At 47.8% G+C, this 118,731-nt stretch overlaps 38 protein-coding genes and 1 pseudogene across 39 annotated transcripts; 20 read left to right on the top strand and 19 right to left on the bottom strand.

The window, feature by feature from the left end:
• The first annotated feature begins 1,174 nt into the window (after nt 1–1,174).
• F4813DRAFT_345791 (kinase-like domain-containing protein) lies at nt 1,175–4,956 on the top strand. The gene is made up of 2 exons (XM_049241798.1): nt 1,175–1,848; nt 1,947–4,956. Exons 1-2 carry the CDS (start codon nt 1,432–1,434, stop codon nt 4,260–4,262), a joined length of 2,733 nt encoding a protein of 910 aa, XP_049103776.1. The 5' UTR covers nt 1,175–1,431; the 3' UTR covers nt 4,263–4,956.
• Nucleotides 4,957–5,111: 155 nt separating this feature from the next.
• Nucleotides 5,112–6,641, bottom strand: F4813DRAFT_345787 (uncharacterized protein). The gene is made up of 3 exons (XM_049241797.1): nt 6,552–6,641; nt 5,695–6,496; nt 5,112–5,602 (listed from the first exon to the last, which is right to left on the bottom strand). The coding sequence occupies exons 2-3, from the start codon at nt 6,401–6,403 to the stop codon at nt 5,196–5,198; spliced, it is 1,116 nt and encodes a 371-aa protein (XP_049103775.1). The 5' UTR covers nt 6,404–6,496; nt 6,552–6,641; the 3' UTR covers nt 5,112–5,195.
• A 7-nt stretch (nt 6,642–6,648) lies between these two features.
• Nucleotides 6,649–10,141, top strand: F4813DRAFT_173592 (ATP-dependent DNA ligase). Its single transcript, XM_049239216.1, has 5 exons — nt 6,649–6,894; nt 6,954–7,135; nt 7,197–8,361; nt 8,409–9,177; nt 9,232–10,141. Exons 1-5 carry the CDS (start codon nt 6,839–6,841, stop codon nt 9,766–9,768), a joined length of 2,709 nt encoding a protein of 902 aa, XP_049103774.1. The 5' UTR covers nt 6,649–6,838; the 3' UTR covers nt 9,769–10,141.
• F4813DRAFT_173593 (uncharacterized protein) lies at nt 10,142–11,171 on the top strand. The gene is made up of 2 exons (XM_049239217.1): nt 10,142–10,205; nt 10,341–11,171. The coding sequence occupies exon 2, from the start codon at nt 10,649–10,651 to the stop codon at nt 11,126–11,128; it is 480 nt and encodes a 159-aa protein (XP_049103773.1). The 5' UTR covers nt 10,142–10,205; nt 10,341–10,648; the 3' UTR covers nt 11,129–11,171.
• Nucleotides 11,172–11,339: 168 nt separating this feature from the next.
• On the top strand, nt 11,340–11,628 carry F4813DRAFT_345784 (uncharacterized protein). The gene has a single exon (XM_049241796.1). The coding sequence runs from the start codon at nt 11,346–11,348 to the stop codon at nt 11,562–11,564; it is 219 nt and encodes a 72-aa protein (XP_049103772.1). The 5' UTR covers nt 11,340–11,345; the 3' UTR covers nt 11,565–11,628.
• Nucleotides 11,629–12,424: 796 nt separating this feature from the next.
• Nucleotides 12,425–21,686, bottom strand: F4813DRAFT_173549 (mitochondrial protein from FMP27-domain-containing protein). Its single transcript, XM_049239215.1, has 2 exons — nt 21,589–21,686; nt 12,425–21,513 (listed from the first exon to the last, which is right to left on the bottom strand). Exon 2 carries the CDS (start codon nt 21,481–21,483, stop codon nt 12,595–12,597), a length of 8,889 nt encoding a protein of 2,962 aa, XP_049103771.1. The 5' UTR covers nt 21,484–21,513; nt 21,589–21,686; the 3' UTR covers nt 12,425–12,594.
• A 496-nt stretch (nt 21,687–22,182) lies between these two features.
• Nucleotides 22,183–25,770, bottom strand: F4813DRAFT_345782 (uncharacterized protein). The gene is made up of 6 exons (XM_049241795.1): nt 25,341–25,770; nt 23,640–25,269; nt 23,539–23,586; nt 23,370–23,482; nt 23,031–23,299; nt 22,183–22,971 (listed from the first exon to the last, which is right to left on the bottom strand). Exons 1-6 carry the CDS (start codon nt 25,563–25,565, stop codon nt 22,713–22,715), a joined length of 2,544 nt encoding a protein of 847 aa, XP_049103770.1. The 5' UTR covers nt 25,566–25,770; the 3' UTR covers nt 22,183–22,712.
• A 259-nt stretch (nt 25,771–26,029) lies between these two features.
• Nucleotides 26,030–31,818, top strand: F4813DRAFT_173461 (nucleic acid-binding protein). Its single transcript, XM_049239214.1, has 3 exons — nt 26,030–26,552; nt 26,608–30,999; nt 31,054–31,818. Exons 1-3 carry the CDS (start codon nt 26,139–26,141, stop codon nt 31,591–31,593), a joined length of 5,346 nt encoding a protein of 1,781 aa, XP_049103769.1. The 5' UTR covers nt 26,030–26,138; the 3' UTR covers nt 31,594–31,818.
• Nucleotides 31,819–32,833: 1,015 nt separating this feature from the next.
• On the bottom strand, nt 32,834–34,734 carry F4813DRAFT_385475 (uncharacterized protein; the record flags this gene model as incomplete). The annotated part of the gene is made up of 5 exons (XM_049246259.1): nt 32,834–32,854; nt 32,960–34,015; nt 34,079–34,414; nt 34,502–34,651; nt 34,720–34,734. The coding sequence occupies 5 exons, from the start codon at nt 34,732–34,734 to the stop codon at nt 32,834–32,836; spliced, it is 1,578 nt and encodes a 525-aa protein (XP_049103768.1).
• Nucleotides 34,735–38,911: 4,177 nt separating this feature from the next.
• Nucleotides 38,912–41,110, bottom strand: F4813DRAFT_345773 (Cu,Zn superoxide dismutase-like protein). Its single transcript, XM_049241794.1, has 4 exons — nt 40,839–41,110; nt 40,575–40,704; nt 40,416–40,493; nt 38,912–40,176 (listed from the first exon to the last, which is right to left on the bottom strand). Exons 1-4 carry the CDS (start codon nt 41,028–41,030, stop codon nt 39,605–39,607), a joined length of 972 nt encoding a protein of 323 aa, XP_049103767.1. The 5' UTR covers nt 41,031–41,110; the 3' UTR covers nt 38,912–39,604.
• Nucleotides 41,111–42,697, top strand: F4813DRAFT_345768 (ribosomal protein L13). The gene is made up of 2 exons (XM_049241793.1): nt 41,111–41,694; nt 41,765–42,697. The coding sequence occupies exons 1-2, from the start codon at nt 41,674–41,676 to the stop codon at nt 42,281–42,283; spliced, it is 540 nt and encodes a 179-aa protein (XP_049103766.1). The 5' UTR covers nt 41,111–41,673; the 3' UTR covers nt 42,284–42,697.
• Nucleotides 42,698–42,706: 9 nt separating this feature from the next.
• F4813DRAFT_173372 (uricase) lies at nt 42,707–44,010 on the bottom strand. The gene is made up of 2 exons (XM_049239213.1): nt 42,992–44,010; nt 42,707–42,917 (listed from the first exon to the last, which is right to left on the bottom strand). Exons 1-2 carry the CDS (start codon nt 43,770–43,772, stop codon nt 42,811–42,813), a joined length of 888 nt encoding a protein of 295 aa, XP_049103765.1. The 5' UTR covers nt 43,773–44,010; the 3' UTR covers nt 42,707–42,810.
• Nucleotides 44,011–45,928: 1,918 nt separating this feature from the next.
• On the top strand, nt 45,929–47,362 carry F4813DRAFT_345762 (polysaccharide lyase family 20 protein). The gene is made up of 2 exons (XM_049241792.1): nt 45,929–46,264; nt 46,327–47,362. Exon 2 carries the CDS (start codon nt 46,466–46,468, stop codon nt 47,246–47,248), a length of 783 nt encoding a protein of 260 aa, XP_049103764.1. The 5' UTR covers nt 45,929–46,264; nt 46,327–46,465; the 3' UTR covers nt 47,249–47,362.
• Nucleotides 47,363–48,109: 747 nt separating this feature from the next.
• F4813DRAFT_173332 (Rapamycin-insensitive companion of mTOR, N-term-domain-containing protein) lies at nt 48,110–52,413 on the top strand. The gene is made up of 2 exons (XM_049239212.1): nt 48,110–50,669; nt 50,723–52,413. The coding sequence occupies exons 1-2, from the start codon at nt 48,297–48,299 to the stop codon at nt 52,340–52,342; spliced, it is 3,993 nt and encodes a 1,330-aa protein (XP_049103763.1). The 5' UTR covers nt 48,110–48,296; the 3' UTR covers nt 52,343–52,413.
• A 1,130-nt stretch (nt 52,414–53,543) lies between these two features.
• On the bottom strand, nt 53,544–56,161 carry F4813DRAFT_173272 (carbohydrate-binding module family 18). The gene is made up of 7 exons (XM_049239211.1): nt 55,712–56,161; nt 55,424–55,664; nt 55,273–55,368; nt 55,074–55,222; nt 54,514–55,019; nt 54,194–54,461; nt 53,544–54,024 (listed from the first exon to the last, which is right to left on the bottom strand). Exons 1-7 carry the CDS (start codon nt 56,011–56,013, stop codon nt 53,631–53,633), a joined length of 1,956 nt encoding a protein of 651 aa, XP_049103762.1. The 5' UTR covers nt 56,014–56,161; the 3' UTR covers nt 53,544–53,630.
• Nucleotides 56,162–58,250: 2,089 nt separating this feature from the next.
• On the top strand, nt 58,251–59,516 carry F4813DRAFT_398332 (uncharacterized protein). The gene has a single exon (XM_049248037.1). It carries the CDS (start codon nt 58,263–58,265, stop codon nt 59,268–59,270), a length of 1,008 nt encoding a protein of 335 aa, XP_049103761.1. The 5' UTR covers nt 58,251–58,262; the 3' UTR covers nt 59,271–59,516.
• A 429-nt stretch (nt 59,517–59,945) lies between these two features.
• Nucleotides 59,946–60,070, top strand: F4813DRAFT_t22 (annotated as a pseudogene). The gene has a single exon. The product of its transcript is annotated as a tRNA-OTHER (tRNA).
• Nucleotides 60,071–60,944: 874 nt separating this feature from the next.
• F4813DRAFT_398328 (uncharacterized protein) lies at nt 60,945–64,287 on the bottom strand (the record flags this gene model as incomplete). Its single annotated transcript, XM_049248036.1, has 6 exons — nt 60,945–61,561; nt 61,621–62,178; nt 62,230–63,490; nt 63,557–63,586; nt 63,647–63,954; nt 64,033–64,287. 6 exons carry the CDS (start codon nt 64,285–64,287, stop codon nt 61,019–61,021), a joined length of 2,955 nt encoding a protein of 984 aa, XP_049103760.1. The 3' UTR covers nt 60,945–61,018.
• A 1,801-nt stretch (nt 64,288–66,088) lies between these two features.
• F4813DRAFT_173209 (uncharacterized protein) lies at nt 66,089–68,214 on the bottom strand. The gene has a single exon (XM_049239210.1). The coding sequence runs from the start codon at nt 67,971–67,973 to the stop codon at nt 66,180–66,182; it is 1,794 nt and encodes a 597-aa protein (XP_049103759.1). The 5' UTR covers nt 67,974–68,214; the 3' UTR covers nt 66,089–66,179.
• Nucleotides 68,215–70,463: 2,249 nt separating this feature from the next.
• On the bottom strand, nt 70,464–72,452 carry F4813DRAFT_345745 (ferredoxin reductase-like protein). The gene is made up of 4 exons (XM_049241791.1): nt 71,749–72,452; nt 71,605–71,686; nt 71,009–71,552; nt 70,464–70,954 (listed from the first exon to the last, which is right to left on the bottom strand). The coding sequence occupies exons 1-4, from the start codon at nt 71,903–71,905 to the stop codon at nt 70,805–70,807; spliced, it is 933 nt and encodes a 310-aa protein (XP_049103758.1). The 5' UTR covers nt 71,906–72,452; the 3' UTR covers nt 70,464–70,804.
• On the top strand, nt 72,436–73,502 carry F4813DRAFT_173144 (uncharacterized protein). The gene is made up of 3 exons (XM_049239209.1): nt 72,436–72,777; nt 72,837–73,265; nt 73,371–73,502. Exons 1-3 carry the CDS (start codon nt 72,645–72,647, stop codon nt 73,454–73,456), a joined length of 648 nt encoding a protein of 215 aa, XP_049103757.1. The 5' UTR covers nt 72,436–72,644; the 3' UTR covers nt 73,457–73,502.
• F4813DRAFT_173122 (uncharacterized protein) lies at nt 73,502–74,581 on the bottom strand. Its single transcript, XM_049239208.1, has one exon. The coding sequence runs from the start codon at nt 74,031–74,033 to the stop codon at nt 73,548–73,550; it is 486 nt and encodes a 161-aa protein (XP_049103756.1). The 5' UTR covers nt 74,034–74,581; the 3' UTR covers nt 73,502–73,547.
• Nucleotides 74,582–75,129: 548 nt separating this feature from the next.
• F4813DRAFT_378746 (TPR-like protein) lies at nt 75,130–77,643 on the top strand (the record flags this gene model as incomplete). The annotated part of the gene is made up of 2 exons (XM_049245367.1): nt 75,130–77,514; nt 77,569–77,643. The coding sequence occupies 2 exons, from the start codon at nt 75,130–75,132 to the stop codon at nt 77,641–77,643; spliced, it is 2,460 nt and encodes an 819-aa protein (XP_049103755.1).
• Nucleotides 77,644–78,808: 1,165 nt separating this feature from the next.
• Nucleotides 78,809–79,387, top strand: F4813DRAFT_385461 (histone H4.1; the record flags this gene model as incomplete). Its single annotated transcript, XM_049246258.1, has 3 exons — nt 78,809–78,818; nt 79,026–79,163; nt 79,224–79,387. The coding sequence occupies 3 exons, from the start codon at nt 78,809–78,811 to the stop codon at nt 79,385–79,387; spliced, it is 312 nt and encodes a 103-aa protein (XP_049103754.1).
• A 227-nt stretch (nt 79,388–79,614) lies between these two features.
• On the bottom strand, nt 79,615–80,465 carry F4813DRAFT_398318 (Sedlin; the record flags this gene model as incomplete). The annotated part of the gene is made up of 2 exons (XM_049248035.1): nt 79,615–80,177; nt 80,281–80,465. The coding sequence occupies 2 exons, from the start codon at nt 80,463–80,465 to the stop codon at nt 79,871–79,873; spliced, it is 492 nt and encodes a 163-aa protein (XP_049103753.1). The 3' UTR covers nt 79,615–79,870.
• Nucleotides 80,466–80,661: 196 nt separating this feature from the next.
• On the top strand, nt 80,662–81,474 carry F4813DRAFT_172838 (mitochondrial ribosomal protein L31). The gene is made up of 3 exons (XM_049239205.1): nt 80,662–80,878; nt 80,962–81,191; nt 81,262–81,474. Exons 1-3 carry the CDS (start codon nt 80,829–80,831, stop codon nt 81,312–81,314), a joined length of 333 nt encoding a protein of 110 aa, XP_049103752.1. The 5' UTR covers nt 80,662–80,828; the 3' UTR covers nt 81,315–81,474.
• A 217-nt stretch (nt 81,475–81,691) lies between these two features.
• On the bottom strand, nt 81,692–82,413 carry F4813DRAFT_385458 (RNA-binding domain-containing protein; the record flags this gene model as incomplete). Its single annotated transcript, XM_049246257.1, has 3 exons — nt 81,692–82,091; nt 82,151–82,275; nt 82,348–82,413. 3 exons carry the CDS (start codon nt 82,411–82,413, stop codon nt 81,692–81,694), a joined length of 591 nt encoding a protein of 196 aa, XP_049103751.1.
• A 117-nt stretch (nt 82,414–82,530) lies between these two features.
• On the top strand, nt 82,531–85,912 carry F4813DRAFT_172840 (uncharacterized protein). The gene is made up of 2 exons (XM_049239206.1): nt 82,531–83,383; nt 83,435–85,912. Exons 1-2 carry the CDS (start codon nt 83,039–83,041, stop codon nt 85,745–85,747), a joined length of 2,658 nt encoding a protein of 885 aa, XP_049103750.1. The 5' UTR covers nt 82,531–83,038; the 3' UTR covers nt 85,748–85,912.
• A 1,318-nt stretch (nt 85,913–87,230) lies between these two features.
• Nucleotides 87,231–88,880, top strand: F4813DRAFT_172963 (uncharacterized protein). Its single transcript, XM_049239207.1, has 2 exons — nt 87,231–87,539; nt 87,603–88,880. Exons 1-2 carry the CDS (start codon nt 87,431–87,433, stop codon nt 88,784–88,786), a joined length of 1,293 nt encoding a protein of 430 aa, XP_049103749.1. The 5' UTR covers nt 87,231–87,430; the 3' UTR covers nt 88,787–88,880.
• Nucleotides 88,881–90,093: 1,213 nt separating this feature from the next.
• Nucleotides 90,094–90,708, top strand: F4813DRAFT_385455 (uncharacterized protein; the record flags this gene model as incomplete). The annotated part of the gene is made up of 2 exons (XM_049246256.1): nt 90,094–90,530; nt 90,594–90,708. 2 exons carry the CDS (start codon nt 90,094–90,096, stop codon nt 90,706–90,708), a joined length of 552 nt encoding a protein of 183 aa, XP_049103748.1.
• A 358-nt stretch (nt 90,709–91,066) lies between these two features.
• F4813DRAFT_172784 (glutathione-dependent formaldehyde-activating enzyme) lies at nt 91,067–92,189 on the top strand. The gene has a single exon (XM_049239204.1). The coding sequence runs from the start codon at nt 91,557–91,559 to the stop codon at nt 92,118–92,120; it is 564 nt and encodes a 187-aa protein (XP_049103747.1). The 5' UTR covers nt 91,067–91,556; the 3' UTR covers nt 92,121–92,189.
• Nucleotides 92,190–93,008: 819 nt separating this feature from the next.
• Nucleotides 93,009–96,115, bottom strand: F4813DRAFT_378743 (kinase-like domain-containing protein; the record flags this gene model as incomplete). Its single annotated transcript, XM_049245366.1, has 4 exons — nt 93,009–93,199; nt 93,273–95,733; nt 95,792–95,978; nt 96,036–96,115. The coding sequence occupies 4 exons, from the start codon at nt 96,113–96,115 to the stop codon at nt 93,009–93,011; spliced, it is 2,919 nt and encodes a 972-aa protein (XP_049103746.1).
• A 568-nt stretch (nt 96,116–96,683) lies between these two features.
• Nucleotides 96,684–98,658, bottom strand: F4813DRAFT_345718 (uncharacterized protein). The gene is given in 2 exon segments (XM_049241790.1): nt 96,684–98,362; nt 98,375–98,658. 1 exon segment carries the CDS (start codon nt 98,167–98,169, stop codon nt 97,186–97,188), a length of 984 nt encoding a protein of 327 aa, XP_049103745.1. The 5' UTR covers nt 98,170–98,362; nt 98,375–98,658; the 3' UTR covers nt 96,684–97,185.
• A 1,441-nt stretch (nt 98,659–100,099) lies between these two features.
• F4813DRAFT_345713 (alpha/beta-hydrolase) lies at nt 100,100–102,152 on the bottom strand. Its single transcript, XM_049241789.1, has 4 exons — nt 101,395–102,152; nt 101,096–101,346; nt 100,959–101,031; nt 100,100–100,901 (listed from the first exon to the last, which is right to left on the bottom strand). Exons 1-4 carry the CDS (start codon nt 101,519–101,521, stop codon nt 100,150–100,152), a joined length of 1,203 nt encoding a protein of 400 aa, XP_049103744.1. The 5' UTR covers nt 101,522–102,152; the 3' UTR covers nt 100,100–100,149.
• A 208-nt stretch (nt 102,153–102,360) lies between these two features.
• On the bottom strand, nt 102,361–104,825 carry F4813DRAFT_345710 (actin-like ATPase domain-containing protein). Its single transcript, XM_049241788.1, has 3 exons — nt 104,557–104,825; nt 103,999–104,444; nt 102,361–103,946 (listed from the first exon to the last, which is right to left on the bottom strand). Exons 1-3 carry the CDS (start codon nt 104,609–104,611, stop codon nt 102,735–102,737), a joined length of 1,713 nt encoding a protein of 570 aa, XP_049103743.1. The 5' UTR covers nt 104,612–104,825; the 3' UTR covers nt 102,361–102,734.
• A 608-nt stretch (nt 104,826–105,433) lies between these two features.
• F4813DRAFT_385449 (cation efflux family-domain-containing protein) lies at nt 105,434–106,680 on the bottom strand (the record flags this gene model as incomplete). Its single annotated transcript, XM_049246255.1, has 2 exons — nt 105,434–106,047; nt 106,116–106,680. The coding sequence occupies 2 exons, from the start codon at nt 106,678–106,680 to the stop codon at nt 105,434–105,436; spliced, it is 1,179 nt and encodes a 392-aa protein (XP_049103742.1).
• Nucleotides 106,681–107,691: 1,011 nt separating this feature from the next.
• On the top strand, nt 107,692–109,088 carry F4813DRAFT_172669 (DHS-like NAD/FAD-binding domain-containing protein). Its single transcript, XM_049239202.1, has one exon. It carries the CDS (start codon nt 107,864–107,866, stop codon nt 109,061–109,063), a length of 1,200 nt encoding a protein of 399 aa, XP_049103741.1. The 5' UTR covers nt 107,692–107,863; the 3' UTR covers nt 109,064–109,088.
• On the bottom strand, nt 109,089–109,827 carry F4813DRAFT_172670 (uncharacterized protein). The gene has a single exon (XM_049239203.1). The coding sequence runs from the start codon at nt 109,723–109,725 to the stop codon at nt 109,114–109,116; it is 612 nt and encodes a 203-aa protein (XP_049103740.1). The 5' UTR covers nt 109,726–109,827; the 3' UTR covers nt 109,089–109,113.
• Nucleotides 109,828–110,000: 173 nt separating this feature from the next.
• Nucleotides 110,001–117,108, top strand: F4813DRAFT_345707 (peptidase family C50-domain-containing protein). The gene has a single exon (XM_049241787.1). It carries the CDS (start codon nt 110,286–110,288, stop codon nt 116,628–116,630), a length of 6,345 nt encoding a protein of 2,114 aa, XP_049103739.1. The 5' UTR covers nt 110,001–110,285; the 3' UTR covers nt 116,631–117,108.
• The last annotated feature ends 1,623 nt before the right edge of the window (nt 117,109–118,731 follow it).

Raw genomic sequence — 118,731 nt, 5'->3', positions numbered from 1 at the left:
ATATTAGCATATTAGCATATTAGCATATTAGCATATTAGCATATTAGCATATTAGCATATTAGCATATTAGCATATTAGCATATTAGCATATTAGCATATTAGCTTAATGGCGACACCGACACGGAGGTTTTTTGTGTACGGGTATCGAAATTAGCTATACGGATGTGCCCAAAAGGGGTACGCACCCCGATTTCTGAATGGGGGCGAGATGTGATTGTTGACGAGTAGCCGCCCGTACACACCACATGAACTTAGGTAGGTGATAGGTACCTAACACTTACATTCATGTAGATGGATCTACATGAATTACATAGGTACGTCTTGTATATACCCGGCCTTATTATAAGGAGGTTGTAAAAATAGAGCATAAAGCATGCACACGCGAATTATCATAAAGAGACCTTATCTCTGATCTTGCATCGTAGGTGTCATCGTAGGTGCCATCGTAGGGGGAGATGGGTAATAATAATGATAGGTAAATAAAAAAAGAAAGCGAATGATTGTCGGCCGAGTAGCCAACTTATCGTAAGCATCGTACGAACTATTAATGCCTGTTATGCTTACCTAGATATTCCGTATTGAAACGAATCGTTCTTTTTTCTTTCCATCTCGTCCGATAGAACGATGGGCTGCTATTAGCAGATAAGTCGATGACGGGATTTTTCTGCTGATCCAGCGGCCGTGCGCTCCTTAACGAGTTTCAACTATCGCCGTCAGCTACCGCCCTCTTTCTTTATATTCGGACCAATTATAACTTAGTATGTACTACACAGTCAGATGTACTGTAAGCTTCAATTACACACCTACCTAGGTACATTAGGTACCTTTGCCCTGGGTTAATGTACATAATAGTAGACAAAGTGAAACCCCCGCGAACCGGGAAGCTAAAGCATAGCGCGGGTTAGTACCTAGATAGGGCTTATTGGACTTAGTAGACACACTGTATAGCATACACTGTACACTGTATAGCGTACATACTACGCAGCAATCCACCCTGCAAATCCACCCCTGTGCCTCGATTTAGCTATTCTAAGGAGGTGGGGCTAAGTCAGCCTGCATCTAAGAAAGACCCTTGGCGGTTACACCAACGCCAACGAACTCTAACCCGCTAACAGGAATGTACATCAACTCAAGTACCTGTAAATCGACTCCTGCAATTAATTCCCCCGACTTCTAATCCTCTCGAAATCCACGCTCCACACTCATCACGTCGATACATTTCTCGACTTGCCGACTTTCCTTAATTCATCCGGGGTTCTCGCCATTACTCGGTGCAAAGTTGACTCTTTGTTCCACCCCGCAAAAGGAAAGATAAGCAAAAAAAGAGTTGGAAACAAGGAATTAATCAAGTCCTCTTTTCTTTTCTTACGCAGGTCTCCAATTCTTCCTTTACATGCGTACCTGACAGTCTTAGTCGACAATCATTCACAATGGCTATGCTGGCTTCGAAATCGTCTTTTCCGGCTTCGCTGGCCTCCTCGAATTCCACTCTGGTTTCGAGCGCGCAATCATCTGGTATGGCGCCCTCGAGGAGACCACCTGCCGTCCATGCCACGGGTCAAGCCTTCGCTAGCCCAACCGAGTCCGAGTTTTCTGATCTCGATGGCCCCGACGCAGTTAAGAACTGGACTGAAGATCAAGTCTGCGACTATCTAAGGAGTGTCAAATGTGGCGAGTATGAGAAGCTCTTCAGGAAGAACAACATCAACGGCGAGAACTTGCTGGAAATGGATAAGGAGGTCCTCAAAGAGATGGGCATCGAGAAAGTCGGCGATCGGGTTCGACTATTTCTGGGTATTAAGAAGCTCAGGACAAAGGCTTACGCGAACCAGAAGAGGCGCAACCGAGTAAGTCGACACCCAGTGCGCGTGTTAATGCCTGTGAAGAGCATTATTGTATTGGCTTCGGAAATTGTCTGAACTTGCTATCTAACACGTTTCTTCAGGATTCTTTCGGGGGACTGGATTCCCAATATGCCCCCTCCTCAACAGGGTCCCCGCGACACCCCAACCCTAGCAGCCGTGGTATTGCCACGGCGTCTACCAAGAGGTATTCGCGGCTTGACATGCAAACCTTACCTATGACCTCAATGGCAGACGTCGCGAAATCCTCGTCACGACCGAATTCGCCTCTACCCAACACTGATGCCCGAGGTGTTAGGCCACCGAGGTATCAGAACCAGCAGTATATGAGCAATACGACACCGAATTCGACCGCTCGGGGACCTGGTTCGCCGACTATGCAGAGCCGTCTGGTAATTACACACACACGGAATGCCTCAAGTCAGGATGGTTCGCTGATGGCTGCTTTACCACAGGGTCAAGACGTCATCCGTGTCATCTGGAACGGTGGCGTTACGAAGGTTGTTAAGATTGCCGACTGCAATACCTGCGAAGAAGTTATGCGGGTAACGTTACGAAAATTCGCATTACGAGAGGACCATGATCGCAATTACTGTTTCTGGATATTAGCCGGTGTTGACCCCGACCCTAAGCAATGTCGTCGTCTCGGCGATACCGAACTATGGCGCATCATTAAGGATCAAAAGCGACCCGAGAGAAACCGCCTCATCCTCCGAAGAGTGCCGTCCGGAGAGCCAGGAGAGAAAGAGCTGCAGCGAGCCGCCTCTATTGCCATGGAAGAAGCCCAACAATACCACAGCCAGGGTCTCGGAAATATACAAGATAAGAGGAGTCAAGAAAAGGTACAAAGGATATTAGGTGAGAGCTGGAACGAAGGGCTCCAGCAGCCGCTATCGCCAATTTCCTTCCAGGACCGTGAGAGGAATCTCAATAATACTGCTAGGGATTTGGAACGACCACCCAGTGACGCTAGGGCCGTCCCGAGACGAAAGGTTATGAGACCGTTTGGTGGTCTGAGACCTCCCAGCGAGTTGATTACTTCGGATCTCACCTCATACTTCCCTGATCACCCTAGGGAAGATATTGACCGAACCGCCCGACTATCTATGCGTAGGTCTACTCGCCTAAGCAAGGTGAACAGCCGACTTAGTGTCGCTAGCAACCTCAGCTTTGCATCTAGTATCCAAGATGCACCCCCTATCCCGACTATTGCGGATTCATGGTTGAATAGCGGTCAGCTTGCCAAAGTCAAGGCTCGCGAGAATCAAGGTCGCATGCCGCATTCATTCCGGGATTCGATCGCTTCATCCGTACTAGACACTCTTCAAGAGGAATCTCCTATCGAACCTAACCGCAAGTCTTATGTTTCATTTGCAGATAGCGGTTCGGATACCAATCCGATAAGCATCACAGATCCGGAAGGGAATGTTCGCCAGAGCTACTTCGACGAATCTAGTACTCAGGGCTCTGGGTCCTTGAAGGAAATTACTCAAGCCCTAAGTGAAGATGGTGAAGATGCCGATGAGGAACTACAGAGCTTCTTAGCTGGTGAGTCATGGGACGATAACAAGTGGATGAAAGGAGCCTTGATTGGTCAAGGATCGTTCGGTAGCGTTTACTTGGCCTTACACGCCGTGACCGGAGAGCTACTTGCCGTCAAGCAAGTCGAGACGCCTTCGCCCGGCGCGAACAGCCAGACGGATGCTCGAAAGAAGAGTATGATTGAGGCTCTTAAGCGAGAGATTAGTCTGCTCCGAGATCTCCGACACGCAAACATTGTGCAATATCTCGGCTGCAGCTCCTCGGCTGAGCACCTGAATATTTTCCTCGAGTACGTCCCTGGTGGCTCTGTCCAGACCATGCTCAACTCGTATGGTGCCCTTCCCGAACCTCTTGTCCGCAGTTTCGTGAGGCAGATCTTGAATGGTCTCTCGTACCTACACAACCGAGATATCATCCATCGTGACATTAAAGGCGCCAATATCCTTGTAGACAACAAGGGTACGATCAAGATTTCCGATTTCGGAATCAGCAAGAAGCTCGAGGCGTCTAATATTCTTAATGGCGCCAACAACAACAAGAATCGGCCATCGTTGCAAGGCTCGGTGTTCTGGATGGCCCCTGAAGTGGTTAAGCAAACCTCGTACACACGCAAGGCTGATATCTGGTCTCTCGGCTGCTTAGTTGTCGAAATGATGACTGGAGCACATCCTTTCCCGGACTGCAGTCAGTTGCAAGCCATCTTCAAGATTGGAGGTGGTAAGGCTGCCCCGACTATTCCCGAAAGTGCCAGTCCTGAAGCAATTAAGTTCTTAAGTCAGACCTTTGAGATAGACCACAACTTGCGACCGAGCGCAGACGAACTCATGCTTAGTCCGTTCCTCGCTCCAATTACTTAAAGCGCATAGAGGTACCATATGATCTTTTTAAGCTAGTCTTTTCTTGATACCCCTTTGCGATAAACGACCAATTATTCATTTCAACATAACGAGGTCGAGTCCGCCCGCGTCCAGATTTGAGGATCTCTCAATGGTCTTTGATCAGACGCGAATCCGTTCAGTTACCGAGTTTCCTGACTCGGTGATATCTGGGATGGTCGCTATCAATATACTTGGACCTCGTGTTTTTCACTACTAGTGATGTACATTAAGGTGGCATCACTGAACTTTTAGTTTTTATGGGATGGCACGTTGAAGTCGTGACCGAAATTTTAGACTGGTTTAAGGATTAACCTAACCTAGGTAGTTAACGGAAATATCCATGAGATGGACGATGATGGGGGCATTTTGGTCTCACAAGATGGGCAAGGAAATCAGATGATGCATTGACGCGGCGAAACGGAGAATCAGTATTGAGGTTCTTAGTTGATCTCCCTTCTATTTTTTCGGAGGGTTGTCGTTTTTAGCGGCTTTATGAGCGGCATTTGCGCAGCTGCGCTGAGCTTTGGTGGTTAATCAATGCATGAGAGCAAATGAAATGGAACGAATACTCATGACTTCTTCATCTTGCAAACGCGAGAACGTGTATTTATAGGCATCGGATAACCTTGCAAGGTTGTAGAACGTGATAATAAATTAAAAAGCATGACAACTATATTTTTAAAGTGTATATTCTGCATAGTCATGGTGATACGGTTGCTAGGACGTACTGTTCACATAGTATTCACATACTATAGATGCGTTTCTGTTATTTCCATTCACGTTGTCACAGTACTTTTAAGTGATGACTCCTGCGTAATATCCGACTGATTTGTGACCTGTACCAGTATAAATTAATATAGTATATTTAGGTTTTATAGTCAATGTAACCAATATGTCCTCATTAATCTGTTCCTATTCACTCCTTCTTTGGCAACTTACAGCTGTGCCTCTTACACTGAGACCCCCGTCTCGGCCCTCTACCCAAAGCTCCCATTTTCGAGACTTGCCTTCTGCTGGCTCTTGCTTATTTCCACTATGCCTAACACAGACACGCAGAGGTTCATTAACATAAAGAGGGGCCAAGTTTCGATAGTCGATCTTATGGACTTTCTCATCCGGCTTAAGCCGCGATCTTAGCACGGAAAGCATCAGGGTAAGGGAGAGAGGGCCATGGAATAGGAGATTACGATGCCCCTCAACCTCACGAGAGAACTCTGGATCCAAGTGAATCAAATGTGCATTGAATATTAATGCACTGTAGTGGAACAGAAGTGTGGGTGTTGGCGTGAGCGCGATTGAGAAGTCGGGGGCATTGGGGGCTTTGCTAGAATTTTAGTCATGGTCACAGAACTCACAGATGAGCAGAATTTATCGGGGGATGAAAAGGGACAAGTATTTAAATTTGACATACCCTTGATAATTCTGTCTCTCCCTAAGGCAGCCTTTGCTAAGTTTTCGCGGGCTTGCTCTTTATTTACCCCACGCATAAAGACGAGACCTCTTCGCTCCTTTATCCCCCGAGACGTAGACGGATGATTGAAGTCCCCCTCCCTCATATACTCGCGTAGTACATCAACAAAGATCTTCTCCTGTCCCTCGGACCCCTTCACTGTGACCTGATCTACTTTCTCCCTACACACAACTTTCGAAGAGTCTAACCGAAAATCGTCGTTGAATTCGATAGAGCCACCGGCCCACATGCGCCGCTCAAACGGGCCGCCGGGACTATGTAAGGGATCCGTGCCGTCGTGACATAACTCAGAGGCAGTCTTCTGCAACGGGAAGTAAACGAGATGATGACCTTGCGGAAGCTCGTACTTAGCGTCGACCTTTTCGATAGTCCTAGCGCCCGCCTGGTATGCTGGGGCCTGGCAACTTTCAGGTATGAAGTCGGCTAGAGCTATGTTGAGAAGGGAGGAATTTGTTGGTGACATAACATCCCAGCTTAACTGAGCCGGGCGAGCCAACATCTCAGCCTTGATGGTCTCGAAGTTGCCCTGAAGAGAGCCATTGGAATTGCTATATCCACGGCGACAAACAAGAGGGTAAGACCTAGAGATTGCATAGCCTATGCATTGAGACCTTTGTAGTCGACGCAATGCTATGTAAGGAATCTTCATGGTTTCACTGTTGTTAGTGACTATATAATGTTACTTATTATTAGTCGCTAAGTTGAAGCTGATAACTACGGACAAGTATAAGCCGATATATAGGTACCTTTTATCGATAGTAAAATACACAGTATACACAGTTAACTATGATTGATAGCACTGTATGATGCCTGCAATCTCGCGTTACAATTCCATTTAACGCGGTTAAGTTAGAGAAGTCGCGTCAAGTTTTAATGCAGAAGAAATTGTTGGTTGGTTGCTGCCTCCTGCCTCCTGCCTGCCTGCCTGCCAGTACTCCAATCCCGCAATACGACAATAAAACTCCGGAAGTCGCTTCCTACTTAGACGGTTCTAATTTCTTCCCAATACACCATTTTCTCCAATCTGGCCTTGCGTTGTCTACTTAAAGTAGCAACGAGTACGTCTGCTACCAGACTGCTCAAAATGGCGCCCAAGCAAGCTACCTTGGGGTACGTGAAATCTTCGCAGGCCACCTTAGGGTGGGTCTTCCTTGTCTGTCGTGCCGTGCGAGATGATCACTTGCTAACACTCAGGTTAGAAAGTTTTTTGGCCAACCCAATGGCCCTAAACCGGCACCACAGCAGTCGAAGCTTTCTTTTAGCACAAAGTCGGCTAAGAAAGTAAAAGAGGAACCGGAATCTTCAGCCAATGACCAAGAGGTAGCTTCACCAAAAAGGAAATCTAGCGCCGATGCGACAGAAGATGGCGATTCCACGAAAGGTTCGAATTACTTTCCACCATGACCGTTGTTCTGGCTCATAACTAATCTCGATGCAATCAGACACCAGAAAGCGATCTCGCTCTCCAACCTCCCCAAAGAGTAAAACGAAACGATCCTCTGTGAAGACTAGGGTTGAAGCTGAGGAGCCCGAGGAAGAGCTTGAACAAGAGGCACCTGTCGTGAAAAGACGACGAAGGGGTCGTCCTCGAATTCATGATGAGGATGAGGAAGACGAGGCCATGGTCGATGCTGAGCCAGCTAAGCCAGTTAAACCAGCTAAGCAAGCTAAGCCTAAGAAATCAACCGGAGGTAGCAAACGATCCCCAAAGAAGTCCCCTGCCAAGTCCGCCCCCGTCAAGGAAGAGTCGCCAGCGCCCAAGCAGGAGGATGGCGATGCCAAAGATGAATCCTCTGAGTCTGCATCTGAAATAGAAAAGGAGGAAGATGAGGATGAGAAACCGGAGGTTGCATCTAAGGCCCAAGAAAAAATTCAAACCAAGCTTCAGAGCATGGTGAACGACCCGTATCCTGACTGGAAGCCCGGAGAGCCAGTGCCTTACGCTGCATTATGCACAACTTTCTCACTTATCGAAGTTACGTCGAAACGACTTCAGATCACCGAGTATTGCTCTCTATTCCTCCGACAAGTCTTACGCTTAACCCCGGACGATTTCCTTCCGACGGTGTTATTGATGATCAACAAATTAGCCCCTGATTATGCAGGCATTGAACTTGGTATTGGCGAATCACTAATTATGAAGGCCATAGGTGAAACGACAGGGCGTAGTCTACAGGTTATAAAAGCTGACCAGAAAGAGATCGGCGACCTGGGTCTTGTTGCAGTCAAGAGCAGATCAACTCAGCCAACTATGTTCAAACCTAAGCCGTTAACTATCAGGGGTGTGCATAAAGGCCTGATGGACATTGCTACCGTGGCTGGGAATGGCGCCCAAGGCAGAAAAGTTGATGGAATTAAAAAGTTATTGTCGTCTGCCGATGCTAGTTCGACTGGTAAGGTTGATATTTACAAGGATAAGGGCGGTCCCAGCGAGGCCAAGTACTTGATCCGATTTCTCGAAGGGAAGCTCAGGTTAGGCTTAGCAGAGAAGACGGTTCTTGTAGCCATAGCACAGGCTATGATCTGTCACGAAGCGGACCAAAAAGGCGGAGTACCCAGTACCAAGGAGATAGACGAAGCAGCGGCTACGTTGAAGACGGTGTACAGGTTAGTAATTTTGCTGAACGTTAATTGGCTATTCTAACATGAAATAGCGAGCTTCCTAGCTGGGATGTGATTATCCCAACTATGATCAAGAATGGCATCATGAGGCTGAAAGAGACCTGCAAGCTTCGCCCAGGAGTCCCTCTTAAGCCTATGCTTGCGAAGCCTACAAAAGCAATCACGGAGGTTCTTGATCGGTTCGAAAATCAGACTTTTACCTGCGAGTATAAGTATGACGGCGAGAGGGCACAAATTCATTATGTTGCTAAGGACCACTCGGAAGAGTATATTGACGCTCTTCCCGGTGCTACGCAGGAAGCTGCCAAGGGTGTTGCGTCTATTTTCTCGCGAAACTCAGAGGACCTTTCCAAGAAATACCCTGATATCCTTGGAAAGCTTCAAACTTGGGTCAAAGAAGGCACCAAGAGTTTCGTGTTAGACTGCGAAACCGTTGCTTGGGATGTAACTGAGAAAAAGGTGCTTCCTTTCCAGCAATTGATGACGAGGAAGAAGAAGGACGTCAAGCTGGAGGACGTGAAAGTCAAGGTCTGTGTCTTTGCTTTCGACTTGTTATTCCTAAACGGAGAAGCAGTGGTCGAAAAGTCGCTCCGAGAACGTCGCGAGTTGCTTCACAGCGCTTTCCAACCAGTGGAAGGCGAGTTTGCTTTCGCGACACACATGAATGGTAGGGAACTGGACGAAATCCAGACATTCTTAGACGAGAGTGTCAAGGCCTCATGCGAAGGCTTGATGGTCAAGATGCTTGACGGTTCAGAGAGTGGGTACGAGCCCAGCAAACGAAGTCGAAATTGGCTCAAGGTAAGAACTTAACTACCTATACATATTTATCGGTTGTTACTAATAACGGAGCAGATCAAGAAAGATTACCTCACAGGACTAGGCGACTCTCTTGATTTAGTAGTCCTCGGCGCCTACTACGGCAAGGGTAAGCGTACATCTGTTTATGGTGCTTTCCTTCTCGCCTGTTATAACGCGGCTACCGAAATGTACGAAACGATCTGCAATATCGGCACCGGCTTTTCTGAGCAAGTTCTTGAAGAATTTCATAAGCAACTCTCGGCTATTGTAATTGATCGCCCAAAACCGTTTTACTCGCACTCATCGGGTGGGCAGCATCAACCAGACGTCTGGTTCGAACCACGTTATGTCTGGGAAGTGCGAACAGCGGATTTAACACTAAGCCCAAGGTATAAGGCAGGGCTGAAGGAGAACGTCGACCCGGCCGGCGAGAAGGGAATTAGTTTGCGGTTCCCTAGATTCATCAAAGTGAGAGACGATAAGAAACCGGACGAGGCGACAAGCAGTCGTCAAGTGGCGGAGCTATATAGAAAACAGGAGAGTGTGACAAAGAGCAAGGGCCCGTCTGTGGATGACGACTTCGAATACTAGAAGGACCTATTTACAATCTGGCTTATGACTTGGCTATGTATTATTACCACCTAATAAGCCATGATAACTATGATACGGTCTACCGTCTTGACAGCCATCTGATTTAGGTTATTTCCATTTGTTACATGTGACGAGATGCTGAAGCATGGTGATGTCGTCCTTCAGGAGGTTATCGAGCGTCATCAAAAGCGCTCTTCGTTCATACCTACCTAAGGTAATTAAGCAAATGGTTATCGGCGTCACTTCGTCATGGAGCGGACTAATCAGTTCCTTGGGAGGGCTTGGACTTGCTACAGGGTTTATTTATAAACCGCATACCAAGACCTGCAGCCATACGACTCGGATGTGTCTTGCCGCTATAATTCCCGATTATCGCATGTATCATCCATCCGCCCCATCGTCGACCTAAACAGCTGGATATAATGGCAATTGACACGGTACTATACCTTGATGAATATGAAGACTCGAGGTTGTCACAAATTAGGGGTAGTATGAGGGTTTCATAATTCTTTTCTATACCTAATGCATCTCCCCCTTTTTATCTCCGAGGGCTGACTGCATTTTCTACTCAGGGGTGTTGCCAATTATATATTTTATAGATAAACTCTATAGGGTGAGTTTTAGGATGGACAAGGCAAGAAGATGCTGCAACTATATTAGGTAGTGCGAGTATCGGATAGTGAAAAGACTACCTAATGAAACAAACAGCTTTCCATCACGAGTCTACCTGCCAGTGCTGGAATACATCTTCAAGTCGATCCTGCACCTACCTTGCTACCCCATGCCGTCTCATCGGGACTAATACGTGATTCACAACCGCGACGCAGGTGGTTTCCCCGTCGGCCACACGTGTAGAACCCTCCCCCCCCGTTGCCTCACGATGGCACAAGACAGTATTACTTCCCCCGGTCCATCGGTATTCCCTTATCCTGCGGTGACACTTGTTGCTCGTGACTCTGGTGGCTCGAGCCTATCAGTTAGTCTTGAAGGCCGGCGTTGTTCCACAGCGCCTTTGTCTACAGTCGTGCGTTGCGGACTCACGGAGGGATTTGGAGGAGGGTCCTACGATGACGCATGGACGCGCGAGCGTTGCTCTTGCGTGTGGGCGTCGTCGCTGCCGGTGCTTTTATTATTCCTATTCTTCTGTCTGTCTGTCTGTCTGTCTGTCTATCTCGCTCTGTCAGAACTTGACTCGCTACGATATATAATAGGTACCTGCCTTACTCAACTAGTACCGACGACGACTGCCAACCAGTTGAAGACGTATTCGACTCTCTCGATATATATATATATATATAGGTACCTAATATATATATATATGTGCCAAAGACCTCACGCATGCGAACTTGTACGGACGTAACCGCCTACGCTGCTCCCTTCTTACGACCCAAGCTCTTACCAAGCAAACCCAGCGCACAAACGCCATGTCAACACAACCCCCAACCCTATCCCCAACCGACAAAAGCACGTCCCCTCCTCCGCCGCCCACCGACACGCCATCGCAAAACCAACCTACTCCCGCCACCAAGGACAAAGACCCAGCCCCACCACCACCACCACCACCGCCGCCGCCGCAAATGCTCAGCTGTCCGTGCCCATGCCACGAGAACACGTGCATGCACGAGGCCCGGCCCTGGATCGGCTTCACCAACGCCGCGTACCTAGTCTGCCCGCTGTGCTGGGTCGAGGCGTACACGCGCGCCCACGGCGGCGACCAGCGCTACGGCTACGACTGCGAGGTGTACCTGCGGGATCTGGGCAAGGACCCGAAGGTGCCGGCTTCCAAGCAGTGTTAAGGCCGTTGGGGCAGGGCAGGGCAGGGCAGGTGTGGTGGTGGAAAGGAAATGGGGAAATGGGAGGAAGAAGACGAAGAGGATGGGGAGGGTGAGGAGATAGGGGTGAAAAGGGGAGGAGAAGATATGGGTGATACATAGCTCAACAAGGGGGTTATTTAGTATGCTCACCCAATAAACAAGGTCTGGATATGTCTTACCATGTTTTCCACCACAGAGGTTAGCGGCTCTCCGAAGCCGGTATGAGATACCCTTCTCCTATTAACTATCAACTTTATATGGCGAATTTAATTCTAATGTTAACTAAGTAGGTTAGTTACCTTTGCACTATAACTACCTAGAGATCAAGTTCTTCAACATTGCTATTGTTGATATATAAGGTACCTAGGCATTAAAGCACTTTCTGACACGACCTGAGCTTTTGCTGCTACTCAACGTTGCCAATACGGTTTATTATTATCAGATACATATTATCAGATATATATCGTCAAGTCTCCTACAACCTCTACTCAATATATACTAAAAACTTATGTTAGGTAAACAAGTATTCATCTTATTCAACTACCAGTATCAATATCAAAAGAACCCATTAATACACCTAATTTTTTTTCCCTCTCCTCCAATGCAATGCTTATTCTTCCCATCCCCAACCAAATATATATCGCTGGCAAACTATATATATATATATACCTAAACGCTTATTAGGGAGTCCTAAGGCTGTTGTTGCTTGTTGTTGTCTATTTCCAGCGCCTGAGGGTTTACCGGCTTCCTTGCCGACCTCAACTCCCTAACTCCGAATGTGCATATGAAAAAAGGGGTGTAAATGCTTATGATAAAAACTGAAGGGAAATTTTAAAAACGACCGTGGCCAACCGTGGAGCCTACCCAAAGCGACTTGTGGGCTTGGTGCGGTATCCTGTTGTACATATATACGCCTGTGCGCCTCTTTGACTTCGGGGGTAATTATCGATTACTTCGTTGATTTATACCGGCCAATGTGGTCCGACTGCTGCGCCTTGCTCTATATCGTCTATCACATCCATCTATCTTCGTCGTCGTCCTCTTGCTCATCTTCGTGGTTATTCTTAGCGTCGTTGTTATCCCGATCCCTAAGTCGGCTCGTCAACGCGTTCAATTTCCCCTTGATGAAGCCCGGGCTGCTCGACTTTCGCCTCCCTCTATCTTCGATCATGGTGAAGCCGCTGGTGACACCGCTGCTAGTAGTTGGCCGGAACGGGCTCAAGGAATCCGCGGCACTCGCACTCGCACTAGTTTTTGGTCGAGGCATGTCGATTCCTAGGCCACTATGCGTACGATCTATCGGTGTCGGAGGTGTCATCTTAACGAATGAAGGCACAGGTGGTGTATTCCTGGTTTCTACGCTATTGCTCAATGCATGGCCGAAAGAGCGGGACGAAGCAAGACTAGAACTCCGACTTGGTGGTCGCTGTGGTCCCGGAGCGTTCGAATGTGCGCTTCTTATGCTCCTTGGTGGCGACCGTGAGTAATCAGCCGGGCTCGTTCCATATAAGCTTGACGAATCATCACTATTGTCGCCGCTATTGGACATACTTGGCGTTGCAAGGAGAACGCTGCTAGTTGCTAGCTCACGCAGCTTGTTTTGCTGTGCTGTGTTAGGCCGATGCTTACTGAACTTATTACCGATGATAGCACCCGTATGAGAGATGAGTGCCTTGATCACGCGAGATTTGAACGCCAGGGCTAGGTCCAAATTGGACCATGTCTTGTTACGGTATTCGATCGTTGGCAGTCTGAAGACGAAGTCATGCACATCTTCGATATTTCGGTCACCTCTACCTTTGTAGCTAAGGCAAAGAACAACTGACGGAAGCTTAATATACGCAAAGGTTACGTAGTTTGAGGCGCGTGCTATCATCTTTGTCAAGTCATCCGAAGGCTTGTCGTCTGCATTGCCAGATTTTCGGGAGAGACCGAACCGTCCGCTCTTCTTGGTTTCGCTGTTGTTGACTGAAGCAATCGTTGCGGCTCGGCCAATCCCAGTTTTCTGTGAAGCGGCACCTGATTGAATAGATTCGTATGACGGTTTTTTAGTAACCGTCTTCGAGCTAAAGAGCCGGAATACACTGCCACCATCACCCGAATGGACGCTTATGGCCTTGGGCTTCTGATAACTGTCTTCAGGCTGACGCGAATCCAAGGTCAAGGTAGGTCGAAGACGGAGCTCCAATGACCCGGCCCGCGTTGAGAACGAAGGCTCCTTGTCAGAGGTGGCAGAACCAAGCATACTAGAGCTGGACATGGTCTCGTCGGGCACGTCGTCTTCTTCCGTCTCGCCAGGGAAGGTTGGCCTCAGAATAAATGGCGAGTCAGACTGCTCGTCAGCCTTATCTTCATTCATCTCAGGGAATATGTATTCAAAAAGTTTCTTCCCAACTTCATGTTCGAGCTGGATTCTCATGGGAAATAGATTTACTTCGAAATGGTCCATCACAGGTATGCCTGCTATAGCTTCTAGCATGTGCCAATAGACACGGACCATCTGTTTGCCCTCTAGACCGGCAAAAGCTGCCTTCTCATCCTCAAAGTAAGGAGCAATCATTTCCGGATAGATCGCATCTGGCATAAGATTTAACCCTAACACTTTGCCCACTTGCATTAGATTGATATGAGATCCGTCGGAGTTGTCGGTTCGGTCATACTCGACATCCCTTAGCTGTAATTCGACGAGGGGCTCGTTGTTGTCGCGAATAAGATGCCAAACGATTTCCTTGGCGGATATAGTCCATCTCAGTAGAGCATTACTCTGCGACGCATTATCGTATTTCCGTTGTGAGGTAGTAATGGCTTTCATCACAAAGAATAATTCATCTTCGCACGCTGCGAGATCGCGTTCCAGAAGCAATCGATCCTGCCATCCCTTCTTGTCTAAGTACTTCGAATGGATTTGGAAGTGTGCCTTGATATCCTCTAGTTGACGAATACGCTCCTGCAATCTAGTGACCATCTCCGGGGTTCCTCGAAGGTCGCTGAAGTCCGAGGCCAGTATGATCTTCTCTAACCTCTCATTCCTCGTCTTCTCAAGAGGCTCGCTGTATAGAAGAAGGTCAAGCACGATAACGTACATCGCGTAGTATTGCGACGAATTGCAAAGAGCCCTAGCCTGGGGGAAATCTACCCAGAGACTATCCATCCTGCTTTCGGTGCTCTCCGTTGAAAGAGGGTTGACCTCTGTATTGACTTCGTCATTGTATTTTAACCGGAGAGTATTGAATTTGTCGTATCTTAGCGTAGCTGATGTCTCTTGAACAACCCGTTTGAAGCCAAAAGGATCCGACTGGAAATCGTACATAACTTCCATAGGTACCCAAGGCGGCCAGGAAGAACCGGCAGGTGTTCCATAGGTGTTGCCGGAATACATCGATAGCAGTTGACCCGAGAACCATTTCTGATGCGTCACAAAGAACTGTGCACTGTCCATTCTGAGCAAGAAACGTCGCTGGACTAATCCGCTGACCTGATCAGACAATCTTGCCTTCTCCATAACTTCGACCACCTTGAGTTCCATTCCCTTTCCGGTGATTAGAACAACATGCTTCTTGTTCTTTTCACTTTGGAGCTGTATTTGCGGTGCGATCAAGCGGACATGGTATGAGTTTTGAGGAGCGAATTCTTCTGCTATACCACTGGTGATGTCCTCCATATTTATATTGGTAGGGCCTTCGGTTGAAGAGTATCCATCGGCGTCAACATACTTTCTACCATCTTTCAGGATTTGTTTGATACGGTATTCGATATCCGGGTCGGTCTCACTAGACTGCCTGGTGCTATTTGTGGCTGAAGGATGGCGTGCATCATTATTGGGGGTATTGGCGGACTTGCTGTTTTGCTTGGCCCTGGTCTGCTCCTCAACAATGTCTAGGATGAACTTGACGGCAGGCCGAGATAGATAATAGACGAAGCCACGCCGCTGGCTAACTTGGTGGCTATATCGGAGAATTATATTTCGTAGTAGATTGTTCCACTTTAATTGAACATTGTGGATAACAAACCTGTTCTTGAAGTCGCTTGCAAAGTCGGTCCCTGACGGTATTCTGACTTTTCCATCTCCTGTATCGATCCATTCTCTGGATTCGTGACTCGTAGACTCAGAATCTCCTGGAGTATTTTGATTATCTGCCGATGTTTTAATTGCCATTTGCTGCAGCATATCTTCCATGAACATTAGCTTTTCTTTCAAGACGGTATCATGCTTGCTAAGCATCTCAAATTCAGCTTTGATTTCCGGATCATTACCGTCATCACGGATCATACGTAATTCAGCATCACCGATGTTGCGGGTGTTGGCAACAATCTGAGCCTTCAGCTGCTCTAATCGAGATTGGATTAGCTGGAATTGGACCCTCCTAGGATCGTCATCCTGGCTCATTATACAGACATGGGTGGGTTCGTCTCCGAAAGGACTCGTGCGGTCAGGGTCTCCATCTATGGTGCCACCGATGTCTGTCTGTCTGAAATATGTGACACGAGGAGCATACGCGAGCGGCAGAATTTTCGTGTCTGGATTGGCTTCCGAGGGTAGGATTGAGTCGAGCTCGACAAAGTCATCCATGTCGATCCAGCTAAAATCATTGTCAGGAATCGTGAAATGGGAGAGGTCTGCACCGTCTTCATCTTGCTGTGTCATCAAGGTCGAAATCGAATTCTTCTTGATTGCCTCGGCGCTCGTGCCTTTGATACTAGCAGAGACAGCACGAACATCCGCAGATACAAGATCAAGTTGAGCTGCGTGAATCTTTATACCGGTTGTTCTACCGTTCGTCTTGTGACCTCGGTCTCGAGTGTTGAACTCTTCTCGGCGCTGGTGGATGTCAAGCATAAAGCTGTCAAATCTAACCTTGATACCCGTAGCTGAAACGGAGTTTTCAGAGTGGTCTTCGGCATCTTTATGCTTATATATGTGGCTGAGAAACAAGGGGGCCAAGAGAAGATTGTACTTGATTGTACCTAAATGCCTTCCAAATTTCTTGCTGTTCTTTTCTCTCCCAGGCCATAGAGAACCTTGGCGAATAGGAAGCGACATCGGACCGCTGAACAGAGACCACCAAGCAAAGAAATGAGTGAAAAATCGAGGCGTCAAATGCACGGTATTGTAACTTTTAGATGGCTGGATCTCCGACGACGCCCAATCTCGGTCGACTGGTGCTCTGATTGCGATGGAGAGATGTATGTGCTGGCTTCGGAATCCGCGGAAGGCATCGTATGGGAGAGAACCATCCTCGGATTTGGCGTGCTGGGGGGACTTCAAAACAACCTCGTAATGCGGTTTGAACTCGAAGTTCCGCTTTCCGTTCTCGATAGCCTGCTCGAAGACCAACCCGGCCAGCCATTGAACATTACCAGACACTTTCATCACAACCTTCTTGAACGCTGCGCCGGACTTGAAACTATTCTCGCTCGTCATGCTGTCTTCTTCTCCGTCTCGGCGCGACGCCTCTCTAACCTGGTGGCTGTAGTCTGGTATTGCAAGGACATATTCCCCGCTATCGACGGTCATAAATTTCTTCGGGTCGTCTTCGGTATGAACATTCCATCTGACATTGTTTCGCCAACACATCAAGAAACCTGCGCCGTTACCAGTAACATTGTAGGGGTCCCTAGTACCCTTTAAAGCAAGGTGAACGTCGCCGTCTTCCTTCCATGCCGCCCGAACTCGAGAATGAAAATTGAGCCTAATCTTATCCCAGAACCCTACACGTTCCGAAGGATCCAATTGTGGCTTTGTGAACGACTCAATAGCCATCATCATATCTTGAATTGCCGGCTGATACGAAGGGCCCCAAGTAATCCTGGTAGGATATGCGGTATTGATGTCAACATGCATGTCCGAGTAGGACTTCACAGGCCCAATAGTGCGGCGAACATCGATAGCGAAACCTCCGTTCGGCCTTCCTGGCTCTGAATTGTCTGGTGGAGTAATCTGAACTCTGATTCTACGAGATGATCCACTGCCATGGAATTCTTCCGCGATAACGAAGTCCGTTTTGAGTGATAAAGCTGCAAGTCTCGATGATTGGCCAGACTTGGTGGCAGGGACATGAAGTAAGGGTAGAGGATAGTCCCGGAGGGTAACTCTTACCTCACCCATATTGATCTGGACATTCATAGGTACGAGTAGGGAATATTTCATATCCTTGGGCATGCCTTTTCCGACTTCATGCAGAAAATCTGGTAGCTTCTGAATTGGGAATGACGGCTTGTCAATCACGATTTGCAGATCCGTTATCACAGTTGCCATCAGCGCCGGTCGTTGAGGCACTTCAAGTATTTTCTCATTATCCTGGATATCGTCAGGAACTTCATCAGGGCCCCAGAATAAGCCGCGCAGCTCCTTCATACCATTTCTCGCCATTGCGTAATGGCGATCAATACGTCTCTTCCAGCTTTGTGCATTATGCTGATGGAGTTTGGTTCTGGCTTCCTGAATTGAGACGTGTGCACTACCACTCATGCCACGAATTGTTTCCGGGTCGTATCGAGGGTTCCGGCTTCTCGGCGCTTCGCTGGAGGAACGCTCTTCACGGCCAAATTGTGCGAGACAGTCTTCACTCCTGCTTCTTACAAAAGAAGCATTCGAGGCTGCCGTTCGTCCTCTTGTCATCACCGATCGATTCCTAATCCGATTCGACTCTTTCCTTATTTCTTCTTCGTGGATCTTCTTTACTTTGACCCGATAAGCCTCCTCACGAGCAAGCCGTTGCAATTGCTCAACACGTCCAGCCCTGTAAATCATCCCTAACTTCCACTCAAAAGCGCCGTCTTCAAGCTCAAACAAAAGAGTGCGGGTTCTCAAGGAGATCTTCGGGACGTTCTTTGGGCCTTCGGGTGCCTTATCCAGGATATATTCGTTCGTGCCTGTCTTGAAGCGGTGATGTAGTTGTTCGGTCGCCTTGATGACATTGATGATATTGTCAGATATCTGGCTGATAATAAGCTCATGAGGTACCGCCAGCCGCATAGCATCGGTCACTATATCAAACATTTTATCGTCGTGATAGCCGCCAGTTGACATTTTCCTGCGTGACTGACGGTAGTCTAGACGGATAGTCTTAATGCTTGCAACGCGCGCCCAAACTCCTCGCATTCGAGGCGCACCAGCATATAGCCGGATCAATTTTGAGAAGAAGAACGGGGGTGACCACCTATGTCGGCCAGCTTCCATGGCGTATATCTGCACCATCAAAGGGGGATCAGAGGGCATTTCAGCCTTGATCTGAATAAGGGAGGCTTTGATATCATATGAGACAAGCTCCTTTGAGTACCGTGGGAATTTGTCCATCTGATCAGCCATGGGCGAATCGGGTGATATCAATGGAGGGCTCAAGTATCCTGTCTTTGGACTGGCTGGCATCGTGGGTTGCGATCCCGGTCCCGGTCCTGGTCCCCTCGTGAACGCATTTCGCAAAACCATGACAGCCACGCCTATGGAGTAGTGTCGATAAAGTGAGTAATGAATAAGTAGAGTTCTCATATGGGAATGGACGTGAAGAATTGGACCCTGGGCATCACTATGTGTCGAGAGAGACACCTCGAAGCGGGGCATTTTAACGAACGGTTCAGCTTCCCATTTCTCTGGTGCCTCAACTATGAAAGCCTCCAGATTTCGCGTATTAAAAGTAAGTCTTCGCCCATCACCTTCAATCTGCTGCTTTTTGCGTGGGGATAGCGGCATGGTAACCGAACTCAAGAAATCCGCATCAGGTATGAAAGATCGGCTAGCCGTCCGTCTTCGAGACGCTGGTCGGTTCCGTAACGAATCTAACCTATGAGCTCGATACTCTGTCGACCACGATTCCATTTGCAACACGACGCCTCGAGTATTCCCGGGGAAATCTTCATCGATGCCCGTAATTTCGGCACTGAAGTCTTCGACTTGTACTGAAAAATGAAGTAGCCACGATGGCAGGGTACGAACGATGTTCTGAGATCTTTGCGTCTTTGACGCCGCCCTCTTGTCAGGCTCAACATCTAGCTTAAGCTGACGAACGATTTGGCGCAGACCTTTGGTTATTTCTGGGCGGGTCATACGAATGGCAAAGGTCTGGAGCTGACCGTTGGCGATTACATGGACATCGGGAGTTGCCGAGAGCTGTACTTTGAGGTCGAACGACTCCGTATCTATTAAGTCAAAGCGACTACCTTGAGTAGTTTGATAATAGAGATGATGGGTTTGAACTCGGAAGGATGATACCAAAGAATAGTGTAAGTCCTCAACTGCAGAATGGAAGGATTCGAGGTCAAGCGAGATAGAGGAGATGGAAGAGATGATTAAGTCGAAGTCATCCGGGTCGTTTGTCTTTTCAACTGGAGGCAAAGCTATCCTTAGGACTGGTTCATGCATAGAAAACTTGATATTAGCTTTCGGTAGTAGGCGAGAAATAAGCATATGCCTCTGTTGTACGTGGGCTTTTGGTGCCTTCGGCCGGGGTTGGAGAAGAGCAAGAAGCACGGGAAGATGCTTTGGATAAAGATCCACCGAAGGCGAGGTAACGACAGAGTTCGCAAAGAGTATATTGGCATTTCGCTCTTCAGCGCTTCCAACATCAGAGAGCTCTACCGTTTTCGAGGGCAAGGTAGTTTTCACGGTTGTAGTAGCCATGGGAATATACACTATTCTTTCTGGTCTACCATTGCCATCATCAAGCCCAACAGAAATTGACAGGGCTGCGCCCAGAGCCTCGTGAGCAATGTCCTTTGAAGGAAAGTACATGCGATGTGCTGGAGACTTGGGGTCCAAGCGATGCAAGTCTATACCGACCTCCTTCATAGATGCATTCAATAATAAAGGCGAACCAGCTGATTTCACAGCATTCACCTTCTTTGAGAGGCTGACAAAGCTGACTGCAAATTGGACTTCCTTAATTCCTCGAAGGATGGAGCTCACGAACTCTTTAGAATCAGACACCGTCTGCATTAACTCTTGGTCCGTACTGCCCGGCTGATCAATTTCTTGTAAGACCTTGTCGACCGATACCTCAATCGACTCGACCTGCGTGTATGTATTTGAGTTCTGACGCTTAGATTTCTGATAACGCTCGACACAACTTCGTACATCGTCGTAAGGAACGTGCAGTCTGCCAAGTTTAAGTGCAATAGCTGCATCCCGTAAACCATCCAAATTCTCATAGAGGAACCCATGGATGTTCAGCGTAGCACTGTCCAGAATCTCAATGGCCTCGGCCCCCTTGGCTGTGAATAAAACGCTTCGTAAGGTGACGATCCATTCAGCAGAATGCTGATGATGCTGCTTTTCGTAACTTGTCTGGAAGAAAAAACGCGCGCGGTCCACCATACGATTTCGAGTGTCCAAGGCTATTGTAAAGCTACCAAATTGTATTTTCCCAGCATCCACAATATTAAGCGTAGAGTCGGTAGCCACGACATCTACCATACGAAGCCAACGAACATTTCGGTGGAGCTTCTTCACCCGCTCTTTGACTTTTGTAAGTTGTTTCCAAGTAGCACTGCGAGCAGTCTTAAAGGCTGCTCGCCTAGAAGGCTGCTTTTTGGGTAGAGCTTTCGTTGTAATAGGCGGTTTCAGCCCTTTACCACCATCGTCGTCGCTCTCGCTCTCGCTAGTATCGGCCCCGGTGTGTTTTTGTGCCTCGAGAACTTTGATATCGACAGTTACGGCGAGCTCGCTTACGACGATGCTGAGCCAGGTCGGCTGGGAGAAAGTCGGACGGTGGACATTGAGGCCCAAGCCGCGAATCTCGATCTTGATGCCATCTTTAGGAGTATAAGCTAGTCGGCGGAACGAGAAGTATCCAATTCGTTGTATGGATATTCCGGTTACTACACGGACTACGGCGAACAAGACAAAGGACGAGAGGTATAGGAGGACGAATACGCCAAAGACGAAGGTCGGATTTAAGAGTGCCATAGCACCTTAAGCAAGGCGCGTGCCGCGTTGCTAGCTTACGAATATAATATTAGCATAATCACCTGGGTAGGTAGTTACGAGACCAAATATCTCTTTTATTCTTACATTGTTACTTCGCGTGCTTGCTCTCCCCGCATCATCCGAGTGGTCGGGATAGGCGTTAATCCATATCGTTGCGTGTCGAGGTCAGAACGGTGATAAAGACACGGATAGCTTTGTTCTTAGGTGGTATTTGAGCGTGTGCTTAATGATTATAAAATCTCCGGACTCGTCCCTACTCGAATCTATAGATACCTTAGCTATTAGTCGGCTGAACAGTAGCTCTAGATATCTAGAACCGAGGGATCACAGCTGCTACCTCTGGGAAGGGGATCGCAAATAGTGACAAATGGGAAGGAGGATTAGAAAAGGCTACGATAGGAAAGAGATAGGAAAAGAGATGGGTAAGGGTAATGCACGTCACAATGCAGCCGCATTGGTGGAAATCCCACGCTAAAATAAGGGTTGTACAGTGTACAAGACGCCAAAGAACAGCAAAGACAGGGCAGACAAGCCCCTAACGTGGGTTTACATATATTAACCCCATTTAAGTCTAGATTAATAACTCGGGAGGCGGATGATTAATAAAGAACATTAGCAAAGAATTCAAAATCACTCACCTCGACGAATTTCTCAAGAATCTAATCTACTAACTATGCAGTTCCTAGTAACAAGCACAGAGAGAAGAAATTCAGATTATACTTATACCGAGCCTTAGGTACCTATAATAATAGGAAGATAGAGTTCTAAGTTTTCTAGACTTCTTCGTTTATTTATTTATTAATATTTGGGAATAGGTATCATAGTAAAATGAGCCAACTTCGGTTCCTCCCGTCCCACAGAGGTCTCCAGTGCTCATTCAAGCTCATTCAATTATTAGTGGATCCGTCTATCCTAATATGTAATGGAGGTACTCATTTCACTTTGATTCTCTAAACTCCGGCGAGCTCAAAATAATCTCCTGAGGCTATGTAATATCGCCAGTCAAAACTGTACAAATCAATGGGTGTATGTAAAACATTCTCGCTAAGCCCCAATGTTCCCGAGAAGAAAACCTTCATGTATGCCCTCCCTAAAGTCAACCGTGCAACTCCTTGCATGCTTCCAAAAAATGACTAGTTCCCCCTGAGTAAAATCAAAGTTGTTGAGTTCCCATAAATTTAGGTACCTATTATAGTACATCGTCGACACTAGAGCTTTGACCGGACAACCTCTAGTCTGTACTTGACGTCTTTGAGTGCCTTGGTGCTAGGCGACCAATCGTCAAACTGCTTTAGCAGTTCCGTCGTTTCCGAGTACAATTCTGTCTTAACGAACTCCTCTTCTAGTAATCCACGCATAATCCAAGGCAACAGAAAGGGGTTTGGATTTGCTAATCTCTCCTGCCTCTGAATTCGGCATGGCACGCCAGAAACATTGGTAGTCTCGAGAGCGTGTGAAATTGCCAAGCTTTAGCCTATTAGTAATGTTCAAATAGTCATCTAGAAGCCGTTTAAACAGAAACTCACTCGTAAACCCGCTCATCGTCATAGAGCCTTGAGTGGCCCTCTCCGCCATAGAGACTACCGGCTAGTGGTATGGAGAGCTCGCGGATGAGGCCGTGGTCGGATATCCCCAAGTTTCGCAATTTCAGCGCGAACCCAACTAGATGAGCAATGAAATCCGGGGCGTGAATGCGTCCGTCTATAAATACAGCACGGAATATGTAAGGGTGTGAAGCTGGCGCGTTGATCGCGGATTCCATAGGAACCAATTGATCATCAATGCTACCAATGTACTGCGATGCTTAGTATTCGTCATGACCAATTGCCAGGAGCGCTGTCCAACTAGATTTCTTTAATACTCACAGTGATACGAGCTCCATAATTAACAACAGCTTCAAGTGCATGTTGGTATCTCTTGGATATTTCGCTTTCGGGATCGGCAAACTGCCATAACTCAGCAGCAGAGCCCATCAGCACTACAGCATCCCGTGTCAGTAGCTGCCGTTTGCAAATAGTTATGGCAAATACTTACTACCCATGCCGGACTTGTAGTCAGGGAAAGGCCCAAGCGAAACGCCAGCTAATCGACAGTGTTAGCAGCCAGTATTACACTAACCATTGCCAATTACTTACCCATAGCGCAAACCCCAACTTTTGAGTTAGTGATGATGCCCAAATCTATTAGTTTTTCAAGGAGCATTAAGCCAACAGGGACTCCTTGAGAATGGCAGGCTAAAACGATAAAGTCGGCGCCACGGATATGCTCTATCCAATTTAGGAGGAGCTTCCAAAGGTTATCGACCCTGTCCGCAATCTTCCCTTCGCCCTCAAGAGCGATCTTTTCAATCTCGCAGTCTCCGCAACCGTGACTCTCTGCCCACCTCCGTATCGCCTCGGCGCCATGGTTTGCAAAGCGAATCGAGGTCCCTGTCGGCTGGCCAATCATCGGCCTCAGATATGATGCCGGGAAAAGACCGTGAATGCCAATAGCAACGGCTTTCTTGATTTTCGGTGGTTCTTTAACAAGGAATACGTGATTTGTAGGGGGCTGTTGCGTCCGCAGTAGCAATTGTGCAATCTGCTTGACGATTGATGGGTTGTTCTTCATACGATACGTATTACGAAAGGAAGGCAGAAGCAGATTCGGTGCAGACGACTTGCTTGAACCCGGAGCAGATGATTTCGGTGGTGCAGTCTTCGTAGACACGTCTGACTGTGGAGTCCCCGGTCTTGATATCTGCCCACCGATATCCAGAGACTGAGGCCGCACCCTCTTGTTCTTCTTGGAAGAGTTCACCCTAGTAGGTGCCTCCTTCAACGTCTTGGCTGAAGCTCCTTTTACTAGCGTCGTACTTCCATTAACCTCGACACTGGTCGAGTGTCTCGGATTCGCCTCTGAACCATCCCCCATAATAGCCAACTCGCCGGATTCTGGCGTAGCGGCCGTTTTCGTGTTGCTTTTCTGACCTGTATCTCTGGACCAAAAAGCCCACGTCGAACTAACGGGTGGCCGGCTCACTTCTACCGACTTCGAAGGTGGGCTATCTTCCATAACTACATCTTGGCTTCCATTCGGCATAGATTCTTGGGCAGGCAGTGTATCAGTCGGCGTTTGCGCGGAGTTTTCTGGTACAGAGGACGTTGCTGATGAGTACCAAAATCCAAGCCAAGAGCTCGACGGCTTGGTAGAGGTAGATCCAACAGGTTCCGCCGGGGTCTGGTCAGGTTCAGAAGGTCGAGGAAGTTCAGAAGAGGGTTGAGATGTATCTGGTTCCCTATTTTCGGGTTCCTTAGGAGGATCGACTTCTATGCTTTCGTTCTTCGGGGTAACCACCTCTGGCACCGATGACCTGCCAAACCATCCTAACCAACTGGAAGCGGCCTGAGGTGGTTGTGTTGTTCCCGTTGAAGCTTGAATCTCACTTTTTTTCGCGGTCGAATCGGGAGCCTCTTGGTCCTTCATAGCCCCTATTTCGTTATTCTTACTAGTACCAGCAGTATTATCTGCTTCCCGAGCTTTTACGGGTTTGCTACCATCTTGTTCAGGCTGTACAGGTGCTTCGGTAATTTTGGGCAGTGCTTTAGTAGATTGGCTATCGGATTCAACAGAATCGTTGTCCTTCTTAGTTTCGAAACGGCTAAAGTCGGGAACAGCGTCGGGACGTAGAGTGCCACCCATGATAGTCTGATGTGAGACTTGAGTTGAGGCAGACGACTTGGGTACTCGTGGCCAAGAGCCATACCAACTTCGGGGCTTGCGCGCCTGCGACATAGAAATCCTCTAATTAGTAGCAAGTTCTAGGATATGATTTAGTCATATAGTATATTGCGGACCTGCTTTGAATTATTAGGTCTTGTGAATGTTGATGTTGATGTTGATGTAGATGCAGATGAATTCGAATTATCTCGCTTCGTGGGTGGCATCGACTGGCCCGAAGCTAGAGAGGGTTGTGACGCAACACCGCTGTTGGCGTTGGCGTGTGATGGGAGAGTTACAGGACTAGCATTGCTGTTCTCTCTAGTAGAGGGGTTCGGTTTTGCACGCTTCCGGGGGATCATAGTGAATTACGATGTAGAACTTGAGAAGTCGGCTCCATAGACTGAATATTTTCCTACCAAGTTTCGTTCAAATGTTAATTATTCTATGTTGCACTATGTATGTATGTACGTAACCTTTGAGCAGGAAACCATGTTAACCTGTAGCAGGTAGGTAGGTACATACATAAGGTAGTGCACACATGTGCTTGTCCTAGGTCCTGTTAGGAGGTAGGTACAGGCCTCGGAAGCAAAGCTGCATTATGGCGGGAAAGTGGGACTCCTAGCTCCTTGTAAATCCAAACAGACGCCAATGGGAGGTGGGGGGTTCAATGCCTGCTAACTCCCAGACCCTGCAGCAGCTGGGCAGAGGTACAGAGGTATTGATTATTTTCGTACCTACCTAGGTACCCACTATAAATTCTTATCGATAATCGATAACTGACTATGATAACTGACTATCGCGAAAAAAAGGTACTCTGCGCAGAAGACTGAAAGCAAAGTTTCAAGTGGGATCAATCTTAGCATATCTGACAATTGTATAAGCCCTCCACCGAACAGGCGCAATTTTACTGGCAAATTGCTATGAGATAAATAATGAGCTCACTCAAGAGGAAAGATGCCCCTGGGGCGGCATCAATTGCAAAACCCACGAAAGCGCATAGCGACTCGCGGCCGTCAAAGCGATCCAAGCCCGACAAGACCTCTGAGAAGAACGATGAGAAGTCGAATTCGAATTCGAAACCCACTAGCACATCTACAGTCTCGCGCTTAAAGGAAGATGAACCTCTTTTTCCTCGTGGAGGTGGCAGCGTCCTCACACCACTTGAGCACAAGCAGATTTCCATACAGGCGAAGCAGGACGTTCTATTCGAGCAAGCGTCCGGGCAGAGTACGAACAAACCAGACCGTATCTCCAAGAAGAAGAGGGTCAAGCTATCGAAGGATGGAAAATCCGGAAAGTCTCAGCAAGATGAAGAGAGTACGAAGGTCGAAAGTCTTAACTACAAGGTATGCTCCAAATAACCATCGTATACTATTCGAATTTGCTGCTAATAATTTCTAGCGGCTGGTTAAAGGCTCTCTAGTTCTCGGTCAGGTAGCAGAAATTAGTCCTCTAGAACTTGTCCTATCCCTACCAAACAATCTCTCTGGTCATGTGCCAATTACTGCTATTTCCGACACTCTAAACGAGAAGATAGCAGCCGAGGCGGCCAATGACGAGGAAGATGACGAGGCCGAAGATGGTCTCGACCTACAGACTATCTTCAAAATCGGCCAGTATCTTCGCGCCTATGTCACATCAACTATTGAAGAGTCGACAGCCGCTTCTGCTAAACCTAGGAGGCGTATTGAATTAACATTGCGTCCGGCTCTCGCAAATACAGGGTTATCCGGTCAGGATGTCGTTACCAACTCTACCGTCATGGCAACAGTCATTAGTGCCGAGGACCATGGTTTCGTCATGGAATTAGGTATATCTGATTCAGATCTGCGAGGATTCTTGCCTCGAAAAGAGTTAGCAGAGGATATGACGGATTCTCAACTACAGCCTGGAAGTGTCGTCTTATGTCTCGTGACGGGGAAAGGTACCAACGGCAAGGTTGCTCAGTTGACTACCCTCCCAAGCAAAATTGGGAGAGTCCAGAACTATGCATCAGAAGCGACTACAATTAACACGTTCTTGCCAGGATCCGCGGTAGAATTCATGGTAACAGATATTGCCAAGCGTGGAATACTAGGAAAAGTTATGGGTTCCCTGGATGTTACGGCTGATCTAATCCATTCGGGTCTCGGACCCAATGCCCTAGACTTGGAATCCAAGTATAAGATTGGGAAAAAGTATAAGGCTCGCGTAGTATGCAACTTCCCAGCCGCTAAAGATCCAAAATTAGGTGTCTCGTTGCTAGACCACGTGGTGTCCTTGAAATCAAAGTCGACTCCTTCGGGTGAGCTGCCTCTGAAAGCTCTCCCTATATCATCAGTGGTGGAACAATGCAAGGTTATCAAAGTTGATCCAGAAGTTGGCCTGTTTGTTGATGTTGGTGTCGAAGGAACACCTGGGTTTGTGCATATATCCAGGGTCAAAGATGGTAAGATCGATATGCTGTCCGAGTCTTCCGGCCCCTTCAAAACGGATTCCGTGCACCGTGGCCGAGTAGTAGGCTACAATGCTATTGATGGCATGTTCCATTTGTCGTTCGAGAAGCACATCCTAGAGCAGCCGTTCCTGCGCATCGAAGATATACCCATAGGTGAAGTTGTCAGCGGGGAGATCGAGAAGTTGATGGTGAATCAAGATGGCGTCAGTGGCCTGCTCGTTAAGCTTGCAGAAGGTATTGTTGGCTTTGTTCCGGAAATGCATTTGGCAGATGTTCGACTGCAACATCCCGAGAAGAAATTTCGAGAAGGACTCAAAGTTAAAGCTCGAGTGCTTTCAACCGATCTAGTCAAACGACAAGTCAAGCTTACGTTGAAGAAGACGCTTGTGAACTCCGAAGCGGTCCCCCTAAAGTCGTTTGACGAAGTTACTGTGGGTATGCAAGTTCCGGGTACCATCATCAAGGTGTTTGCCAACGGTGCCATCGTACAATTTTATGGTACGCTCAGAGGGTTTTTGCCAGTTTCGGAAATGAGCGAGGCGTACATTCAAGATCCAAAAGAGCATTTCCGTATTGGCCAAGTTGTCAGCGTACACGTCTTGAGTTTCGATGCAGAGGCACGAAAACTCTTCGTTTCCTGCAAAGACCCTTCCGCCTTTGGTCTCGACAAACAAAATGCCCTCAAGAAACTCCAGCTCGGAGATGTCGTCTCTGCTAAAGTTGTGCAGAAAACCGAGGACGATGTGTTTGTCGAGTTAACTGACAGCTCTCTGAAGGCTATGCTATCGGTATGGCATCTGGCCGATCGACCCAACAAATGCCAATCTACTTTGAAACACGTCCGTGTTGGGCAGACCCTCAATGATCTCGTGGTCCTAGAGAAGAACGAAGGTCGTCGATACATAGCGTTATCAAAGAAGCCTAGTTTCGTCAAGGCGAATAAGGATGGGAAACTTCTCACATCTTTGGAGGGAGCTAAAGTCGGTGATCTTCGGCAAGGTTTCGTAAGAAATATTACCGCCACCGCAGCCTTCGTCCAGTTCTGTGGTCAGCTCACTGCCTTGCTGCCCAAGTCAAAATTGCCCCAGGAAGATCAAAAGGAGACAGACTTTGGACTAGAAAAATACCAACCAATACTTGTTAAGATTGATTCTGTAGATAGAGATCGTGGCAGGATTGTTGCTGCTTCCCCCTTGCTTGAAGATGATAAGGGCTCGAAGAACGATACCTCTGCCGCATCGAACAAGATTGAGAACCCGGTGGATGAGACTATTTCCTCGACTGACGATATATTCATAGGCAAAATTGTCAAGGCCAAAATCACATCGGTTAAGAATACACAGCTCAACGTTAAGCTTTCCGACAACATACAAGGCCGTGTTGATGTTTCCCAGGTATTCGACTCCTGGGACAAAATTTCAAACCCGAAATCTCCATTGAGTACATTCCGAGTAAATAGCACAATCACAGTTCGAGTTTTGGGTGTCCACGATGCCAGAAATCATCGCTTCTTGCCCATATCGCACCGATCAACTCACTCAGTTCTTGAGCTGTCTGCAAGGCCGAGCGACTTAAAGAAAGACGCCCCCCAGGTTTTATCACATGATAAATTAGAGCCTGGCTCTACTTATGTGGGCTTCGTCAATAATGTTGATAACAATTCCCTTTGGGTAACTCTCTCGCCTAATGTGCGAGGCAGGATCAACACCTTAGAAATATCAGACGACGTTTCTCAACTCGACAATCTAGCTTCGAGCTTCCCGATCGGGTCCGCGTTAAAAGTTCGGGTTCTCACAGTCAATGCAGCTGAAGGCCGTCTCGATCTCTCAGCACGCTCCGCAGGCTCGTCAGCGAATCTCACTTGGGAAACAGTTAAACAAAATATGGTTCTTCCCGGTAGGATTACAAAGATTAACGAACGGCAAATCATCGTGCAACTCAGCGACGTTGTTTCTGGCCCTGTGCATTTAATAGACGTTAGTGATGATTACGGCGAAGCAAGCACACTTTCTTACAAGAAGAATGACATCACCAGAGTTTCAGTTGTCGAAGTCGATAAGAGCAACAAGAAAATCCGGCTCTCGACTCGTCCTTCGAGGGTGTTAAACTCTTCTTTGCCTGTTAAAGACCGCGAAGTCACTAAGGCATCTCAAGTCGGTGTCGGTGATATTATTAGAGGATTCGTGAAGAATGTCTCCGACAAAGGCTTATTCGTGAGTCTCGGCGGAAATGTAACAACAATGGTCAAGATCTCAGATCTTTCAGATAGATACCTCAAGGACTGGAAGGATGAGTATCATATTGACCAGCTTGTCAAGGGCCGAATAATCTCGGTAGATTCCGATACAGGCCATATACAGATGAGCCTCAAGGCTTCAGTTGTTGACAAAGATTTTGTTCCGCTCATCAACTATTCAGACCTCCGTGAAGGCCAAATCATCACGGGCAAGGTCCGAAAAGTGGAAGAATTCGGTGCATTTATTGTCGTCGAAGGCTCTGCGAATGTTAGCGGGTTATGTCACCGCAGCGAGATGGCTGAAAAGGCTGTCCAAGATGCGCGAAAGCTCTTTGCTGAGGGTGATATAGTCAAGGCAATCATCCTAAAGATTGACAAGCAGAAGAAGCGAATAAGCTTTGGCTTAAAACCCTCATACTTTGAAGGTGTAGATGATATGGATGTCGACGACAGTGACGAGGATGAAGACGCCGGTGCTGCACTATTAAGAGATTCAGACGAGGACGATGATGACAATGACGAGATGGAGGATGCTGGTACCTCTGTAGTTATAAGAGGGACCGATAATGATTCAGAAGCAGAAGATACCGATGATGAGGATACTAAAATGACAGATAAGGGGGGCGACGACATTGCTCCTCTCGATGCCGGCGGGTTTGACTGGTCTACCAATGCGCTTGACAAGGTTGACGGGGCGGATGATGATTCAGACGAAGATGCGAGCGCAACACAGAAAAAGAAGAAACGAAGAAAGCCGCAAATTGAAGTAGACAAGAGCGGTGACCTAGACGCGTTTGGTCCCAGGACAGCTGTCGACTACGAGCAACTCCTCAATCGCCAGCCTAATTCGTCCGCATTATGGATCGAGTACATGGCTCACCAGATGCAAGTCAGCGAACTCGCCAAAGCCCGCGAGGTAGCTGAGCGTGCCATTACGACCATCAGTAGTACTGAAGAGACGGAAAAGCTCAACACTTGGATCGCCTATCTCAATCTTGAAGTCCGATTCGGCAACGAAGACAGCGTGGACGAAGTCTTCAGGCGTGCTTGCCAGGTAAACGATCAGCAAGAGGTTTACCAACGCTTAGCCAGCATCTACATCCAGGAGGATAAGGCTGGGGTAAGTCGTATTTGAACTTCACTCTTATATACACCAATGCTAACAATACTATAGAAAGCGGATGGCCTTTTCCAAACCCTCGTTAAGAAGTTTGGCGCAGAGTCACCGGAGGTCTGGTACAACTACGCACACTGGCTGCATGCCGTCCAGAATCAACCTGAGCGTGCCCGAGCTCTTTTACCTCGGGCCACCCAGGCGCTCCCGAACCACGCGCGCTTCCCGCTGATGACAAAGTTTGCAGCGCTCGAGTTTAACTCGCCATACCGGAACCCAGAACTAGGACGCACCATGTTCGAAGGCTTGCTAGCTACCTTCCCCAAGCGCTTTGACCTTTGGAACCAACTGCTCGACCACGAGGATGTGCCCGGCGCCGACAAGACTGCCATTCGCGACATATTCGAGCGCGCTATCCGAGTCAAAGGGTTGAAGGCTAGGGCGGCGAAGAAGTGGTTCAAGAGATGGGCCGACTGGGAGGAGAAGAACGGCGATACGAAAAGTAGGGAGAGAGTTAGTGCTAAGGCTGCTGAGTGGGTGAGAGCTAGGGCTGAGGTGAAGGCGTCAAAAGAGGATGAGGAAGAGGAGGATGATGAGTAGGTGGTGTCCTACTCGTCGTTTGTGCAATCAAGTATCGGGTTGCTTAATCTTCACAACATAGGCCGTTGTATATGGGTTAGTGGATGACCTATACAATCTCAAGTATATATTTAACAATGCATAATCAAAGCATTGAGTTCGCCTAAGTTACTTTTGCTACTAGTTAGCCCACCAGTGGTAAAAAAGTACCAGAAGTTATACGGCGTGCATCAAATCAATATACATCTAGACGCGAAGGTGATGTGAACAGCTCTGTTATGAAGATAGCCCTCAACAGGTCTTTTGTCTACCAGATAATCTTCTATCCATCTCTGAATTACATACATTCAAGCCAATAGAACTCCAATGCTCCATCAAAAAGAGAAAAAATAAAATAAAAAAGGACATCGCCTTCCCATCCTTCTTCCCCGTATCCCTTCTTCGGAGCCTAGTAGCTCACCCATGGAACGGAGGCATTGCTATACGGCTCGTACTTCGAAACACCACCACCAAGATCAAGGTTAAACATTGATAGCGGAAAAAGCAAGTAGAAAATAAAAAATAAGTATAATAGATAAATTGCACTATACTCCTCCCACCCTATCCGCCACCCGATCGGCCGTGAAATCCATTCGCCGGTTATCCAAATCTAAGTTGGGGATATATAGGTATATATATGTTTGCTTGCTTGTTATGTGATGTGGCGTGATGCGACGAGAATGACGAGGCGTATCGGGATGTTTGGTCAAAGGGATCTAGTTGCAAAACGTAGGATAAACTAGCTACGCTTCAATAGTCGCCGTTTTAAGGAAATCTCCGTCTTGATTTATGCATGGCTCGGGTCGCATCCCCTGCGAGGGGAAGGGGAGTCAGATGTGAAACTGCCGCGTTTCCTCGTTTCATGACGCATTAGAACGATTCCCCGGGATCAGCCCCGATTACTCGAGGGATCGCGTCGGGATAATGATGATATTGATGATGATGGTGATGATGTGAATATTCAAAATTCGAAGATGGCTACTAAAAGGAAGTATATGATATAAAGATGCTGGAGAAACTAGACTGAAAAGGGGCGAGAGGATATGTAATAAATGGAAGAGCAAAGATCAGTAGTAATAGATAGTAGTATAGATAAAAATGCTAGGACGAGCCGAAGCTAAGATGAGGGACTCTTCGTTACATCGTATGAAGTTCAGATTCAGATCGCAATGCTGGGTATCGTTTGTAATCGTAATGCCGCACACGAAGGAAAGGAAAACGTCTAGATCTCTTGGACCCATATCTGTCGATCGTGTTAGCCAACTTATACTCCCTATAACGAGAGAGGTGCGGTAATAATGAGAGAGAAAACAAGAGAGAGAGAATAAGAGAATAGCAAAATTCTTACCTCCAACTTGCCAATATCCAACCTCTGCTTCCGCGCCATCTGCTTAACACTTATCATGGCGACATCCAGATCGTCCTGGTCGCCCATAGTAATCATATCCGTCGACTGCGGCACATCCTCATCGCGCACCTTGAGCTTGAAGCGCCGGCGCAAGCCAAACTTATCCCGGATCCGGTCCACCAGCTCCGAGAACTCGATCGTCGTGCTGACCATCACGTACCGCACGTCTTCCGCGTGCACCTTTATGCGCACCTTGCGGATCTCGGGCCGTCTCGAGCCGCCGCGCGAGGACCCCCCCGCTACGGACGTGCCCGGCCGTCGGTTCGTCACCATTTCGAATTCGCCCTCGTCGAACGAGTCGTAGTCGCTGGCCTCCTCCTCCTCCTCGATGTACCGCGGATTCCGGCGGCTCTGGCCCCGGCCCACGCTGCTGCCGCCCCCGTTGTTGCTGCCGCCGTTGTTGCTGCCGCCGTTGCCGCCATACATGTCGTACACGTCCTCCGGGTATCCGTCGTCCTCGTTCCTCGAGCGGCGCATCCGGGGCTGCTCCGCGCGCGAGAAGCTGCGCGGCGGCGACCGCATCTCGGACGCGGACCGGGAGGGCGCCTTGCGCTCGCTGCGCGGGGAGTTCATCTTGTCGTAGCGGTTGCTCTTGGACGGCTCGGGGATGTTGAGGCGGGCGGGCATCGGCTTGGGGCCGTTGCGGACGGACGCGGCGCGGGTCATGGCCGAGGGCTTGTCGTTCTCTGGCGGCGGCGTGGGGGGGAATGCGTTGCGGCCGGCGGGCGGCTCCGACTGTTGTCTCCTGCTCTGCAGGCCTGGCTTGACCAGGTTCGTCGCCGCAAACGAGATGTTATCCGCCGGACGGTCGTCCTTCTCAGCTGCCCTTCCGGCGTTCTTGATCTCGGATCCGGCGAATCCCGTAAATGCGTTCGCCCTGTCGGAGGCGGCGACTAGACGGGCTTTTCCCAGGTAGTCCTTCGTCTTTAAGTTTCGCACCTTGGCCTCGTTGGGCCGGTATACAACTCCCACGGGGATAGAAAATACAGTATAGCCCTATAAAGCATTAGTATATTAATTAAAGAAAGTCCCAGGGAAAGAAAGAAAAAAAAATCGCACCTCGGCCTCTTCCCTAATGGCCTCGTCGATAACATTGTGGTCCTCGACAACCTTCTCCTTCACCGCAAAATTCAGATCCTGCAAACCCGCGTCCTTCTGTTGCAAGTAGATATAGCAGAGACCTCGGTTGAACAGCACCTCACAAGAGTATAGTTTGAACAGTAGGCCCAGTTGCGCATAGTCGATCATCGTGTTGCCTCGGAGATATAGCAGGGTATCGTTGAAATTCGCTAACGCCTCTTCGAAGTCGCCGAGCAGAAAGTTAGACACACCCTGCTGGAAATAAGCCACGGCAAGATATTGATCTAGCCGGATCGCCCTCTGGTAGCATTCGACCTAGGAGCAGAAAAAAGGTTAGTATCCCAAGACGCAGATTGACTTGGGATAGGTTAGGTATGTTAGGTATGTTAAGAGGTAGCTTACAGCTTTCTCGTGCTCTCCTAGAGTCGCATGTATAACACCCATGTTAAACAGAATCTTGGACGTATCCGAGATGTTGTCGAATTCCTTCAGCGCCTCTTCGAACTCATTGTTGTCGTATCGGCTCAGGGCCGACACCCACGATTCTATCTCCTAGATAGAGCATTAGCAACTCTGTGCTCTCAATCGCACGCCGCCATTCCTCTAAACATCAAACCTACCTGCTTTAAAGACATTGTGTCGCCAGGATGAGCCTTGAATTAGTACCAATTGCTTTGTCCAGAAAGCAAAGGTGGAAGGGGGCCGGTCCTTGCGGCGATACTAATGCCTGAGATTTCGAGTCGCCCCTTTTTGTTCGTATCCAGCTCAGCCTTGGATTGTTGGTCTTTGCGTTTTTGGCCAAGGCTAGGATGTTGATAATTTTTTTGGTCTTTAATCACACTTGTTCTACTAGTCTCCTTTGTCCTAATAACCACTCTCCCCTCTTTGAATTTCCGTGCTAATAATAGTCTTGGCAATAAGTAAAATAGCGGACCAGCTGGGTTCTTTATTAGGAAGATGCGTCGTCTTATAACCAATTTGAAAAATCGGAATCCCTTCTTTCGCAATTGGGGTTCGGTTTAGATGAGAGCCTAGCTACAGGCTACGGACGGCGTATAAGTTCCTCGCAATTTTGGCTGACGGAGGGGTGGATCTCTTGCTGTCCCTTTGAAGCAGGCAAACAAAAAAAAATATATAAATGACAAAAAAAGGTCGGGGGTGTTGGTGGGATATGTAGGTACAGACGCACGACGACCACGAGCCAACGGAGTGGGACTTGTCTCGATTACTCGATTACTCGATTAGACGTATTGAACTTATTAGGTACAATACCTAAAAAGGTAGCTAGGTAGATAGACTAGGCCGATTTCTTCGCACTGCACTGCAAGGAATGGATTAGGTCGGTGATGAGATTGGAGTGACTTGCAGTTTTTGCAGCTTTTGCAGTTCTTGCAAACGAGAGCAAGTAATGAGTGGATGGAACGACGACGAAGCCAGCGCGTACAGAAGGACTGAGAGTGGGTGAAAGGCGGAAAAGACAGTGACAGGCGAGGACGAGACCTTGTGCCAAGCGAAGCATTGGACAGTAAAGACTGGTTAGATAAATCTGGGTCTTTTTTGGTCAGAGTTCCGAACCAGCTGGGAATTGTATTATTGTATTATTTGAGCATTTGAGTACTTACCAAGGTACGTACTTATTCCTCCAAAAAAGAAAGAAAAAACTCTTAATGAACCCCCCCCGGCTTTTTTGCTTTGGGCGATTGTGATGCTTGTGGGTACGGGATACGGAGCGCCCTCTTTGCGGGCAGCCAAAACGACGATGATGCTTAACTAGGGTCGAGGGAGAAACAGGGGTAAGGGTGGTGTAGGTCAAGTATGTACACGGGTATGTACCTATCTTCTCAACCGAGGGCTTGGGCTTGGACTTGGACTTGGACTTGGACTTGCGGGCTTAGAAAAAAGCTATGTAGGAGGGGTGAACTTCTAATGAACGCCGTGCGTCCGTCCCTTTTTATTCCGCTTCAGAAGTGAGGGTTGCAAGAAGTTGGTTGGCATTCGGAAGTTTAACTTCTTAACCAGTCGTTCGACCTGTCACGATCAAGCATGATCAAGCGAACAATATATGTACAATATGCAACTCAATATGTTATTAGATTGTCTCATCTAAACACAGCTTTGCTGGCGGCCAGGGCGCCTACAAGCAGTACAGCCTCATTAACAAGCGCGCAGAGTACCTAGTTATCCGATTCCTTCGCGCCATCGATGCTGAAATTGGCCGCTACGGACGTACCAACATTTACAATGAAGCTGACCGCACGACGTATAAGTTGTTTATAGATCAGGAGGATGGTGGGTGGTGGATGGTGGATGAAAATACTAGGAGGTAGTACCGCCTGAGACCGTCTCAAGGCTGCTCGGTCGTCTATTCTACCTTCCTTCGTTTACCCCTTGGATGATTAACGCCAGTTCGTTCTGTCAAGCCATCTTCACGGACACCCTCCCGAGAAGATCCTGTTATAAATGATTATAGACGAATATGGGATGCTGATAATCACCATCAAAGATTCCCATCTACTATGTACGTATTCTACCTACATACCCGTCAGTGATTACTAGTGTAGTGTATGCAACTTCTTCAGCAGTAGTATAGCAAAGTAGCAGCAGTAATCCTAGTCTCTTACTCTTTTAGCCCTTAGGGTTGCAACTTGGAACGGACCCTGTCTCTCCTCGTGCAGCAAATGTTCCAAAGCGTCGATTAAGGGGGCATGATTGGTCGACGGGATTCGGCAGACCCCCCGCAGACCCCAAGACGTTTCCAAGGGCGCCTAAAATCTGAATCGAGCCAGTCAGTGCTCGAGGCCGTGTACAATGTCCCTGTTCGTCTTATTATTCCTTTCACAATTCTTATTACAACGCCTTCGAGAACTTTCCTGTAGACGAATCACCAAGCTCCCTTCCCGAGCTGTCTATGTAACCTGCATAGTAGATGTACATATGTATAGCTCATGTGCCCAAATGTTATCCTATCTCGAATCCGGAATAGGTAATCTTGTATATATCGTAGTTCTTCTCTTTCACCCCAATCGGTGTTGTAGTAGGACGATATCTACGCGCCGACAAGCCTTCTAACCTTACATAGCTCTCTTCAGCACAATTCGTCACTCGCAGTAATGCATGTGATGCTCTCTCATAACTCGAGGCCGGAGGATTAAACGGAGACTTATCATCGATTATGTTATGCCTATTCCGTACATGTTAAGCATGTAAAGCCGTTACCAAGCTCAGCTTGATGCCTGCTAGTCATCTCATCTCTCCATATGCACGATGCAATCGGACGGCGTGCTGCAATCTCACCTTTCGAGAGGCCCATTCTAATTTACATAATTGTCCATTGTTCCCCTGTGATCTTCTAGAATATTCATCCCATCGTAACGGGTTTTAACTCCTCGATCTTAGACCATCTCTACATACAAGACGCACGCCATTACGAATTAGCGCCAGCTGAAGAATTGTTGAAGACACAAAACTAGGTTACTGGATTGCATAGTAATATCTCAAGTTTGTTGCGAAACTCGCTTCCCTCCAATGCGTTTGAGGCGATCTTCCTACCCTTAGTCTTGACAACTATATCCACTATTAGCTGGGTATATCCGTTAAAGCAAGGCGAGTAGCATACATAGGTAGGCACCCGTCTAAGTAGTCGAGTTCGGCATAAAGGGCAGGGAGGGTGTTTGATGATCCTCAAATCTCAGAACGTCCGTGTTATTCAGAAGCCCCTGAACCCGCGGCATCTGTGATCTGAACCTTCTTAGCGGATCAGATCTCGAGAGCCTCAACAAATGCTGCCTACTACTACACTGGTAATGTTTTGGAAAAAGGAAGAATCGAAACTAATAAAACGATCCTCCCTTGATCCTCTAGACCCTGCTCAGATAGTGCAACGTCCGTGTTTTCAGTAGCGACGCCCGTCATACATAGTCAAGCGTGGCATACCGATCTCAATAGCTTAGTGCTTGTTGATCCTTCGCCCACGGGCAACTATGTACTTTATCTAATGGGCTAAAGAGGTTGCATGGTAGTTACCTAGGTTAGATCTTTCTCTAGCCCACGTCTTTTCTGGCACAATCACAAATATTTCTTCAACCGCACTTTGAAATGGGTAGTAGGGAACCTTTTTATCTACTGTGTATCCTTGCTCCATACGACCCCCACCGGTAGGTACCGATAACTAGGATGCCATACTCTTTTACCTATGTATGTAAGGGAGTGCGTTTGAATTGATCTTACGTCTCATTCCACGTGTGCCCGGTCACCGCCAAGTGGGACTCTCGGCACTTTTGTGACAAGGTCTGCATTAAGAGGTGAGCGCTATATTCGTTTAGTTGATAAGTCCGATGTAGGAAAGTTATCTGAGGTTAAAGCTTGGTGTTGAAGATGCGGTCGGTAAGTTGGGTTCAAGGCATGAGAGATGAAGGGTATGAGCATGGCGGAACTAACCGCTTAACCTCTCCTCATATGTATATTGTGTAAACTGCCAACAGCCGGGGCCCCGGAGTCGGCCCTGAAGCCAAGCTTTCCGTTCTTCAGCCATAAGACGTCAGAGATAGGGACTTGGCTTTGGATGAACCCCTACCCACGACTTCTCCGCCCGCCGCCAAAAAGAAAGATCATGATCACGCCGTCTCGTTCGATGATGATCTATCATTATTCAAGTCTTTCTCCACGATCTTCGACTATCTTCGACGTTTTCGTCGATGCGAAAAGGTGATAGATAAGCCCGGGGTAGCCATTGCGGCTTTGTCCCTACAATATTTCGTTTGGTTATGTGACCGCAGTGGTTGACGTAGGAATGATGTCCCAAGGAGGTAATCCTTGGCGGTCCTTCATCATGAGATTCTTTAAATACTCCTGGATTGTGTGGCGCCACCGTGGGTCGTTCGTGGTGCCATCACCCAGAGGATACCACACGATCCATTGAACTCTTCTGGGCACGCAAATTCGGCATCTTTATCCCGAGCCCCTACTTAGATATGCTGACTAGATATGCCCGCGTTCATAAGGGGCGTTTCTTTATATGCAAATAAATCAAATGACATGATCAGAGCAGATCTGTCGTCTGATTTCATGTAGAGTCGTCCAATGTAAGCCTGTCAGAGTGACTGCCGAGCTGTCATAATCAACAACGAGCAACAGCCAATAACAACATTGCATATTGTGCTGTGACGAACTGTTTCTTTGCCGTTTGAATAAACTTGGAATAGTTGGACCCTGAATGTCCCTGCATAAGGGTTCCGACAGGGGAACTATACATACATACCTAACCTACCTACATGTATGTAGTGTAAACGCTGTCAATGTCGAGGCACATGAGAACAGACGGGATCTTGAACAAGCCGGGCACCCCTGGGAGACCCGATTCGACGAGACTGAAGCCCAATTGAACTTCCAAAGTTGCTTGCTTTCGACGTATCAACGGTGTTTATTGGATACCAATAATCTTTACGAATAATCCTTACCCCAATACACGTTGCCGGATCCAAAACCTGTACAGAACTAGTTCAAGTCTTAGATCATACCTTTCTTTACCTCGTCTTTTCTTTCCTCCCAGAGTGTCTTGCCAGTGCACGAGCATACTGTCTTATCGTTGTCCCACATGCCAGCACTCCTCGCAATGACACCGACGACAGTGTTTTCATCATTGCTCAGATCCGCTTCCGTGATGCCTTCCTGCTGGCTAGAAACAACCATTGCGTGACCAATCACTTCCCAAACCTGAAAGGGGTGGTCGAAGAATACTGCGCCCCGACCATCCTTTCCAACCTGTACAGTACCCAAGATCCCCCGGGGCTGCGTTGTGCCACTCCCGCCTGCCCATACCGGACCTGTAGATGTAGCACCGAGCTTGAGGTCGCCGTATTCTCTTATACTTGCCGAGTATGTACCAGGCTTAACTCCACGAACAGTCAAATCCACCAAGGTTATTGTAGGCGAGACTTGAACCATGCGGGCTAAGCCCCTGACTTCTCTGTCGTTTAATCCAGATCCTTCCGTATCCGCCTCTGGAGCAGACGCAGGCACCAGTGCATCACCACCCTTCTCATTACGGTGATACGTTTCGAGAATGCATACAGCTGCGCCTAAAAGAATCTGTATCAGCCAGCCGCAAAAGCCAAATAATTATCGTATCGAATTAGGAGATCCGGAATGCAAGTCGGCTGCTTCGGTGAAGCTCGGCATGAGGTAAAGGAGATTGGTGAACTTCTCCGTGCGGCCTTAAAGTAACGGCCGATACTTTGCATAAATCCAAACAGAAACATACGAGGTAATATATAATATATAAGGAAATGTAATCTTAGTTTTGTAATATTTCACTTACTGTTCGAAGCACCTGACCCTCTTAGAATAGCATCCCGACCTGTAGCTTCAATAGCGCTAACAATTGCGGACGGGGCAGCTGTTTAAAAAACATATTGTGTTAGTCTCAGATCGAGATCTTTCAACCATGTAGCCTCTCTTGCGTATGGATTCATCTTACCGGTCCCTTCTACTGATACGAGCTGCTTCTCTAGGTCGGCTTCGACCTTAGTGATGCCTCTGAGTTTATATAGCACATCCGAAACATCCTTGACACAACCGTCACAGGTCATCGGCACAGCGAATAAAGTCTATATAATTCGTTCATGCTCCCATTAGCTTATACTATCTCGGGTTTAATAGATATTAACTCTTCCTCCAAGGCTACTGATAACGACTAAGGTAGCCACGAAAGAAAAGAAAAAGTAAACACAGATAGACGGACCTGAAAAGGAGTCTTGGCCTGATTATGAACCGTCATCTTGTCGCCGGTAGCAATAGAATATCTGTTAATATGAAGGGAAGCTTCTCGCTGGTTACGGTGATAATAAGACTCGGCAGCGACGCCAAGGAAGAAATAGCCAGTACCCGTAGCAAAGGAGCGAAATGATATACCATGCAAGTATTTTAGCATCATATGCTCAGAGGCAGAAGAGGGGACGAAGGGAGCTTCATAGTATGTACATATGTATTACTATCGATCATGTAGAAACAGCTGGAAGCCATTCACTTACACGATAGAGAAAACCCACCTTATTTTTTACCTAAACTATGTACCTAGGTACCTAAATAGACCAATAAAATGTAATAAGCAGGACTTTTGCTTTGAAATCGCAATTCCTTTCTCAGAATTGATCCGATTCCACTTCCTAGGTTAGAAGGTACATAGTAGGTACAACTATGTAGATGCGGGCTCGGTCCTCGGTCATTATGCGCTAAAAATGATGGTTATCGCTTATCGATAGGCGGGGAAACTTAAATGTAAAATAGGTAGGTACCTAAGGTACGTATGTAGATCTCAGTCCCTGCCGCACACGTGACTGCAACTCTTAGAATATCGAATTCTGCTACCTTAGGTCTAGGAGGTAGTTATTGCACCTTAAACATCCAATAAACCCTGAAGCCGCGAATTCGGCGACAAACGTACCATTGCAGCATCATAAAGGGTCCTCCAGATCATATATGCGCCCCTCGTCGACCTCGTCGAGGACATCGAGCATTTAGACATATACCTTGACGACGAGGGGCTAAAGCTTCCTCCTTCCTCGAGAACCGTCACCATGTCGCAGACAATCGGGCCGGTAAGCTCCTCCCCTTCCAAACTCGTCGAAGCGGCATAGCGAAGACTCACAAGTATGTTCTCCCGAACAGACGAAGCTAGCCTACTCGCGAGTATGGCACCACATCAACGCCGCGGCGCCACACCCTACGCTCTCCACGCAACCGGACGTAACCCCGCCATCTCTAGGCCGTCTGGCTTCGCGCGTCGCCGTGATCCTCATGGGCAAACACAAGCCGATCTGGGACCCGTCGACGGACTGCGGGGACTACGTGGTAGTAACCAACTGCATGGCCCTGCACGTCACCGGCCGCAAGCAGTGGCAGAAGATGTACCACCGACACAACACGCGGCCCGGCTCCCTGCAGTCCGTCACCATGGACGTGCTCATGGCCAAGTACGGCGGCGCCGAGGTCCTGCGCAAGGCCGTCAGCGGCATGCTGCCGAAGAACAGGCTGCGGGACGCGAGGCTCGAGAGGCTGAAGGCGTTTGAGGGGGACGCGCACCCGTACAGGAAGAATTTGATCCGGTTTGGTAGCGCGAAGGTGGGCGAGGAGGGCTGGACCGAGGTGGCTGAGGCCATACGGCGGGCGGGTGCGCGGAGGTTGTAGCGGGATGTTGCTCTAGAGGAAGCCTACCTAGGGAATATGAGCATGAAGGAAGGCTTTCGGGCGAGAGAGAGCGGGTTTTGCCAAGGGAATACTAGCTCTGCATATCTGCTATGTACTACACCGTATACATATAATGAATACATCTCATAACAACCAACCTGACATGTGGTCGAGAAACCGATATCCCCGGGTATATTGTAGGGCGTATATTCAATTCGAGTGCAATGGTGTTACTTGGACTAGCCACGGCTAAGAGTGAACCAAAGCCGTGGGAATGAGCGTACATATAAATGATATTTAACAACACGATTCTAGGCATGAAAGAGGACTTTGCGAAGTTTGAGGTCTTGTCTTGAGATGGTATCTAGATACTCGTTCCGATGCAATAACAACTTGATAACCCGGCTAGAATCTCATTTCCCCGATAATTAATTACGGAATTAAAAAAAAAAAAAAACAATCGCAGGCCCGCGCATTACGCCGAAGACATGATACAAATCTGTATAGGTAATAAAACAAAATAGCGTCTACGAGCGTGAGATTTCGACTTTTATCAAACCGTTGGGTCCGGACTGCGGCGCGTATACTTCGGCGTCCTTGCCCGTGTTCTTAAGACCCTTGTGCCAGGATAGATCTGCGAAAGTGAATATTGGTTAGAGGCTGGTTGGTCCATCGTTGATTGATATAATAGGAGGTGTGTAGACTTACCGATCTCAAAGTAGTGCTTGTTGGGCAGCGCGTAAGTGACCGACTTGACCTCAGACGCGGCCTCGAGGATCTGCTCGCCCATTTTGTACATGGTATGCTGGACCGAAGGACTGCTCTCTTCGGCAAAGGTCTTCATGGTGATTTTACGGGCGTCTTCCCAAGCCTTGTCGAACTGGCCCACCTTCTGCTCGACCGCCGCCACGCTAGGTAGAGTGTTCCAACTCCAAGTAGCGTCGACGTCGGTCGAGAGGATGCGATCCCAGGTCTCGGGGAGCGTGGTGTACTCATCGCGAATAAAGCCGTGGAAGGCGGACCCGGTGCTTTTCAGCACCAGGAGCCCCGCGATGCCGCTCGTGAGCTCGATTCCCTGGCGGGTAATACGGGCCTCGACGTTGCGAGTCTCCTCGCCGTCGCGGTAGAAGCTGTGGGGGTGCTCCTTTCCGTCGATGATCATGCGGGACCACCGCTTTACGGCTATGCTGATGTTGGCGGCGTGGATGTGGGCGTATTGGTCTAGGAAATGCTGTCCCAAGTAGCTGGCGTACAGTTCCGGCGGGTTTACGGGGTGCTCCTTGGCTTTGATGTAGATGGTGTTCTTCATGGAGTCGGTGGCCACGACAACGCTATTGTCCGCCACCGTGTACGACGATTCGATGTCCCCCTCGAGTAAACAGCATACGGTCATCTCCGTGACAGTGTGCGTACCCGTCGCCTCATCCCTATGGACTTTGTACACGCGGACATTGTCCTTTCCGTACCGAGCTGCTGATACGACGGGCATGATGGAAAGAGTGTGCTCTTCTGTTTTTTCTTGTTCTCCTCGCTCTTGCTTATTATGATTTACGAAGATTATGAAATCCGTAAAAGTTAAATATTCCGAAACCTTTGGGGGATGCCGATAACCTTGCTTTATAAGGGATGGCTTAGGTGCAACGTGATGCAGAATGTTAGAAGGCGAATCTATCCTGTACAATTGTAATCAAACGAGACAATTGAACACTGAATAAGAATAACAATACGAAGAAGAAGAAAAGGGAAGTCGTGAATCATTGGCCGAGTCAGTCTACAGAAGAAGGAAAGAAAAGAACGCGGTGTAAACGGAAAGGGAGAAACAAGACTTTGTATTTATATACATCGGTCCTAGAGCGATATGGAGCTATGTAGGTTAGGATGTATGTATGTAAAGGTAAGGAAGGTATTTACCTCGGACCTACATGTAGGTATGTCTCTTGTACGTTGGAGATACTCCAGCTTCTCCTAAACTCCAAGCCACCAAACGAAGCTACCTACATACCTACTAACCTTCTGACCTACACTTACTAGACTACCGACCCTCCATCCCAAATCGAGCTGCATACGTAACCTGAATAGGTTCACATAGGATGCAGGGACGTAGTAGTCTACGCAGATCCGGGTCCTGGACAGTCCCGGATTTAGCTGCTCGACTGGGCAGCGCAGCAGGTTGGCCGTTGGCCTTTGGCTTTTGGCATTCTGCAGATCGGAAAGCGCCTGAATCGGATGCATACGGCATTGCATATGTACATGGATGCCTCATACATACATACATACATAGGTGCATACATGCATACGATATGATATAATACAAAGGCGCGCAAAGCTCATCTCATGCCCGCTGGTCACCGATAAGAGGAGTACCGCATAACGTATAGTATGGGAATATGTAAAATGTAGGTAACTAGGTAAGTTTGTTACACAAGAACGGCGGCGGGATTGAGAAGAAGAAAAAAAAGGAGGGGACTTCTTAGTCCTCTTAGTAAAAAATGGCGTAAAATGGACCCAGTTAACTGGCTCCGGATGGGTCTTAAAAGCTAGGCTTGCTGGCTTGCAGTTGCTTTACGGCGAGCTTTACCCCAATGACCAATAAGAATGCATCCTTTCCATTGGCAACTTTTTTAGTTGCTCGATACATCATACCGTACCTTACGGAACCCGCCGACTCCCCTACACCCCAAAGGCCGACTCCTACCGTAATCGGTATTCAGTTGTCCTGCCCAGGTCCGCCTATGTACATACATAGGTAAGCTCTAGCTTCTTATTTGTCTTACCTTTTGCTACATATGTATCGATATCACCCTTCTTTGCTTGGTGCTAATGTAGGCAACATGCGGTCTAGATCCCCAATCTAGAATTTGTCGCGGACTGATGTCATTCTAAGACCATCTAGGAGGCGTGGTTGAGTTGCGAAGCGAGTTTATATTCGATTCGTATTCTAGAGTATTTTACTGATCAACTTCCTAAACTAAATCGTTCGTTTGACCCGTGCTAACTACGATGTTTCTACTTAACCTAGTATATCGGGAGGAAACTTGAATGATGTGATAAAGCGTCTACAGACGTATCTGCGGCGGTTTACTAATCTGCCGAGTTTCTATGTTATCTACCTAAGCTTGTGAGACTCTTGATAGGTATATGTAACCGGTAAATAAAAGTCGTTTGCCATTGGGAATGACTGCGGGTGAGAAACATTATACTTGTAGTCAAAATCTAGCCCCTTAATCGAATATGCAAAGGAGACTACCCCCACCGAGGCGGTCTTAAGACTCACGTCTAACGACCTGGGGTATAGAGATCCGAGGGTAACACAATACACATCATACACCACGCTCGTCACTATTCATCTCATAGTGAAGCTGACTGTGATTGTAGTGATTGTAACACTAATATCGGGCTAAGGTGTTCCCCGTGCTGTTAATATACGAATCTACGTTGATAATGGGTTTGTAGTAGTCAATAAAACACAATTATCCTCTTCGATGAAAAAACACGCCAAAGTTGTTTCTGAATAATGCTAGGTAGGTTAGATTATATAGAGGCTAAATATAGAATCGCTAAGGCTGAAAATAGACAGGGGTGTTTTATATGCTCGGCCTTCTGTCGAGCTGCTGACGCCAACCTTAGCCCGATCCAAAGAAATACAGCTTAGCTCTTTCTTATATGGTAATTTCTACTTCGTAATAATACTATGAAACTGCTCTAGCTGAAGCTGTCAGATCTCATTTAAATTATCTACACAGTATGCTAAAGCGCCACTCGAAGAATATCGCCCTTCGATGGCGAATCATCTAGCTCCCCCTTATAAGCTAATTTATACAGTTACCTATGCTAGGTTTTATGATATGTAATGCCCATAGGAAGAATCTCTCTTAATATGGCAGGTTAAGATTTGGCTGACGACTTTCATGTCCCGACTCCCTTGGTCATTTAGCAAGCTCAGGGGCTGTATTTACACAATGATTGACCAGAATCCTATGGGTAGGACCTCAATTGACTTTACATTGCCTAATAATCTAATATGGAAGGTCGCACTCGAATAGGTAACGTCGGGGCTTCATGTTGGGTATATATATGAATGTTGAACTACCCAGGCCAGTATACAATGTCTCAACTCCTATCACGGAAATCAAGCTTGCTCTTCATCACACTATAAAGCAGATTTAGCACACCCCTTTCGCTATGTATATCTCTAAGATCGCGGCGCTTGCGCTTCTTGCGCCTTGCACGCTTGTCTCCGCCACTCCTGTCTTCAAGAACCACGGAACACTGGATGGATGGGATGGAACCAACCACGAACATAAAGGAACCGTAACTCAGGTCGACAACGTGTCTTACAACTCAGGCTCGTCGATCAAAGTGGTTCAGATATACGATTCTGGCTACACTGGCAGATACCACTCGGAAGTCTACAAGAAAGACGTCTACAGGGTCGGCGACGAGGGGTTCTACGGCTTCGCTTTCCGGCTGCACTCAACCTGGGACACCTCGTCCAAGCAATCCTACAACATCGCGCAGTTCATCAGCAACCTAGAGGACAACCCCGACAACACGTGCGGGGACGGCTTCATCCCCTCGATGATGATGTGGGTCGAGGGCAGCGAACTCAAGATCCGCAGCAAGGGCGGCAACATGTGCGATAGCACCCTGAAGAAGTTCTCGGTCGGCACGATCAAGCCGGGGTCTTGGCACCGCGTCGTCCTCCAGGCCAAGTGGGAAAGCGACAACTCGGGCTACTACAAGGTCTGGCTCGACGGGAAGCAGGCGCTGGAGAAATCGGGCCTCATCACTACGTACAGGGACACGCAGAAGAAGTACGGCTTCCAATTCCGGACCGGCTTGTATGCTAATAGCTGGCACGACGACAAGCGCATGGATGGAAGCCAGGGAACCCGACAGCTGTGGATTGATGAGGTTGCCATCGGAAACAAGTATGAGGACGTGGACCCCGGGGTTCAGCAGTAATTTTGTGGCAATAATGTGTTGTTTCGGCTGGCCTTTTTATAGATGTTTGATGATTTGTGAGTCTTGGTAGTTATTTAGTTAGAACGTTATATAGATAATATATATTTTCTTGATGTCTTGAGCTGTTCAATGATTCAAGGAGATGAGAGATAAGATATACTTAACCTAGCTGAGTGCACATATATCCGGGGTATAATTGAGACCAGCCAATAGAAGTTGTCATTTGGAGGAAACTAGGGAATATCTTAATAACTACAAAGTACATAGAATAAAGAATAGGGTAGGTAGTTGTGACTATGTACCTAGTATGGTTTATGAATTAGGTACATGTAGTTTAGGTACACTTAAGTCAAAGTTAAAAAATAAAATAAAATAAGATTATCACTACCTAAACACTTGACGTATATGACATGTTTATGAAAGGGGTAGACACCTCCTATGTTTCTCCTATTGTATCATCGCTGGAGAAGGTGTCGCAGTAGCAAAGTCTAATATAAGTTTCAATATTAGGTAAGTAATAGAGACTATCAGGGGGTACATAGCTATTGTACCTGCTACATATCGCACCTGCTATTGTATTCTCCGCCGCCTCCACCTTTCGTCCCATCCTTGTTTCTTGGCACAGGCGGCCGCAATCCGACACGGCGTCCTAACTAAACCATTAAACCACTAACCCACTAAACCACTGAACCACTGAACCACTAAATCACTAAACCACATGTAGTGTACGAATAGATACAACAAACATTACATTACTTTTAAGCACTTCACTTTATGAGACGGCCGAGATATGACAACGACGCCCTCTTCCTCTATTCTCTTATTCGCTCGTAGTCTTCCTTTTGTGCAATTCCTCATTTTTTTGTCCAAAACACACGGCTCGCGTCGGCCCAGTCCTTGAGTTCGCCTAGTCTTTACGATCTAATATCTCTAGCTTGTCACGATACTACACGAAACCTATCATTCGCCTGACTAAACATTCGCTTCTCTCCATGAGTGGCGCTGCGGCCTGGTCCCAGACGGTGGGCATTTGGTCGGGTCTGCCACCATGCTGAGCACCTCCGCGACGTCGGCTCAGAAGTCGTTGGGTACGCAAGCAGCCAATTCTCCCCTCACCACCTCGCGACCGAGCCTCGATGGCGGACTTCGACCACCTGCCGCCGGCGATGGTGCCCGAAGCATGACATCCACGATCACCTCCCTCGCACCGAGCCGTGGTGCTTCCTTCAACCCTTCCCAACCTCCAGGGAGTTTTAGTTCCGACCTACGCAGTCAAGCTATCCAGTCGAGGGCTGGCTCGAGGGCCGACGTCTATATCCGCGAAAAGCTGGACGAGGATGACGATTCCATGGCCGAGACTACACTTAATTCGTTGAAGGACTCGCTTAGCCGCGAGATGAAAATAAAAGAGGGAAGCGAAAATATGCTTGAAGCTTTAAATGCAAAGAAAGCGAAACAGACCAAAGAGCAACGCCAGAGGGTGGAGGCCGAGCTTACAGCCTCGAATACGAGAATAAAAGAGCTGAAACAAAGGATCACAGATGCGCAGCGATCTAAGGTCGTGCCTAGCACGCCTACGAGAACACGCAACGAGGGGTTGTTGCGTAACGAAGGTCTGCGATCGCCCCCAAGCGCATCTAGGAGCGGTGCCGGATCCGACTTCGAAGAGCCGACGGAATCCCCGACATTTGCACTTGCCGAGATACTGCAAGCTCTAGAGGTCGAAGGGATGACCCCTGAATACTATGTGGGGGGAGCCAACAACCTGGTAGATCTCTTCAAAAGGCATCCCACGCTGAAGTATGACTTGGTGTGGTCTGTTTTTGGAGATAGGATGCAGGTCATGCTGCTTAGCGGCAGTAGGGAAGTGGTGGCATCGGGATACCGAATGCTACGATATGCCATTTCCGATATAGCCTCTCTTAAGAAAATACGTAGCTTAAATACCGACTTCATGGTAGTCGTGTCTCTCGCCAAGGATCGCAAGGCCGACGTGGAACGCGAGCAGGCTCTCAAGTTCGTCCGCGCTTTCTTGGATGTGAAAGATGGCGTTCGCGAGGTGTCCAGGGCCGTGGTTAGGACTATAGCAGCAGTCGCCGAGCAAGTCGAAGATCGGCTCCGGCCAATCTGTATCGAAACGCTCGCCGAAGTATTGTTACGAGATCCCGCGCTGCTTGTGGCGTCTGGCGGCTTGGTACCGTTGTCGGAGGCCCTCGCTGAGGGTACTTACAAGTCCCCCGAATCCTTATCCTCGGCTTTTCTCTACCTACTAGATGCGCCACATACACGGAGGTATTTACGGGCCGGATATGAATTAGAGGTTCTATTTACGGCCTTCACCGATGCTCTGTTCTCGTACGAAGGGGTTATAAAACAAAATTCAAGGGCAATTGCTTCTGCCTTGAAGAGTTGGTCGGGGCTCATGACCTTGTCCATGTACAACTTCAGAGCGATTGGCTCCTTGATATCGAGCCTGATGCTGCCTAACCCGACGATTCGGGACACCGTGATGGATTTGCTTTATTCTCTCCTTCGTATTAAACCCCCCGCGTGGGCCACATCGTATCTTGCAGGGCGACGTTTGACAACGTATGGAAGAGTAACGACATTGAAGTCTTCAACGTCGAGCAAGGACGATGCAGTTTACGAAGATGGCGGTGCGGAGCAAAACTTCGTAGAGCACTATACGGCATTGCTTCTAGCTATATTTATCAAAGCGGGAATGATGCCGAACCTGCTCCAGGTTGCTCAAGGCACCGACGATCCCATGTTGAAGCGGAAAACAACTTTGCTCATCGGCGAGACCCTCAAACTCGCGAGCAGAATCCTCCCCCCTTCTTGGAGTAGCGAACTTCAGTTACTCCCCGAACTATTCGCAGCTGCTTCGCACTTCCAAGACGAGGCGCATTTCAATGCGACCGGAATCGTCTACCAAATAAGTAGTGTAAGCCGGACGCTTTACCGGTCATCTCCGACGGGTTACGCTCCTGGCTATCTTCCCTCCAGCAGCATGTTAGAGAATATGGGTCACGCAGAAGAAGCACCAAAGGCCAATTTTTTAACTAACCCTGACGATGCCACATTCCGTCAGCTGCTGATAGATTCGGGAGTTCTCGGCCATTCTAACCCTTCCAAATGGGACTGGGATGTCGTTTTGAAGATAATCGAAGGACCACTGATGAATGGTAAACGTTTAGAAGAAGCCATCAAGGCATCAAAATTTGCAAAAAGGCTAGTAGGCTTTTATCGGCCTTTCAAATTCAAGTTTTCGGAGATCAAGAGCACGCGAAATACTCAAAAGTATGTTAGGGTTGGCTGCGCACTAATGCATACGCTGCTCCAGACGGCGGAGGGAACAAAGTATCTTGCGGATAATAAGCTGTTGAGACAAATCGCTGAGTGCTTAGCTCAGTGTGATCCGGTAAGAATATATATGTCAAAGGATTTAGATAAAATACTTATTCTTGCTTCTAGACCAGCGGTTTGACTGCGCAGTATCCAATGTTTTCGAGAGATCGTCTCACAGATACGCTGTGCGGTGGTTATTTCCCTATGATCGGTGCTCTGAGCAGCGATCCCAAGGGGTTGCAGATGCTCGAGAGATGGCGCATCTTCAACATGATGTATCATATCGTCGATTTTAAGCAAAGACCAGATCTCATCAAGTTGCTTCTCAGTCATCTTGACTATAGTATTCATGGCCACCCGCGCGTGCTGCTATCGAAGGCCTTGACAGCTGGCACAAAAGAAATGCGAATACATAGCACTAACGTACTTCGTAAATATGCAACAAGGCAGCGAGTTACGCCAACAGGCCAAGTTATCTCCGACTCCAAGTGGGCGATTCAATTACTTGTCACACAACTCTACGATCCAGAAGTCGAGGTGTGTGCCACGGCCGTCAAGATTCTTGAGAAGGCTTGCAATAGTAAAGCCTTGCTAGAGTATATAGTGGAATGCCGGCCTGCATTGGACCACCTTGGCGAGATTGGAGCACCTTTGCTACTCCGATTTTTGTCCACCTCCATCGGTTATCACTATTTGGATGGTTTAGACTACATAAGCAACGAAATGGACGACTGGTTCCTCGGGCGCAACGATACCTATGTTAGTCTCATCGAAGCTAGTCTAGCACGTTCTTTCATCGATACTCAAGAGGATCAACCGCACCGCCTTAGTATTTATGAAGACGATTTGGATACAGACCAGGACAACCACGTACCGCCTCATTTCTACCGAGAATTGACACGCACAAAAGAAGGCTGTAAATTACTCGAAGACAAGGGTCACTTCGAAGAGTTCGCCGCGACTATTTGTGAATACGGAATGCAATCTGACGATCCTGAACTTATCACAAAAGTTAAAGGCTGCTTATGGGCAGTTGGAAACGTTGGCTCGATGGAGCTCGGGGCTCCGTTCTTGGAATCGACGGATGTAGTAGAACATATCGTCAAGATCGCTGAATCTCATGACGTGATGAGTCTTCGAGGTACCGCATTTTTCGTCTTAGGCTTAATATCGAGATCTACGCACGGACTAGAGATCCTCTCCGAACATGGTTGGGAATCAAATACTACACCTCTCGGGATGTCATTAGGGCTTTGCGTTCCTAAGAATCTTTCCAAATTCTTCTCTTGCAAGCCCTGGAAACACGAGATACCCGCGCACATCGGAGTCTTAGATACCCAGAAAACAGTGCTGGAACCGCCGCCTGTGGAAATCGACGAACAGGACCCGACTAACCGACGCATATTGGAGCTCATGACTGAGCTGGGCAATATGGTGCTCTATAGGAAGGCTAAAGTCGAGCTGCTCCAGTTACGACATAAAAAAGCTCCAGGATTCCGGCAGCCTACCCTATTCCGTAAGGTTCTAGCATTGATGGAATGTCACCACTATAGGCTGCCAGACCGGCATCTGGTAATCGAGTTATTCGACAAGAGCGTCCTAAGACACATCGTCTACGGCGAGGAAAGCAGCGACGAATCAGCGAGCAGCTCAGGTGACGAGCAGAGGACAGAACGGCAAAGGAGCATAAGCGATCCCGCCGAGATGGAGAGGATAATAGCTAGGGCCCAGAACTCGTCGATATAGCATAGCATTGCATACCAGCTAAGACGAGGCGGGAAGGCATCCGAGAGCAGCAAATTCGGGATTTTGGACACGGCGAGATATAGTCTGCTTGTTTTTTTGTTTTTGGGAACTCGACTCGACTTGACTTGGGACGATTCAACACCTACTGCCTTAGGTACCTATGCCTATACCTATACCTATACCTATACCTATACCTATACCTATATCTACCTACTTTGTAAAAAATATAGACACGACATGACATGACATGCGAGGGACAGCAAAATGGCTCGTTGCAAACTGCGCACCATAACACCACCATTTTGGGGAGGGGGGCGGGGGGTGGAGAAGGTGATTTTATCTTGCATATGAGCGGTGATACTCTGGGGGTGGGCGGAACGGCATGATGGATGCCTGAATTGAACATTATTCCGTTTTAATTATGTTCTGCTGATGTTTGTGTCGTGTTGTGTTTTCTTGCTAGGCTGATGGCGTGTGAAATCTAATATGTACTATACTACCACCCTACCGCCAATCTATCTGCCTCTGACACCCTTTTTCTTATTTTCTTTCTCGTGGCGCTCGTTTTGACTTGGGTTTTTGGATTAGGGTAGGGGGAGTTCATTGACTTTACACGCGACGTCACCATTACTTGCACCGCCGCCGTCCTGCCCGGTATCCGCTTGGAGCGAGGGGCGGGGAGCTTTGTTTACCGCGGCGTTCCTCGGAGAGAAAAGGGGGGGAGGGGGGGGAGATATACCAAAATAGCGAGTGTGTGTGTGTACCTACCTAGGTACCTGTGTATCTAATGTACATACCTACCTACGTATGTATGTATATAATCTTCGATGCGAGGGTTTTCCATGAGTTAGAGAAATCTTGTTAAGCGTTAGGGTTCGTTGCGTGAGGCGAACTGTGAGTGTGGTTCTAAAATGCGTTGTATACCTAACGTTGAGATATACCGAATACCTACTCGTGTGCGTGTGCGTGCTATATTAATCATGTCCCGAAATGAGATGAGATTAGCATTCATACCTAACAAACTCACTATTCATCTCCTTTGCGAAGATGAGAAACAAGCCCCTTTATTACCTACGATATCGAGTTTTAATCACACGGATATTTTCCTGGTATAACGTCGTTTCAAAATGCTAGTTTCTTTGTATCGAATTTTTCCCCCCAAATACTATATTACACTGCAAAGCAGCCTGCTCCCCTTGAAGCAATCCCATACAACTCTCTTCTCTTTCTTGCCCAGTGAGGATAGTACAGGGCCAACCAATCAGCTCCCCTGCGTCTCCTCAGCCCTTCAGTCCTTCGTCTGAGTCTTAGTATGCGATGAGGAATGGCTGGTCGAGTGAGATGTTGAGTGAGATGTTGAGTGGGAAGTAGAATGAGAGGTAGATGTCTTAGTCGATGAGCGGGATGTCGAGGAGGACTTGCTAGTCGACTTCTTGGTTGTCTTGCTGCTGCTGCTGCTACTACTACTACTACTGCTCGATTTCGTTTTGGTTGAAGTTGTTGATACCGGGGGTGGTGTCACCGATGTTGGAGGCGAAGTGGTGGAAGAAGCACTAGTGCTGGTAGGAGGTAGTGAAGTCACTGGAGGTGATGGAGACGGGTCGCTTGCCTGGCATCCCGATCCGAAAGCTGGTTGGCAACCCGAGCCGCAGTAGTCAATAGTTGAGCCGCACCAGCCGTGTCTACAGTTTAAGAGTTAGTAACATAGTTTAAACAATGATTGACTTTTCCATATTCATTTCTCATAACATAAATTTTGTAGACGCTCCGTGTCCCATCATAGGACAATACCCAGCCTAGACCCTCATAGAGGAAAAAAAAAAATAAAGTTGAAATGAGAACTACACTGACTCTGAACAACAGTTTCCAAAACCCGATCCTTCGCAAGTGAATCCGTCGCCGCAGTTTCCCTCAATCGATACTTGAAGCGTTCCGGTGGGGGCGGGTGCCGATGCCGATGTCGTGGTGGTCAGGGGGTCATCAGGGGTTCCCGGTCCGTTAGGGAGCGGAATGCTGGTCGGGATTTGCGAGTCCGCCGAGGAGCAGGTTCCGAATTCCGGGCTACAGTTTGAGCCGCAATAGTCGATGGAGCCACCGCAAAATTTATTGGTAGAACAGCCTAGTGACATGGATTAAATTCATACTCAGGGCGATTGTCAGGGTATACATACAGTTTCCGTATTGAGAGCCCGCGCAAGTTACCCCGTCGCCGCATCGACCATCTTCGCTAACCTTTAACGTGCTGGTCGGCTGGCTTGGGCGAGTGGACGTGGAGGTGGACGTGGGCTTCAGGCAAGTCCAAGTGCCAGTCGGGGCACGAATGGTGAAGTTATACTCGGGAACCTTACCGGTGCCAGCACGGTACCAGTTCTCAGGGGGGTCGCCTAAGCATTGACCCACAGTGACAGACCTATAGCCGTGGCTGAAGAGCGATTCGAGGATATAGTCTGTGAGGTTGTAAACAGTTTGGTAGTGGATGTCGTGCTCGATCTCGAGATAGCTATCCTCGCACGGGCTGGATCCATCAACTGCATCATCCCAGATGTCTTTACTAGTCTGGATCTGGCTTGCATCGTCATGAAGGTAACCTTCCGTGTCCAAATCAAAGTATATAGCGTGATATCCAAGGTTAGCTAACTGGGTCTGACAGGAGGCGGCGCAGATGGAGTAGGGCGGCCTGCCTCAAGATCAGCATGAGTCTCCTCTTTTCTTAAGGGGAGCTAACACGAACCTCATGTAGGTAGGAAAGTAGCCAAGAATATCATTAAAAGCAATCTCATTCCATATAATTTGATTCCTGAACTGGGTCGTAGTCAACTGGCTGAAGTTTTCATGCGACCAAGTATGGCTTGCGATCTGATGACCCTCGGCGGCCATTCGCTATGACTGGTTAGTATTTACTTCCATAACCTCTAGATGAAGCGATTTACTTGAATGACGGAAGCCCAGGGCAAGTCTGGGTCGTTGATTTTTCCCTTGCCAATATTGTTGCCGGTAATGAAAAACGTAGCCTTCGCCTCATATTTCTTCGTCCTTATTAGCACCACCTCTGAGATAATGCAGGGTGATTGTGACACATACTGCAAACTTATCGAGAAGATCGTTGGTATAGTCGTATGGGCCATCGTCAAAGGTTACGGCGATATCACCTTTGTTTACACAGTCGTAAATGCCCACGCCGCCGTATCGTACCTTGCCTAGTTTTGGGCGCGCAATAGTCGACGTGTCATCACCGTCAGGCTTTTGATTACCGTCACATGCAGGTCCGTAGTTGATTTGGCAGTCGGGTGAAGTGCAATAATCTTCTCCTACGCCGCAATAACTTGATTCGGTCAGCACATTATGGGCAAATGACAGAAATGAACTAACCCATCGGCCGAGCAACATTGGCTAGCCGCGCAACTACCACGGCCCGCGCCGCATCGTGCGCTTTTCTGTCGTGGTTCAAGTTCGCCTCGCTCCTCGAGTTCCTCTTCATCCCGAGCCTCGAGCATTTCTGCTCTCCGCATGGCGCGTGCCTGGCTATCCCATCTCCTCCCCTCCTTAAACTCCGACAAAAATCTTCTAGCCCCGACAAGCTTTGGTAGGCTACGGCTGGGATTGTTTGGATCCGCATGCGCAGCCGTCTGGCCGGCGCAAGCGGCTAGGATCATGGCGTTCCACCAGCGCATCGTGATAAATGCAGTGTAGTCCCTATATATGAAGCGAATGTCAAGGTTGGGCACAACGAATCCTCGAGCCACGAGAGTTTCCAAAGCTCAGAGAAGGAATACAAAGAGACTGGGCATCCAATTATCTTAATAGATCTCCGGTCAAGGCATCGGACGGCACAGGGGTTGCATTCTTAGTATATAGATATAGAGCCACGCGTACCGGAATGCCACGAGAGGCGACGATCCAGAAAAAAAGCAGTCAGAAAAACACACGGCTCCCGGAGCGGAGCTTGGTCAACCCTGTGAGGAGCATTTCATATATACCCGGATGCTACCTTAATGCAGACCACCTGCATTAACGAGCCACTCATAAAAGAGGTATTGCAGGATTGCCCATATTGAGTTGCCTTGCAGCCGTCATGGCGTCTCTGAAAAGGCTGGACTGGCCAGATATTACTCTCGTTGCGAGAGCACGAACACGAGGTTGATGAAAATGTATCCCTACCATGCGTCGCTGACGCTGCAATTTCAATCGAGCGTTTATGAAGGCATACTGCATGAGCATCCATGCCGAACGAACGTCCCAAAATAAGTTGTTCCCCATTTCCGTATACTAAATCCGTAGTATCTGGAAAAATTCATTGCTGGCGTAGATAACAGTTCTACGCAATAAAGGTAGATTCGTTGGTTCATGTCGAGGAGGCTCACGTAAAGCCTCACCTCTCCCGGTGTAAAGGTACCGGGCAGGGGGGGGCTGCTCAGTTGAAGACACAACCTCCATGATCGGCTCTTTTGCTAATAGAAATAGGTGAAGAATGACTCGTCATATTTCCCCAGATGGCCGGCAAAGCGAGAGGGTGTCCGTCTGAGTACTTTCTGTGGGGTTAGTAGACGCGTCCCTGGATAGAAAGCGACGTTGGGATCGAGTTCCTTCGGCCCGCCAAGAATTCGCCTCATTAATCCAGCCCTTCACCCACCAGGCGGTTGAAAGTGGCGGGGGTGGATTAGAGATTGGCTATATTATATTAATTTGACAATATCCTAAAAGCAACCTACCATCTACCTTGCATTGCATGACCTTTGTTCTAAAACTACCCTCCAACTCCCCAGTGCCACTAGCCGCAAAAGATTTCTACCGAAATCTTACATTAAAAGGGAGAAATAGGGAAATAAATAAATTAATTGGAATGGATTGTTACCTTTTCGTAGCCTTCGAGACTGTCTACCAAACCCACGCGCTGATGCGCTCTACCCCATAGCCGGAATCGTGCGATTCGGATGCCAGTCCAGCAGGTAGATCATTCAAAAAGATGACGAGTCTCGGCAGGTTCGCTCCGTAGCAGTCGGAAATATAATAAAATGTCCTCATAGTGTCCTATGTTGATTTTGTAACGTGAAAGAGAAACGTGCCATCGTTATTGTTAGGATATGTGGAAATGCAGGTGTTGTAAGTGAATTTCCTTTATGTAATGAAGAAAGCGTCTTTTTATGGTTGTTATTTTTAGACATTGTAAGGTAAGAAGGTATGGACTACCTAGTCACGTGGCTTCCCTTGAGTATTACGTTATTCAACTAATTCTAATGCTTCTTTCAACGCATCTTCTTACCAAGTACATATGTACCTAAAGCATCGAGGGCTTCCCCTTTTTCTCGGTCAATAGTTCTGATCACTCAAATATTTCTATCTCTAGCCCTGAGTAAACTGTTTTTCTAAATCTTATCAGAGAGCTGGTTGCTAGCACCTCTGATCTCTTTAGAAAATTATAGGGGTATCTACCAAAGTAAATGTAAAGTGTATTTTTTATATTGACCTAGCAAAGCGATTCATATGATTTAGTGATATACATGCTTTGATAGTATTCTCCTTACCTAGGTTCTGAGCCATCCGGTTGGCTCTCGGGGTATTCTATCCTCAGACTTAAGACAACATGCCCAACACATTTAATCCCCATAGATGACTACTGGTACTAGTCGTTCTTTCCAACGGTAAACAGCACTGCAAGTATGGTCGTGATGTTGGAATTCAACTCGTTGCTAGGTAACTGTCGCTTTGTGGCTGTCGACACCTGAAATAGATACCTGACGCAGTTACAATCAGGAATTGCCTCAGCAACTGGAAGATTTGCCAAAAAGAAACCTATTACTTTCCTAGGTTGCTCCTGCCTTTGGTTTCGCTTTTTACGCGTATATAATTTCGTGTCGTTCAACCGTGATCCCTCTATCCTTTGCATCATCAACAACAAACCTGCTCCGTTGATTCGACCACAATGGCTGAATCCGCGGACGAGGATGTTGCCGGACTCGCCGGTCAATCATCCAACAAGGTCGTCAAGAAATCTCGAATCAAGCCTCGTTCTAAGCCGATGACCCGTCAATCCACTGGAACTACTAAGAAGGTTGCCAGAAAACTGTTCGAAACAGCCTTGCCTTCAGATGACAACACCGAACATCAGTCTGGTCAACTGGTTGGCATAGACAGAGTCCTTTCACGACTAGAAGATCTTATAAAGGCGGTAACCGAATCAATCTCTGTTTCACAGGCTACTCGATCTATCCCCGGAACCTCATCAGTATCGCAGCTCAGACGAGAAGATATCGGTCGATTCAATCCTGATTATCCCGACCCGAACGGGGTTGGCATGATTATTGACGGCAATACCCCAATCTTTACCGACATAAAACGCTTCGTCGAGCGTATCGAATCCTTCCTTGAAGACCGTGATACCGCCGCAGCCAACGAGAAACAGATGGTACTTTTGTTTGAGGTCTTATTGGACGGCCAGGCAGCTCTATGGTGGAGTAACGAATTGGTTTATAAAGATCGACGATCTCTTCGACAAGCCGGTTTAACTAAGATGCTGGCGGCCTTAAAAAGTCGATTCTCCTATGACCTGGTGATTACATTGGACGAATACACGGACCGTCGTCTAAGCCTCGAACAGATCGTCGAGGATGAGAACAGATTGATACAGTTCTTCCAGACGAGGCTGCGATACGCAAAATCACTCGGCTTTCTAGACCAGGATAACAAAGGCTGGTATGAAGTCTTGAAAGGGGTCTGGTCCGCTATGGATTATGACCTCCGGGATGTCGTACCGGCCCCCTCTGATCTATATTCGCTTGAAGAATATATGAAAGAAGTAAACGAGGCAAAGCTGCGGTTTCTTGATGTAGCGAGAATGAATGGCCTGGTTAGTTCAGCCGAATGGTTTGCCAGGCGCGGGAACCGAGAAGGTTCAAGCGATTGGTCGGAGAACTACGGCGGCGACCATTGAGCAAACGGCGTTCATATTAACCGGATCGGCTCTCAATCGCAGAAGCGGCCGGCCTTGATACCACCATCGAGGCTAGCATCCTCGCCCGTTCGTCTCAAGGTATAAGGCACTCGCAATGCAGCCGAGAGCCAAGTACTCCTGTACCAAAGTTCGAGAAAGAGCCTACTATAGTTGGGAGCCTGGGCATATCACACGGCATCAGAGGTTATCTATAGTGAATAGGCCTTGACAAATACATACTTCTCCCTACCATTCCGTATCTGCTCAGTCTTCAAGTAATTAGTAAAATGTTAAGATACCCCTTAATTTATGCGGAGTGAAATGCACGTAAAATGTAGACAAAAAACCTGCTTTGTACGTCCGCCTGAAATAGGGGCACGTCGTGTCCACACATAACCAACTATAAACTGCCAAAAACCTCTCCCCATGACTACCACCAGAGGAGTATTATTCATACAAATCCCAAACATTAAAAAGTATCACCCGCCATTCCCATCTCGAAGTAACCTAGGTACGTAACCCGCGTCAGTCAACCCGCAATCCGCAACCCGCAACCCGCAACCCACCAAACAACGGCCCGCAGCCATAGCAACAGACACCTGTCAACCTCGCAACCTAAGGCAGATAGATAGACAGATAAACCCCAACAGCAGAAGAAACATTAACAATCAAAAAGGGCTGGTGGTGTAACGGTGCACACTCCATCCCATTCCGCGCCCCGGACGGCCAACCCCATGGCCTCCCCGGTGGTCAAAGTCAAGTCTCATGGAGAAGTATGGGTTCGAATCCCATCCGGTCCAACATTTTTTTTCTTTCTCTTGCACCACATTTTTCTCTTTCATCTATTTATATTTTTATCCCCCCTTTTGTCTGTATTAATTCCTACTGATCCAGCCCAGATCAAGATATATATGCACGTACAGACATACCCCCCTAAGTTGAGAATTAAACCTAGTAAGAAGTATCTGGCGGCCTAATCAAGTAACTTCGGTAAATTTAAGATAAGAAAGTGATGCAGTATACCTAGGTACCTAACGTACCTATATAACCACTTAGATGGCGAATCTTATATATATCTGCACTCGGACTTTAACTACTTGAGACTGGAAGGTGAGTGCGTGGCTGTCTCAACTAGATATCAGTGGTACGCTTAACCATACGACAAACCCCCTCAGATATTTAGGTATGTTCGTAAAGTGGTCATTAGTCTGTACCGAAACCCGCCAGAACGTTATCTAGGGTGGTTATCCTGTACGTTCTACTCAGGAGCTAGTTGGATATAAAACCACGAGGGTGTGGTATTCAGGGGCTAACTAATATTCAACATAATATAATATATCAATGGATATACGGTACCAATATCCACCCATCATCTATCCCTTAAATGAGAGCTATATAAAACAGCACGCCGAGACACCGCGAGGTAAGATCAAAACGAAATATCCTACTTTCGTCTAGAACAGAAAGCCACCATAAGACCTTCCGGCAGGGGATATAAGACGCATACCTGAGCATATTTCCCAACAATACACCACCCGCAACTTAGTCAGTTGCCTCACTCCTTAACCCCGTTTATTTCCACCTACCCAGCCGCTTAGTAAATCACAACCATTATCTCATCAACCATATTGTGCTAGTCCCATTCATATCCGTCCCGAATATCCCTGATAATAAATGCCGTGAATATCTTGTTGTTCCTGTTTAGAGAGTGAAATGTAGCGATAATAACGGTAATAGGGACATCCCTATCATGGAGCATCCGGGCGAGCGCTTCGCATTATCTTGTTTAGAAAACCGCGCCCGCCGCCTAGTGTGGATCGTCCCCGAGGCTTCTCGGGAGCGGGTTCGTCCGGTGTCGATTTAGGAGGGGCGGATCCTGATCCTTTTTTTGGTGGAATTGCGTTATGGGTCGGGTGCTCATCTTCGGACTCAAGCAAGTCATACTCCGACATAGAGAGCTTATCCGCGGCTCGTTTATAGTCAGATGAATCTGGACCGGATTTGCTCATACCGACGACGCCCTTTCCGGCTTCTTGCATCTTAGCGATTCCACGTTCCAAATGAGCTACCATAGGACCTTTAATAGCCCAATTTTCGTCTGGTTCACGGTCCGCCGCCTCCCTGTATAATTCCGGCTCCCTTTTCTCAAATTCATCTTCAATCTCCCTCTGGTGCTTCGTCGTAGCCTCGACGCGCTCGCTCTTGACCGCCGGCACGAGGTCAGTTGTTTGTACCCTATCTTCACCTTCGAGGAGTTTGAGCCACTCATCGTATCGCTGATGGCTATCCTTCTATAACGGTATTGTAAGTGCAATGTTTAATTTGGGGGGGGGGTTGCATTCGAACTTACCTTCTTTTCACATGAAGATTCCTGTAGGCTAGCAAGATACTCCTCCGCGTTGCTCTTCATATTATTACCCACAATATATTTGTCGAATGATTGTGAGAATTCGCGGAAGTGACCCTTAAGCACGAAACATTGCCCGGTCCAACCTTTGCTCTTAAGCTTCTGTAAAAGCGCGTCCGCTACAGGCGTCTCCCAGGGATACTCAACTACCTTGTCATAAAATACGACACATTTACTTGCGTACCAATTATTAAATGAATCGCGGCTAGTCTCATCCGGAAGTGCCCTTTCGATCATTTCCATGGTGGCTCGTGCCACAAAGGAAGCTGGTGCCCTGAAGTTGATTGCGCCATGGATGTGAGACTGGGCGTACTCGGATGGTGAGCGGAGATCAATTATCACAATTTGGTCCTCTGGGAATATTTCTAGTAATTTGTTGAGGTGCCCAGGAAGAATCATCTGAGCTCCATGGTTGGGGGGCTCCCGGCTTTGGTCATCTATCTTCAAGCTCTGCAATCGATTCTCGACTTCTTGTTGGTCTCGACGGTTTTCGAACCAAGCCTGTCCTGTGTAAGCCTACATTCTATATGATGCTGATTAGATATTACTTACGTCAATATCCGCTGTCTCTACGCCAAGGGTTGACGCGAGGAATTCTCTGACGGCAATAGTCGGCGATGGGTTGCCCTCGAAGTATTCTTCTAGCCGTGTCTGAGCGTGCTGTGGAAGTTCAGGCTGACTAGCTACAGATGCTAGGGATGTTATCCGCATGTTCCGAGGCTTATTTATGGCCAGGTGCTGCGCTATATTACTATAAGACATGCTCTTATGTAACGAACCACCAGGCATAGAGCGCTGTCTTGATTGCCATCCCCCGCTGGACGTATGGTGGCCCTTAGATATTGCGTTCGTCGTGGGACGGTAGCTTCGGCAAGTAGCATCGACCATCGGGCCATCAGCTCTTCTATACATCGGATCCATTGACGTTCTCTCGCTTGAAAGGGCCGACATTATCGATAACCTACCAGACTCCAACGGTCTGGAGGTATATGCTGTAGTTCCTGAATAAATCGACCTCAAATCTGCATCATTATCGGCACTCGTTGGTACTTCTTCCTCCAGTGACCTCGGCTCGCCATGGTTACGAACAGCTAAGTTATTGGATCGAATGAAGGCCACGAAGTTGCAGGCGTGATTATCGGGAAGTAGATCCCAAATCATGACCGGCATCGACAATAGGAGTAACGTCGAATGGCTCTTGAATACCCCTTGGACCTTAACATACTTGGCTAGTGCTGGAATATTTGAAAGCCAGTGTTCCCAGTCATTGATATTAAGACGTTGATCCTCTTCGAGGGCTAGAGAAATCATTACATGCGGTACGTCTTCGTTTGGCTCCGATCCGACGATATCTTGCGGGCCGGCCGATCGACCATTGGGAGAAGTCGGTTCGAACCCCGGCTCCTGAGGAGGCGAAGGTGGTCTTGCATCTGGCGACAGGATCCGGGTTACCTCGATACTTGGTGCTTTATGATTGGCGGTCATCATAAAATGAACAGGTGTAGCACGTGCCTCGAAGTGCTTTCCATTCAACATTTCGGGTCTTGGATGCTTGAGGCGTGCGAGAACCTCGGCGTGGAGCATCGCGGCGGAAAACGTCCTTCGTTTCCAGTCTTGAAGCACTTCTATCAGAGTGTTGGTGAACGAGTATCTCCCAGGATCGGGAGCAATAGCGTCCCAACTAGATGCCGATATCGTTTCCGTAATACTATTGCCATTGGGAAAAGTAGCACTTGCAGCCCCTGCACAACAATCTAATAGGATGAGCACATCCGATAGAGATCGTTCCAACAACGTCTGAATAGCGGACCATCTACACAGGGTTAGAGTTACCACACACATGTGATCTTATATAGAGCTTATCATAATATAGGCTTACTGTAGCCACGGAGAGTCCGAATTTCGAGTTCTGGTTTAACAATTAGCATATCAGGTAGGGAATACAAGAGCAGCAGCCTGGAAAACGCACCCGCACCATGTACTTTGTCTCGAGTCATCGATCCTGGCGTGGCCACCATAATAGATGATGAACAGGGTATCATTTGATTCGTGTTCTTTTATCATGGCGCCAACTTTCAACATCAGCTCGAGGTGGGCGTTGTCGGACGGTATCGGAAAGGTTTCGGTTTGGAAATTGTATTCCTCCCGAAGACATGCCTCCAGGTCATCGAGCTCCTTCAGGACGAACAAGTCGTCGCAGGTCCAGTGAAGAAGAAGCACATGCACTTTCTTATACCTTTGTGAGCCTCCCCGGTTGGGGAAAGCCCGCGTAGCCGACTATCGAAGTAGGGCTGTTAGTACTACAATGACAGATACGAGACGCGGATAGAGGGAGAGGGAGAGGTTAGAACGCACATCCTCGAGTGTCTTGGCGAATTCGGGTAGATGCTTGACGTGGTAGCTCACCCGACTGATGTCGTGCGTGGCTGCTGGCGTCTTTTCATCTTCAATGCTAGAACCATACTGAGAAGATGCAATTAGACGAGATCGAGCTTGAGGCCTGGCTGTCTTTCTATCTCGACGTACGGCAGAATCTCCACTGCTGAAACTATTCCCGTCCCCCGTGGGCTGCCATTCACTTATTGTAACGAACGGCCGGCTATCACCCATGATCGCATACGCTTGTGCAGATCAACCAAACAAAACCGCGACGGGAGGAAAGGATGAGAGGGAGGACGAGACGATATAGCAAGCGCTAAGGAAGAACGGAATATCGTAAGGATTGGTCTTTTACATGACTCTGCCGTACCGCATGGCGGATGAGAGCGACTTTGGCTGGCTAGGCTGGCTGGTTGTATGGGTTGTATGAATCAATCAATCAATCAATCAATCACGCTGGAGCGAAAGGAAAGTAAGTAACACATAGAGCATATAGAGAGGGATATTCCGGGCTCACTGGAGCTATCAGGGAACCAAAAGACTTCTGCCGACAAGCAAGGTGCTGGGGGGGGAGTGGTGTGAAAGGGACGCCTTGCAACGGGAGACGGGCAACGGGCAACGAACTACGGGATAACGGGATAACGGGCTGAACGTGAACCTGTAGGATGAAGGCTGTCCCAAAATGTTAAGATGAGCGCCCCTCGGTAGCGGAATGGGGTTTAGCGGCACCGCCCGCGGTGAACAAATTCGGTGCGAAACGCCTCGTCCAAATTTCCCTCTTTTTCTTTATCATCATTGGTTAGAAGATGATGCTTGTACTATGGTATTGGTTTGTAATTGCTTGTGCCTGCCTACCTAAGATATGTATCTCAGGTAGGCTGTGTGTGACATGATACCTGATTGCTTCTAGAAAGCAGGAACCGGCGCCTCGATCGGCTACTATGTATATTTAAGGATGTGTGGGTTGTTTAAAGATCGCCCTACTGTTTTAGCTTTCTAAATCGAATCTAAAATCGATAGATTCGATAGGTACAAAGCCTTAGCATATCTGCGTTCGGTGGGATTAAAGTACAACGCCAAGACCAAGGCAAACTACATGTACCTAGTTACATGTAACTATTGAACATATCGACATGTAGGGATTACCTAGGTATGTAAGAGGTACTTACAACTAAGTACCTATATTGGTAAAACATTGGTAAAAGTTTATCAGGTACTATTCCATGTAAATCGATGCATATAGACGTGCTCCGCATCTAACGTTGCACTGTTGCATTGCTGCAGAAATACCTCCCTACGATATCTACCGAAATACTTACATACACTTCTTAGGTTAGGTACATCTGCCTACGTGCTCTCTTACTACATTCCAAACTACCTAACATGTACCATTCACGTAATATAGGAATATGGAATAGCTTCTATACCAGCAATAGCTCAGCCTCACTATTTATCACACCGACGTTACTTATGAATAATATCATGGATAACCAACTAATGATATTATCATTATTATAGTCGACTATCGATATTTAGAGGAGTATAACCTCTTCGTTTATAGAGTACTCATAACCCTGCGACCAATGCACTCCAGCCTTCCCACACCTCGGGCCATTTCGTAGCAAGGGTTTCCAGTTTCAAGCTTGTAAATATGGGTGGTTACAACCGGCCATCATCACGCCTATCAACCCCCAGACAAAATCGCAAGGAAGCTTCTCAAAACCAACAACTCCTGTGAACGAACATGTCCAGATATCCGGATGTAGAGCGAGTAATAGAACCTTGCCATATGCCCGGCCCCGATGCAACCCTATATAGCGGAAGAAGGCAAATCGCCAACAACTCTGGTATGCATGTATTGGAATATTTCGTGATTGTTCTCATCATGTTGCGAATGAGATCGAAGTAGAGTGAGACCGCCCTCAAAACGCCAATATGCATGCAGATTCACCCCATGTAGGCCCGAATGCCAAACAGATGAGCATATAGAGCAACAATGCACCTAGAAATCATAACAAGAGTGGCTACAATGCCGACATTGTGGTGGCCCTAGTTTCGTTTGCGAATTCCTCCATATATATTCGAACACGATACTGTGCTTCCAGGTGAACCTAAGCACAAGCTTAGTTGGTATCGTTTGTATTTGCATTTCGACGCTCTTCGTCCCAGTCCTCCTTCATCAAACGCTCGCTGAGACTTCTCGGTGTTCCGTTGAAGTAAGTCAGTTCAGGCCTATAACTGCTTGATTCGTCAACCCCGCTTCGGCCATCAACGCTGCCGACAAAAGTATAAAAGTCGCCCATCTCTGCGGCCTTTTTATGTAGTTCTGGGTCACGAACAACGCCAATCGAAAACGGCTTTCCGCGATATGATCCCGCTGATGCAGCTACGTGACGAGGAGACGGAGAAGCAGGTGCCGGCGCTGCAGGTTTCGTGACGGGAATCGCAGGCGACGTAGAATACAAGACCGGTTTCTCAGCTATAGGAGTCACGTCGGCATCGTCCTCATCATCCTCATCCTCATCCTCATCTTCAATGTATTTCGTAACTGGCTTGGCCTGATGACTGTTATCAAATTCAAACATGTCTTCCTCCTCAAGCATCGGTCCTTCGACCGGATTAGACGGTACCGCCGGCCTGCTACTACTCTGTTCATTTGGCTGTTCCGAATCGGGGACGCCTGGTTTCGGTTCGGGAATTGTTTCAAGCGGCGAGGAAAAGTGTTTCTTGTTTTTAAATGAGCTCAACGGAGGCATCATGAGAACATCATCCGTATCATCAGTCTCGTCAGCAGCTTCGTCTTCACCGATTTCTTCCACAACTGGTAGAGGTGCGCCAAGTTGGGTGGGAAGACGCGCATCATTTATGCGGTGAGATGTAGTATCAGAGCTTAGATGATTGGCTGCAACCTGATCTGCGCCATTCGCTTTCCCCCCATTTAAACCGGTCATGACTAATTCGTCATCCTCGTCATCGTCAATGGCCTCTAGGCTACCAACAACCTCCCATTTCGAGGTATCCTCGGTGGAGCTCCTCGCTAGGGCCTTGAGGCGCTCAGTCGAGGTAATCTTCTTTGGCATTGGCGGAGAGCTGCCTAACAAATCGGTTTCTTCGTTAATGACGATCGCGTTGTATGAGTCATCTAGTAGACTGGTGGGGTTGCCTAACGGGGATGATAGAAAGTCCGTTGTTCGGGGTGAGATTGGAGGCGACGAAGTGGGAAGAACTTCTTCACCTTCTACGTCGAATCGTACTCGTCTAGGACTCTGGATCTTGACGGAAGAACTAGATGAACGGCGGAGGGCGCTTCTTGGCCGCGTTACACTATCGTCAGAAGTGGCTGAGGAGACAGTATCCGAAGTATAGCGTCGAACAGGATCCGGTCGTGATAAAATGTCATTGCTTAACGGCGTGAGAAGGGGTTTTTGGCCATCGTTGGATTCTCTAACCTCAGGTACTCGGAATGGTAAGGCGGGTGGTGTCGGAGTAGGTCGCTGTACAGCATCAAGCAAGGGAAGATAGCTCGGTGTAAACAGACCGTGGAACTCGCGCTCTCTCTCGTGCGGGCTCCGAGCACCGTCTTCTATGGGAGTCCCTGGGCTCTGAGGGGAAGCCGGCGGCGGCGATAACAGTTTAGGTGACCATAAGTTTTCATCCAGACTAATAGTATGAGTGTCGAATTGCGACTGCGGACCAACATCGTGATCAAGAGCCGGACTCAAGGCCGGATAGTTTTGGAATTGCTCAGCAACCAACTTTTCGACTCTAGCAGACACATGTTCCGGCATGTCTTGTAGCCGCTGATGCGAATACCGTCGGAATTCTTGTGCCATGTCTTGGCGATATTCATTGACCTTGCTATCAAGCTCGGCGAGCTTTTGGAGAAGATCCGATACGAGGTTCGTGGTGTCATCCATTATGCCGACTGCGCCGCACACCACAAAATGATTAATCGAAAACAGTCCAAGTACAAAGAATAAGCATTGTCGGTACCGAGGAATATAGAAGAACTTTTTGAATACGGGAGGATCGTAGACTGATGCGACGTGCTTCGGTTTTTCCTCGGTCTTTTCCGTTGGCGCGGAGATATTCTTCGTTCCGCGATTCTCTGTAGCAACAAATTGAACTATCCTCGTGGTATTACCAGTTGTGAAATTGCAAATATTGAGTTGCTGATAGGTATATACACAAGTCCCAAATCTAGTAACTGGGAAAGCCCCTCGGTTAATACAAAGATTGTCGGCTAGTTATTGTTGTTTTTGCTTTTTTTTGTTCGAGTTTTTTTTTTATGTAGATAAGCCTCTTTCTGTAGTGGCTTGGAGCCGCACTCTGGAGATGTGACGGTAGTAAAATGATTTGCTAGGAAGAAGCTACCGAAGTGTAGAAAATGGTGTGGAGAAATGGTAGGTGTGGGAGCCAAAGGCCATGGGAGAATTGGTAGGATTGGTCTCCGACAACTTGGAAAGGCCTGGTCAATCGTCCTTGCTGAAATGGCGAGACTGCCAATTTGGTTTATCGGAATTCCAGGCCTGGAAGATTCTGTGCATACCTGCGGGCAATTAGGTACATAAGGTAGGTAATACAAAGGTACAGTCAGAATATTTAAGATAACATAATGTTATGTATGATAACATCATTTATAATAACATCGTTTTATGTCTGCCGAGAAATGTACATGGTGTACTTATCAAGGTACGGGTACCTATGTGTTTTAACGGTATCGACTTAGGATCAGTCTATAGGTACACATAGATTACCTAGGTAGGTACCTAGGTATACACACATATCAATGGCTGACATCTACGTAGAAAAGGATTGAACGATAAATAAGTAAATATGTTGAGTCAACAACATATACCTAGTTGTGCAGCGTTGCAAGCCCTGGACGGCTTCCCTCATTAAGGTAGGTACTGTTAGGTACACGCGCATTCCACTTCTCGAATTATCAAAACCCCTAGTCATCACATGCAGCTTCCGGCTCCCGGATTAGGTACAGAGTACAGATAGGCACCAATCAACTAATAGCAATGACTTCAGCATTTGACCGATCTTAAGATCGACCTTATTGATAAGATGTTCTCCAGACTTTCTCGATACGATATTATGTCTCCATTAATATATCTGTATCATGTATCACAGATATTTTTGGTACATATATTTCGACACAGTCTAGATCCATCGTCTCGCAATCCAGTCCCATTTATAAGAGAGACATATATGAGATTCCATCTAGTCGTGTCTATATCCTTATCCAACCGGATAGCGCGAAGGATTTAAGGATGTCTGTTATGAGTGTGAATTCTGTTATAATAGCTGGCGATGCCGTAATTCGACTATAAAGTAACATCTCCCCGGGATGGGCAAAACATAACCAATGAGAAACGACACCGGGAGGCCAATGAAAGGATAAAATGCAAGCCACGATATTCTATACTCCTGCATAATGACCATCCAGGTTTAGGCAAAGTTGACCTGCCAGCGTATCAACCGTACCAAGACTCTCCACGATGCATACCGAGTTAGGGATGACTTAAACAGCCTACTGCTCATAATATATGTCCTCAAGTGATTTGATACCTTCACCACCTAACATCCAACTCATTCGCTCACCACTTATAAGTTACTTATTCCAGACTAGTCTTAAACCTCTTAACCTCACCGCCAACTCCGTCATCGCCACGTTCTAACACGTCATAAGTCCTTAGTAGTTCGATTGATAACCCGTTGATTTTGAGGAACACGCGACTAAACGTCCCGGATGCTTATACGGGATAGTCGGTGGAGAGACTATGCGCGAAGGTCCTCTCACCGAATTGCAACTCCGTGCTTTATCGGGCTGGGATCCGAATCTTCGGGTGGGCACACTTCACGTGTAAATAACCTGAGAGTCCCTGGGAGGACCACTCCAGTCTGCGGATACATCTCCGTCTTCTCTAAATGAATACGCATGAACTTTGATGTGCATTCAAATATTCTAAAGATAGGACGAATAAGTATTGGCTTAATGCCATATTATAAACGGATCTAATAGCCATAACGGTAACAACATGGTACGAACTTTTCAATGTCCATAAATAAATCAGCCAATCCAATGTTATTCCTCTTCATTCAAGACACAAAAGTGTAACGATCGACAAGAGTTATAATTGCCTAGATTGAATGTCTTGCTTACGCCTTGCACATACGTTCTTGATATACCTATAAAACACACATTTTCTTTCAGAAAACCATCTGACTATATAATCGTAGGTAAGTTAATCTCAACGCCTTGTAGTAGAAGCCATTCCATAGGTACTCTATCAGAATTGCTGATGGGATAGTCACTCCAAAGGACCGCAGTATCTACGAATATTGTTGAAGCTACTGTTACGCCGCCGCCGTCATTCACCATATCACTGTAATTAGGTATCTATGCTAAGTAAACACGCAGGTAGCCACGTAGGTAGCAATAAATTTATTCGCAAAGTAACATATGGTAATAATCCAGGGCAATAAGTGATACAATGAATGCAAGAGCGACATCTTGCAGTCTGAATACAAGCCACCTATACTATCGGATCTCATTATTTTGTAAGTTGATCGTCTGTCATGCGTTCATTTATCTAAATAAGCACCATGAACTAAACGACACGAAGGTGCTCATTATCTCTTTATAGCACGAGAGCTTCTCATGTAGTTGGAAGCTAGATCGGCTACACTTATTGCCAAATGACATCGGTTGTGGAAGATAAGGGCTTTGTTTAGTACTCTAGAAGGCAAACACCTGGTCTTCTAGTTTGCTGACGGGGCGGGCCTTCTGGAAACCGAGGCTTTCCGTTGCCTTCTTCAGGCCGCCAATCATGGGTGGCGGACCGCAGAGCAGTATCTTGACGTCGGGAGCAGCCTTCGGGAGCCATTTCTAATTGCTTATTAGCTTTTGGCCTGGAGTTTATTTAGTATGAGGGGAGCTTACAGTGACCATGTCGGCAGTGACGAATCCAACACCGCCGGTCCATCCCTCAGGAGGCTTGTCAAGGACATAGTGGACCCTGAAGCCGGAATCCTCCTTCGCTAAAGCATCGAGGTCTTCCTTCAGTAGGATGTCTTGCTCGGTGACGTTGGCAAAGATCAAGTCCACCTGAGTTCGATCGCCTGTGGGTCGTCCTCGGACAATGGCCCTGACAACTTGGAGCATGGGAGTGATACCAGTACCGCCAGCAACCATTCCGAAATGACGGACCATGTTGGGAGTATAGACGAAAGCACCCTTGGGTCCCCTTACACGAATCGTCTGGCCGACGGCAAGCGATGCCATGTGCCTCGAGATATTACCGGTCGGGTACGACTTGATAAGGAGGTCGAAGTAGCCAGGTTGGTGGTCACCAGAGATGGGAGTGTATGATCGCACAATCTCCTTAGTACTGCCATCAGGCTGCGGGAGGACGGCACCAATTGAAATGTGCTGGCCGATTGGGAGACCAAGGATGGATGTCGGCGCGGGCAAGGAGAACCGGTAGCTATAGAAAGTCAATGGAGGGAACAAGAGCTGCCATGGAAAATGCGACGAACATGGCGACATTGTGAGAGATGATTGTCTTCTCCTTCAATTCGAATTGTTGGAAAACATCTGGCTTCAAGATCACCTTGGGCACTATACAGCATGGTTAGCTCAAAGCCGATAGGAGGGTATTGCACAATAAACAATAAACGTACACGAGCGGTAGTACTTGATCAACCCCAAAACAATTGCAACGAGAGCTGCAGCGGGAGTCCATTCCTTCTTAACAATAAAGGTTCCAAACACCAACAGACCGGCGGGGATATATATCCCGTCGAAATATGCCCTGGAAGACAACGGAAGTGCCGCCATCGTGAATTTCAGTTGGCGCCTTTTGAATTTAGGGTATGAATTGTATCGGCGCTGCGCAATTTAAACGATTCCTTGCCTGCTAGCAACAGAAATAAGCCTGCTCCCGTAAGAGAGGGGGAACGAAGGTAAATTCTGCTGAGCTGCCGCTTATATCGTTGTGTTCGTCGGAGTTGACACACATCGATCTGCCTTTTTTATCTCCTAAAATCGGGGCAAACGCTAATAATAAGTGGCACCACATCCAACATTTGTTGAGTTTACCTCTGCAGAGTCATAACCCCGGCGTTACAAGCGGACTGGACCGGCCGCTCGGTACTAGGTTAGGGTTTTCTGTCAATTATGCAAGCGTCCGTCGGTCATACAAACTCCTATAGCAATATGTCCCCCCACATAATGCACGTAACGGTTATATACAGCTGCATGAATATCGGTAGTACAGTATACGGTGCGACCTGTCAACCCTTGGATGGAGATCTGTGGCTGTGAAATTTTGTATGGGGACATGTGGCAGATGCGATATTGCTTATTTTCAAGCTTCAAATATAAGGGATACCTATTAATACTTACCTAACCTAAGCAATAGGACAATTATCATTCTTTCTCTTACTGCTTTTTAGCTCTCTCGTTTAAACATAAGGGCATCGGTCACTATAACTCTCATTAAATTCTCACTTTTACTAAGTGCAATTGAAATCTATTTATGACTCGTTGTTAGGCTGCCTAAAGATCAAGGCCCAACATGAGTGGCATTCCGATTAAAGTTGATCCTGAAGATGCGCCGTTCCCCTTGACGGACGTTGATAAATGGATCTTATCCTTGACCGACGAGGAGTATCAGTATCATGGTTGGGAAGATGTGAAGAAGATTATAGGTAGGATATAACCAATTATCTAGTTACCTCTTTGGTGGTTAGCTTAAGCTGGTGACTAGAGGAGAATAATCTCTCCGTTCTTAAGCGAAAACCGTCCGATTTGCGACGATACATGAAATGGACTGCCGAGATTAAGATAGAATATGGATCCATGTCGAATTATCTCATGAAGCACCGACTACCAAAAGTCTGGGGGTCTCCCCCCTTCAAACCAGCATCTACTACCCCATTTGAAGACTCATCCGACTATAGAGTCCTGATTAACGACTGGCCCTATGGTATGATGCCAAACATGACCCATATAGTCGTTTGGTCAAGAACGACGATTCCGACGGACCCTGAGACCGGAGACATGACCACTGAAAGCCGCGACACCGTGAAGAATTTCGTGAAAATGTTCTTCGTAGATAAGCTAGGCCCAGCAGGAGATGATAAAGTCTTGTGGTTCAAGAACTGGGTTGCGCTGCAAAGCGTGAGGGCACTAGAACGTATGTACAATCTCGATTATAAGAACTTCATTTGGATTACTACCTATAAATCGGAAATGGCAGGCAAAATCAATATATTGAGTATCGCTGACTTAGATGCTGCAGACATTCATATCATCGTCAGAGATGTTGACAAAGACACACTGGATAAGTGGACCGAGGAACTCGATTGCCATAGGTTGCTGAACTAGGTGATCTGTCACATAAATTCAAGTCTATAGCTTGAAAATATGAAAGGATTCCTAATCATGCAATGCTGGGTGCCGGATGTGTAATCCTAGTTCAAACTGCACGTCTTTGTTTCCTATTGCCTGCCACTGGCGCGGCATTCCCCGGCTGCTGTCCTTGCATGCCGGCCATTCCGCGAGCTGCACCAAGTAGACTGTAGCCTTTGAAGGCCCCGTAAGCTGGTACAACAGTCCAAAGGAGCCACCCCCAGTTACCCAAAAGGATTACGAGCACGACGGATGCCCATGTAACCCAGATAACGTCAAACATATACTCTGTAAGTCCAGGCGAAGACAAGTCCTCGCCAGCCCTCCGAAGCGCCTTTGTCGTGGGATCGTATCTAGGCCGGCCCGATGACTCTAAGAAGTATTCGCATATGAAGCTAGGAATTGAGAGGATGACATATAGTAGTATAGACCGCTTTTTAAATACCAAGTTGAACAAGACAAAAAGCGTATTGACAATAAGAGTGCCGATGTGAAGGTTTGTTAGAGCCGCTGCATTGGCCTTTGCTGTGTCCTTGCGTGCTTTCTGTGCCATTTCGATATCGTGTCTATGAAGAAGGAATTATGAAGCTTTGCTTATGGCGTATACCGTATACATGAGGATATGTCTATCATACCGTATTCAGTACGGCTGAAGAGTGTATGTATTGCGACTTGTCCGGGTGAGTTATGTGTTTGATGTTTAGGACTTAGACTCACATGCTCTTAGTGACAAAATGGTAGATGGGTAAGTTGGGAAAAATGATGTGGCTTTATCAACGAGGCTGGAAATGGAATGGCGGCTCCAGCACCCAGGCAGTCAAAGAGCGGCAGGTGGGGGGGCTGGAGCTGTAGCCTGCAGCTGTTTACGCCTTTTATTTTAGCGCCCTATGGTTGCTCTGGCAGGTACTGTCCGGTTGCGTACAAGGCAATGTAACCAAAATGTAACCAATTAAATCAATCAACCCCCTGACAACGGTTCTATCCACCATAACATCCCAAAATCCCAAGTCCCAAATCCCAAATCGCGAGGGAAAGCTTGGACTGCGACAAGGCGGAAAACGCTACCTGATCGTTTTCTTCATCCCACTACGATACTACGGAATAGAAAATTTAATACCATTGAATGGTATTGCCGGGGTATATTGTTGGGCTAGGAGCTGGGTAGCCTGCCGGACGATATCGTCGTCTCGCCACCTTCTAACATTCGCCGTGTCCCGTTCTCGTGACGGCGTGTTGATGGGAGATTCTAAACGAAGTCTATCTTCACCCTCCCAGTCCCAAATCCACAGTGGTTAGAGATGCCTGTTAAGAATAACCAGGATCAAGTCGACACATACTTCCATTTCTTCACATCCGACCGGTAGTTTCGATTCCTCAGTACCGATTCTTACGCTTCTGGTATTCTGAATTTAATTCATTATTAACACTAATCATTGTCGAGGCTATTGTCTTTGGAAGCACACAACCTAGCTTTTCTCTGGTCGAGTCTTCCTTAGCCTACCCAGGTAGTCTCTACCCCTTGCTTTGACCTGCGATATTTGTCCACACTCGACAACAGAGCTGCACCACCTCCTCGACGCGACCACATGGCAATTTACGAATAGAGTCAGCTATCCGGATACTATCGATCGCACCATCTTTATCCCAAGATGGCGCCCACAAATTCGGCCGTTACGGGCCAGTTGAGGCAGATTGTTTACTACCATCTCGACAATATGTCCTATGAAAGTGCACTATTCTTTGCGGAAAGATTGGCTGCCCACGATCCTCGCTCGAGCGAATCGCCGTATCTCCTTGCACTCTGCCATTTTCGACTTGGTGACTATCACTCAGCTTATGAAATCAGCAAAGCCGTCGGATACCGTGGAAGCAATGTCTCTTGTTCATATATATTTGCACAGTGTTGTCTCGTACTTGAACAATATAAAGATGGGATCACAGCATTGGAGAAGTCTAGAAGTTCATGGCCTCGGAAATCAAGTCTGGGCAAGCACAATGCAACGAATAGGGCGCAATATCCGGACTCGGCGAGTATTGCATGCTTGCTGGGTAGGCTCTACCGGGCCTACGATGACAAAAATAAGGCAATAATCAACTTTGAGGAGGCACTCAAGCTAAACCCGTTTATGTGGGATGCATTCACGGCTTTGTGCGATATGGGCGCCGATGTCAGGACAGCTAATATTTTCAAGCTGAACGACATGTTAATAGATATTTCGAGCACGGCTCAACTGAATGGGATTCTCTCGGAGCAGAAGGATAGCACCGCACCTAATCTAGCGGAAACCCAGCCTAAGAAGGCTGTGCCCCGTTCTGCGGTTTACGATACTATAGGGGATCCTTTTGATTCACAAAGGTCAACAGCTGGGGGTGAGATGCTCCTCGGCAATACCTTTCTCTCCGGCGAGAATGATTTTGTGTCTAAAATCAACGCGGCTCGCTCTAGGATGGCTGCTACTGCCGAAACTGGGTTTGAAAGTGTGGAAACGCCGACAGCAAACCATACGGACTCGAATATTCCTCGAATTAATCATCCGCCAGAGCCCCCCCAAGCTCCTGCTAGAAAAACGAGGAATGCTCAGCCTATCGAGCCCAATCAGATGGATGTACCCTCGAAGATAGGATATCGAATGGGTGCCAAGAGAACTCAAAGACTACAGGATAGGTCTCAAGAAGACTTCCCTCCAGAGCACAATCCTACTCTTCTTAGGCCGACTGGCTCTAGTGCGTCCGGGATAGAGAGAAAAAGGACTGTTTCTGGTCACCTTGTCCAACCAAGGCAACGGCCGGATGAACCAGGTGCCCCCCAAAGACGGAGCGCAAGATTAAACCCATTTGGGGGTGCTAATGCGAAGGCCAACTCTGCGTCAACTGTTGGCCCGACACGAGAATTGAAGAAGGCTAGGCCCCCTATCTCAAGAATCGTACGTCCGAATTCGAGCGGTTCCACCGTTGGCAGAGCTATTAGCGGTAACAGGAAACCGTTGGAAGAAAACGGTATGGATGTAGACCAGGCTGAGGTGCCACGGATAAAAGAAGTGCATTATCCGCCTCCCGTTGCTAAATCCGCAGAACCGGAATCTGTCAAAGCTGAGGAGACGTTAAAATTTCTACTGGAGTTATTGAAGAAATTCGGCTCCGGCTATTTAGCACTATCGCGGTATCGGTGCGCTGAAGCTTTAGCTTTTTACACGGCGCTACCCCGGACGCACCAAGAAACGCCGTGGGTGCTTTCGCAAATTGGAAGGGCATACTACGAGCAGGCTGCATACGCGGAGGCAGAGAAGTTTTATAGGAGATTACGAATACTGGCTCCTACTCGCCTTGAAGACATGGAAGTCTACTCTACCATTTTATGGTTCCTTAAAAGAGAGACGGATCTGTCTTTCCTTGCCCATGAACTTGTCGATTTGTCATGGCATTCCCCCCAGGCTTGGTGTGCGCTTGGAAACGCTTGGTCACTCGCCCGAGACCACGAGCAAGCCTTGAGATGTTTCAAGCGAGCTACCCAACTGAACCCCAAGTTTGCTTATGCATTTACTCTACAGGGCCATGAGCACGTTTCAAACGAGGAGTATGAGAAGGCCCTCACAGCGTATCGTCAAGCAATATCGGCCGACCGTCGGCATTACAACGCGTATTATGGTATCGGTAGGGTCTATGAAAAACTGGGCAACTACGACAAGGCCTATATACATTTCCACTCAGCATCTGTTATAAACCCTACCAATGCCGTCTTAATATGCTGCATCGGCAACGTCCTCGAAAAGCAGCGACAGATTGTGAAGGCTCTCCAATTTTTTACCAAGGCCACCGAACTTGCTCCACACGCCGCACAAACTCGATACAAGAAAGCTAGAGCTCTGTTAGCTCTTAATCAGCTCGATGAAGCCCACAAGGAACTTGACATTCTGAAGACTCTTGCTCCTGACGAGGCCACAGTGCATTTCCTCCTCGGGAAGTTATATAAGACCTTAAATGACAAGGGCGCCGCCGTACGGCATTTCACGATTGCACTGAATTTAGATCCCAAGGTTTGTTTAATCCTTCGATTGCGTAAATCGTATTCTCCAACTAACAGCTATTAGGCAAGCCAACAAATCAAAGAAGCTATCGAGAGCCTTGAAGATGACGACAGCTTTGACGATTCTATGATGGCATGACAATAGGGTACGGTAGAAGCATTTGTGTTTATTAAGCGGGATTTCTTTTATTGCCATGATTACAGCGGCATAGGGAGGTTCGGCTAGATTCGAGTATATCCCAGGGCAATGCGTCAAACGTCTTTGGGGGCAGTCGACATCAGGTGCGGTACGACGCTATAGATGTCGACCTTATGGGTATTTGACATTACGAGGTCTGGCAAGGCATATGCATCGGCGTTTGGGGAATTCTAGTGGCGCTTTACGTCCACCATGGTCAGGAAACTACGGTGGTCTTGTGTATAGGTAGCAAAGGCTTGCATGGCGATAAAAAGGTGTATAGTAATACGTACGGGGTGAGCGATTAGGTCCCCTAACTGCTCGTCCCGCCTCTTCCATGGTGCGAAAGACCACGAACTGAACAATTTAGGTTTGCCAAGTGCTTATTTACGTAGGGTATATGATGTATGATTTTCAACGAGTCCCCTTCTTGTAGGGATATATCGAGGAACAACCACATTGTAATAAGCCTTGAAGGTCGGTGTAGGTTTGGTATGCCTGGTATGTTAAGATATGACCTAGTGCCTAGGTAGGTACTTAAAGTAAAGATTATTTAGGTACGAGTTGTGAAGAATATCGGATCCACTTTGATGTGTAATGTTGTGACTGAGCTGTTGAAGTATTGAAGGTTTTACATAGAGTGAATCACGTGAATGTTGTAAATATTGCAAACTCCTTAAATACCTGTGCCCCACTTAGGTGTAGTTCAGAAAAGGACAGTGCACGGGCCAAATGCAAGGGTCCATTAAATCAGTGAAATTCGGCCTAAAAGGGCAACTAACAACCAAGCGCCAAAGCAGCGCAGAATAACCCGTTTTCAAGGACCCCAAATAAGAGAAATAATCAGGCGCAACAAGTCGCAATTTTTTATTTTTCGAGTTCCCCAGGCTGATGCCGCACTCCCTAAATCAGACTAGCGACTTCCCGCAATTCGAATCAGTAACACCCCTCCCTCATCCACATAAAAGCCTACCTCCTCTCTCCCGCTTCTTACAACTCTCTTTTTTTCCTATTTTCTGGTTTATCCATCATCAACAAACGCATTTATCTCTCCGCAATTTGCCATCGATACTATACACTTTCCATCACTAAAACATCACCAAAACACATCTAAACCTCATCCAAGATGACTGGACGTAAGTGCATTGCCTTTTTCTATTAGTTTACCTTATCGCGTCGCCCGCCTAGTTTTGGTCGAGGGGCGCTTGTGGTTGGCGGGTCTAGTGATGGCTCGCTTCGCTGTCTGGACGCGTCTTAACTGGAGGCTACCCTTGACGCGACATGATTTCAATTAAATACTCTATTGTTCTAAACCTTTTACGTTTATACTGACATCGCAATAGGCGGCAAGGGCGGTAAGGGTCTCGGAAAGGGAGGTGCCAAGCGCCACCGTAAGATTCTTCGAGACAACATCCAGGGTATCACTAAGCCCGCTATTCGACGTCTCGCCCGTCGTGGTGGTGTCAAGCGTATCTCAGCTAGTAAGTCATTATCTTATGCATGCGGCTATAAAATGGAGTAGTTATTAACGGATTATCCAGTGATCTACGAAGAGACCCGTGGTGTCCTCAAGTCCTTCCTCGAGGGCGTCATCCGTGATGCCGTCACCTATACCGAGCACGCCAAGCGCAAGACTGTCACCTCGCTGGACGTCGTCTACGCCTTGAAGCGACAGGGCCGCACCCTGTACGGTTTCGGCGGTTAAGCGTTGTGTTCTGTGCACCTTTTTGGTTGGCTGCCTGTTCGTAGTAATCATTCTCAGTGCAAGTTAGTGGGCAGCAGCAACAGCAGCATCAGAGCAAATCGCGCGTGATGGACTCGGGATTTGTGTTTGTTACATTAAGGAATCTTGGCATGATACACATTCTGACATCGGCGTTGGTGGTTTTTACGTTACGGTTCATGGTCGCGCGCGATGACTTTTGAGAGACGGCGTCTAAGGACAGATAGCCTATGATAGTGCTATGGCACGCTGAATATACTTGCATCGTATTACGATTTGCTGTGAACAAGCCAAATGTTTCGAATACTTGTCATGTGTTTAATGATGCTGTATTATGGAACACTGGCCCTGACCATTTCTAAACTCGAAATATGAGTCAGATCCAATGAGTAATTGCTGCCTATTAAACGCCAAACGCCTTACATCGTTCCATTACACCCGTCTTACGTTCATAGTATGCATTGGTCATAGATATTTCCTCCCGGCCGCAGCAACCCTCTGTCTAAATACTGGACTACGCACTTCCATATTCACTCTATAGAAGGGGCTCATGATGGCCTTAACCCAATTCTCGTAGACCTCGAGCATAAAATTCTTAATAGCTTCCTCGGTCTGGGGGCTCGTGGGGTTGGCACCGATAGACGTAGAAGATCGCGTAGATGTCGTCGAGACGGGCATAGTCGGCTGATGTAGTAGGAGGAACTTGACATTGCCGCCGGTTATAAAGCAAGACACGTAATTATTGAAGAACTTATCGACACACTTGAGGTACCTTAATATCGCAAGCGTCGCAGTCAGTACCAGTCGTGTCTGTTCGTCCAATATTGCCCATGGCGAAGAGAGGGGGTCTGCGCTCTGCTTCGGTGCATACTTACATCTGGCCGCCTCCCCATTGGACCTCCTCGACGATGTCCAGACTGCTGTGCACGATGAACTGGTTCATGTGGCGCGCCTGTTCGCTGAAATGCGGCATGCCGTCGCCGCCCTGCTTCGACGTCCCGAAATCGTATTCGAATAGCGGGTTGTCTTGCGTGCCGACGATGGCGAAGTAGTAGGACATGTTGGGTGGTTAGCTGTCGAGCATTTGCGACGGGGCTGAGGTGCTTGCTTGTCGGGAGTGAAGCTTAGGAGTGCAGGATAGCTTCGACACAGAGGTAGGTACATGGATAGGATGTACTTCCGTAGAATGCCTATCGATGTTCAAACAGCGCTTATCGGCGTCGCATAGTGGGGAGATGCATAAGTACTTAGGTACTTGTAATCGGTGATTGTGGAAGCTTCAAACCGATCATCTAATGTGGCTCGTGCGCTGTCAATTGAACTTTTCTAGGTTAGGTTAATCGCTAGTTATTTAACTACTCCGATACTGAGATATGTTCTGATAGAGATCACTGAATCGTCGAGCAGTAATATCACACGCACAATGTTCGGCGCATTCAGAGTGACGAGTCCGCTGTCCGGCGGTCTGCTATGGTATGTGATGGAATAGGCAATTCTTAGCTAACTCAGGCCCTGGACAGTTTGGCAGCGTGTGCTAACCCCTACGATTTGTACAGGAAGATCCCATGGCGCCTATCGAAATTCCAGAAAGCACGGCAACGAAAGCGGCTGCGTGGTGTTGACTCGGTGGTGGATACGATAAGCATTGCATTAGCAAAGAAAGGCGAAACGCTGAAAGCCCTCGAGACGTGGAAGGAGACGATGCCTACAGAGGCCGAGATGCTGCCCAAAGACAAATACACCATGTTTGACAGGAAGGAGAAGCGATATAGAAAGGGCATTCACAGTACGTCTGCACTTATTTCTGCTTTGGGGAGGTGTGCAGGTATGAGGAGGTTACTGACTAGGATGAATAGAGCTTCCAAAGTGGACGAGAGTATCGCAAAGAGTGAACCCGCCTGGATATTAAGCATATTTATTACATTCCAGCAATTGAGGCAATTGCACGCTCCAATATATTACTTTACGGGATATACGTTATCGGGCTATCAAACGAGAGGCATCCGTAAAAAGGCATATCTTGATACGATAGTCTGGAACCGAAGATCATAGCCTAACGAGCTGTACATTACTGTACTTAAAACAAGAGAAGCGGTTATATTTCTCTCCGTATATGCGTGGAATGAAACAATGAAAACTGGTCACATCACCACAATAGGAACTAGTTGTGTTCTAAATAGCGGGTAACTACATGTTAACCATGTGTACCTATTCTTCTTATAAGCTTAAGTACCTATTAATGTTCGGGGTATCGACAAATCAGCCAACCAACTAGCAGCCTATAGCTTATCTTAGGCGCCCGTAGTCATCTTCCATATATTGATCCCGTTCCCTATTTCGTTGTCCCTCGCGTTCTCGGTCCGTCTGAATCGCTCTGCCTAAACCACCTCTTCCTTCGTCGTAGTCATCTCTGTACTCGTCTCGCACTTGGCCACCAGACTTGCCTCGGCCGTACTGGCGGCCTTCCTCGAAACCAGGATCTAGATCAGTTCGGATGATGCGTTCATCGAGCTTGGTGCCACCTATATATTTCATACAATCGAGCGCATCCTGATGAGTGTAGTACTCGACAAAACAAAAGCCACAGGGGGTCTTGCCGAATCGATCTAATCCCATAACCAGACGCTTGATCTCGCCGCACTTCGAGAAGAGTTCATAGACTTGTTCTTCGGTTGTGTAGAAAGAACTTGAATAAATGTCAACGGTTTGCCCAGGGGAAACAAGATTATATTGCAGCGAACTTACAGATTTCCGACGTAGAGAGTCGTGGCATTCCTCAGAGGATCTTCTAAAGACTCTTCCACCGGAACATTTACTTCGGCTTCGCCATCTTTATTATCTCGGCCGTGGTCGGTCCGTCTCTTTTTGTTCTGTTCCAATTCGACGTGTATTAGCTCACAACAACGCATATAAGCCAAACAGTACACAATAAAAGAGCTTACCCGACTATTATAATATGCGCTGGGACGGTCTAGCCTATCAACTGTCGATCGAAGTACGGAAGTCATCCTGGTAAAATATTCAACTTGCCGTATCGAAAAGGGGTGAGAGTTATGGTGATGTGCGAATGAATAAATGAATTAATGAATTGAGGGAAGGCTGAAATTGAAAGTTAAACGTCTGGAACGTTGATCGAGGAAGGCTGAAGCTATAGTCCCGCTTTTATTGATACGGCAGTAGGTCTTATGGCGCGTTGTATTACAAGCTGTACCTACCTACCGTGTCAGATCGCGCTTGGGTTTTTAGTTCCTGCGCTGCTAGGTTGGTACATTCGGCCGTACCCAAAGGTACCCGGCACATGCACAATCTAATACCTGTATGTGGTTTCCCGCCACCGTATAATTCCATAGCAACCATTTTAAAGGGTACCTCAATCTTAGATTTCTCCATGTACATCATCCACCCACCCTAGCTTCACCAGAGCTTACCGCAAGCAGCTTGGCAGAACAAACAAGAATAACCTATGTAACTACATACTATATGTAATTCACAGTTTACATCGAGCTCTTCTTCACCAATCGCCGGATACTATTCGATATTGTCCTGTATCTCAGGCAGAAATGCAATTCTGCTAATGACAGCATAACGTTAGCATCACGTATACACACCCAACACCCAACCTTGAAAAAGAAAATGCCCAAGATCAAGAGTTATACCCCAGCCTGGCTGTCGGCTCCCTCGCCCGGCTACGGCCTCTTTGTACCCAATGCCAACGAAACCCACGATACTTCAGCATATATTTCCAAAATCATCTCCAAGGAAGGTCCGCGACGAACAATTGCCCGTCGTGGTACCGAGGTATTCATTGCTGTTGGAAAAGAAATTAGATGGGCAGATCTGCTTTACCTAAAAGAACGATGGGAGGAGAAACAAGCCAAGGCTCGAGGTGGTGTCCGCATTAAACGTGAAGATTCAGATAACTTCGACGATGCTGGACTCAGAGAATCCATAGAGAGTGGGTGTGCTGAAGGCTTCCGAGTAAGTGAGGTCGCATTATGCATATCACTACCAAGCAGCTAATCTTTTCAGACCATTACAACCTCTGTCGGTAGCGATATCCAACAGCTTATCATCTCCCCGTATGCGAACTTCATGGCAGTTGTTACTACCCATACCGTTCGTATCCTCCTCCTACCCGACTCATCCCACCTTACGGCGCCTGGCCTTGACGCCATCAAACCAAAGTCATGGACCTTGGGCCCAACAACGCATGTTATGAACCGTTCACCAATTGCCTCGGCTATATGGCATCCATTAGGGGTTAACGGTTCTGCGTTGGTGACGGTTACAAAAGATGCCGCCGTAAGAGTCTGGGAACTTTCCCAGAGAGACCGATGGTCTTTCGATTCTCCCTCCCTTACTATTGACCTACAGAAACTGGCGGACGGCACTTCGCTGGACCAAAATTTCGCCGCCTCGCCCGATGTTACAAATAAGGGATTCTCTCCGGATTCTTTCGAGATGGACGTAGCAGCAGCGTGTTTCGCTGGTAGAGGCTCTGGTGGTTGGTCACCGATGACTCTCTGGGTTGCGATGCGAGAGGGAGATGTATACGCCCTATGCCCTCTACTACCGACGCAGTGGGCCCCTCCGCCTACGCTAATCCCGTCGCTCTCTATCTCGATTGTTGGGAATCTTGCAGCGATCGAAGACGATCCGAACGTGTCCGGACAAGCGAAGTTGCTCGCTCAGCAACAGCTGGATTGGATGTCAGACCTTGACAACCAAGAACCTAGAATTATCGAAGGACCCCCTGGAGAACCGCCTACGGAGATCTATACTCGACCTACACGACCCGGTGTAGTTCCTCGCTTACAAGGGCCCTTCGACCTCGAACTGAGCCCCGAAAGTGAAGACGACTTAGACACAGAGCTGACAGATATTTTTGTCATTGGACAAAAGCTTGACACTGATGAGTTAATGATGGGAGAAGAAGATGAGCTGGATATGGAAGATGTTGAAGGAGAAGGCCTGTCACTCTCCGTCATATGCTTACTCTCATCCAGCGGTCAGCTGCGAGTATGCCTAGACTTAGATGGTGTCCAAGCTCAGTGGCTTCCTCCTCGAAATAAATCGAAGGCTATGGGGCGTCTAGCCGGATCTCCGGTTCTACTAACATTTCAGAGCATGGATATTTTGAATTCCTTGGAAGTTACGGAGAATGCCTGGCCAACGTTTAGCCCGGACGTTACTTCAAGGTATTCCTTCTATATCACCCACCCTTCCAGCATCACACATGTCTCTCTATCTCCATGGGTCTTCCGTCTGGAAAGCGAACTACAAGGCGATTCGCAAGCTGGGTCTGAGTTTAGAATTGATTTACTTGTCAATGGGCAGAGCTCTACTAGAGAGCGGCTCTATACAAGTGCAATCCAGGGCGACGCGCAGTTTCCCCTAACAGCTTCAGTCGCTATTCGCGATCCCGACCTTGGCTACTTCTTATTATCCGCAACGCCGTTCGATCCAATTGCCTTGGTATTTGATACGCCAGAGGATGACCTCGCCCCCATCCGATCCGCCTCACCTTCCTTCGACAGGGATGCAGAGGTACAACCCTTGGAATTCTACGAGCCTCGCCCCGTCTTCCAGCCATCACACTCCTTCGACATGGGTTCGGCGCTACCAAAATTACTAAACCAACTCCGCACTAGTCGCCAGAAGACAATAGTCAACCAGGAAGTTCGACTCTCTCCAGCAACCCTACAAATTTTCACAGAAGCGCATCAGGTACTTAGCGACGAAACTCATAAACTTGGCGTAGCAGCTGCCGAGGTGTTCCGACGATGTGTTCAGTTACAGACAGAACTTAAGCAGCAAGTCGCCAAGGCTAGTGAAGTTAAGGCTAGGGTTGAGGCTGTCACCGGGGAGGATCAAGATGAAGACGAACCAGAATCGAGCAATGCTGCAATGGAAAGGCGGATACAAAACGCGAGGGAGAAGGGCGAATCCCTCAACCGAAGATTGGAAAAGATGCGAAAGCTAGTCAATAAGGCGACCAGTCGGGAGTTGAGCGATAAGGAGAAGGCCTGGGTCAACGAGGTCAATACCTTGGATGCCAACTTGTTCGGGTCTACAACGACAACCGGGCCAAGCCGGCTTAAAATGACCAAGAAGAGGTATGAAGAGGTGATGCGATTAAGAGATGAGCTCTTAGAGGAAGCAGAGAGGCTAGGCGTGTCGGTTGAGGAAGGAGAAGAGGGCTTGAGCGCGTCAACAACTGACTTGCGCATACCATCGGAGCTCCGAAAGGCAAAGATCAACCAAGTAAAAGGACTCATCGAGCGTGAGACAGCCTTAGTAGATGCTGTGAAATCACGGCTTGAGCGACTATCAGTAGGGTAGGTAGAAGCGCGGCAAGCAGGTGTGGCGCGTCGGGATGCATGCCGTCAAAAGATGTACCCCATCAAGGACTGTATTAAATGTAATACCACCTCTATTCTATCTAATATATGTCCAGCTAAGAAATAGGGCGATTGGACAAGTTGATTGTGGCTTGTGGCGGGTTTCACTAACTAGGATATAATCAGCAGCATCGTTGTCGTGGCGGTCCCTTGGCGAATCTTACCGTTACTCACTGTGACGTCTCGAAGCAGTATTGCCAGATGCCCAATTGGGATCAGGGTAGGGTAGAAAAGCAGGAGTTCCAGTGCTGATCGTTTCTTTCTCTTGCCTCAACCGGTTCCACTACAGGAGTTACAGGAGATGAATCTTTTCGGCACGTTGCGTCCAATAGCAAACATGCAAAACATCAGTCCACCTGCAGCCTTGCAATACACAAGTCTAGACGGATAGGCGGATAGGCGGATAGGCGGATAGGCAGATAGGCAGATAGGCTTCCTAAGATAAGCCATTCGATGGTTATGGTGAAGAGTTTGCGATGGAAGGAGATCGATCTAGTTAGCCTCAAGTTCTACTTGACGACTGCGTTGGTATATCGACAAAAAAACGACAGCGATACGATAGAACTACGAGACTGAGGTGGTTAAATCCTCACGCTTAAAAGCTGCACCTCTCACCTGCTTGCAGGTTATATAACTTAATGACCCCTTCCACCTTGAAGAATATATCTCTCATCTTCTGACGTTCCCATCACACGCGAGCTGAAAACGTTACAATGGCTACCTTTACATATAGGTAACTAACTATTTCATAAAAGTCCTAGTAGAAGGTTGCTAAAAATTCCCAACACTCCCGAACCACCCGCCAACCGGCCAATGCTCGCCCTGTTTTTTATTGGCCATGAATGTCTCAATAAGCTAGCCCGGTATTATTCCATATTCCGCCCATTACGACTCCGCGTCCGACCCGAAGGGCTTCTAGGCGCCATGTCTCTGCAGCCTTTCACACAGGTGTGTCTCGGGGCGACGATAATCATCGTCTTTGGGGTACATTTACAGGATAGACGGACAGCCTGCAGTGGCAAAATCCTGCCCAACCCCCAGGGTTTTCCCTTAGAGTCTCTCCTTAAATCGATCAACACGGGGTGTTTGCATCTAAGTCGTGCATCTCATTCGTACGACCTAGGGGCCGGTGCTCATTCTCTGCCGGTAGAGAGAAAAGAGGTGTGTCCCGTACAACCTTTCTCAACATGCTGCCGGGAATATTCGCCCATCACCGAGACCTAGATTTCCCTTCGTGTACCCCTTTATTACCACCGTTAGTCAGCCTTTGCAGCCATTGACGTATTAGCGAGGCATGCATTTCGCTTGCGTCTTATTGGCTTCCAAGAAGAGCATCGGGATGTATCATTCATATTAAGTTACCTATGTCATACGGACCCTTCTTGGGCTGAGACTCATTCCCTCGGGGCCAAGGCCAGTCGTCGATAGATCTAATGCCACATAGTTTGCCTCACTTCTTGTCAGTAGATGCTGCATGAAGCTGGGTTTCTGATACATGAGCTATCTAGATGGACCGTTGCACGCGGAACTTGTCTTTCGCCGCACATATGTGTATATAAGACGGCACATCTATAAATCGATCAAACTTTTCAACTTACAGCTTACGGTTCACAAATTTTGATCAATGCTTATACGTTCCTACGACCAAACCTTGCAAGCATCGTCTTACCGTCAGTCATCATTCAACATGGCGCCCTCGACCGTAGTCTTCGATTATAGGGGCCAGATTGTAGGCAAGTAGCTTACAGATTGTCACTCTCCAGCTCATCATAATGTTTTCTAACACATATCTATAGATAACTGCGAGTTCTTCTTAGCCAAACATGACGTCGTCTCCGTAGTCACCGTCAAGGACGTTCTAGGAGACTATAAAGCATATGCAATTCGGTCCAACCAGAGCTCACGAGACGCCCTTCTCTCCTCCGAACCCCGTGCTACGCCTCTACTTGCCGTAGAATCGCTTCATGCCAAGTCGTGCGAGGCCGTCCGGCAGTTCATTACTACCAATGGGTTCTCCTTTCCCCCGAACTCCAAGAAAACTAGATTTGACGATGATGACGACGAAGACGAGGACGAGGACGAGGATGATGGGAATGATGATGACGATGTAGCTTCTATCTTCTCCAATATCCTATCCGATCGTCCCGCGCTGTCAACCGTGGCCTCGTCTTACAAGGCAAGCTCGAATGGCGAGGTTAAAATGACGCCTGCCACGTCCACGGCCACGGCCACGGCCCCCATCACTCACGGCCGCGAGATCAGAGACGAGAGAAGCAACAACATCAGCAAGCCCCGCACCAACCCGCCCCCACCAGGTCGCCAGTCCCCCGAAGCTTTCATATTCCCAAACATCCGTCCTCCTTACACGCTATCCCAGGCAGAAGAGCTAGTCATGGAGCTTATGAACGGCCCCCTATCCAACAACTACCCGCGGTTCCCCGGCCCCCCGCCGCCTCCACCGCCGCCACCGCCCGGATACAACACAGCCCCCAAGCCCCAACCAGCCGTCCCGTCCTGGCCCCCCGTGGCGCGCGGCTCATCCATCCCGCCAGCAAACTTCTCGACCCCGGGCTCGCGCGGGCTACCCCGCGGCCAGCCCGCCACCACCAGCAGCGCGTTCCCGGCGGCCAGCCCGCGGCTATACGACATCGCGCTGACGATACGGTGGGTGGGCCACGGCGAGGCGCGGGTGCTGGCCAGCTGCAAGGCCAGCGTGCAGGCGCTCAAGAACACGGCGGTGACGTACGTGACGCGGCACGCGGGGGCGTTCGACAAGGACGGCGCGCCGCCCAACCGGAACAATCCCAAGTGGACGGGCTGCGTGCGGCTGCGGCGCGCGAGCGTGCGCAACGTGCACGACGAGGAGTACGACCTGAACATGGAGCTGTACCAGGACGACGACTTGACGCGGCTGTGCAGCGGGAGGGGCATTCCGAGGTTTGAGGTGGAGGTTGAGGACCAGGTGGATGGGACGGTTTAGGGGGGAGGGGCTTGATGTGGTGTGGTGTGATACGATACGATACGATATGATATGATACGGGGTAGGTTAGGTAGGTAGGTACCTAGGTAGGTAGGTACCTAGGTAGGTTAGATAAAAGCACTTGAGCTTTGGTTGGTTGCGAGGGGAGGGAGGGGAGCGAGGTTCAAAGAGCGAGCGCTGAGAAATGAATGGGTGGGTGGGTGTATGGGGATGGGATAGGGGTTAGATTGTCACTTTTACGTGGTTCTTTCGTACGGTGTGCTACGGACTGTTGTTTGCTGTCTCTTTACGCGTACCGGGTATCTCTGCTGGCCGGCTGGTATGTTGTACGAGTACGTTATGAATCCATATGAATGTTCAATGAGGACTGGTGATTTGAATGTGGTGGCTCTATTAACTAGGTGCCTATGTAGTTGGCTATAAGTGCCTAAGGTAGGTAGGTAGGTAGGTACTTCAGATATGTTTAATTAACTAACTACCCCTATAAGAAAAAGGATCCTACTCGTTTAACCTGTAAGCTTGTAAGGGCGTATATTTCTATTATAAGGCATGTTAATATTGTATGAACTGGTTATATGAACTCTATAATTCTCATAGGTTTGTTTTAAAACAGCAGGATAAATATAGCCCATGATCTGCAAAAGGAAGTGATCCCTATATAAGCCTTCTAGGTTAGCTTGTTGGCTATATTTTCTACAGGCAATAAGCCTCATTAACAGATTTCGTGTAATAAACATAAGTCAGGTACGCTATACTATTATTCGTGAACAATAAATCTTACCGAATATATGTCTACCAAACAAAGTGTAAAATTAATACATAAATATATATCCTAGCAGGTAGCTACCTAAATAATATCCAAGCCTATAGGGATAATTGTTTATACTACTACTACAACTTACATCTTATAGTCATTCTTTTAGGTCTTATTACAACTACCCAGGAAGTCATTTTCTACTATTGGATTTCTACTATAACTCTTCATAGCCCTTTCGTCTTGACCTGCCAGCCAATCTCGATCATGCAACTAGATATCTCCGTACCCGTTGAAAACCCTCCCGGATTTAAGAGGGTTTACACCTACGACTATATCCTTAGCTATACCTCTCGGCGTATTAAATACCCCGCACCGAATGAATTATCACTACAAGCTGGGCCGTCTGTTCTCACCTATACGGCCTTTAGCCGACTATCTCCGGGCGCCGTCTTGTACTTAAGAAGACACCCCTTACTAGAACTAGAACCATGTCGCCGCCTCACTTCCGTGGCATATTCGGGTGTCCATCTTATCCGACGCAAGGGACAGAATGACAAGCTCACCATATCCAACCAAAGCGCGGATCCGCGAGATCTTCGCCCATCTCACCGCAGGTGACGCCCCGACCTTCTATACCCACGTCGCTGACGACGTCGACTGGACCATCATGGGATCACACGCGTTATCGGGCCACTACTCTGACAAGGCAACTCTGATGTCCAAGGCCCTGTCTCGAATCGGCAGTCTTTTCGACAGCCCTATGAAACTCCGCATCACCGGTGTTATTGGTGGGGAGGTCGAGGAATGGGCTGTGGTCGAAATGGCCGCAGATGGGATATGCAAGAACGGTAAGCTCCCTCTCCCTCTCCCTCTCCCTCACTGCCCAGCGCGATATTCCACCATTTCCTCGGCCGGGGGACAACAAATCCTTCCTCCAACCGCCGAAATTCCCCTCAGCATGAACTATATGCGGGTTGACGTTCGCGGGTGTGTCACACGACAGCTTCGCCGAGATGTAAGGCATCCAAGCTGATTAACGCTTCTGCTTAGGTCTGGTATACGAGAATACTTACTCGTGGTCGACGCGGTGGCGAGACGGCAAGATTGTTCAAGTGCGAGCGTATCTGGACGGAGTGCTCTTAAACCGTGCTTTGGTGGAAAATGAAGAGAATAAATCTTGATCGTCAAAGATATTATTGGGAGTGTTCGAGGGAGTGTCCGAGGGTGGGTTTTTTTCTTTTCTTTTCTTCTCTTCTGAATTAGTACGGGACCTTAATACATACCTACCTGATAGGCTCGAAAAGCGTGTACGTATATAGATTGTCTAATGCGGTAACCAAGCTCATCACGTCCCGCTATGATTGGCCGACGGTGAAATTCGCTCTTCTAGTTGGCCAAGAGCTCGCGGCCTCCAATTATAAATTTGCCGGTCCGGAAGCGCAAAGGTGACCGCAGCACGCCAATGCCCCTTCACCTCTCTCCGCGATCCCGACCCATCTCCGATATATTGGTCCCCTCTGTACAGACAATCTCATCTGCCGCTCCCTGTGAAGCATGGTGTTGGAACCGTCTTGATGCTACCGGCTATATCAAGGGATCTCCAAGCAACCCACCCCGAGATCACAGAGCACGCCATCCTGTAGGCTGTAGTTGACATGTATACGTAAGATGCCATTGCGATCCGCGCTCTCTCCTCTTCCTCCAACCGAGCTTCACGGCCTATCTCGGAGACGGGTGCTTAGTGCCGTAGATTTCACCTCTTGGAGTCTTTCCCCCTCTCGTCTCCCGCATATATATGTCCACTCCTATAAAGACATATATCCAGTCTTCGTCCCATCTGGCCGTAACATCGTGAAATAAGATCAATCTCGAAATAGATAGCAACCCGTTACCCTCGTTACCTCAGCCTCAACTAAAGCAAAGCAAAGCAAAGCAAAGCAAAGCAAAGCAAAGCAAAGCAAAGCAAAGCAAAGCAAAGCAAAGCAAAGCAAAGCAAAGCAAAGCAAAGCAAAGATGGTTTCCCTACACCCCCTCCTCGACAACGGCATCACCAAAGGCGACCCCAATTTCTCCGGCGGCACTCTCTACTGCAAATGCGCCACCGACCCCGTCGCCGTAACCCTCAGCTCCAACGTCGCCCACAACCACGCCTGCGGCTGCTCCAAGTGCTGGAAGCCCGCGGGCGCGCTCTTCAGCATCGTCGGCGTCGTGCCGCGGGACAGCCTATCGGTCACGGCCAACGAGTCGAAGCTCAGCATCGTGGACCCCAAGGCCGCGATCCAGCGCCACGCCTGCACCAGCTGCGGCACGCACCTGTACGGCCGCATCGAGACCGACCACGCCTTCAAGGGCCTCGATTTCGTGCACGCCGAGCTCAGCCCCCAGAAGGGCTGGCAGGAGCCCCAGTTCGCCGCTTTCGTCTCCAGCATCATCGAGCAGGGCTTCGACCCCGCGAGCATAGGCCAGGTTAGGGATAAGCTACGCCAGGTCGGCCTGGACACGTACGATTGCCTTTCGCCCGCCCTGATGGACCTTATTGCTACGTATACTGCTAAGAAGACCGGCGTCCTGAAATGAACGCTGAAAACTTAGATAAAAAGGGTACCTAGTTATTAGGATGGTTGTTGGGAGACACATCGCAATGAACGAGGTTATCCATGCCCTCAATTGCGCTTGTTAATTGTAACTCGGGTTGATACATACCTACCTAGGTACCTATGTACGTATCTGAAGGCGGCCAGCAAAAAGAAAAATATACCATATTGTGACATAGGCAGGTGGTGCAGATTTATATAAATACAAGCCCCCATATGTGGTGTCCATCAAGGTGTCCCTCCAGATGCCTTTTGTATCCTGGCATTCCCTGCATTTACACCGGCAACCTTGTTTATTGGCTGGGGGATTACTGAGTGTCATCGGTAATTGATAAGAGTCCATATCATGTCAAAGGTAGAATATGGTAGTGTATATAATAATTGTAGGATATATATGAGAAGACACACAGATAATCTAGTTCCTTGAGACGGCGTGTATTGCGTTTCTAGAGGCTAATGCTATCCAATTCATCTAGGAGCAAAGAACCTTTGCGCCCTGGGCATCGAGGTTACGATTCAAAGAAGGACGATATTTTCGCGTTTCTCCCAAATCAATATGCGGCACCAATAATCAACAAGTCCATCAATGCTTCATCTCTATTTACGAGTCTAGATCAGTATCGCCCCACCACTGTGATCTAGTCATTCAGATATATTATAAATGTCCTAGGCGGAGGTTAGTCCAAGCCGCTGAATCTATCGCCGACAACGCCGCCCAAATGCCATGATGCTAGCAAACAACTCCACGAGGCCTCGACGGACGGGCCTCTATGTCCAAGCACCTAATATATACCCTGGGTGCGGTATTGGAAAGTGTCATAACTATACATTGTCAGTATGGCATTCGACTTGGTTAAGGGGAGCGTTGGAATTACAGTCGTGTATAGTAGCTACCAAGGGACTTCGTAATGAGATCAGTCTCCACGAAAGTTTCGGCTTCGTCGGCGCTTAGATGTAGCTGGAAGCGTTGCTTCAACGTTGCCGTTGCTTGCGTGACCCCGGCTGCATAACAGGGCATTTTCGAGTCTAGTCCCATCATTCTGACTAAATCGACAATATTGTCTGCGTGCCGACGTAGAGCTGGAGAGCGTTAGATATAAAACTTCGCCTAGATACTTAGTCTGCCTAGACTTACCTTGGAAAGCTTGCTTGCATAGCGTCTTAAAATCTTCAAAATCCGGAGAATCAACTCCACCCAACACATCCACATATTCCCAAGTTAGTTTGAATGGAGCTGCTTCAAATCCAACGGAGCCGGGCGAGTTCGAGAGCATGAATCCAAAATCGATGTGGATAATATGCCCTTCGTTGTCAATGAGCACATTGCCATTGTGTCGATCTTTCAACTGTAATATATACGAGATAATGCTGTATGCTGCAAGGGAACGCTTAAACGCATCTACAGCGGCTTTATAGGGCTCGCTCCCGGGCTTGCCAAACGTTTTAACCCAATGATCCTTTAGCGTAGCAAGGCGACGTCGAGGATTAATGCCCGACTCGATCGATGATAAAGTCAGACTCCGCTTAAGTGAATGCAGAGAGACGCCGTTCGTAATTGTTTCGACAAGCCCCGAAGACTCTCCAGTGACTAAGATTCGCATGAGTTTCACCCATACAGGTACGCCAGCATCGACCCAAATCTTATCGCAGACCTGAATGAGCTGACACGCAAACGCTTCTTGTCGAAGATCGTCTCCTGTTTTGACGATAACACTGACCAAATCCCAATTTTTCATCCATCCGTACGGTGACGTTTTTCGTATCCGCTCCTTTTTCATGTGCCACGCCTCCCCAAATACCGCGGCGCTAGGATCGTCGCGGTCACCTGTTCTCTGCACTCCTCCTGTCATTGCGTCGTTTTCCATTCGAGCGGCACCGGCATTTGGGTCGCTTGTTGGATCGATATCTTCATCTAGGTCGTTGTTTTCCGAAGCCTGGGCTGCCGCGCTGGCTTTTGCCATGATCAAATCAAACGTAGGACCTTGGCCATCGTCAAGGTCGAAACTTTGTTCTTCGAGGCTCTGCATGCTGGCGATGATCTTCGACCTAATGGCTGCGACTTCTTGCCGCGGACGTTTACCACTTGTAGCATCAAGCTGGGCTAACATTTGTGACGCCGTCCTCATATGTGTTGCCAGAGCCGAGAAATCAGGTTGCTCAGTAGACGTATTGCGTTGGGTCGGCAATGGTACTCTCCTCAATGGACCAGGGCTGCTTGACCTCGACGTTGACGCTGCCGACGTGCGCGATGGGGTTAGGTCGGTCGTAGACGCGCTTGCTATGCCATTGGACACGCTCTTTCGAGGGCTAGGTTGCTTCCCGTTCCTTTTACCAAAGGACCCATTATCATCGAAGGGCTTTAGCATCGGTGATGTTCCTAAGTCCCCCGATGTTGGTTCGAAGACGCTATCTATATTTTCCAACGCAGGTTCAGACACCCGTTCAGTAGCAGGCGTCCCCGGCGCATCTGATAAATCGAAGAGTCGCTTACGAGTACCTTGCTCAGCCACAAGGTTGCTGAGTAGTCTCTGGTTCTCTCCGGAGTTGGGATCGAAAGTAAAGTCATCGCGAAGGATCTCAATCATGAGTAAATATGGCACCTTTTCGGCACTGTTTAGAACGGTGGCTTCGGCAGGGTTGACCCTGACGATACGGTGATGGCGACTCTTTGCAGGCGAGCCATCTACTAGAGTAGGCGGGCATATGATGGGTATATCCAGCTCAGCTGGTAAGTCTCTAGCAATTAGTGCGAGCTCGGCGCGCAAAGCACTAAGACGGGCTGGCTTTGGCACTATAACTAGCCGATTAGATATGTCCTCCAGCGCCGTCAGAAATGCGGTTTGGCAGTGGAAATAGTTCTGTCTGAGTAGCCTGGCTTTCTGGGTCTCAGTCATCTCTGCTAGACTCGCCAGAGTCTTCACGTGGTGGGAATGCCTGCGCGAGATTGTGTCTGTTGGACGTGGAAGGCCAGCAGAGAGCGGGGTGATCGGTCGTGTTATCATCCTTGGGGACCTCACTTCGGGAAGAGGAAGGGAAGACGAACTTAACCTAGCGTCCAACAGCATGCTGTCGACGTAGGTCGGTTTTCGCGATTCGGCCGTGGCATCTTCGTTTCTTTCAGAACTCGCAGATATATGAGTAACAATATGTGGTGGTCTTCTCGGTGATGATACAGCTTGTTTGGAATCGGACGTACTTCCCACTCGGGCTAAATCACGAGGTCGGCGTGATCTTGTTGTGTTTCCGGTGACAGTCTGACTCCTGGCAACCTTGGACATCTGGCTTGGCTGGTTTGACTGACTCGGTAGGCTCGTTTCCGATATGACATTGGTAGATGGTTGCGACCTCCTGGCTTGTGCAACAGCTAACGGGCCCGCCCATTGCGGAAGGGTTGGGAGGCCGATACTGGCCAAAACAAAACTTGCAAGTACTGTAACAGGTAAAATATTCTCTTTAATCTTCTCGTGTCTTGCGCTGTCCGAGTGTCCAAACACAATATGCTGTACTTTATTATAAACTCTCCGGCAGGTTTTGAAGGCCTGAGCCTGCGGTGTCGAAGCGAGATCGTGAAGGTAAGTTTGGAAGAGCCAAAACGTCTATAAAGCATTACTCAGCAAACTATTCTTACAGCACGGTTTCGGTATGGGCGCAGACCAGTAGAGCGGCAGTTACGGATTCTTCGCATAGGTCTAGCAGAAACTCCTCCAATGCCATAGAGTCATTGTCGACACTTATTATAAGGTGGCATAGTTGAGGTAGGAAGAACTCGATGTCCTCGTAGGGAAATTGGCGGAGCTTTGAGCACAAAACATAGTGGATTCCGACATGGTCTGCATATCGACTGTATAAAATGGGTCAAAAGGTTGTCGTAGCAAAGTTATGGGAGGGGTTTGCTTACGATAGATAGGAAACAGAGAGGAAGGGGTTCTGGTTGAAGACATCACTCTGGATAAGGCGCTGGAGTAGATCCCACGACATAGCGAGTTGTCTTTTTGAATAGAAGAGATCGTGAGGCCTGATGCCTCACCTATGTTCGACATTAAATGATTGTACCGAATAAGAAAGATAAGCTGTCATGGCTGTCGGGTGCAGCGAAGCATGGATGGGATGGTGAACGTGACGAAACGACGAAACGACAAAATGTTGAAGTATCGAAGTGTCGAAGTGTCGAATGTCGAATGTCGAAGTTGCTCTGGTGTCGGCGCGCTGCTTCTCTCACAAGTCAATACGACACAAGCATCGAGTAATAAATGTCCCTTTCTGGCCTTCTTGGCAGGTACATGTACTTTTGATAATCCACTTCTAACGCACTCAAAGTTTCTTGATTGGCTCACGTATTCTTAGCGTTACTCTTATTACACGAGGAAAGTGTCAGTCCATGTGCAGTACTTCCTGGCCTCTATTCGACGGTAAGAGCTTCCGAATCTACCGAGAGCTGTCTAAACTTTAATAATAGGTTCGCCTGTAAGACGGGACTTGAAGTCACACAGCTTTGGCTACTTTAGCTTGAATGTTTAAACGCTTAAAACAACACAAAAATACAGTAACATACTTTATAACATATGTACCTATAGCTATACCTAGGTAGGTAATGACCTATTATAAAATCTATACGTTAACGAGCCCTTTGACAGTGAATTTCTTTGTTGATAGTATATATATAATATTATGCTAAGCAGAGCATTTGATATCGAGCCTCGACTGCTATTATGAATAGAACAGCAAAGAGATAAAGCAATCGCTAAGAAACAATCGCATCGAGGTATCAATCATTAGGTGAATAAAGATGTGTTTACTGCCATAGTTATGGCGCGTACCGACTACATTCCTTGCCTAAATGCCTAATTATCCCATACAATTGGTGATATTCGTCTCGCAAGCCGCCCAGACCCGTCTTCCAATCATAAATTCAGGGTAGCCCCTAAACCTCCAACGCCGGTATAATGCCCCTAGGTATAAACGCCAGTGGCCTAAATCATTCATCGTGACCTCATTGCTGTCGTGTAGCCCGTAGAAAGAGAACCAGATGACACAGTATTAGCCAATGGCTACGCAGGCGCTTTCTTCTTGCGTCCGCCCCTTCCCTTCTTCTTAGTCTCTCCGACGTCTCCCTCTTCGTCACTATCGCTATCAGGTTTAGTTCTGCCGGAGCTCTTGCCGCCTTCTTTCTCCTCGCCGACCTTGGCGACAATGTCTTGTAGGAAATCCCATTCAATAGCCGAGCTTATCGCTTGCTTGAGCATCGGCGCCGTGATTCTTTTGGAATTCTTCTCTTTAGCCACCTCAGCGCTCTTACGAACCAGTTGTACCATGAACAGTTCCAGCGCTTTTCCAACTGCGATGGGGGTTTGCTGGGCGACTTTGCCCACTTCCTCATCAGCTTGCATTATACGCTTAATACGTGCTGTGGGAAACTTGGTTTTGACTGGGGACGGTTCCACCTCACTTTGCTTTGCTGCCGGCGCGATCTTTCGTGGCGGCATGGTGCTTTGTGGCTTTGACGGGTTGAATTGGTTGAGAACAGCAGGTGGTTGCGAGGGTTGGGTTTGAGAAGGCTGTGTTTGTAGTTGTGCTTGTAGTTGATGATAGGTAGCGGGTGATGCGGGCTCGGGATAGGACGAGTAGTAGGACGCGGAAGCGTTCGGGGGTTGTAGGATATATGGCGATTGGTTTGTTTGGGCGAATTGTGTTTGTTGTCGGGGAGAGAAGTATTGTCCTTGTTGTCCGGCAGTGCCTTGAGACGGATAGGTGCTGAAAGCGGTGTTGTTGCTGCCGTTACTACCGTATGCAGGAGCGCTGGTAGGCGGTACAGAAGACGGTATGGATGATTGATAAGTGTTGTATTGGTGGGGCTGTGGCTGATTATATCTTAAGGGAGCTCCTGTACCAGCTCCTGGACCGGCCCCAATTCCAGCTTGAAAGAGATAGCCACCTGGGGCGTTGTGGTTCTGGGGAATGTCAGACGTTGAGCTGGAATAAAAAGAAGAAAGGTCGGGCGACTTTGGCGCATACGAGCTGTCTTGGGTTGACATGGTCTCAATGTTAAATGTTAAATGTTAAAATTTCGCAACGGTAGACCGGTAGACCGTAGAAAACTGGGGAGGGTCAGAGCTTTGGAATGGCGGGGCAGCTCTTTTGAGAGTGCAGCCGTTTTTTTTTGTGGTGAAATATTTGGGTAGGTGCAGTTTGTGTGGCTGGTCAAAGTCGCTAGGAAAGTCGCTAGGAAAGTCGCTAGGAGAACAAGGGTGGCCTATGTTTTATCTAGTCGCGACCAATAGTTATAGTGAAAGTACCTACAGTACAAGATAGGTACGCGGGCAGGAGGTAGCAGGAAGGTAAGGGTGGACTAATGCAGGAGGTAACACCCAATGATCATACGCACACAATGATGCAGGTCTGAGGTGTGTTTGCGTTGTATGCCTAAATATGTAGTCCACCGCGCAGGCAAGAACACAATTAAATAGTTGGTTAAGTACTTGCTCGTACCCGAACCGTATTGTACTGAATGTACTGAATGTACTGAATGTACTGAATGTACTGAATGTACTGAATGTACTGAATGTACTGAATGTACTGAATGTACTGAATGAGTCAGGAGGTTCCGTACAAAGAACCTTATGACTGACTGCTAGAGATAGGTAGTGACTGCGGCCGCGGGACTAAAGGACCTGTTAATGAATTGAATGGAATTGTACAGTACAGTCCAAATATCAATCCAAAACACTGTTTCAACTTGGCAGGTCGGCCTGATTCGGTACGCCGAGCATTTAAAAAAAACCTTAGAATTAAGGTAAAGGCCAATAATTGATGGGATGTACCTAGGTAAGGTAGCGTCTCAGCGTTGTAAATTGCCGGGCGGTGAAGGTGGGGTGTAATAACTGGGGGTCTGTGCGTGGTTGCTGATTAGGTACAATGTTGCTTGGTTGGTTGACAAGGGAAGGCTCGGGTCAAGGTCTTGTTAGAACCAATGCAGCGGGTTCAGAATTTTGCGCCAAATTCTGTCGACCGCAGCACGGGCGGCGAAGGAGCACTGGTTTTATATCCGCAAAAACCACCAGAACGGCAAAATCAAATCAGGGGGTCCCAGTAATCGCGATTGGCACCGCCACAGCATAAAAAAAAAGTACAGAAAAAATAATACAACTTAGAAATCTAACACTGATTTTAATGTAACATTCTTCCTTGTATTCACCGAACATAACACCCTATACGAATTGTCTATCATTATTCATTATTGAAGGATGGTCACTCAACCTCCTCCATCTACAAATCTACAAATCTACACATCTACACATCTACACATTCGTGTAGATTTATGCGAATTACATGTCAACTATCTCAACATAGATAAATTATCAGACCCAAATATCTACGTTGATCTTGTCACAAATGAATTTAGCACGTGTGTGTCGCCATCGACACTAAGAGGATCGAGGACTTTTGTCGCGCATAAGCCGGTCTCATCAAGGCTCCCGCAGATCATTAGGCTGCAGAGGTCGGGGGCGATTTTCTCAAGGTAAATGACTCTTGCTCAGCCTTATATTGGGGGTTTCCCTTCTTTTCCTATTATGGTTTTCTTTCGAAAGAAAAGAATTATCCGTGGAAATTCATATGACATTGCTCCGGACTTTCTATAATAGGTGCATATATAATATCTCATTACCCTTCCTCCTCGGTGTCCACTTAGTATACAGCCTACCTACATAGGTGCAGTTGTTACTCTAAGGGTACCTACTTGCTTCTAGCGAGAGAAACGCCTTGGCGTGTCATGAATGATGATGATTATGCAAAGAGCTTTGTCCAGAGACTAAGTAATAACATTAGTCTAGAAACCGAGTGTTTATAACCCTATGGTTTCTTTTCTATTGTTCAAGTTTATGATGGCATTACTTGATCTAATCTGACATGACATCAGCACGCCACAGAATTCACATGAGTCTTATGCCAAGCGGCTGCGTGACTATTATATTAAATATTAGATATTAGATATTAGATTTGGTTTAGATATCTGCCTAATGAATATTATCTCGAATTTCCTTCACCAAAGACTTTAGTCCTTTTTTCCTATTGCTTGGTGAGCTACTAAGAAATACACAGGCTATCGGCCAAGCATGAATTCCCCCCTTTTCCTCTCTACTGTGAACTTTTATGTCATTTTCCTCCAAGAAGCTAATAAGAGCTGAAATTTCGGGCGCGAAGACCTCCTCAGCACCGTAAGCCACAAATATGCCTCTCGAGGGTGCCGCATGCTTCCACCACGAAACGTCTCTACAATTGCCCGGTGATAAAAGCGGATCGTTGACCGACACTTTCTCTCCTGCGTACTGGTGTGCATATCGATGCAGGGTTTCGGTGTTAAGGTAGTCACTTGTGGTATTTTGATGCTTGCTAGAGACCAGCGTTACCCAAGGTGAAATAAGTACTGCCATCCCAGGTTTTCCCAGGCGCCACGCCCCGGTAGGTCTATTCATCTTTTCAAGGTGGCGGCCGATATGAGAAAGATGGAGCAGCAAGCTGAGTACAATGGTAGCACCAGCTGAGTCTCCGCTGACGCAAATCCTATCAGCATCTTGCACCGTTGAGAGCACATGCTCGTAGCCGGCGATGGCTTCTTCAAGCTGCGTTGGAAAGTTGACATCGGGGACCAGCGAATATTCCAGAGCAAAGATAGCTGGGTTCTCATATCCGCTATCATTCAATAGGCTCAGCCATGTGAGCAGAAACTCGAGGTAAAAGTATGCCGAGCCCATCGAGAAGCCACCCCCTGGATCGCTGTTAGTCACTCTCGGATCTCATGCCGGATTTGCACATCATCTCCTACCATGCGCGTAAAATATGCAAACATCAGGTTTTGCTGTCGGATCCTTGATGATCCATAATCCTTTGAAACGCTTCTGCGGAATAATTAGCAGGTCCTTCTGACGCGTTCACCTCCGATAAAGTCGAGAACTCTCTTACATGATTATGCTCATGCCAATATATGGGACATCTTAAATAGCCATGCCGCAACATTCTAAACTTTAGGAATGGCAGAGCCACCGGCTTGGAAAAGAACACCCTCCCAATCTCAGGAGGTATGTTTGCAAACGCATAGCGAACACACCGGATGACGAGGTCTTCAAATGGGGATGCCTTCTGTACGAATGGAGATTGCTGCTCATATCCGACAAAGTAGCGTTCGCGGATCAGCTCAAAAGGTAATTGAAATACTACTGTTGCATTAGTATTTTTCACATATCCTTCAATTCCGGACTTACATAAAAAGGGCAAGCATTGTAAACCCACTAATACGGTTTCGAGCAACCCGGCGTGTATGATCAGCTGCGGTGCCAGAAATACGCAGAAAACAATGCAATCCAAGTACGAAACGGAACCCAGAATCATCGTATCTGGAAAAAGCAAAAACCCACGAGCCTACCCATTAGTATTTATATGTTCAATCTCTCCGGTGAGGCGATAGGGGATTGGAAAGCTGCTTCACAACCATTCCTAATGAGATCAATGCGATAAACAATCCAATGCGATAAAAGCCACGTACGTACCTATCCCCTAAGTAATTAATGAATGATAGTCTGTATTAGTCGCATGTTTTTACATAGTAGTTGCGCGCTAGGTCTGCGAACTCAGCTGCTTTATGATTACCTAGATACCAGCCGATGACTGATGACGTCGTCGAAGATTGTGGGCTCATGTAAGACCAAGCCACATTTACCTCACTCCTCTCACATGCCTCGGATTGTGAAAAGGGGTAATTTGCCATCACGACTCCTCGCTAGGGGCGGCAAATGTAGCAATGTGTTATCTTACTTACATAGCGGTTAAATGTAGGAATGCCATAAAAACGGATCTATGTTTCAAATCGAATAGCTTAGCAAGACTCATGTAAAATAGGAAATATATAGGTTAGACGTTTACAACTTAAGTTAAAGGTCTATGAAACTTGTCATCACTCATCACCTAAAAGAAGCATGCTTTAAAATATAGCATATGACAGCCCTAACGATGGATTATTAGAGATATATTTGCTTGTCTTGTATAAGTAGGTAGCTACTACATGGATCCGAGTTCGATCTTATATGAATCACATTGGTTCGCTGCAAATACCAGTATCTAAGAACCCAAAGTGAAGATGGCGCTTGTTATATTCAGTCTTGGTCTTAAGCTAAGACCATATAGCTATATCTAATTCTTAGATCAGACGTCTAGCACTACATATAATAGAACCCCTCATAGCCTCCTTACTTACACGGGAACATACAGCACGCCTCCTGTAACAATGTTATTCAGCAGACCCCTAAAGCTACCTCTTTGCTGAAATCCTAAAGTGCATATCTACTATCGCCCTAGGAGGTCGTTGTAGTTCTCTGGAAACGTTATTTCAGAGTATTTTATGGCATAAAGCCCTAGGTTAACTAGTATAATAGTTAAGATGTTTTAAGGGGATGTTGTTCTATTCAGAATTCGAAGTTCGAAGTCTTATTCTACATCGATCGTGCACGTCCGAAGAACTAACATTACCTCAGGGGATGGGGTGTACTGCAGTCTTCGTCATCCCTTGCTCAGGTATATCATCACATCGTCAGAATTCTAAGCCGGTCTAGTTATGCGCAACCTCCAAGATCCTCTTCTCCATATTCTCAAACGCACCCAGCACCCTCCCATAGCTCGTAAACGCCGCGTCGCGGAACCCGTCATCTACTTTCTGGATAGCATCCTCCTCTCGCCACCGCTTCCCAATCAAATCGTCGAAGCTCTCGTTCTCGTCGCGCCGCTCGAGTGCCCATAGCGCTTTATACGCGCCGCCGAGCGCGCATGCGTTGCCGCCTACGTCGAGCCGGTATACGCCGTCTGCACCACCTAGCACGTCGCCGAATACGCGCGCGATTGCAGGGTTTAGCGATCCGCCGCCGACTAGGTAGATGCGGCGCGGTTGGGCTGGGAGTTGTGGGCGGTCGTCAGGTTTCGATACCAGGTTCTGCGAGCGCAGGCGCATTGATAGAGCTTGGGACTCGACGATTATGCGGGCGTCTGTCTCCGCGCCCCAGTCTGATGTCTCCTGTAGGTCCGAGCCGTCTGTACTGTTGCAAGCGTACCGCCAGGTACCCGCCTTGACATTCGGCACGATTTCCGGCAGCGGGAAATACAGGCCCAGCTTCGCCTTGTCGCCTTCCTTCTTGACGTCTAGCGGCGGTGTCTCTAACACCTGCTTGTTGAAATTCTCCCAGGGGTCTGATCCCGACGGCTTAGGAAGATTGTCGCGGACCTTCTCGCGAGCCAAGCCACCGTTCTTATAGCACAACATGAACATGAAGTGCCCCTTTGTGGTGGGGTGGTTCATGAAGTGATACGAAGGGTCGGGCTTATAGTTAGGTGTATTCATGAGGAACGTGCTGGACGTGCCTAGCGAGACGATCGCATCATGTGGTCGCAGAGGTAACGATAAGATCGTCGCGGGATTGTCACCTGTAAATGGCGCGATTTGGCAGTCGGGGCTAAATCCGTATCGTTTTACGAAGTACGAGGAAATGCCGCCCAGGCTGCCACCGCCGTCTAGTGGTACATCGCCAAGCTTCTTTCGCAGCTCGGGCACACCCTCCTTAGTTGCCGTCAACTCTAGGAGTGACTCGTTCCATTTTTCGTCAGCGATATCCCATAGATTCATACCGGTAACGTCGCTTATGTCTATCGGCGCAACGGCTCCTAGAAATAGGGAGGCTAAGAATGAAGAGGCGAGCGAGATGCGAGCAGTTTTGCTGTAGACCTCAGGGCGTCGCCTTCGCATTCTTAGAATTTGCGTACCTGTAAACCGCTAATATATATTAGCTATGCTGTTGTTTCGGTGAGGTTATGAGGCCACTTACATGATGAGCAGCGCTCCCTGTGGCATCGGCCAGCTTTTGCTTAGAGCCCAAGTGAACATCGAAGTGGTCACATTCGGCCTGGGTGCTGTGATCTTGCCAGTTCGGCGCGAACTCGTAAGCGAAGGCATTGGATAGCTGGTCGAGTAAGGATTTCTCGCTATCAAGTGTCTTTAAGGTAGACTCAGCATGTTCGCTCCAGTAGACGCTTGAATGCTGCTGACCTGAACCGCTAATTCCTTTAATATGCTCGACAGGGCAACCCTTCTTCTTCAGCCGGGTAAGGACGAGGTCTACGGCCTCAACCCACATAGCCACGGGTGCATATACTTCACCCTCATCCTCGTTTGTTTGAACGCCCTTCTTGATCTTATACTTGGCAGCAAAATCGGCATCAAAGTCGGCTTTCGCTTCGGAGATAACTTTGAGATCCGAAGCAATTACAATTGCTGTTGCCAGTTAGCAAAAAATAATAATAATAAAAGAAAACAAAAGGGGGTTTTTCTGCATATAAAAAACCCAATGCATAAGGTAGTTAACAATTGCATGAAACTCACTCACCTTTTAATTGCTGGGTTGAAAGATCAAACCCGAGGTATAATGGCCCCGCGCTCATATTGCTTTGCTAATTAAATCAACGCAAGCGTATATCAGAATTAGAAACGGTATGGATTCATAAAGTCTAGAATATAAGCATGGGAATAACACTCCAAGATAAGGAAAGGAATCCTGGAAGTGTCGAACTCTAATAAAGTCCCTCGAAATTATTTACTAAGCCCATGAAGAGCTGTTGATGCATGATTTGCGCATCGTATGTTTAATACTATGACACTAATACCCAGATGCCCCAGATCTCGGTATCGCGGGGCAATGCCGTCCCTTATCAATTTAGGCTAAAACGTCATTAGCTCCAATGTTGGAAGCTGAGAGCCGCTCTAGAAGACCCGAGGGGGTGTATTACATGCATTGCATGTACCTAAGTAACTTGTTACTGTACATTAGGTAGACATTCGTAGGTTAGGTACTTTTAGAGCCACGACCTTGGCGCCGAGGTTATGATATGTGCAAACGTCTTCGAACTCGCATATGCTTTATTTCTATGTTGCTATTGTTAATGCTATGATATCTGCTATACGTAGTAAGATAAGGGTGCAGCCAGCTTAAGGCCTTATCTCTTCGAAGCTTCGCAGACAATCCCCTTTCTGCTTTTGCTATGTTCATCAAAATGCTATTGTTAGCAACATCGACTGCTAAATCTTTCCAAATACCGTACGTCCGGTGATGCAGGTCGAAGATATAGTACACTTAGGCTCTGCTAAGAGAGCCTCACCTTTTATTTCCGAGTGGTTTTGGTATCATCGAATGCCGACCGTCCGAGGTGTCTAGAATGTAACCAACGCCTTAACGCCAAAAGTGATTATATTCTTCTCATATAGGTTTACTTCGACTTATGGTCTCCGTTCCCATTGTGGCTGTGATTGTGACTGTGGTCGTCCTCGGGCTCCGGGCTTGATCGAGGGCTTACATCGCCAGGGATGAATTCGTCAAACTTGGGGGTAACGGTATCTTTAGGTAGGAAACGGACGCGTACCCTACGGACACCTCGCACCTTGCTGCCGACCTGAGTTCTGATTTGGTCTTCGGTGTCGCCAACAGCTTCTACCGTCCAGCTTCCCGGCACGGCTACCTCCAAATCCACCAGGTAATTCTGACCAGACTTGACACCTGTGACGCCGCGAAGCTCTATCTCATGCCCCTCGGGAATATCTGAGAAAGCTCTCTGAACCTGTTTTCGGACCGAAGCTTTGACTTCATCATCAATAGTCTTATCGGCCAATTCGAGAAAAGCTGCCATAGTGTTCTCAACTCCAGCTTTCACCACCATCAAGGATATGAGGAGACCCCCGACAGGGTCTAACCATGCTGCATTTTCTACCAAGTTCGCGCCTAAAACCACTGCCAACGTAACAATACCAGTGAGACTATCGACTCGGTGGTGGATGGCATTCGAGGCGAGGACCGATGACTTTCGTTCGCGAGCAACTTTCATAGCTATGAAGGACGATGGGTTAGCACCTACATTTACCACAGAGTTTCGGTAAATTCGTTGGAAGACTTACTTGCATGATACAACCACTCCTTAATGGCAACCGTGCCCGCAGCTAACCATGCAGCATGCAAACTGGGTACTACATCGCCACCATGCTCATGGCCATGGCTGTGAGTGTGTGCATGTGCGTGTGATATCAACTCTGCTGCAGAGGCCGCATCGAGGAAAAAATGACCATAGAGCGTTAAGAGACTGCCGTATCCCATATAAAGACCTCCGAAAAGAAGCATGCTCGATACACCCAAGGAACCTAAACTTTCGACCTTTCCAAACCCGGTAGGATATTTGTCGGTGGGGGGTTTCAAACTCCAAGATATAGTAGCCAAAGTCAGAATATCAGATGCGAGATCTGTTAAGCTATGGATTGCATCGGCAACCATTGCTTTGGAATTAAATAAGTAACCGCCAGCTCCTTTTGCAATTGCCATACCAAGATTCGAGTATAGGCCAATCCGGGTAATACGAACGCCGGCATCATTTTTATTCTGCGAGGTAAGGTAAACATTATCATGGTGATGATGTCCATGACCATGCTTGTGTTCACTATGGCTACGCGTCTGAGAGAGTGTGGCCATGATGGGAAAAAGACGCGTGTATTGGCGATGAATAAATGGTGAAGAATGAGTGATAGAAAAAGATTGTGCTGAAGAAGAAGAAGAAGAAGAAGAATAACAACAAGTTTGAAAGACTCGACGTGGTTGTGCCCGGTGTGGTTTATGTGTCCAATTAATGTGATAAAAAGGCTGTTGCTGACGGATAAAACTTGGGCTTAATCCGGTAGTCAATGTTGCAAGCTCAGGCCCGGCTGCGACAGCCTGGCGCAAGCTCAGGCCGCCTAGGCACGGCCAACCTAGTTGGCTTTGGGGAAACATCTTAAGAGGGAAAGAGGTACGCCAACCACGTAATACTATGTAGTGTGTAATGGAGCAGGTACAAGGCTTAGATCTAACGAGCTGACGAGTGACGCGCGTTAACGCCTGGGGCTGGCAAGTGAAAAGATTATGTATATCTAAATAAAACATGAACCAAAGTTGTACTATGTAGGTAGTATGTAGAAATGCTTGCGATGCGTGCGTGTTCCTTGAACTGCGACGACATCGGATGGGTCGGCGTGGGAGACCGATACCAATTGGAGACCAATGAGAATCCATCTGATTCGATCTTTTTTAGCTGGATTGAAAAGAGAGACGAAACAAAAAGACCCTAGACTAGAGCTACCTAATGTACCTACGTCAGCTACTGCCGCAGCGTGGGATCAGGGAACTGGACAAGCCCCTAGCCGACCCCACGCTTTCAGGGGTCTTTGAACCAAAAAACCACCGTTATAGCGGTATAGGGGTATCACGCTCGCACTCGCACTCGCTATATCTATATGTAGGTTAGGTACCTAGGTAGGTAGGTACACATAAGAAGTTCTCTAATAGCCAGATATACATATAGCGTAACGAAACGTCTAATAAAAAGATGGTAAATGCAGCTTACTTACGGGTCGACCCGCCGTTACCTCATAGCCAAACTTTACATTTGTAGCCGCTTACCTCATCTTTCTTCACTAAGGTTCTCTCATGGCTCAACTTAGGTAAGATAGGTAACCTACCTACCTAATAAGTAATGACTTCACTTCACCCAATATTACCTACCATCAAACCTTTTTGATAGAATGAAGATTCACATGTCCTCTTTATACTTCTTTATATGACCAGGTATAAACTATAATTAATTATCAATTATATTCTTCAATATAATTAATCTCTCCAAATGCGCAAACCATATATGAGAATTCCGTATACGGATGTCTTAGCATCTCCCACCGTCATCCCCCAAACCGCGAATACCATCTCAGGAGCTATTGCGGCTCTGCAGGAATTCTTTGGAGCAGCATCGGCAAGAGGCTCTCCATCCACGGTGGTCCTTACAGGGGCTGGTATATCTGTAGCTAGCGGACTCGCAGACTACCGAGGGCCCAATGGTACATATCGAGTAAACAAGACATATCGGCCCATCTATTACGGCGAGTTTCTCCAGAACCACGAAGCTAGGAAACGGTACTGGGCTAGGAGCTTTTTCGGCTGGACCACTCTACTGAAAGGAAAACCCAATGCTGGTCACTATGCGGTGAAACACTTAGGCGACTTGGGACTAGTTGGGAGTGTGATTACGCAAAATGTGGATTCCTTTCATCCAAAAGCTCATCCTCAACTCTCCACGATCGAGCTACATGGTTATCTAAGATCATGCGTATGTACGTCATGCCATGAAGAACTGCCGCGAGACACATTTCAGCATGAGCTAGCTAGGTTAAACCCTGCCTGGGCAGCGTTCCTACAAGAGATCCTAGCTTCCGGTGCTTTAGATACAGAGAATCCGGATGAAAGACGGGCGAGGGGTTTGAGGACGAATCCTGACGGTGATGTTGACCTCCCAGATGCGCCATACACGACATTCCGCTACCCAGCTTGCCCGAGATGTCTTACATCTCCGCCTGCTATTGCAGATGGGACTTGTGCGAAGGTCGAGGTTGATACGGATGGTGCATGGAAACCGACTAGCACGGCTGGGATTTTAAAACCAGCAGTCACTATGTTCGGAGAGAATATCCGCGTGCCCGTCAGGGCTGCAGCAGAGCAAGTCATTGAAAATGCTGGAAGCTTGTTGGTCTTAGGCACATCCCTGGCGACTTATTCTGCGTGGCGATTGGCTAAGAGGGCTAAGGATCGAGGCATCCCCATTGCGATCATCAACCTTGGGGGCGTCAGGGGGGAAGAAACATTCTTTGCTAACCTCGATCCGTCTCAAAAGGGAAACCAAGGAGCAAGAATAGAGTTGTCCACTGACGAGCTGTTACCTGCTCTTGTAGAGCAATTAAGACAGTCCTCTAGTATAAAGATTGCTGCAGAGGGCCATGATCATAGCCCTAAACAACACAACGCCTCAGTATTCAAAGACATGATGTCGTAATAGCATAACAGTCGTTTTGTATATATGCAACCTGCAATATAATTTATGAGTTAGAAAAAATTCGAGTAGCTTCCAGTTTTCGTCTTGTGATGCTCCTTAATTTCCGTAGAGGTTGGACCACTCGACTCATCCTTTACGGAATCTGCCACGATCTGTTTTGTGTTTTCGGGCTTCTTCGTATTCTTGAGGATATCTTCGCGTTCGATCTCTCTGAGTACTTCCTCCCACTCTTTCTCTTTCTCGACATCACCAGCCCCTAAGGCTTTCTGGACGTCGATTTTTTCGCCTCTTTGTAGTTTCTCTACAACCTCACGTAGCAACCCGATCCGAACCTCGGACCGCCTCATAAACGTGTCAAAGTCCTTCTTCAAGACGATCATCTGGATAGCCATGGACCCAATAAAGAGGAAGATGACGATGTAGAATGTTGCTGGATTCCATTCTTTCGATTTAGGTTTCTTAGGCACGCCCCAGTTCACAGATTGTTTTGAGCGTCGGAATGGTTTTGGTATCATATTCTTCCAAAACGATGGCTGCGTAATCGACGGGACCGTGCTAGCATGACGGACGAGGTGGGGTTGATTGAGGAATATTATTTTGGTAGCTGTTGGCCGGAGGTATGCCGTGGCATGCGCAGCTTTGCGCCATATTAATTTATCCATGTTAGAGAGACGTATCGTGATGCGTGAGGAAAAAAAGAAAAAGGAAAAAAAAGTACTGGTGTTGAAGTAAAATTGCTGAAATATGAAATATGAAATATGAAGTACTCAGTAGTATTATCTAAGATTAGGTACATTTTCGATGTATCTGCAGCCCCAAATCTAAATGCACAGACCCTTTAAGCGGATATCGGTACTCATCGCTTCGGTTGCCCGGCCAACATGTTTAGATTTGTCTTTAGTCTAAGTTTAGCTAAACAGCATCCACTCCAACATGGATTCAAACATGGATTCACGCAATAAACTCCCACCTTCCATGCATTTGCTGTGAATTACACATATCATCCAAGTCCATAAACTCGGGCTTACAACATTAAAGAATCTTATACACATTTCGCATTTCCTCCAAGTCTCGGTGTTGCCACCAGAATTTATTTGCTCCTTTCTTAACTGGCATGAGATATTGTTCTGCGTGCTTTGGCTAATTGCTTTCTTAAGTCCTTTATTCTTTTCTCCTAATGACGATATGAGTAAAAGTTGGCAAATATAGCAATTCGCCCCTCATGGAATCCATACAAGCCCGTGCCGACTCTGTGCGAAATGCTGTCACATCGGTTTCGACATGCACTGCTACAATCTCAGCTACCGTCAAAGAACTTCTTCAAGATAACGACGCGAACAACGAAGTCTCAAAGCCAGTCTCGAAAGCGCGATCGACCAAATTAACGAGAGCGCCAAGTAGAACAAATACTATATCAGGAGGGCCGCGTGCTCAAGGCAATGGAGCATGTTTATCAGCTAAAGAAAAGGCCGTCCTGGCTACTCAGATCGTTACCGCCAGCCTCAAAGCTTTGGGAGAGGCAGCGAAATCGCCACCTAATTCAAGTCCAGATGCGCGCGAATCTACCAAGAGCGATCCTACCAAAAGCGGAACCCGAAATGGTCTTCGGAGATCGATTTCAACCCCCATGCAGCCATTATCATCCAGGTCTTTGAATAGAGTTGCGACATCGCCTGCCGCTTCGAAGGCATCTCGATCACCCTTACCACCTACCTCTTCAATGGGATGTTTATCTTTAATAGAATGTGCACGCGTGGCTTTCTCAGCATTGGCGACTTTAGAGTCGTCAAAGGCTGTCCATCTTCCCGAACTGCAACTGGAGGCAGGAATGTCATCATTTATCAGCAAACTCATCGGGCTGAATCAATTTGATATAGCATTAAGAGAGCTTAGGGTATTAAAGCGACGCTTAGGACGTATGAATAGCGAGGAAGTTAAGAACGCAGCGGCCCGCTCGAAACCGGAACCCAATGTAACATCAAAAGCACTCGCCGAGTTACTGGATTTTACTATGGTCGTTGCGTCTGGCCCATTACTTGGTTTAGTTATCACTACTCAACTTCAGGCTCTTCGCATTGTACATGGCCTCAAAAAGTCTTCACATCTTGAGGGCATCTTACCTCTACTACGCGAGACTTGTCCTTCTTCGCCGATAAAACTGCTCCTATCCTCTCTTAAGGATGCCAACCCAGACCAGACCAAATGCGCTAGACAGCTGGAGAATCTATCTCAAACTCTCCTTTCTTTAACGCCAAGCGTCGCAGCCAAGGATGATGACTTTGCAGTGGAGCCGAAGCTGTCCCCAAGTCCCGAGGTGGCATTAGAGGTACAAGCTCTCGGGTTGGTTACGCGTCTGCAGTCATGGAGTGTATCTGGACATAGGGGGGATGTTGATAAGGATATAATATCGCCTCTCTCCAAATGCCTATCTGCTTTTGTTAGAAGAGCATCCCCTAGCCGCTTTTCGATGGCGGTTACTGCTTTCTCCCAAGTCTGGAAACGTGTCGAAAAGTTAGGACTGAGGCCGACAGAATCATCTCGGTCTCCCTCAGCTACAATATACCAAGTACTCGCCACAGCGTCCCAGGAATCTGGTAATACCAACGAGGCGAAGAAGTGGTTAACAAAGGTCAAATCTCTAACCAACCCAGCCGAAGATTCTGCTGCAAGATGTTGTGCTGTCACCGCTAGACTGTTGGCGCTCTCTCTCAAGCAGTCCTCTCAGGTTGACGAGAATGTACTGATGGAAGTCTTGGACGGATTACGAGGATCTCTTGGCGGTACAAGTGCAGAAATGGACGACCTTTTAGCCAGCGTGTGTCTCCTGCGGAAATCTGTGATGAACATGATCATGGAAAGGAAAGATAACTCTACTACAATTCCGCAGAATATTAGTGAACATCTGGATACATTCATTTTCCAACTACCTCGATTTGCCCTCAGATGGCTAGGCAAGCCACCAAGTTCGGCCAACGTCGCGAAGGACTTGATTCGGTTCGACCAACGTCGAGGGTTATTATCAACATATTTACCTCACATCCTCGACTCAGCTCTGATGCTTTCAAAATTGCTGTTAGACAGCGGTCGACTCGCCTGGGATGTTTTGGATTCTACTCTCCAGGACAGTTTGGCCCTTCTAGAAAATATTGAAGATTTAGCTCGATTAGAAACTAAGAGCAATCCATCTCCCTCATATCATATAAAAATATCTCATTTATACTACCAACAACACCTTGCTTTACGAAAATCGATTACGAAGACGACAGAAATTACATCTCTTAAAGCGCTTCGAAAGTCTATCGATAGTGTGAAGAACCGGCCTGAAGCGGAGCAGACCCGAGCTCAACTATTAGTCAAATGGGAGAGATTTGCAGAGCTATGCAGAGCTTCAGGCAGATTAGACGATGCTACTGATGCGCTCCGTTCCATCAGAGATCATCTTGTTCGACAAGAAGTTGTGTCGAACATTACCGCCAGCCTCGCAACAGAACCTTGGTGGATAGCGTGGAAACAGAATTCTGATGTTGAATTACTTTCAAGGACGGTCTGCAACCTTGCTAAGCTTGACCGGAAACATAACGATTGGACTTGGTTGCTTGTTGGGTCGGATAAAGCTACTGCTCTTGAGCACGACCTCTACGCCATCGTTTGCAAAGATCAGAAGTTCCGTTACGAATCAGATTTATCAAGCCCTATGATAAAGACTTTATTAGAGTTTTACTCTGTTGAAAGACACCCGATCCGTAGGTTGAGAACCTTGCTGCAGCTTCTCACTATCCACATGGGTTCACAAGATGGGCTTGCTGATTTGCGGGCCGAGCTGGAAGGAGTTCTCAAGCCGATCAATGAAGAATCCCTAGCAGATGATTCTGGCCTGGTCCGCTACATTCCGCATCTACAAGCATCAGCAACGTGCATATTAGGGTTGATCGACTCAAACATAGATTCACCACAAATCAAAGAAGCCTTAGCTAGATGGAAGCACATCGTCTCCGAATGTCAATCAACTGAGCAGCTATTAGTTCACATCGATAATCCATCTCAACTACTCACAAACCTGCAGTCTCTTGTCGATTTCGCCAGAATCAAGGGTCTAGAAACCCTACAAACAGAGATCCTCGAACTCTCGATGAGCCTCTCTAAACTCTCGGGAGATTGTAATCTTGAAGCATCGATAAGTCAGGGCATTACACTCTGCCTGCAACATTTGAGTCATGGCTGGTCATCCAAGGCTGAGAAGTTTCTGGTGGACAATCAAGAAGTTATTTCTCGACCAGACGTCGCCAGAGAACTTATTGTGAGATTTCACTTGTCTGCTGCCGAGTATCACCTATCCTTAGGAGCTCTTGACAAGGCTGAACAGCATTTGAGTAATGCTCGAAATGCTGAGATGGGCCTGTCATCCGAGCTAGAACCGAGAAAAGGGAAGAGCTCTAATCGAAGAATTACAACAGCGTACGCGTATTTCCTATACTCAAACCTCGAGCTCGAGCGTGGCGACTGTTATCACGCACTTCGCTTCGCCAAAACTGCCGTCAGGAAATTGTTCCATGATTGGTCCAGACTAGATGAGATGAGGTCCGCCGCCCACGATATTTCCATAGAAGAGTCCTCACAATCAGATGCTTCAGATAAGGATACGAGCCTCAATAATTCCTATATGGAGCGTTCTGATCTACCCCGTGCGAGCGCTGGCCCAGAGTTTTGGGCACTGGCTTACCAGTTGTTTCGGTTTCTTCTACAATTATCTTCTACCTACTCACACGTTGGTATGTATCAGGAAACACTATATTATGCCGAGCAAGCACATAAAGTAGCGAAGAGCATGGAATCAGCTGTGTACATGTCTCAATCTCTTGCATGGTTGGCACGGGTATGGCTCATGGCCGGTAAGCTGGAGAAAGCAATAGAGCTGGCAGCTGAAATCAAGCCTATAACTCTAGGCTTAGAGCCCACCTATCAGAATGCGAAAGTGCTGTGTCGTCTGAGTTCGGTATATGGAGAAATTAACGATGAAGAGGCGCAAGAAGAAGTAATAAGCAGGGCAGAGTCCATGCTTAAGATCTTGAATAGCGCCCACGATGCGAATAACTCAGTTGTAGATGTATTGGAATCAGACACGGCTGGGTTAAGAATCGAAGAAAAGCCAGTTGTTAAAGCTGTAGTACGCCGCATTGCAGTAGCGAAAAGACCAAGAGCTCTAAGCAAGAGTATCTCGAAGAAGCCGGCACCGAAGAAGGCGATTCCCCTACCCGAAGCCCCGGTACAAGTTAAACCCGAAGAAACCCAACTGTCCTTCTTACGCGCCTCGATCCTCCAGATTCAGTCGACTCGTCTCCTCGATGCTAGTGATTGGGCGGCAGCGGTGACCACCCTCCGAACGGCATATGAGCTTTCCAAGTTGCCCACAGACGTGTCACAAGCCAGCTTCTTGATGGGTGTGGCCTTGATTGGGCAGAGTCTAGAACAGATAAGCCACGATGCTGTGTTTTCCGTCATTCAGGATTCAACTCTTTCATTCCCTTCAGTAGCGGGATCTTTTAAGGAAAGGATCGCATCTGATCGGCTATCCTTAACGAAACCAGTTGCTCCTCGCAAAGGTCGTGGGCCATCAAAGAATGCTCAAAACACGCGGTCTTTTGTCGAGAAACTACGCGAAGCACAAGGACACTTGCTAGCAGCGCATTCTATTGCAAGTCTTAACGGCGATGGCGACTTGGTTCATCGTATTGCCACTGTTCTACAAAATGTGGTCATCCTTTTGTCGAATACAAACTCATCCACACCGGCAGCGAGCCATCCTGCTCATGCCACTTGCTCCGTTGAACTAGCACGCAATCTGACCTGGCGCCGCGAGCGCAAGACACTCCACCTAGAAGCCGCAAAAGAACCAAAGTTAGATTGGCCTATACTTACCGACAATACCTATGATAGACGTACTAGCCTTGGGCTTTCCTTAGATATGGATTGTTTCCAGAGAGATTATGTCGATATTATCCCCAAATCTTGGAACGTCGTATCAGTGTCACTAAGCGACAATGAGCACGATCTCTGCGTCACTAAGCTCCAACCAGGCCACAGCCCATTCGGAATTCGGCTTCCGCTTGAGAGGGCGAGCTCCAGGGACGCAGACTCTGAGGTGTTTAGCTTCCGCCAAGGACGAGCAGAGTTGCTCGAGATTATACAGATGGCTAATCGCACTTGTCATGATGCGCGGGATATGAGCCAGAAAGGTGCAAAGTCCGCGTGGTGGGCTGAACGGGAACAACTCGACGAACGCTTAAAAACCCTTATGGACTGCATCGAACAGTCATGGCTAGGAGGGTTTAAAGGTATATTTTCGCATCATCGGAGACAAGAAGATCCACTCGTTCAGTTTCAGACAAGCTTTCAGAGCATTCTCGACAAGAATCTCCCCTCACGGCGCAAGGTTCGCGGCAAAAAGACGAAAGCAGCTCCTGCGACCCAGGTCAACCTTGATCCTAGGATATACGATTTATTTATCGGCTTAGGAGACCCAACAGCTCGCGAGGGCGATTTAGACGATGCTTTGACAGATTTGCTATACTTTGTTGTCGACATCCTCCAATTCCATGGCGAGAGGAATGCTTACGATGAAGTCAACTTTGATGACATGGTGGTAGAGACCTATGACGCTTTACACGCGTATTACGTTGCTGCTAAGAGTGCTAAGGATGCGGACGAAGCTGTACATACGATTTTGATCCTCGATAAGTCCTTACATGCATTCCCCTGGGAGACCCTGCCTTGTTTGCAGGGCTTGGCCGTATCTCGCGTTCCTTCGCTCGACTGCCTGCGAAGGCTGATTTTGGAGGCCAAACCTGGTAACCCAGATGCCGTCGATGAAGACGACAAAACCGGCAGTTTCAGTCGACGACAGGGTCACTACACATCAATTAACTCAGGCACGTACATCTTGAACCCTGGCTCCGACCTCAAGAACACTCAAGCTACCTTCGGCAACGCATTATCCACCCTTCCCCCGGCGTGGAATAGCATTGAGATGCAGGAACCGACAGAAGCCGAATTCGAGTCGGCCCTCGTTGACAAGGATCTACTACTGTATTTTGGTCACGGCAGCGGCGCCCAGTACATTCGCGGCCGTACGATCCGTAAGATGGATAAGTGTCGAGCGGTAGCATTGCTCATGGGCTGTAGCTCGGCATCGCTCGCGGACGTGGGCCGCTTCGAGTGCCACGGCCCCGTGTGGAATTATATGCTGGCCGGGTGTCCCGCCGTCGTGGGCACACTCTGGGACGTGACGGACCGCGATATCGACCGCTTCGCCGGACGGGTGTTCGAGGAGTGGGGTTTAATGCCTAGGGGCACGTTTGCGGAAGACACGGGCTCAAGCGCGAAGGGAAAGAAGGTCGCGAGAGGGAATAAAGGGGGTGCGGAGAAAAAGAAGGTGCTAGCTGGAGAAGATAGGGGTAATGCGAGCCTTGTCGAGGCTGTCGCGAAGGCACGGGATGCGTGTCGCTTTAGATACTTAACGGCGGCGGCGGTGTGCGTCTACGGTATTCCGGTATATATTAGCGATCAGTGAGCTGGGGCTACCGATATCCTCTCCTAATAACAAATGTCGGGAGAGGGAAAGGGGAGGTGACTAGAGCAGATTTCGCTCGAGGAGTCGGGGCCAGGTAGGCGGCATAATGCGGCGTTCGGAGGTCGATAAATTAGAGCTCTAGATACCTTTGTTGTTGTCGTTGTTGTACATTGGATCACCAGGCGTTGGGGCTAGGATACTCTACTTGCTTTCAGAGTACGTAATGTTAAGATAATGATTCTCAGAGTTATGACTTGGATAAAAGTGCGCTAGCGGTGATTGTGATATGAGATATTTCGTCTTGTTGTGTAGGCTATTCAGAGAGGTATCTGAATTATAGTCATGGAGAGCGCCCCGGAAGAGGGTCTAGAACATCTGGTTTTTCTTCAGCGGCAACTTTTGGACGAGCTTGCACTGTTAGATAGGGTTTCTCTAGACTATTTCTTGTGCATACGAATGGAGATGGATAAGACTAGGTTAGGTAGTTAATAATAATAATAATAATAATAGATTCAAAGTTCTCCTATGTCAAAGTTGGTGCTACGGAGGTCGAGTCTTGCTTTATCGGGCTTGTCTACCTACTCGCTTGTGTAGGTAGTTAATAGACAATCTAGTTACGTATCAGACTAACCTAGGTACCTAAGCTAGACTTTCTATCTAAGGGAAGAATTAGGTATGTAGGGAGGGTAGTAAAAGTAGTAGTACCAACGGACCGGCGGCGCCTCTCGTATATTACAACTATTATAAGGTAGATAGACAATGTTAGTTAGTAGAGAAAGCGAGCCTACATTGCCCGGTCTCCTTTCCTTATCTTTACGAGCTATCATCTAGTTATCTCGATCTTCAAGTCTTGCTTAGAAGTATAGTATTGGAAGTTACCTAGGTACGTTGGCACCGTTGGCACCGTTGGCACCGTTGGCACCGTTGGCACGCGTTTCTAAGCGGTAAATATCGGTGTACGTTAATGCGGTCGTTGTTATAGGGTCAAGACCACTACGAGAGCTCATTACTTGACCTGCTATCGAGGTCATTACGCGTTCTACCTACACATCAACGACACGTATACTGCAGTATAAGAGCATTGCGATCCGTGTAATGCCATTACTGGAGCCTAGGCCCGTCTGCGCTGTAGATGCAGGAGGCTATCGTGATACACGTGGCGAATGTCTGTCTGGTAATGGGCCGATAGAAGGAGGCCCTCGTTTAGAGCTTAGTTGGGATATTGATTGAAGGGCAGAGACCACGGTTCGTAATATAGTCGTCATTATGTGTCTGCGTGCGAGCGTATGCTGCTGTGTAAGAATCCAATGGCGCTTGTCCAGTCATTTACGTCGTGATCCTGTCAAGTACTGCGAGATCTAGGTCAGGTAAGCCCGAGGGCAACACGAGATGCTTCGAGGTCTAACTTTCTACGCCTGTCCTTCTTTGCTCAGTTCGAAGTGATATCCTCTGGAGTTCTAGCCCCGGCTCGGATGCATCCTTTCTGTTGCTAGACAGTGGATGGTTCGGCTGGTGAGGAGTAGTGACACCGCTCTTAGAGCTTCTCTATCAGTCGTGGATGTGAACGGCTGTGCTCGGTCGCACAACTACCATGTCACAACATAGCCGTCGAGTAACTCCCTCCTTACCTGCATACAGTAGTCAGTGCTATGTATATCTATTCACCCTGGGTTCTGCTTAAATTGCTTGAAGAAAGTCGAGGTAAGTGAAAATTTGATCGTACGCGGGCGTCCTTCATTTTCGGTACGGCAAGGGCTTGTATTGCATCAAAACCCGCCCGGCTGCCCCCTAGAGTCGGGTATCCTTCTCTATGCTAGTGAGGCACAGTCGGCCAGGAAAGGCACGGGCTCAAGGAGGGTAGACAAATGTACCACAAAGATCGCCTCGTAGCCTGGTGCAGATCTTGAGGGTCCACGTAGCATTAGGTTAATCGCGACCGTGCAAGGAGGAAATAAGGTAGTAGAAAATTAAGATACAACATAAATCTTTTTTTCTTCCTTTGTAGAGATGTGTTGCATACCTTACCGTCTGACCCCTTTCCTTCCTCTACCTGGAAAGTCTTGGTAGTCCGGGGAAAGCAAGGTGTTGCGTGATTCGGTCG

The sequence above is a fragment of the Daldinia decipiens genome (genome assembly GCF_022478715.1).
Source record: "Daldinia decipiens strain CBS 113046 unplaced genomic scaffold F4813scaffold_3, whole genome shotgun sequence".
NCBI lineage: Eukaryota > Fungi > Ascomycota > Sordariomycetes > Xylariales > Hypoxylaceae > Daldinia > Daldinia decipiens.
This window is presented reverse-complemented; position numbering and strand designations above follow the sequence as displayed.

Excerpts from the sequence above, each read along its gene's own strand:
- F4813DRAFT_345791 (XM_049241798.1), top strand. The coding sequence starts at position 1,432 with ATGGCTATGCTGGCTTCGAAATCGTCTTTTCCGGCTTCGCTGGCCTCC. Across the intron at positions 1,849-1,946 it reads ACCAGAAGAGGCGCAACCGA|GATTCTTTCGGGGGACTGGA; the intron begins GTAAGTCGACAC and ends ACGTTTCTTCAG.
- F4813DRAFT_345787 (XM_049241797.1), bottom strand. The coding sequence starts at position 6,403 with ATGAAGATTCCTTACATAGCATTGCGTCGACTACAAAGGTCTCAATGC. Across the intron at positions 5,603-5,694 it reads GAGAGACAGAATTATCAAGG|CCCCCAATGCCCCCGACTTC; the intron begins GTATGTCAAATT and ends ATTCTAGCAAAG.
- F4813DRAFT_173592 (XM_049239216.1), top strand. The coding sequence starts at position 6,839 with ATGGCGCCCAAGCAAGCTACCTTGGGGTACGTGAAATCTTCGCAGGCC. Across the intron at positions 6,895-6,953 it reads TCTTCGCAGGCCACCTTAGG|AAAGTTTTTTGGCCAACCCA; the intron begins GTGGGTCTTCCT and ends CACTCAGGTTAG. Across the intron at positions 9,178-9,231 it reads GAAGTCGAAATTGGCTCAAG|ATCAAGAAAGATTACCTCAC; the intron begins GTAAGAACTTAA and ends ATAACGGAGCAG.
- F4813DRAFT_173593 (XM_049239217.1), top strand. The coding sequence starts at position 10,649 with ATGGCACAAGACAGTATTACTTCCCCCGGTCCATCGGTATTCCCTTAT.
- F4813DRAFT_345784 (XM_049241796.1), top strand. The coding sequence starts at position 11,346 with ATGCTCAGCTGTCCGTGCCCATGCCACGAGAACACGTGCATGCACGAG.
- F4813DRAFT_173549 (XM_049239215.1), bottom strand. The coding sequence starts at position 21,483 with ATGGCACTCTTAAATCCGACCTTCGTCTTTGGCGTATTCGTCCTCCTA.
- F4813DRAFT_345782 (XM_049241795.1), bottom strand. The coding sequence starts at position 25,565 with ATGATCCCCCGGAAGCGTGCAAAACCGAACCCCTCTACTAGAGAGAAC. Across the intron at positions 25,270-25,340 it reads GACCTAATAATTCAAAGCAG|GCGCGCAAGCCCCGAAGTTG; the intron begins GTCCGCAATATA and ends TCTATGTCGCAG. Across the intron at positions 23,483-23,538 it reads CTACAAGTCCGGCATGGGTA|TGCTGATGGGCTCTGCTGCT; the intron begins GTAAGTATTTGC and ends GGGATGCTGTAG.
- F4813DRAFT_173461 (XM_049239214.1), top strand. The coding sequence starts at position 26,139 with ATGAGCTCACTCAAGAGGAAAGATGCCCCTGGGGCGGCATCAATTGCA. Across the intron at positions 26,553-26,607 it reads TCGAAAGTCTTAACTACAAG|CGGCTGGTTAAAGGCTCTCT; the intron begins GTATGCTCCAAA and ends AATAATTTCTAG. Across the intron at positions 31,000-31,053 it reads TCCAGGAGGATAAGGCTGGG|AAAGCGGATGGCCTTTTCCA; the intron begins GTAAGTCGTATT and ends ACAATACTATAG.
- F4813DRAFT_345773 (XM_049241794.1), bottom strand. The coding sequence starts at position 41,030 with ATGATGCTAAAATACTTGCATGGTATATCATTTCGCTCCTTTGCTACG. Across the intron at positions 40,705-40,838 it reads AGGCCAAGACTCCTTTTCAG|ACTTTATTCGCTGTGCCGAT; the intron begins GTCCGTCTATCT and ends CGAATTATATAG. Across the intron at positions 40,494-40,574 it reads CGTATCAGTAGAAGGGACCG|CTGCCCCGTCCGCAATTGTT; the intron begins GTAAGATGAATC and ends TTTTTTAAACAG.
- F4813DRAFT_345768 (XM_049241793.1), top strand. The coding sequence starts at position 41,674 with ATGTCGCAGACAATCGGGCCG. Across the intron at positions 41,695-41,764 it reads TGTCGCAGACAATCGGGCCG|ACGAAGCTAGCCTACTCGCG; the intron begins GTAAGCTCCTCC and ends TCTCCCGAACAG.
- F4813DRAFT_173372 (XM_049239213.1), bottom strand. The coding sequence starts at position 43,772 with ATGCCCGTCGTATCAGCAGCTCGGTACGGAAAGGACAATGTCCGCGTG. Across the intron at positions 42,918-42,991 it reads CAAGCACTACTTTGAGATCG|ATCTATCCTGGCACAAGGGT; the intron begins GTAAGTCTACAC and ends TCACTTTCGCAG.
- F4813DRAFT_345762 (XM_049241792.1), top strand. The coding sequence starts at position 46,466 with ATGTATATCTCTAAGATCGCGGCGCTTGCGCTTCTTGCGCCTTGCACG.
- F4813DRAFT_173332 (XM_049239212.1), top strand. The coding sequence starts at position 48,297 with ATGCTGAGCACCTCCGCGACGTCGGCTCAGAAGTCGTTGGGTACGCAA. Across the intron at positions 50,670-50,722 it reads GCTTAGCTCAGTGTGATCCG|ACCAGCGGTTTGACTGCGCA; the intron begins GTAAGAATATAT and ends TCTTGCTTCTAG.
- F4813DRAFT_173272 (XM_049239211.1), bottom strand. The coding sequence starts at position 56,013 with ATGCGCTGGTGGAACGCCATGATCCTAGCCGCTTGCGCCGGCCAGACG. Across the intron at positions 55,369-55,423 it reads ATCTTCTCGATAAGTTTGCA|AAATATGAGGCGAAGGCTAC; the intron begins GTATGTGTCACA and ends ATAAGGACGAAG. Across the intron at positions 55,223-55,272 it reads CCTGGGCTTCCGTCATTCAA|CGAATGGCCGCCGAGGGTCA; the intron begins GTAAATCGCTTC and ends AACCAGTCATAG.
- F4813DRAFT_398332 (XM_049248037.1), top strand. The coding sequence starts at position 58,263 with ATGGCTGAATCCGCGGACGAGGATGTTGCCGGACTCGCCGGTCAATCA.
- F4813DRAFT_173209 (XM_049239210.1), bottom strand. The coding sequence starts at position 67,973 with ATGGATGACACCACGAACCTCGTATCGGATCTTCTCCAAAAGCTCGCC.
- F4813DRAFT_345745 (XM_049241791.1), bottom strand. The coding sequence starts at position 71,905 with ATGGCGGCACTTCCGTTGTCTTCCAGGGCATATTTCGACGGGATATAT. Across the intron at positions 71,687-71,748 it reads GATCAAGTACTACCGCTCGT|TGCCCAAGGTGATCTTGAAG; the intron begins GTACGTTTATTG and ends CATGCTGTATAG. Across the intron at positions 71,553-71,604 it reads ATCTCTCACAATGTCGCCAT|CTACCGGTTCTCCTTGCCCG; the intron begins GTTCGTCGCATT and ends GACTTTCTATAG.
- F4813DRAFT_173144 (XM_049239209.1), top strand. The coding sequence starts at position 72,645 with ATGAGTGGCATTCCGATTAAAGTTGATCCTGAAGATGCGCCGTTCCCC. Across the intron at positions 72,778-72,836 it reads AGATGTGAAGAAGATTATAG|AGGAGAATAATCTCTCCGTT; the intron begins GTAGGATATAAC and ends GCTGGTGACTAG. Across the intron at positions 73,266-73,370 it reads AAGCGTGAGGGCACTAGAAC|ACATTCATATCATCGTCAGA; the intron begins GTATGTACAATC and ends TAGATGCTGCAG.
- F4813DRAFT_173122 (XM_049239208.1), bottom strand. The coding sequence starts at position 74,033 with ATGGCACAGAAAGCACGCAAGGACACAGCAAAGGCCAATGCAGCGGCT.
- F4813DRAFT_172838 (XM_049239205.1), top strand. The coding sequence starts at position 80,829 with ATGTTCGGCGCATTCAGAGTGACGAGTCCGCTGTCCGGCGGTCTGCTA. Across the intron at positions 80,879-80,961 it reads CTGTCCGGCGGTCTGCTATG|GAAGATCCCATGGCGCCTAT; the intron begins GTATGTGATGGA and ends CGATTTGTACAG. Across the intron at positions 81,192-81,261 it reads ATATAGAAAGGGCATTCACA|AGCTTCCAAAGTGGACGAGA; the intron begins GTACGTCTGCAC and ends TAGGATGAATAG.
- F4813DRAFT_172840 (XM_049239206.1), top strand. The coding sequence starts at position 83,039 with ATGCCCAAGATCAAGAGTTATACCCCAGCCTGGCTGTCGGCTCCCTCG. Across the intron at positions 83,384-83,434 it reads GGTGTGCTGAAGGCTTCCGA|ACCATTACAACCTCTGTCGG; the intron begins GTAAGTGAGGTC and ends TAATCTTTTCAG.
- F4813DRAFT_172963 (XM_049239207.1), top strand. The coding sequence starts at position 87,431 with ATGCTTATACGTTCCTACGACCAAACCTTGCAAGCATCGTCTTACCGT. Across the intron at positions 87,540-87,602 it reads TTATAGGGGCCAGATTGTAG|ATAACTGCGAGTTCTTCTTA; the intron begins GCAAGTAGCTTA and ends ACATATCTATAG.
- F4813DRAFT_172784 (XM_049239204.1), top strand. The coding sequence starts at position 91,557 with ATGGTTTCCCTACACCCCCTCCTCGACAACGGCATCACCAAAGGCGAC.
- F4813DRAFT_345718 (XM_049241790.1), bottom strand. The coding sequence starts at position 98,169 with ATGTCAACCCAAGACAGCTCGTATGCGCCAAAGTCGCCCGACCTTTCT.
- F4813DRAFT_345713 (XM_049241789.1), bottom strand. The coding sequence starts at position 101,521 with ATGATTCTGGGTTCCGTTTCGTACTTGGATTGCATTGTTTTCTGCGTA. Across the intron at positions 101,347-101,394 it reads ACAATGCTTGCCCTTTTTAT|TATTTCAATTACCTTTTGAG; the intron begins GTAAGTCCGGAA and ends ATGCAACAGTAG. Across the intron at positions 100,902-100,958 it reads TTGCATATTTTACGCGCATG|GGGGTGGCTTCTCGATGGGC; the intron begins GTAGGAGATGAT and ends ACAGCGATCCAG.
- F4813DRAFT_345710 (XM_049241788.1), bottom strand. The coding sequence starts at position 104,611 with ATGAGCGCGGGGCCATTATACCTCGGGTTTGATCTTTCAACCCAGCAA. Across the intron at positions 104,445-104,556 it reads TTCAACCCAGCAATTAAAAG|CAATTGTAATTGCTTCGGAT; the intron begins GTGAGTGAGTTT and ends AACTGGCAACAG. Across the intron at positions 103,947-103,998 it reads CAGGGAGCGCTGCTCATCAT|CGGTTTACAGGTACGCAAAT; the intron begins GTAAGTGGCCTC and ends AATATATATTAG.
- F4813DRAFT_172669 (XM_049239202.1), top strand. The coding sequence starts at position 107,864 with ATGCGCAAACCATATATGAGAATTCCGTATACGGATGTCTTAGCATCT.
- F4813DRAFT_172670 (XM_049239203.1), bottom strand. The coding sequence starts at position 109,725 with ATGGATAAATTAATATGGCGCAAAGCTGCGCATGCCACGGCATACCTC.
- F4813DRAFT_345707 (XM_049241787.1), top strand. The coding sequence starts at position 110,286 with ATGGAATCCATACAAGCCCGTGCCGACTCTGTGCGAAATGCTGTCACA.